The sequence below is a fragment of the Camellia sinensis genome, chromosome 13, assembly GCF_055761805.1.
Source record: "Camellia sinensis isolate YWXY chromosome 13, ASM5576180v1, whole genome shotgun sequence".
NCBI lineage: Eukaryota > Viridiplantae > Streptophyta > Magnoliopsida > Ericales > Theaceae > Camellia > Camellia sinensis.
The window spans coordinates 71,239,872-71,384,050 of NC_138973.1; the positions used below are offsets into that span (position 1 = coordinate 71,239,872).

The following is a 144,179-nucleotide window of genomic DNA, read 5'->3' on the forward strand; positions in this document are numbered from 1 at the left end:
TAAGTGCATATATGTTAAAGACACTGACAAAGGTTATGTCATTTTGTGTCTATACGTTGATGACATACTCATTGTTGGTAGCAATGATGAAATGATTAAAGCTACCAAAAGATTGTTAAACACTAAGTTTGACATGAAGGATATGGGCCTTGCAGATGTCATTCTGGGTGTTAAGATCACCAGAACATCTGGTGGTATTATACTTTCTCAAGCTCATTATGTTAATAAGATACTTGAGAAATTTGGAAAGTCAGATACAAGTATGTTTAGGACACCGGTAGACTTAAGTCTATATTTGACCAAGAATAATGGTGAGAGTGTTTCTCAACTAGAATATTCTCGGGTCATTGGGAGTTTGATGTATCTGATGAGTTGTACAAGGTCGAATATCGCCTACGCTGTTAGTAGGCTGAGTAGATACACGAGTAATCCTAATGCTACTCATTGGAAGGGCATTATGCGGGTGTTGGGGTATATCCGTTACACCCTGGATTATGGGCTGCATTATACCAGATACCCAGCGATACTAGAAGGGTATAGTGACGCAAATTGGATATCTGATATAAAAGATTCCAAATCCACTAGTGGTTATGTGTTTACCCTCGGAGGGGCAGCCGTGTCTTGGAAATCTGCCAAGCAAACGTGTATCTCGAGATCAACGATGGAATCTGAGTTTATTGCTTTAGATAAAGCAACTGAAGAAGCTGAATGGCTTTGCCAGTTTGTTGAGGATATTCCACGTTGGCCGAAACCTGTGCCAGCTATCAGTATTCATTGCGATAGCCAATCAGCGATTGGTCGGGCACAGAGTAATATGTATAATTGAAAGTCTAGACATATCCGTCGTAGACATAATTCCATACGACAACTACTCTCAAATGGAGTTGTCTCTCTAGACTATGTCAAGTCTAAGGACAACATTGCGGATCCGCTAACCAAAGGGTTAACTCGAGACTTAGTAGAAAAGTCGTCAAGAAGAATGGGGTTAAGGCCTTTAGTAAAGGTTACCGGAACGGAAAACCCAACCTAGTTGACTGGAGATCCCAAGATCTAGGTTCAAAGGGACAACCTAACTTCGTGTAACGGGTGAGTCACTGAAGAGGTAAATCCTCTTGCCCATTCCTTTATACAGTGATGCCCTGTGGGGGTGGAAGGCTAAGCTAATGCTTTTAATGACCTTAGTGATGTGGTTTAATGAAATACCATATCTAGGTCACCTATGTGAGTGCGAAGTGGGGCCACTTCTTTAAGAATTGCCAAGACCGAATTCTTTAAAAATACTCACAGAACCAGGCTAGTGTTCCAGGGCCATACCGGACACACCAGTGAGAACAAGAACAATGGTTGGACTAACTCCTGTGTGAGGTCTATTGTGTCGGTTTATATAAACGGCAGAACAGTTCAAGACATCACGTTCACTGGTCAGCCAGTAAATCCGAAAGGCTTTCACTACGAAAGGTTCAAGGCCAACAGCTACATTTTCTGATGCAGGGTTAGTCTATGTGCTCTCTCTCTTTCCGAGTCTTTGTTGATAAACGTTGAGCGTTTACTGTATCCGGTCAATTTTTATTCATGTGGGGGATTATTGGAGAAAAATGGTTGAATAAGAAATTGCCTCATAAATGTGTATATAACTCACACATTTAAGGCTCATCAGTTTTACAAAATTGATTTGGCAGTTTTGCTAGCATTAGTTGCCAGCCTTGATGGCTAGAGGCTCCTCCCCTCTCCTCCATGGTGTATAAAAGGAGGCCCTATTCCTTGAAAAAAGAGATAGAATTTTTTCTTGGCATCCATACCTTGTCAGTCTACTTCTCCTATAATTTTCTTCCTGAGAGAGAGTGCTGCCGTTGTCAGTTCACTAAGCTAATCAGAAGGTGCTTCTATTGTAGATGGTAAAAACCGTCGTATCCTGGGAAGTAGACGCCGGCGTACCTCCAGCACCCAACAGTGAGGCGGCGAATCTATTTTAAGGAGACTGTGGTAGCACACAGGCTTCAGTTTGCTTCCTTTAACCATTTTATATTTTATCTGTATTTTATTCAGCATGTTATTTTTCCTGGGATTGAAGGTTTGTTTTGTTCATCTCATAATTTTACGATATGCAATGTGAAATTATGTAATGTGAGTAGTTTTTCCCAACAAATAGATGCTCCCTGCACTCAGTGTACTTTTTTTGAACAAATCTACATTTCCCAAGTGGTGTTCCACGTGGCACAATGCACGCCACCAATTCCCATTTTAAAAAATAAAAATAAAAATTTGAAATGCAGTGTACTTGAATTAGTCCATATCACATGGCCCCCGTTGAATTAGTCAGTGTAGTTTGCATCTATAATATTTTAATACATATTTTTTTTTTTTTTTTTTTTTTTGTAAAAGTCAAAAAATTATTTTAAACATATATCTTTTTTTCCTCTATTTTTTTTTATCAAAAAATCAAAAAGTGCATTTATATAGTTTATCCCAAACAAATTCATAAATTAGGATTTGTGTATAAATGCCACTTGGGTAAATTATACTATCATAATTTTTTTGTAATTTAAAGTGTTACTTTAATCTAAGTAATTTTTAATTTGAACAATTTTGTTTTTACATTTTCAATTTTGTTACAATGTGGTCCTTAAGTCACTTACCAATAAAATTTGAAAAGGAAAATAACTTTGTATAAAATTAGAGGGATTGAAGAAAAATTCAAAACGAATTATAGGGACCATCGGTGTAATATATTCATTACACACGTGGTCTTTATAATTTATTTAGCCTCAGTTTTGCATGTGATTTTTTCCACTCAAAATCTTAACAATGTATGACAGAGAGATCATATTATAAGACTAAATTATTCAAATTAAAATTATGAGAATCAAACTGAAATTTTTGCTCAAAACACAATTAGTTTTGATGATCTCATAGAGTACGTGTTCTTTTGTTTTGCTTGACTGGATATGTGTTGATGTTGTCATCGCATACGACCAAATACTAATAACAACTATATATATTTGACAGTGTCCAGTGTTGCACTGCACCAATCCAAAGATCAAGCTAAAATCAACTACCAAAACCAACTATAAATATCCTCCAAACCCATACCCTCCCCAGCATATACAAAGCCACAATTTTTACATTTTTGCAAATACCATATTCATACAAAATGGAACAAGAAAAGAGGTAGTAATACCATATCTCATATGACTATGTTAGTCACTCTTTTGAATTAAATTTAGTCTTCAACTACATTTTTGATTGATTCTTAATTTTATTTGCTTTCACATCTTTATTTTTTATTCAGGATTGCTGTTGTTACCGGAGGAAACAAAGGAATTGGGCTAGAGATTTGCAGACAATTAGCTTCTAATGGGATAATGGTGATTTTAACAGCAAGAGATGAGAAACGCGGTCTCGAAGTTGTGGAAAATCTCAAAGCTTGTGGGCTATCTGATATACTTTTTCACCAACTTGAGGTGACAGACCAAGCCAGTATTACTTCCATGGCTGATTTCATCAAAAATAAATTCGGAAAGCTTGACATATTGGTAAGATTTAAAGCCTATGTAACTTGTTTGGCTACATCTATCATTTCCCATATGTTTTAATAGGAGTGTCTCTTGCACTAAGTTGTCGTTTTTCAAATAATCCATTCAGAGTTTGGTTTTGATTTTTAGAAACTTTTTTTAGATAGATTTTCATTTATTTTTTGTAATTTTTTTTTTTCATATTTTAGGTCTTATTTGGGGAGTGTTGATTTTAGTCAAAAAGTTAAAAAGTTACTAAAAAAATAAAAAAAAAACTAACAATTTATACCAAAAAGTCAAAGATTCTATTTTCTCTTTACATTTTGCACATCTTTTTGTAAAAAATCAAAAATTCATCTCAAACATACTAATTTTTTTTACATCATATTTTAGCCAAAAAGTCAAAAAAGTTACTAAAAAAGTCTGTTCCCAAGCGAGGCCTAGTCAATATATATATATATATATATATATTACTTTTTAGATACATCAAAACTCAATGCATTTAAAAAGTATAAAAAAATTACAAAAATATGAAAAAAAAATTAATAAAACCAAACGAAAATCTAGATAAAAATGCACATTTTTTTTTATTTGAATTTTCATTTTTTTTAGCAATTTATTTTTATATTTTAGTCAATTTGTTTGATTTTTTTGAAGCATCTAAATTAGGTGCATTTAAGACTTTAAAAAATAGACTAAAATATGGGGAAAAAAATACTAAAACAAATAAAAACTCGTTTAAGAATAGTTTTTAAAACTTGAATCGAATCGGGTCTGGTTCTGGTCTAGACTAACACCTAAAACCGCATTAATTGGAAAGAGCCTACCTCATGAAAATTGAAAAATACTGCCTAACCCCCAAAATTGGCATTAATTGGAAAGGGCCTACCTCATGAAAACCAAAATTGGCTTCTCACGATTTATACTAAGGGAGGCTATGTTTGTTTGGGTAGATATGACTTTGGAATTGAACTAACAATCTCTCAAAATGCATTATCTAATGTTTGACTAATAGAATTGAAATTTGAATTAATAGTTCATGCGGATATAATACCCTCTATATGGGGGTCTATTAACGAATCGAGCCAAGCTTTGCTGAGGTTGAGCTCGGCTCGATATTTTTTTTAATATTATTTATTTTATTTAAATAATTTTTTTATATTATTTAATATAAAATAATGCATTTATACTATTATTTATATATTATTTAATATATAAATAATATATTTATTATATAATTTAAATAAAGATAAACGAGTCGAATTAAACGAGTCGAGTTTGACGAGTCGAGCTTATGCGAGCTCGAGCTCAGCTCGTTTACTAAACGAATCGAGTCGAGCTGAGCCGAGTCATAAATGAGCCAAGCCTAGTTTGTTCATGAACAACTCGGTTCATTTGCAGCCTAAGCAAGATGGGATACAAAACATAAGTTTGAAATAATTAATTAAATCACAAAATTGATAGGATTTTGTTAATCTTTTCCCGTAGTCCTAAGCCAATTCAAACGTCAATTGATGATTCTAAGGCCAAGTTTGGCAAGTTGAAAAAAAAGTTAAAAAGTCAAAAAGTTACTCAAAAAGTTAAAAAGTTATCACTATTCACCAAAAGTAAAAAATTACGGCTGCACAACTCCCAATCCTAATTTTCCCCTTCACACTAATTTATACAATTTTTTAATACATATTTTTCCATAAAAAGTCAAAAAGTTAACCCAAACAACCATATTTTTTTCTCAACTTTTTAGGGGTTGTTTGGGATGTCTTAAATAAGTGCACTTTTTGAGTTATTTAAGACATCCCAAACAACCCTTAAAACTAACAATCTTAAGCATGTTATTTTCATCTAATCTAGTTCATTAGAACAAACATGGCCATTAGCCTATGGTGGTTGAGGCAATGATTATGTGAAATTTGATCCTTTGTATTAAATTTTAGAGTAAACTACAAATACACATCTGAGATTTGTTTAAAATACAAATTACTTTTTATGGTTTTGAAAATTACAAACACCCCATTGCCAGAAATTTTAATTTAACAAAATTAATGGAAAAAAAATAAAATTTCTAACTACTCTCTTATACACAATTAAATCACCTAAATTATTAATTGAAATATATTTATAACATCATAAAAACTGTTAATTGACTTGATGATTTATTAATAAAAATAGACATTTGTTATGTGATTAGAACCTTGAAGGGCGCAAAATGTAATTTCTAAAACTGTAGGGGGTAGTATGTATTTTAAGCAACCTCAAAGAGTATATTTATAATTTATCCTAAATTTTAATAGATGGACTCAACACACATCAAGCAACAATATTTAACAATTTTTTTTTTTTTTTTCTCTTCTCTTTTCGTATACAATTTTTTTCTTCGTATTTCCTCTCAATTTTGGAATAGTATATATAATTGAGTAAAAATTGGTGCAGGTGAATAATGCAGGAATTAGTGGAAGCATAATTGACGAGGACGCTCAAAAGAGGCTAAAGCTGGTTGATGTAAGTCTCTCCATCAACCAATGTTATCTTATTTCAAGATATAGTGCATAATTTAAATATATATATATATATATAGTGGTTTTGTTTCAAGTTAAAACATTTATCAGTTTTCCTTTTTTATTTAATCAATTTTATGGAGTTTGGAGCCACATACAAATTCTGTTTATGAATCAATTTCTCTAAAAATAATTTGTTATTGCCAACTTTGATGTAGATTGTAAGTTCAAATCTTAAAGCAGAGAAATTTATTGAGCAAAGTTATGATATGGGAGAAGCTTGTCTAGGAACAAACTATTATGGAGTGAAGCTAGTGACTGAAGAGCTTATTCCACTTCTTCAACTATCAGACTCTGCCAAAATAGTTAATGTCTCCTCTACCTTGGGGGCAATTGGAGGTACAAAAACTTTTCCATCATATAGAGAAATATATATATATATATAAGATAATAATTTTTTTTTTTTTTTTTTTTTTGGTTGACTACTTTCGTATAACAACATTTCAATTATATTTCAGCTTGTTTTAAATGAAAAAGCCAAGAAGGAGTTAAGCGATGCTGATAGCCTTACAGAGATATCTTGAGGATTTGAAGGAGGATTTGTTGGAAACCAAAGGATGGCCTGTTAATATTTCGGCTTACATAATGTCCAAGGCAGCTCTCAATGCATACACGAGAGTTTTGGCAAAGAAGTATCCTAATATTGCTATAAATGCAGTGAGCCCTGGCTTTGTCAAAACAGACCTCAACCATCATAGAGGGATCTTGACTGTTGAACAAGGTGCAAAAGGGCCCGTGATGCTGGCTTTGCTGCCTAACGGTGGGCCGTCTGGTTTGTTCTACGATCAGATGGAAGTATCAACTTTTTGAACAAGAGAAATTACATATTTATATCACCTCCTATATGTATCAATACAATGAACACTCTGAGAGTACGTAGGACTCACAATAGTACATGTGAAAAGCCACACAGAAGGGTTGGAAAATTTTTGGTAAGCCATGCTTAATATAATTTAAGAAGTTCAAAATTAACTGGTAATGTATGTATGCATGAAAGAGAGAAGAATAGTATAGCTTCTCATGCTCTATGTTATAGATGTTTTGGCTAATAAAGGTGTGTGCGACTCCAATATCAATTTTGTACTTTTTTTTTTGGATTGGCAGTGGAATTAAAACTGTATTGATAATGTACAACCTAAATAGAGAGGACTCCCAATCCTTTACTTGTGTTTGGTTGGAGGATTTTGAAAGAAACTTGCAAAGGAAAAGAGAAAATATAAGTGAAAAGAGAATAAAATATACCTACATTTCACCTAAAATTTGGGCGGGACTGTTCAAAATTCACGAAGTACGAAAGACGGCGTGACAGCCGTCCTCAGCCTATCAGAATCTGCCACGTGTCATTGGAAAGGGCAGCGTTACAGTCGCTGTGATTGAAGAGACGTTTTGACCGGACATAGTGAAGCCCGAAGTAAAATTAGCTCGGTTGGAGAGCCCGAGGGTTTTTCGCTCGGCTGGAGAGGCTAAAGGGTTTTTAGCTCGGCTGGAAAGGCTTAATAAACTCTAGCTCGGCCAGTAGACTGGTAATCTCAATCATGTTGCGCAGATGGAATTAAGGGGCAATTGAGAGGGTAATTTTTGGGAAAAATAGGGCCGAGCTTCGAGTTGGGCTTTGAGGCCCAAAACGCGAAGGACTAAGTAAAAAGGCCGTAATGGATACTCCGGCCCAGGAGAGCAAGGTTACTCCGGCCTTGGGGAGACAAAGTTACTCCGGCCCAAGGAGGTGAAATTACTTCGGTTCACAAATGATAAAGTTACTTCGGTTAGAGGATTGTAAATATACTTCGGTCTGGGAGCAACTTGAAGTTAGACCGGCCTTGAAGTTATATCGACCTTAGAGGTATACCGGTTTGGGAGTTATACCGGTCGAGAGTCGTTGGTTCGGTCCAAACACACCATGGGTTGAACAGATGAGAAGCCGATATAAGGAAGAATAAAGGGAAGGGCTGAACTAAGGATAGTTCGGCCTACTTTACTTCGGTCAAATGGTAGTTCGGCCATGGAGAAAACCATCCCACTTGGTTTAAGCAGTGGGGGAGGGTGTAAAGGGATAAGCATTATCCTTAGGAGTATGAATCCTAGGAGGACTCTGCAAGTAGAAATACAAGTCCTACTAGGATTGTGCCACGGGAAACTTATAAAAGCCCACAAACATCACCTTGGAGGAGGTAATTGAACATAATTCTTTCTGAGAGCATAAAACTTTGTCTATTTGTCAAGCTTACTGACTTAGGCATCGGAGAGGTTTTCGGCACACACCCGCCGGCTAGCTCACGTTTGTGTTTTCAGGTGATAAAGCGACGTCGTACGGAGGAGCGTGGACTTGGTCAACAGGATTATACGAGGAGAATTATTTCCTCCCCGTACAATTGGCGCCGTCTGTGGAAAGAACAGACAAGAACAAAAACCTCTTGACTAAGCTTCTCCTTTCTCTCAAATCAATGGCACACATTGAAGAACTACCGCAGTCCGCCGTCGACGGACTAACTCCAGACGGGGGCGCAAGGCGTGAAGGATTACCCTCTGTCCCTCCTATGGCAGATCTGGAGCCCCAACAACATAACTCCAGGAGGAGTGGCAGGGGAAGGCGGAATAGCAGCCCTCGTCACTCTCAAAGTCCTGACAGGCAAAGGAGGAGGATTGATCCTCAAGCCCTGGAAAATTGCGTGAAGGAACAAGATGAACTAATTCGGAAGATGGCGGCGGACATGGAAGCATTAAAACGCCAGATGAAGACTAAGATGTGACGACAGGAGAGGGGCGCAAGCACAAGACGCCCCCTCGCCACTCAGAGAATCGTAGTAGGAATACTACACCCTCCCAAGGAGAGAGCAGAAGCCTCAGGATAGGCGACACTCACCCCTTATCTTCCAGGACTCGTCACTCCAGGTCTGAGAGGACGAGATCCGAAAGATCATATACTGAAGGAAGCACGTATTGGCCTTCACATTCACACCAAACCATATCTAGACAAACAGAATTGCCCAGGTCATCCGACTTACGAACCGTGCTCGAAGAAAAAGCACGATGCAAGGAGGATGCCAGGGCAAGGGATCCACACCGAGTCTCGGCCTTACAACGGTTGGCTCCTCGGACGCATGGAAGCGTCGAGGTTGGAATGCCAATACCGCAACCGGCCTACGAACCAATGGACAAAGCATTGGCAAGACTGCAGACTTCGCCGTTTGTTCCAGCAATCGAAAACGCGCCCCTACCATCAGGCTTCCTTCAGCCGAAATTCACCACCTATGAAGGGAAGACGGACCCGTATTCACACCTGAGCCACTTTCGCCAAGTCATGGCTGTGTACAGGCGAAACGAGGCCTTAATGTGCATACTCTTCCCGTCAAACCTTGGCGACCTAGGCTTGACTTGGTTCGAAAAGCTCCCAGAGGGCAGCATAGCCTCCTGGGCCCAATTGGCAGAAGCGTTCGTAACAAGGTTTTGAACAAACACTAAAACACCGGTGGAGATAGACCAGTTACTCTCCATCGACATGGGTGAAAAAGAGACCCTCAGATCTTACAACAGTGGCTATTGGGAGACATTCAACCAGATTGGAGACTGCCCCACCAATCTAGTCATTGCACAATATAAAAGAGGCCTACCAGTAGGGAACAGACTAAGGGACTCGATCACTATGACGCCACCCCTTACCATGGAAGCCCTGATGGAGAGAGTGCACTAGCACATCAGGGTAGAAGAGGATGGCGCACGTGCCAAAGCAAAATCTGGTGCAACCGCAGTACCAGAAAAGAAGATCTCAGCAAAGGTCAATACAATAGATCGGCAGAATAAAAACGGGCGTGGCAGACGAGATAACGGAGAAGACCCAGACAAAAGATGGTTGAGAATCCGCACTGCCATAACAACGGTGTTCAAAAAACCAATATATCGGATTCTGAGCGAAATAAAAGACGAGCCTTTTGTCAAGTGGCCAGCCAAGCTAGTGGAAGGACAGAAAAATTACGACGACAGATCACGGTGCACCTTCCACAAAGAAAAGGGGCACCGAACTGAGAATTGCACGCCACTGAGACAGCACTTGGAAGAATTGGTGGCAGCAGGCCACTTGGACAAATACATTGAAGGAAGGACGCAACCGGCCCCCCAAGATTATAATGACCATCCCAACAGAATGCCAATCGATGCACCGCCTCAAGGTATTATCAATGTCATACATGGAGTTTTTGAACCTGAGCGCGTATGCGAGCTCAGAGGGTCAATCAAAAAGGCTGAGCACTTTAGGGAAGTGTTAAGTACCCAACCTGCCACCAAGAAGGGGAGGACGGAGGCAACAAACGTCATGTCCTTTTCGGATAAGGACATGGATCGAATATACTGTCCTCACAATGATGCGCTGGTCGTTACTCTCCGAGTCAAGGATTTTGACGTCAAGCGGATTCTGATTGACCAGGGTAGTTCATGTGAGATCATGTACTACGATACATTCAAGCAACTGAAGTTGCAAGACAAAGACTTGGCACCTGCAGTTTCTCCCCTGATTGGATTCAACTCCATGCCAGAGTGGCCTGTCGGCAAAATAATCCTTCCAGTCAGAGCAGGGAGTGTAACAAAACAAGTGGAGTTCTGGGTATTGAAGGTCTCCTCCACATACAACATCATCTTGGGCAGAACATGGCTGCATGCCATGCGTTCGGTAGCGTCATCATACCATCAGGTAATGCGGTTCCCCAACGACACCGGCATAATTGAAGAAGTCTATGGCGATCAGATCATGTCAAAACAATGCTTCGCCACAGCGAATGGAAGCCGAGCTGCCAAAGGGTACGTTCATTCGGTGGAAGAACCAGAAAGTAATGAACTATTCGCGGACGTCGGCAAAGAGGCTGATCAGAAAGCGGTAGAGGACTTGGTGGAGGTAAAAATAGACGAGAAGAACCTGGATAAGTTCTTCTTGCTTGGCTCATCGTTGTCCAGCACTGAGAGATTAGAGGTCTTGGAATTCTTGACCTCTAATATCGAAGTGTTTGCCTGGACACCCTACGACATGCCAGGTATTGACCCAAACTTCATCAGTCACCAACTCAATGTCCACCCATCCGCCAGACCAGTCATCCAACGCACACGCAGATCAGCACTCCACCACGCCGAAATAGTGGCAGAAGAGGTAGGCAACCTGCTGGAGGCAGGAGCAATAAGAGAAGTGCACTACCCAAGATGGATCTCCAACACAGTTGTAGTGCCAAAAAAGAATGGTAAATGGCGTGTCTGCGTCGACTACAAAACAGTCAACAAGGCGTGCCCAAAAGATAGCTTTTCTCTACCAAGGATAGATCAACTGGTGGACTTAACGGCAGGGTATAACCGACTTAGCTTTCTGGATGCATACAGAGGCTACAACCAGATCGCCATGCATGAACCAGACCAGGAGGTCACATCCTTCACAACACCAAGGGGGTTATATTGCTACAAGGTCATGCCCTTTGGCCTAAAGAACGCAGGGGCGACATTCCAAAGGATGGTCACCAAGATGTTCGAACCATTGTTAGGCAGAACAATGGAGGCTTACATCGACGACATGGTGGTCAAAAGCAAGGATGAGAATGACCATCTTAAAGATCTAGGCGAGATGTTCCAGATCCTGAAGAAACACAAGTTGCGCCTCAATACGTCCAAATGCGCATTCGGAGTTGGGTCTGGCAAATTCTTGGGCTTCTTGGTGACCAACCGAGGTATAGAAGCAGATCCCTCTCAGATTAAAGCAATCCAGGAGTTGGAGAGACCAAACTCAGTTAAAGAAGTGCAGCATCTCACTGGTATGGCAGCTGCACTCAACCGGTTTATAAGCAGGTCATCAGACAGACTACGACCGTTCTTCCAAGCTTTAAAAGCCAAATTTGAGTGGGATGAAGAATGCGACCGAGCTCTGGAAAGCTTGAAGGAGTACATGTCTTCCCCACCACTACTTGTTACTCCAGTACCTGGTGAAGAACTCTTTTTGTACCTGGCAGTCTCTCAGCACGCAGTCAGCGCAGTGTTGGTTCGTGCAGAAGGAATACAACACTTGTCCATCTTTTATGTTAGCAAGACATTGTTGGGAGCCGAAACAAGGTACTTGCCCTTGGAGAAACTAGCATTAGCATTAATGATGGCATCCAGAAAATTGGCGCACTACTTTCACGCCCACACCATAGTCGTCCTCACAGCCTTTCCACTAAAAGCTCTGTTTGAAAGGGCGAACTTTAGTGGGCGAATTTTGAAGTGGGCAGTAGAGTTGGGACAATTCGACATCAAATTCCAACCCAAAACCGCAATAAAAGCCCAATCTTTGGCAGACTTCGTCGCAGAATTTACTCCTGAAAGTCATCATATCTGCCCAGTCGACCTAACTGACACAACCGAACTAGGGACGAAAGTTGACGCCGGAATAGCGCAACCCCTAGTAGAAGGTAGTCAATCAAGCACCAAGGCAGACCATACTAAGGACAACAAGGAAGAGACAAACAAAGGCTCACCAACAGTTCAAACAGAGGACGAAGGACAGACAGCCAACATGGACCTTGAAGAAAACACCATTCTTGACCTCACGACATCATCTGATCCTTCCACTTGCTGGAAACTATTCATTGGAGAGATGTGGAAGCTCTTTGTGGATGGAGCATCCAACCGACATGGTGCAGGGCTTGGCATAGTCCTCATCTCTCCAGACGGCCTGGTTATAGAGCAAGCAATCAACCTTGGCTTCCCAGCATCCAACAATGAAGCGGAGTATGAGGCGCTTCTCGCAGGACTCAAGTCAGCACACTTCATGAAAGCAACCGAACTAATGGTATACAGTGACTCTCTGCTGGTGGTAAACCAAATTTCTGGCGAATACGAAGCAAAGGACGACAGAATGGCCAAGTACCAAGAGTTAGTCAGAACAGAGATCAAGAAGTTTGATGTGGTAAGGATAGAACAAATTGGCAGGGAGGAAAACTGCCGAGCGGACGAACTGGCAGGCCTGGCCTCAATGACAGATACATCAATCCCTCATCCATTACTCATCGACTTCTTACCAAGACCAAGCATAGAAGACCCCGAAGCGGAAGAAGTATGTTGCACAGAATTAGGCCCTTCTTGGATGGACCCCATCATCCTGTTCCTGAAAGACGGCATCCTACCAGAAGAGAAAAAAGAAGCCAACAAAATAAGGGCAAAGTCGCAGCGATTTTGGCTATCTCCATCTTCAGCATTATACAAGAAGTCATTCTCTGGGCCTTACCTCAAGTGCGTTCATCCCAGCAAAGTAGAAGCATTCTTATTCGAAATACACCAAGGGGTGTGTGGAAGTCATCAAGGGGAAAGGTCGCTCGCTTACAGGGCTATTTCGCAAGGATATTGATGGCCATATATGCAAGCAGACTCAGAAAAATATGTGAAGAAGTGTGAGAAATGCCAAAAGTTCGCGCACCAAATACATCAACCAGCAAGAGAACTCCTACCATTAACTAGCCAATGGCCTTTCGCAATGTGGGGCTTGGACATAGTAGGACCACTTCCAACAGCGCCCGGGGGCAGAAAATTCTTTCTCGCAGCAACAGACTACTTCACAAAGTGGGTGGAAGCAGAAGCATTGGCGTCAATCAAAGAAAAAGACGTGAAGAAGTTTGTTTGGCAGAATATAATCACTCGGTTCGGTATACCAAAAACACTGATCTCAGACAATGGAACTCAGTTCGACGGCAGAATCTTTAGAAGCTTTTGTGAAGAATACAAGATAGAGTTCTACAATTCTACACCGGCATATCCTCAAGCAAATGGGCAAGCTGAAGCATCAAATAAAGTCGTCTTGGATGGACTAAAGAAAAGGCTAGAGAAAGCAAAAGGCAAATGGGCAGATAAACTTCCTCACGTCTTATGGGCTTACCGCACCACGCCTCGGCGATCAACTGGAGAAACACCATTCTCCTTGGCCTATGGAATGGAAGCAGTAATCCCACTAGAAGTCGGCCTCCCCACAATTCGAAGCGAAAATTTTGATCCAGACTTAAATGGAGAAGCCATAGCCTTAGAACTCGACCTTGCAGAGGAAAGAAGAGAAAGAGCACTAGTCCACATCGCCTCATACCAACGAGAGTTAATCAGAAAATACAGCAAAAAGGTGCAGCCAAGACAATTCAAGATTGGGGATTGGGTACTACGCAAAGTAATGGGAAACACCTTGATCCCAGGAGACGGCAAGTTAGGCCCAAATTGGGAAGGTCCTTATAAGGTGGTTGGGTTAGCAGGCAAAGGGGCATACCACCTAGAAGACAAGGATGGCAAGGCAATCCCTAGGCCATGGAATACAGCCAATCTCAAGTTATTTTACTTTTAGCTTTTCTTCTTCAAACAGATGTAATTTCTTTTTCCTTCAATAAAACGAGCAATTCTTTTTTAGCACAAGTTATTTTTTGTAAAAGTTAGCTTTAGTAAAGATTAGGCGCATTACAAGCATTTTTACTCTCAGTTAGCCGGAAAAACTAACTTAGAGGTTGGCTGGAATAAACCAACACCCTTCCTAAGCCCAGGATAAGGATCCAGGCCGCAGGACATTTGGTCGGAATAACCAAATACCATAAGTTAGCTGGAAAAACTAACTTCAATGGTTGGCTGGAATAAACCAACACTTGTTACTCTTCAGCCGAAGTAAGGGTAAGGCTGAAGAGTGGTTGGCTGGAATAAACCAACACTTGTTACTCTTCAGCCGAAGTAAGGGTATGGCTGAAGAGTGGTTGGCTGGAATAAACCAACACTTGTTACTCTTCAGCCGACGTAAGGGTATGGCTGAAGAGTGGTTGGCTGGAATAAACCAACACTTGTTACTCTTCAGCCGAAGTAAGGGTATGGCTGAAGAGTGGTTGGCTGGAATAAACCAACACTTGTTACTCTTCAGCCGAAGTAAGGGTAAGGCTGAAGAGTGGTTGGCTGGAATAAACCAACACTTATTACTCTTCAGCCGAAGTAAGGGTATGGCTGAAGAGTGGTTGGCTGGAATAAACCAACTCTTGTTACTCTTCAGCCGAAGTAAGTGTATGGCTGAAAAGTGGTTGGCTGGAATAAACCAACTCTTGTTACTCTTCAGCCGAAGTAAGTGCAAGGCTGAAGAGTGGTTGGCTGGAATAAACCAACTCTTGTTACTCTTCAGCCTAAGTAAGGGTATGACTGAAACTGGATTGGCTAGATTAAACACTTTGTACTCCTCAGCCGAAGTGATTATATCGGCTAAGGAGTGGTTGGCTAGTAAGCATAGTTTAACCAGCCAAAACCGAAATAACACTTGAAGTAAATAAAAGACATTACAAGTGCAAGCATACACATCAAAACCGGAGTAAGAGTTGTGTAAAATTTTCATTCAAAGAAAAGTCATTACAAAGGGGCATAGTTCGGTTACAAAGAAAAAAAAAAGTACAAAATCAGGAAAAAAGTTCTTCAATATCAGCATCAAAACCTGCATCACCACCAACTTGAAGACCGGCTTCTGGAGGGAGCTCATTCACAATGGGGAGAGTCACTTCGGCTGGAACCACGGTTTCACTGGGAAGATCAACAATTAGGTCTTCAACAGTGGGCACCGACCGAACTGGCTGGTCCACATTATCGACCGGAGTATCTAAAGAATAGGAGTCATCGGAATCTGAGTCTTCCAGAAACTCTTGCTGCAGGGTATCGGCATACTCCGCAAGGGACTTCGGTATAAAGTAGTCTGGAGGGTTGAAGACCTCGGTCTGTTGATCATGACCGAGCTGCTCAACAGCCGCCATCCAGCCACATTTGAAGAACAACTCCTTGGCAGCATCGCATTGTTTCACATAGGCTTCCTCCGCCTTCTTGTAGCCCTGCTTGTAACCCTGCTTTTCGGCTCCCTCCGCACTCTTTTTTAGTTGGCTTATTTCGGTATCCTTTCTCTTTTCTAGCTTTAGCAGTTCACGCAGATATTTGTCTTTCATTGCAATGGCCGCTTTTTGCCTCTCCGCTTCAGCCGAGCTAACCAGATCGGCAAGTCGACCGTTCTCTGCTTGAAGCTCGGTCATTTTCCTTTCGGCCTCCGCTAGTTCGGCCGCCTTTGCCTCGGCTTCCGCCATTGCTTGCCTTGTGGTTTTTCTTAGTTCTTGGACTTTCTTGTATGTAATATTGTTCTTTTGTAAGGCCTGGCAAAACAAAGATTTCTTTTGAGCCGAAGTAAAAGTTGGAAAATTTAGGCAGAAAAAACAGACAGAGCTACTTACCAAGATCATGGACTTGGAAGCAGACCGAATTGACTTCATTTCGGTGTTCAGTTGCTTCAAGTGGTGCTCCATGTCCTTGGGGAGGCACACACTTTTGGCCAGGTTAAAGGCCAATTGGTGGTCTTTTTTAGCCACGACCGAGTCAGTAGCTTTGATGTCTCGGTCGTTGAAGGTCAGCGGCGGAGCCCACTTCGGAGATTCAGCTCGGTCAGTTTGCTCCGGTTGGGGGGAAGGTTGAGGACTTCGGGGGATGGATTCAACCTCATCAACAAGTTGCTGTTCGGTCGATGTAGATCGGGCGCGTTTGGAAGGGCGAGATGAAGAAGGCCGTTGAGAAGGGAGGGCCACAACGGCAGGCTGCGCCTCAATCGTCGGTGGTACTTCGGCTCTGGTTGTCGCGGTCAGAAGGGCCCTAACTCTGCTTTTCTTTGCCATCTCTTCTTCAGCAGTTAATGGGACAAGTCGTATTTCTGGCAAGGTTGGGTCCGGTTCTGGTGCTTCCTCAAGAAGGAAATCGGTTACTCTTGCTTTTCAGCGACCGCTATATCGGTAGGTCGGTTCAAAGTTTAGAAGCTTGGCCCAACTTCTTTCTTTAATCCGTAGTGCGGCTCGCAAAATCGCAAGGTTGGGATAGCTATACAGGGAACGGAGGTGGGCGAAATCTGCAGAAAAGAGAAGTGTTACTTCGGTCAATAGACTAAAAAAACCGAAATAAAGTACAAGGAAGAAGACCGAAGTCAAATTACCGGGCTCTCCCTTTTTCCAATTTATAGGTCGGCCAGGAATTTGGGCTTGAAAGTCCTCAAAGTTCCCAGAGACCCAGAAAAAATCGTCGTCATTAAGATCTTTGTCCGGTGTGTGTTTAACTATCTTCTCTCGGCGGCGGCGAATCCTAAGGTAATAGACCCACCCAGCATCTTTTGAACCGATGGAGTATTGATGGAATATCTCGGCCAGGCCAAGGTTTAATCCGGTTTGGTGGTTCAGTGCGGCTATCCCCATTATAATGCGGTATGTATTGGTGGACAGTTGGGTGGGGCATAACCTAGTCTGCCTAAGAAATTCGCAGATCAACGGTTGGACAGGAAACCGTAGTCCGGTTTCTATTATGGATTGAAGGGTAAAAGGGACGAAGCCTTCATTTTCCCAAGGAATAACATCTTTTTTGGCCAACGTCAGATGGACGTCGTCAGGAATTTGGTAATCTTTCCTAAATTCGGCCATGCCACCAGGGGTCTCAACTAGATACCTATACTTACCCATCTGATGAATAATTTACTTATAATTTATATCGGTGCAAAAATCGTGCTCAGTAGCTCGGTTGAGCGCACGCAGGAGTGCCTGGGTAACCTAAGTCTGCAAAGTAAAAAACAGAGGGGGTTAAAGCACTGATCAACAGACCGTGCTACAATTTAAAAGCAAGGTATAAAAGCCCTACTTCGGCATCAAGAAACTGGTTCTATCTCGGTTCATCAAAAGGTTTGATAGGCTTGGTTTGAGCAGTTTGCTCGGTAGACCGGTTTAACGTCTAGGGGCAGCTTTCTGAGTTCGGTCTAAAAACTAAGAAAGCTGGTTTAGCCCCAAGGCCTAAATCGGTTGCAATGTGAATAGAGTTACTTCGGTTAAGCCTATAGGGGCGGCTTTCTGAGTTCGGTTTAGGAACCAAGAAAGCCGGCTTGGCCCCAAAAGCTTAGTTCGGTTGACAACCGAGGTTCCTAGTTTCCTATATTCAAAACTTGGTGATCTTATGTCGGCTAAAGTGAGTCAGGCTCTGGTAACCCTTTGAAAGTTTCAAGTTCTAGTTCGGTTATTTACTACAGAGATCTACCTATTTGGGGCAAACAGGATCCTAGTTCGGTTGCTATGTGATTTTGGATCTAAGACTGGTTTTCTTCATAATAGTTCATACACACATGAAGTTCTACTGGTTTTTTTATGAAAATACAGAAGCAAACCAGAAATGGACAAAATGTTTGCAAAAAACGTACGAAACAAGATATACAGGTGCATAAAACAAATGTGAAAGCAAAAAAACATGAAGGGAAAGTGGATTTGCTTACCAGGTTAAAGAAGAAGGGACTGAAGTTGAAAATCTGTTGCAGTAAAAAGAAGAACACGAACAGCAAGAGAGCGGAGAGAGAAGATGAAGGAATAGCAAAAGTGAAGGGACCCTAGCCTTAGGGATTGTTTTTGTTAGAAAGCCCAAAATTTGGGCGGGACTGTTCAAAATTCACGAAGTACGAAAGACGGCGTGACAGCCGTCCTCAGCCTATCAGAATCTGCCACGTGTCATTGGAAAGGGAAGCGTTACAGTCGCTGTGATTGAAGAGACGTTTTGACCGGACATAGTGAAGCCCGAAGTAAAATTAGCTCAGTTGGAGAGCCCGAGGGTTTTTCGCTCGGCTGGAGAGGCTAAAGGGTTTTTAGCTCGGCTGGAAAGGCTTAATAAACTCTAGCTCGGCCAGTAGACTGGTAATCCCAATCATGTTGCGCAGATGGAATTAAGGGGCAATTGAGAGGGTAATTTTTGGGAAAAATTAGGCCGAGCTTCGAGTTGGGCTTTGAGGCCCAAAACGCGAAGGACTAAGTAAAAAGGCCGTAATGGATACTCCGGCCCAGGAGAGCAAGGTTACTCCGGCCTTGGGGAGACAAAGTTACTCCGGCCCAAGGAGGTGAAATTACTTCGGTTCACAAATGATAAAGTTACTTCGGTTAGAGGATTGTAAATATACTTCGGTCTGGGAGCAACTTGAAGTTAGACCGGCCTTGAAGTTATATCGACCTTAGAGGTATACCGGTTTGGGAGTTATACCGGTCGAGAGTCGTTGGTTCGGTCCAAACACACCATGGGTTGAACAGATGAGAAGCCGATATAAGGAAGAATAAAGGGAAGGGCTGAACTAAGGATAGTTCGGCCTACTTTACTTCGGTCAAATGGTAGTTCGGCCATGGAGAAAACCATCCCACTTGGTTTAAGCAGTGGGGGAGGGTGTAAAGGGATAAGCATTATCCTTAGGAGTATGAATCCTAGGAGGACTCTGCAAGTAGAAATACAAGTCCTACTAGGATTGTGCCACGGGAAACTTATAAAAGCCCACAAACATCACCTTGGAGGAGGTAATTGAACATAATTCTTTCTGAGAGCATAAAACTTTGTCTATTTGTCAAGCTTACTGACTTAGGCATCGGAGAGGTTTTCGGCACACACCCGCCGGCTAGCTCACGTTTGTGTTTTCAGGTGATAAAGCGACGTCGTACGGAGGAGCGTGGACTTGGTCAACAGGATTATACGAGGAGAATTATTTCCTCCCCGTACATGTATCAATACAATGAACACTCTGAGTGTACGTAGGACTCACAATAGTACATGTGAAAAGCCACACAGAAGGGTTGGAAAATTTTTGGTAAGCCATGCTTAATAATTTAAGAAGTTCAAAATTAACTGGTAATGTATGTATGCATGAAAGAGAGAAGAATAGTATAGCTTCTCATGTTCTATGTTATAGATGTTTTGGCTAATAAAGGTGTGTGCGACTCCAATATCAATTTTGTACTTTTTTTTTTGGATTGGCAGTGGAATTAAAACTGTATTGATAATGTACAACCTAAATAGAGAGGACTCCCAATCCTTTACTTGTGTTTGGTTGGAGGATTTGGAAAGAAACTTGCAAAGGAAAAGAGAAAATATAAGTGAAAAGAGAATAAAATATACCTGCATTTCACCTAATTTCACACACCTTTTTCCTTTCCATTTCCAAATCCCTACTCAAATCCCCTAATTAAACACACCATAAAAGATAGAAAAAATAAAAATAAAAATAATTCCATAAAAGAAGGGCATTACCTGGACCCCCAAAAAATAAACAAGATACTAATTAGCAATCTAATTTGGACACTTAGTTAAAAAATAATAATAATAAATAAAAATTGCCAACACAACTCATTGACTTCAAAAACCAAAACTCATACCAAAAATATGTATATATATATATATATATATATAAACAAACTAGGGAAAGCCCCATTAGATAAGTAAAACAGAGGGTAGAAGCAAAGTTCATTTACAAAAATTAGAAAGGCAGACAGTCATCCAACAGTAATTTAAGGGATCATTGCTTTTGGGGTATCTTTTCAAGTAAAAACGCCCATTAATGATAATGGGATCCAAGAAGAATTTTGCTCAGATGTTCTAACAAGCATGGAACTTGACTATTAAGTCATTAATTAATCTAAATTTTCTCAAAATTAAGGTATTTTATTCATCTCATAATTTTCATTCATTTTTTAGCAAGATCGTGGCTTCTCTCAAGTTGTCATTTCAACTTGAGAGAGTGTTTGGGTCTCGTATGCCCATTTTGGAATCGATTCTAATGATCCGAACTATTCATTTTATTGGATTCGTTGAGTAGAATATTGATGCAAAAAATAAGGTGATTGGGCATGGGTAACTATACATTTGAATCATATTTATTTTAAAAAAATAGACGACAAATATAATTTTAAAAATACATATCTATTTTTTGTAATATAAATTTAATTCAAACATATAATTACTTATGGCTGATCATTTTGATTTTTTACATGAATATTCTACTTAATGAATCCCAAAAAGTGAACGGTTTAAATTATCGAAACAGGACTTATGGTGGGCTTCAGAATCCCTCAGGTTATCTCACGTTGAAATCTCAACCTGAGAGAAACCCAATGCTTTCAACAAATTGTTACCACAAGGGAATGACTCATCACGATCACACTATCCCTCATATTTCATTTTGTAGGTTTTATTTTGGGTCCATAACGATAATCCGAATTATTCATGTCGTAAATCTCACAATGAAGACCATTTTTAAAAATAAACAAATAAAAAAAATAAAAAAATAAAAAACTAGTTTGATTAGCTATCATGAAAAGATGAACAAATCGTATTTTATTTTATAAAATGGATGGTTTAAATTTAAAAACCATTCATGTCGTAAATCTCACAATGAAGACTATTTATGAAAAAAATCAGTTTCACTGGTTATCAATGCATAGATGAACAAATTCCATTTTATTTTATAAAATGGATGGTTTAAATTTAAATTTATAGCTATCGTTCATTTAAAAAAAAAAAAAAAAAAAAAACTTGTTCATGTGTCTGACAATGTTTGATAAAATTATTATTATTTTTTTTTTTAACATTATCACGAATATTATAACAATTATTGTTAAATGGAGAGATGAAATGTGATATCAAGAAAATATAAAGTAAAAGAAAAAAAAAATATTAAAGATAATTTTAAATCATGAAAAAATAATAGACATATGTTAAAAAATGAAGAATAATAATAATAAACATAATAGGGTCGGGGTGGGGTGGGTTGAATTATCCACCCCAAAGTTGACCCAAACCCTACGGATCTTATTCTCACCCCAATTCCGATCCTATCTTATTGAAAAACTCCCAAACCCATTTTATTAGGGCTACGGAGTATCGGGGACCTATTGGGTCAAAGTATTTTGCCATCTCTAGTGATGGCCTGTTGCTCCCCAGAGAATTGTATGTAGTTAGTAGTAATTGTTAGGCTTGGGCTTAGTGATTGATTATTAGGTTTGGTAATTATTAACTTTCTAGCAATTGTTAGGTTAGTGATCTATTTGATATAATATTTTTTATATCTATAATTACTTTTTTATCAATTGCCAAAAAAAAAAGGAATTTACCTAAAATATAAAATCCATGATTGAGATTCATTCATGGATTGGGTCCACAACAAGAAGATTAAATTTATACCATCAATCTAAAATTTTGGGTCAGATTCTAAATTTTTTTTTATTCCAAAATTATGTTTGAATCATGGATTTGGATAGTAATTTATATATATATTATATATATATATATATATATATATATCATTTTCCATTCCTTTCTATTCAAATAAATAAATTATCCAAATAGTAAAGTGAAGCAAACTAGTCAATTTGCTGAGCAAACATGGGTTGATGTTGTCATGGCAAACGATCAAGTTAACTGTTTATATTGACTTTTCTTTGCTCTGTCCATTTTAGTGGACTATCATTGAAAATTCAAAACTAGAGCAAACAACTATAAATATATCCCCCAAAACCATGCCCTTCTCTGCATACAATCCACCGTCTACATTTTGCAAATACCATATTCATACAAAATGGAACAAGCAAAGAGGTACTAACAATACCATATCTCATATAACTATGTTATTCACTTCTTTTCAATCAAATAAAGTCTTTAATTACATGTTTTTATAGATTCTAATTTCCCTTCACTCTCACTTCTTTATTATAATAATAATTATTATTTTTTTATAATTAGGATTGCTGTTGTTACTGGAGCCAATAAAGGAATTGGGCTAGAGATTTGCAGACTGTTGGCTTCTAATAGAATAACTGTGATATTAACCGCAAGAGATGAGAAACGCAGTCTCGAAGCTGTGGAAAATCTCAAAACTTGTGGGCTATCTAATATAATTTTTCATCAGCTTGGTGTTACAGATCAAACTAGTATTGCATCCTTGGCTGATTTCATCAAAACTAAATTCAACAAGCTTGACATATTGGTAAGATTAAAAAGCCTATGCTTACTTATTTGCAAATTCACACTTGTATCACTATAACATATAAGAGTTTTAAAGACCAAATATTTTGATCCCTAAAAGTGAAAATTTTGTTACAAAAGACATTTAGGGACCAATTTCCATTGTCATGAGGATAGCCGTTAAAAGGTCGTCCTGAAAAGTAAAAAACAAGGCTTTTAGAGACAAAATTTTGAAAATGTCACTAATAAATAGACTTTTAGAGATAAAATAATTTGGTATCAAAATAGTTTATTTTTTTAGACAAAAAATTTGGTCCCAAAAGGATAATAATTCATCACTAATGTCTAATTTTTGTTGCTAAAAATATAACAATAACACTTTTTGCAACAAAATTATTTGGTCACTAAAAAATAATTTTATCCTAAATTTTGGTCTCTAAAATTTTAATTTTTTCTAATGTATATTTAAGATTGTTACCCTTTTTTATTTTTATTTTAAAGAATACTATATATCACTGATTTCACGGTTTTGTATCATCAGCTATGTAGATATTATGATTGGTACCTTATTCATTAAGGAAAATTAACACAAATAATGTATTACCATTTATTCAGTCTAATAAAACCATGAAAAAAAAAAATTTGATAATATGACATATAGCCATCTATGAAGTACAAGTACATGTACGAATACTAGTACTAATATGATACAAGTATGTTGATACGGTAAAATCCAAAAAAAAAAATAGAGTATTGGTTTGGTATGTTTGTACAAAAATATTTATTTTTAATTTAGAGTAATACAAAAATTGATTAAATGATTTAATCTGTTAAGATTCAACTTACAATTTACATTTAATGCCAAGAGTAAAGATATAAATCAAAATTAAATGTCATTATATGAAATAACTTACAAACCGTAGCTTAATTTTTAAATCACGCCAAGTATAAGACTAAAAATAAAAATAAAAAAGTTTAGTGAAATGAATTTTATCTCTGTAATAGAAAAAAATATTATTTCAACTGAAATACGGTACAGTTTTGGTATATACTAAGTACGTCTCGATAAGCCAAAAAATAAAAAGAAAAAAATTTAGGCACGTATTTCATCTAGCTGATATGTATACAGAAGTACCATACAAAATATCATATGTCTTTTCGAATGCGACCCTCATTTATTTCTTAAGCAAAATTCTTTTAGCGCCCTATAATTAAGGGCCCTAAGATTCAAAGACAGTCACAATCACTTAAAATTTTAGATAAAAAGCAATTGTTAATTTATTTATTTATTTTATCCAAAAGTTAATGTCAAATTTTTATCAGAAAGACTAGTGCCCTTGATCTCATCTTCCTCCTCCAACTCATATGGTAATCCTAAATCAACCATTCTTATTCTAATGCGCCAACCACCTCCCCATCAGCTCCCCACCACCACCTCCACTGCCTATATGTAGAGAAATTTAGATTTCGAATTTGAAATGGAAATTCATAATTAAAATTAAATGCTTGTAATGTGATAATTGGATTTTGAGCCATAATAATTTTGGGTGGGTACAGTGGGGAGGAAGATTTCACTCGCTTTTTCTTTTTCTTTTTGTTTACCGATTTAAAACTCTAATATAGTGTTTGATTCATTGGGATAAAATGAAATGAAATGATCAAATAAAACCAAATCTTAAGTCTTATCAAATGGAGTCGCTACATGAATTCTTCTTCTCTATTCAACTCTATCAACAGTCATTTGGTTAGTCAAATTAATGAGATTCATATCTCTATTACTCTATTCGCCCACGTCAATCTAGGTCTGCCTCTTCTACTAACACTTCCATCATTACTGTACCACATCTCTTCACTACTGTCTCTGTTGACTTCCGTTGTATGACCAAATCATCTCAATCTATTCTCTCTCAACTTATCTTCTATCGGTACTACTCCTACTCATTCACAAATATACTTATTACTAATTCTGTCTTTTTTAGTCTTACCACACATTCACCTTAACATCATCATCTCAACAATACTCATCTTATTTACATCTTGTTTCTTAGTTGCCTAATATTCAGCCATTCTATAGTGCCTATTCATTTATCACACAATACTCTAGACACACTTCTCCACTTAAACGACCCTACCTTAATTATATACACAACATCCGTTCTAATCTCCCAAACCGTTGTGATAATCGATCCTAAATAACAAAAATGTTTACTCTTAGGTAGTTTTTAGTTCTCAATCTTCACTTCTCATATACTTTCTTTATTACTGTTACTAAAATTATACTCAATGTTCTATCAAAAATGTTTACTCTGTTTATATTTGTCTTCTTTTATGCCAAAAAAAAAAAAAAAATTGAAGATGACATGTTTTGCTTCTAGACCTCTATGTCTGTTTCATCTCTTCTTCAACAAGTAAAATGCTTGTATCTAAAAAAAAAAAAAAAAAACAAGTACAATGCTACTTGAAGCAAAGATTAGATTCCTTCTCTTTTGGGACGAATTTAAAAAACTAGTTTATTAGCTTATTTTAGTCATATCACTTCTTTACTTTTTTGTATATGTTTTCGTAATATGTAAAAAAGTCAATTTATAAGTCATACTAAAAAAAGTCTGTTTATAAGTCATACCCAAAAAAGCCAGTTTTTTTGTTACTGTGATGTCGTTGCATGTATAATGTTTAAATTCAATTAATTAATTAATTAATTTATTTTTTTATAGCAGGTTAATGGGTTTTCTTTTTTTCTAAATTGAGATAACTTTTTTTTTTTAATATTCTTGTAGGTATGGAAATATATAATTGAGTAAATACTGGTACAGGTGAATAATGCAGGAATTTCTGGAATCACAATTGATGATGTAAGTCTCTCTATAAACCAATGTGGTCTTATTTGAAGATATATTATAAACTCAAGAGGCATATAAATAATTTACTAGTGCCAATTTCAATGTAGATGTTACGTTCAGATGCTACATCAGTGACAGATGCTACCAATCAAAGTTATGAAGGGTCAGATGCTTGTTTGTGAACCAACTATTATGGAGCAAAGCAAGTAACTGAAGAGCTTATTCCACTTCTTCAACTATCAAATTCTACTAGAATAGTTAATGTCTCCTCCACCTTGGGGCAATTGAAGGTACACAAATTTATCTATCCTATAGAGGAAAATACAAAAGTAATGAAAAGGAAATTGACAATGGATGAATTTCACTGTATTCCCATAGTTTCTAAATGATGTACATTAGTTGTATGGATGTACATAAGCGGATAATTAATTGTAAAAATCACGCTGTGATTTCACATATGCAATGATTGTGGAGGATATAGAGATTAGTAATGCTATAAACACTAAATGAAATACTGCACAAATGGGAATGGAGGGGTTATAATAATGTTTTGTATTTCAGTTTATTTCAAACGAAAAGGCCAAGAAGGAACTAAACGATATTGATGGCCTCACCCTGGAGAAAGTGGACGACGTGATTGGGAGATTTCTTGAGGATTTAAAGGAGGATTTGTTGGAAACTAAAGGATGGCCTATTCGTGTTTCTGCTTACAAAGTGTCCAAGGCAGCTCTCAATGCATACACAAGAGTTTTGGCAAAAAAGTATCGTAATATTGTCATAAACGCAGTAAGTCCTGGCCATGTCAAAACAGACATCAACCAAAATACTGGAACATTGACTGTTGAACATGGTGCTAAATGGCCCGTGAGGCTGGCTTTGCTCCCTCATGGTGGGCCTTCTGGCTTATTTTATGATCAGATGGAAGTATCAACTTTTTGAACAAATGCATATTTAATATAATTTAGGAAGTTCAAATTGGCACATGTGTATGCATGAAAGAGAGAAGAATATTATAACTTCTCATCTTCTATGTTATATATTTTTGAATAATAAGTGGTTCAATAATGATGTAATAATCAGATTTCTTTTATCATATTTTATTTATTATTTCATGTATAAACATTATATTAGAAATAAATATGAGTGGTATAGGACCTTGTGTCCTGTATCAATTGTGTGTTTCATCCAAGTAAATCTTATAAGTCTATTTATTTTTATGTGTTTGTTTTAAGTCTCTATCACCTCTCCAAATGTTATGGACGGCTTTGTTGGTCTCCGCGCTCGACGACGCTCGAGCGTGGAAAGCGACGCTCGAGCGTGGAAAGTGAGATTGCCCTTGACCTTTTTTTAGTGTATTTGGAACCTCCTTGTTTTATTTTGGACATTGATCGAAGTGGTAACATGATGGTAAAGTAAGAGTGAACCAAGAATTTAATTCGGATAATTTTTTCTACGAAAAGCCGTCACTCTTTTGACCTTTTCTTTTTCCACACTTTTAATTTGGATGTGAGACTAGAACCATTGGAAAGCTTATTTCCGGGGCTTCAATTTGGACACAAGAACGACCTAGAACGGAGTCCGGATGAGAGAGTTATGCCCATTTAAAGTTTTGGAATCTGTGCTGGAAGCAGGTACGCTCGAGCGGACTGCGCGAATTCAGCAAGTTTAAAGGCACTTTTCTAGATCATTCTTCACACTTCTATCTTCTCTCTTTATCCCTCTCAACCTAGGTCCAAAAACCCTAGGTTTTTGACCCCAAATACTCTCCATTCTTCTAAGATTTGGGCCAGGTCCTTTACAAGAAAGTGAAGAGGCTTAAAGCTCAACATTTTCTGCCGATTGGAATTCGGATTTGTGAAGGAATCTCATCAAAGCTTTGCTCCTTGCTTTATTCTTGAGGTAGGGGTCCTAGTTCTTCTTCAATACTTGCATTAATAGATAGATTTGTAATATTTTGATTATATAAATACAAAATCTACATTTTTGAGCAAATAGTGTTATATCATGGAATTTGGGGGTTTAGGGTTTGAAGTGTTGGGGTTCAATTGTTGGGTTCAGATTATGGATTATGAACCTTAGGTGTATAATCAATAGGAAAATTGGAATAAAAATTAGTGGTTTGAGAAGTTTGAATTTTTCTTGAAAATCTTAATTTTTCTTGAAAACTCTAAATTGATTCATGATGACAATTAATAATTTTGTCTAAATTGATAGTGGAATCATGAAATTAAGAGGTTGAATTATAGGTATACAAGTTTAATTAGATTTTGAAGTGTTTGAAAATTATGTTCAAAATTAGCAAATGAACCTTTATTATGGATATTGTAAATCATGCTCTAATATGAGATGAAATTTGGGGAAATAGATTTGTTAATGATATGAAATTTGTGATAAGATGATGAAGTGTAGATTTAAGAATTTTATTGTGTAGTTAGAAAGTGATTTTATACCTCAAAACTAAAAGCCCAAATTTATGTTTGACCCTAGTTATGAAGTTTTACTTTGGAAAATGAGGATACTTTAATCAACATGAAATTTATGAAATTAAGTCTATGTTGGGTTAAGATGAGTGTGTATAATGATAAATTGAAGATTGTGAAATATGACGGTGTTATATGAAGGAATTGTATCAAAGAAATTAAATGTTGGAGATTAAATTTATAACCGTGGGTAGTAATTGATAACCAATGTGTTGTAAAAATTGAATATGAAGACTTGATAATAATATGAAAAAGTAAAGAAATAGTTTGAATCCAAGAATTGTGAGCACTTTAAAGATGAATCTTTGCCTCTATGGATGTGTTATTATATTTTTGTGTGACAAAACAATGAATGATTTAATGGATAATGAAGACGGTCATGGAACATATTTGTACCTGTTATGTAAATGGAATTTTAATAAATGGTGGATATGTATTGAACTAATGTGTTACAGAAATAATGGAAGACATGTTGGCATTGCCTACTAATTGTAATAATGGATTGTGATGTTATTTGAGGTCCGTTTCCCACCGTATTTTGAGCCGGCAAAGCGTGGCGCTTGGGATAGGTTCTGCCTTCCTTCTGGAGTAGCGTCCGGTAAAGCGTGTGGTATGTTGAGGTTCCGCGTTCCTTTCGGCTTGTGACCGGTAAAGCGCGTGACTCATGGAGATGACTTGTGATTGGATTTGGTATTTGATATGAAATTAATTGAAAGAATGGAAATTGAAGTGGTAATTGGATTATAGATTGGTGATGGTGAACTTAATGAATTAGTTGCGACAATAAAGGTAAATTATGAGTATTGTTCTATAAATAAATAAGAGACTGAATTGAAAGGAGCTTGTTAATCTTGTGTTACCTTGAAATGAAATCTGAGAGTGTAAATGACGATGTGAATTGCGTATAGGAGAATTGTTAGTGAATCAAAAAGGGAACTTGAACTTGAAGTTATGGAGTTCTAAATAAATATAATGAGTAGAAAGGAAGAACGAAAGAAAAAGAGGAACATTAAAAATGGAAATTGAATGAGAAATATTTTGGAAATTGGTTAATAACTTTTAAATGATGTTGTTTCTCAAATATGGTTGTTTCACAAGGATCTATGATTTTCTAAAGTTAAAGGATGATTTTTTATGGCTGGAGGTTTTTCCTTAAAAGTGTTGAAATAGTTTTAAGAAAAATGTAATTTACTTATGATATTTTGAAATTAGAAGATGTCACCCTACTATATGGTATCACCCCGCATGCATGATCATTTCTATCTGTGTGTTAGTTATTGATTTAAAACTATGAGATTCCTACTCGGCATTAGTGCTCACCCTTCGTTGTTTTATCTTTTTACAAGAAGAAAGTTTGGATTCTTTGATTGAAGAGTTAAGAAATTCATGTGTCTTTTATATGTAATTTCATTGGAGATGTGATGGATCATGTATTTGTATTTTATTCATTTGTAGCTTCACAGTAGGAGATTGACATGTATTGTTATCATTGGAATGTTCATTAAGAGAGAGAACATATATCATTGTATTTCTATTACTCAAGGGTAATGGATATTTGTAAAAAAAAAAAAAAAGGATCTAATTTTAAGGCTTTGGTAATGCTTCTGAGTAATTAAAATTGGGGCGTGACACCCAACCAAACAGAGGGTTGGTTAAGTATTGTTCCTCTCCTGCAAAGTAAATGCTACAAATATAGATGATTAATTACATTTACCACTCCCATTAAAAAAAAATTACATTTATCACTCATACACATTGTCATTAAAATTTTGTTTTGATTAATTCATTTTTAATTATAACAATTAATTTCTTATATAGCGATCCCAGTTTTTCCCCTTCATTTATTATGTTCTGGACTTGGGTCTGGTGGTGGTATGTTGTTGTCTTTACCTTGTTTCCATCCTTTAATTCCTTGTATTTGAGTTATGGGTTGTCTTTGGTAAGTTTGAAACAGGTTGGTTGGGTGTTGGAACAAATGATTGTTGTCCTGTAATGCCCTCAAAATAATACAATATAAACCCACATTCTAGACATGCATAGACATAAGAGGATAAAACATATTTCTATTTATCAGAGTATTCATTGCAAAAGTATTACATGTTGACATCAAAATTAAATGCCCTACGGGCTTACAACTTTCCAAGCCAACACTTGGTTACAAAAAAAAGAGTACTAACTCAAAACACAAAATAAGCCCTTGGCTTGATTTACATGTGACACACAAAATAATCACAAAAATGAAGCCTTCAGCTTCTACAACCTCCCAAGCTACATCCTTGGAGGCGGCATATCACTTGGACCTGAAAATGATGTCCCATATAGGGTGAGCCAACGCCCAATAGAGATATGCTAAACATAATATGAACAATAACTAAAACATTAGCATTTGATATATGTTTAACTCATATAAACCAACATACAGCACAATCCAAATCCATAACAAGTATGTCCATGATCCTTTCCAATATCAACAATTTAAATGAGATTATAACTCATAATAAAACACTTCTATACTTCACAATTCACATGAGATAACAACTCATATTAAAACACTTCATACTTCATAAATGATACACAGATTTGCTGTATCAATGGAGTCCATCCCCTATCTCCTCCCAAATAAAATCCGGTTTAGGAGTCCATCCCCTATCTCCTCGCAAACCGTGGAGTACATCCCCTATCTCATCTCACACAATACAATGTATATAAACAATTATCATATACACGATCAATCAATACACAAATTCGATGTATTATTCCAACCGTCATATTTAATGACATATTTAACTGATTAGTTTTAATTCACCTAATCATTATGCAGGGTCTACAATAATCAAGACTATCCTCCACCGATAGCCCAAAGCAATTATTTCTAAACAGATAATAAATGCATTAAACAAATAATTTATCAATAATTTCAAAGGTGACTGATTAATCAATCCAACTATACCATTTCATCTCATAACTACCAAATTTCATTATTTCCAACTCAATTTCAAATTTCCATAGCTTTCCAAAATTTATTATATAAATTAATTTATCAAAAATTAGGGCTTTTCTTCCCCATTTTCCAATATTGACCCAAAGGCTCAAATATCATTACTAATCATCAATACCATCATTTTAAAACCCAAAATACACATGAATGAGTCATAATAACAAAACCCCTCTTTTACATCTTGAAACTCTAACACCCAAAATTACTCAACTCCAACATTAAATTAAAATGACCAAAAGTTTATGTAAAAGATCATAAAAATGAGTAGTTATCTCTACCTCAAATGGAGAGACCAAATGGAGAAAGGATTTCAAAGGTGCTCCAAACCTAATAATTCTCGAATCAAAATGAAGAGCAAGCCAAACCCCACACTTTATATAAAGGAACCAAGGTAGAAGATCACTTGATCTAGATGATTTTATAGAGAAGTTATAGTCTAGAGTGAGAAGCTTTCAAGTTATTCATTCAATGAACTTCATTAAATAGATTAATGTATCTCATACATTCATGATACATAATATACCTTTTATATTAATGAATTCATTAGATAGATTAATGTATCTTGCATATTCATAATAAATACATAATGCATCTCTAAGATTCATTCATAATGAATCCATCACATTCAATGTATTAGCATTAGTCTTCTATACATTGTATATATAGGTGCATTCATCAATAATTAGTCACCATCTAATTGATGTACATGTATCTTACTAATGAGATGAATCTAGTATAATCATGCATAAGCTTTGAAAAGTTAGAGAGAGAGAGAGAGAATGGCCCGAAAAAGTGATCTAAAAAGCTATTTTTCGGACTGATATACAAACAGGTCTGCTCGAGCGTCAAAAGTCCCGCTCGAGCGTGAAGCCCAAAATCTGGACATCAACCCTTGGTTTCCAAACACAACCAACCTGTTTCAAACCTGCCCAACACGACCCAAGACTCATATACAAAGAGTAAAGGACGAAAACGGGAATAAGACAACAACACATCCACGGAACTGAGTCCGGAATACAATTAAACAATGAAGGGAAAATCGGGATTGCTATATGTCCAGAATTTGGCATCTTCGCTCGAGCGAGTCTTTTTGCACTCGAGCGAGCCTTGGGTTTTTACTTCTTCACTTGAGCGAAGGTTCTTACGCTGGAGCGTGCGTCTGCGTCTAGATTGGACCTGAAGGTTGGTATTCTTCGCTCAAGCGAGCTTTCTTGCGCTCGAGTGAGTGAGCCCTATGTTTTGTGTTTCTTTGCTCGAGCGAAAACTCTTGCGCTCAAGTGTGCTTCTGGGTTGCAGACCTGAAGCTTCGCATTGTTCGCTCGAGCGACACTTCTTGTGCTCGAGTGAGGTTCTTTTTTGAATATATTAGTTGGCAGTAGCGTGATATACATCACTTTTTCATCATCTTTTTCATCCAAACCCTAACCCGGCTGTCTCTCTCTCTCTAAAGTATCCCTTCTCTTTACAAAAGCCCTTGATCTAGAGTGTCTCAACCCTACTCTCTTTGTTAAAAAATGTAGAGTTTTGTGTGGGCTATCATTTGATCCGAAAAAGTTGGACTTTGGAGCATCTTGGATTTCACTCTTTTTCTCCTTTGAGCTCCTAAATTTGAGGTAGGTATAATCTATTCATTTTTATGAGCTTTAACATAAGTGTCATTCATTTGGTATAAATGGTGTGATTTGGAAATTTGAAAAGTTACAGTTTGAGATTTGTAATATTCTAAAGAGGGGTTTTGTGTTTTTAAGCTCCATGTTCATATGAGGTCTTGAAAATGGGGTTTGTGGATTTAAATAGGTGAAATTTGGTCTTAGGATCAATGTTTGAGAAAAGTGGGAAAATGCCCTGATGGAATTTAAATAATTAATTTGTATAATTAATTTGGTGATTGTGGGAATATGAAATTGATTTGAAAATCATGAGATTGGATAGAATTGGGACTAATTGGTGTAGTGGGATTGATGAATCACTCACCGATGGAAAATGTAATAAGTTATCTATTTGATAGATTTATTTATCTGTTTAGAAATAACTATTTTGGGCTATCGATGGAGGATAGTCTTGATTGTTACAGACAATGCATGATGATTAGGGAAAATTGAAACTAATCAATTAGATTGTGTCATTGAATGTGACGGTGGAAATTGGCACATTGAATATGTGAATTGTTGGGTCATTGTATATGACTATGTGTTTAAATACATTGTATATGTATGTTGTGTGGGAGGAGATAGGGGATGTATTCCATTCGTTTGGGAGGAGATAGAGGATGGGCTCCACTGATAACTAAGTTGGCCGGAGTGTCCTGGGTGCAAGTCCCGAAACCTTATTTATTTATGGGTGTCGGTTTCCTCGGACATAGTTCCGTAAAATGGCATGTGAATAGAAGTGTTGAATGATGTTTGTTATTGAAGTATTGTTGAATGAGTTGTAGTCTCATATTGAATTGTTTAAAAGAAAATGAGCTATGTAAATGGATTGACTGGGAGAAATGACTGGAACTGAATAGACATATGAGTATCAATGTTAATAGATCATGGAAAGATGTAAGATGGCTTAAGAGTAAAATGTTTACCGAATGCTAATGTTTTAGTTAATTCTCATGTGATGTTTAACGTATCTCTACTGGGCTTTGGCTCACCCTACTTGGGACACTATTTTACAGGTGCAGGTGATATGCCGCCTCTGAGATAGCTTGGGAGGTTTAGGAGTTGAAGACTTCCTTTTTTGTTATTTTGTTGATGTTATATGTAATTCCAGGCCAAGGGCCTAATATGTAAAGAGTTAGAACTCTCTTTTGTTGTAACCAAGTGTTGACTTAGAAAGTTTGTAAGCCCGTTGGGCATTTACTTCTGTTGTCAACATGTAATACTTTTTGTAAAGAATACTCTGATGAATGAATATATTTTATTTTCCTATGTCTATAGATATTATGAATGATTGATTTATGCATTTATTTTGAGGGCGTTACATCTTACCTTTTAAACCAAACTTTAATGACCCTCTTCCGTATACTTGTTGGTTGACAACAATTAATATGTGAGTCACACTCGTCTTTTTCAATTGTGAAACTCTGTGCACTTCACTAAAATCTTATTTTAGTTCCTTAATTTTTATTAAAATTTCACTTTTGTTTCTTTACTTTTGATTACGCCCTCAAAACAATACTTGGCTCATTAATGGTAAATGAATGGAATAGTGACATTATAACTTGAAGAATAAAAAAATTGAAAATCAAGCTTGAAAATGAATGAATTAAAGTGTAATTAACCTAATTAGGAGTTTTGAAACTCTTCATGATCATGCCAAATATAAATAAATAAATAAATAAATAGCAAGGTTCTTTTCTCCATTATTCATGTTAAATTTGAAACGTTTCTATGCAGAATATTGCAAATGAAAGGGCGAAGATGGTACTGAGCAAAGGTGACGAACATGCAGAAGAGAAAGTAGATGAGGTAGTAAATCGGTTTTTAAAGGATGTTAAAGTGGACATGTTGGAGACCAAAGGATGGCCTATCAATCTCTCTGCTTATGTTGTCTCTAAAGCAGCTCTTAATGCCTACTCAAGGATTTTGGCAACAAAATTCCCCAATTTCCAAGTAAATTGTGTTAGCCCTGGTTTTGTTAAAACCAACATGAACTGCAATAATGGAGAGTTTGATGTTGAAGAAGGCGCGAAAGGCCCTATAGCGCTAGCTTTGACACCTGCCGATGGCCCTTCTGGATTGGTCTTTGATCGGATGGAAATATCAAGCTTTTGATAGCTGCTTTGTATATTGAATACGAACCGTGGGAGAGAGATAGAATTCGATATCTCAGTGAATTCCTGTCACGTCTCATACCAATGGCAAGCTTGAGCCCATACATAAACCACAGAAAACATCCAAGGGTGTCCTTGTTTTCTTATAGAGAGACAAAGAGCTCTATATTGTGAATTTTAAAAATCTCCATCAACCATTTTTAATTTACAATAAAGATTTGTTGAGCTTTAGCAGTAGAGCTTTGTTTTTGCACTTTCATATCGATAGAACTAACAATAGGTACTTCTCTAAAACCTTACAATCTTGCTTGTTATGGACCCATCTTTGCCCAGGAAGAACATATTGTTTTTCTTATGTTTTGAAATTTTCTCTAAAATCACAAAATGCTTACTAATCCTTCGTTTTCAATAGGATTTTAATGGAACTTAATGAAATTGAAACCAATGACTTTTTGCTTAAATTATTACATGAAGAATTGAACCTTTTTAGGGGTATAAAACTCACTTTTAAAGTCAATTTTGGTGATCCTATTTACACCACAAAATCTCCTTACATCCCATTTTTTTTCATTTTTTTTAATACAATTTTGTCCCTACTTAAAATTACCAAAAAGTACTCAAACTCAAAAAATTTAAATCATAATTCCTCATTGCACTCACCACTTGTCTCCACTAGTCTACTGCCACTATCGCCACTCACCGTTGCCCCTTTCCACTCCGTGACAATCGTCGACACCCCTGACCTCTCCCCTTTACCTCCATCCGTTCTTCTTCTTAAACCCTAGATTTAGAGGGGGGTCATAATGGGTGAAAGGGGCTAGGTAGGAGGTCATGGAGAGGGGATTGGATTGCAATGGAGATTCAGGTCACGGTAGGTAAGGAAGTTGGGAAAGGTAGTAGGGGAGCTAGGAAAGGGGTTGGGTCAAAATGAAAGAGAGTTGGGATTGATGGTTGGAGTGGAAGAGATGCCAACTATAGTGGCCGGAGGTGGTAGTTGGAAATGGTGTAGAGTAGGAGTGTAAAAATGGCCCGCAGCCCGTGGGCGACCTGAAGCCCGGGATGGGCCCAACTCAGTTAGGTTCAGGTCCGAGCCTAACTCGAGACCCTAGGTCTGGGCTTGGGTCGTCACTTTGAAGGCCGACCCGCCTAGCTCGGCCCATTGGCCCACTCAAAGCCCAGTCTAAGGGCCCGACCTGCCTAGCTCGTCCAAGGCCCAGGTTTATTTTTAGTGGAAAAGAATAAAAGTTTAATAGAAAAAAGCGAAAATAAAAATAAAAATTCAAGCCTACTGGTCCCGCCTGAGGCCTGAATACCCCCTAGGCCTGGGCTTGGGCTTAATTTTCTGGCCTGTCAGCCGGCCCACCCTGAATTTTGGCCAGAGCCTGGGTGGCCCGACATGGGTTGGGCCCAATTTACACCCCTAGTGTAGAGTTCAAATTTCAGAGGTAAAAGGTGTAAATGTAACAGTATGTTTGGTATTATAGTGGGTGTAAGAAGAGACAAAAATTAAAATTTTAAATTTGTGTGGTGTAAATAGAAATTGAATATAATGAACAATTGTGCTACATTCCACAAAAAATTCGTACAAAAGCACCATTTCATAGACTCTGACCGTAAGAGTATTCACTTACTCTGTAACGCTAAACTCTTACTGATCAGAGTCTCTGAAATGGTTACTTTTGTGAGAGATTTTCATGGAAATAAATCATTTTCCTATAATGAAATAGGTCTAATAACCTCCCTCGTAGACATGTCAAGGTTCAAAAGTGGGGTATTGAGAAGTTATCAAGTTATTGGGCTATTTGGTACAATTTATTAAAGTTAAAAGTTAATAATTAAAAGGTAAAAACCAAAAATATTTTTCCCTTAGCTTTTAGACAAATAGTTTTTTTCAACACATTTAAATTATTTTTGTCTAATAAGTTGTAAGTTAAAACTACACCAAATAGTATGATACAAACTCCCAAAAAAAAATTATAAACAATTTAGATAAGTTGTACTAAACAGTCTCATTCTCTCAAACAATCAAGAGTTCAAATTTGTTTAGAGTACAAATTTATTTACAGACATGTGAACAATACTAACTTTCTCTCTGAAGAATAACTTCACCCAAAACTGCTTATTTGGAATGAACCAGTGAACTTCCCTCACGATGATGTTCTCCAACGATGTCACCTAGGCAAACGGGGCCACAAATCTCATTTTTTCTTCAATCGTTCCAATCAGGAGAAGTGGGTTGGTTTATTTCCTTCTATCTACATAATTCTCTGTCTTCGTTCATGATCATGTTGGGTGAAAAGTAGTTCTAGAGGAGCAGCAGCTGTGGAACGGCGATTCCCCTTTCATGGTGCAAGATCAATTTATGTGAGAAAAGAATGCCAAGGTATAGAATAGAAATAAGAAAGTGGTGCTTAAAAGAAATTTGTAGTATAAAAATTGTTGAACTTGAAAGATTTATTATTTCTATTGTGTAATAGCCATTGTAGATTTCTGTGATTGATTTTTTATTTCAAAAAATTATAATGCAACAAAAATATTAGTTTTGTGAATTTTAAAATCAAAAATATTATAATCTTATCACATTTTTGGGCAAGTCAATGCAATTTTTTACCTTTTTTCTATGAAATTTTATCAAAACATAATTTGTCATAAACTCTCCAATCTAGAATAATAATATACCTCGCAACTAATTAATGAGACAGATGTTTACATGTTATTATCATTTATCTTTTATTAGGACCTACTTATGAGGTAGTAGCTTACTAGCTTGAGAGACCTCTGCTACTTCGCTAGCTAATGGCCCCGTTTGGTAAAGCTGTGGAAAAGTAATTATGGGCCTGTTTGGTAAAACTTGTAAGCTGCTTATTTCAGCTTTTGACTTAATTTAAGCTATAATGTTGTGTTTGGTACAACTTAGACTCTCAGATTATAGCTTAAAAAAAGCTATTTTCAGCTCAAATAGAGAAGCTGCTCGGGGGATGCTTACAAATTATAGCTTAAGCGCGCAGCCCATCCTTGAGGTGTGTAATGACTTAAATGCCCCTCAGATATTCCAACTATTACCAAAAAACCACTATATAAGCCTTGTTCTCAGCACTGTTCACTTGTGAGAGAGAGACATAGGCGATTTCTGGCAAGGGCAATTTTCGACGAGGGCGATTTCCAGCGACTCAACATTGTTCTCAACTCTCTCTCTCTCTCACTCACACACACATGATTTCCCGCAAGAGCTCTCCCTCTCTTTCTCTCTCCCTCTCCCTCTCTCTTTCCATCGTAATCTTGGAGCTATGGCCGTAGTGATGATCAAAGATGTTATAATTTTCCTTCAACAGAGACCAGTTCTACAAGCTTTCGAAGGTTTCTTTGTGTTTTTTTACGGTTTAGGTGTGGCCGTTTATGCATTCGAAGGAATTGGAATGGTTTTACCACTATAATCAGAGATCAAAGAGAAACAAAAGTTTGGAAAAATTCTGGGTTTATCATCACGATCTAAACATTTCAACCATCGCGATCTGAACCATCGCGATCAACAGCGTGAACCCTAGCTCTCTCTCCCTTTTCGCGATCGACGCCGGTGTGACAACGGCTCTCTCTTTGTGGATCAATCTGAAACCCTAGCACCGGAGCTAGGGTTTTCAAATTGGTTTTTTATGTGTGTGTGTGTGTGTGTGGAGGTTCAGTGCTTGTCACGCCCTCAAAATAAACCCATTATATATATATCATTGACATGCATTATTTAAAGAAAACAATTTATTAATTCATTCATCAGAGTATTACTAAATAAAAGCATTACATGTAACATCAAATTAAATGCCCTACGGGCTAACATCTTTCCAAGCCAACACTTGGACACAACAATATGAGTTCTAACTCAATACAAGTAAAGCCCTAGGCTTGAATGTTTACATGTACTAACAAATAGAAACAATTAACTAAAGATAGTCTTCTTCAAATCCAAAAGCCAAATCCTCCCAAGCTAAGTCCTTGGAGGTAGCTTATCACCTGAACCTGAAAATGATGTTCCCATAAAGGGTGAGCCACAGCCCAGTAGAAAAATACTAAACCAAATATAAGCATTGAATAAAGCTATAGCATTCAATAGATGGTTAACCAAGATAATCAATTATAACTTAATACAGTCTCATGACACTAACGTCTATGACATGTTTCAATTCCCATTATTATCAATAAGGCTCAGAACCTGGCCAAACTTACAACAGTGAACTATATAACATATTCACATTACTTCCAATATCAACAACACAGATGAGACTCAGGCTCATATCAAAACACTTCATATTTCCCGTTTGATACACATTTTAGTGCTGTATCAATAACATGTAAAAGCACTTCAATATAATAAGCACACATAATAGTGATGCTAATGGAGTCCATCCCCTATCTCCTCCCAAACAAAATCCGGTTTAGAGGTCCATCCCCTATCTTCCCCTAAACCGTGGAGTACATCCCCTATCTCCTCCCAAACAATATGCATATGCAATGCTCAATCAATACATGTATTTTCTGTATTAATTCAATAGTCTAAATTTATGACTTAAACAAATTGATTAGTTTCAATTTTCCCTAATCCACATGCAATGTCTACAACAAACACGACTATCCTCCACCGATAGCCCAAAACAGTTATTTCTAGGCTGTAAATAAATATATCAACAATTCAATAGGCGAGTGATTTAAATTATCCAACTACACTATTTAATCAATGAATTCCTCAATTTCATGAATTTAACAAATTCCCCAATTTCCTTAAATTAATTATACAAATTAACTTATTAATACAACTAGGGTTTTTCCCAAAATTACCAAAGTACCCCCAACATATCAAAATACCAAAACTTAGAACAAAACTTATAAGGTGGAGTAGGAAATCCCTACCTCGAAGAAAATAACCCGAATGGAGAAGACGGAGATGATGACCCAAAACCAAAGTGCTCCGAAACTACAAACTCTCAGATTAAAACGAAGCTCTCGACTCACTCTATCTTTTAAATAAAGCAACTAGGGTAGAAACACCCTAAAAGGTGATGAAACCTAAGAAAGAAGGTGAGTAGAGGGAGAGAGAACTCGGAACTAGGGTTTTAGGATCAAAAGAATGTGAAAAAACGTTTTAAAAATCGCTGCTGCGTATATAAACCCGACAGGCTTGCTCGAGCGAACACTTGGTCGCTCGAGCGACCAGACACACGAAACCCTCGCTCGAGCGAAGAAAAGCTCACTCGAGCCAAGAATGCAATGCTTCAGGTCTGCAACCCAGGAGCACGCTCGAGCGACAGAATGCTCGCTCGAGCTAAGGAAATCTCGCTCGAGCGAAAAAACACTGCCCTCAGGCCTATACTAGACGCAATCGCTCTCTCGAGCGAAGAAAATCTGGCTCGAGCCACCAGACACAAAAATAACCCTCGCTCGAGCGACCAAGTCCTCGCTCGAGCGACCAACCCAAAAACTGGGCAGCAACACTTGGTTTCTGAACCCAACCAACCTGAAACAACCCTGCCCAACACATCCTATAACTCCAAATGAGAAAATAAAGGTCGACAACAACCATTATACAATAACAGAATCTACGGAACCTAAGTCCGGATACCATATTCAAATGGGAAAAGACCGGGGTCGCTATAGTGCTTTTTTAATTAAAAAAATAATAATTAATGAAAAAAATGAAAAAAATTATACTAATTGATACGATTAATAATTTTAGTATTAATTGATGCTAATTAAGCCATTAATTGACACTAATTAATTTATAATGAAAAAAAACAATTTATGCTAATTGATACTATTAATAATTTTACTATTAATTGATGCCAATTAGGCCATTAATTGACACTAATTAATTTATAATGAAAAAATGAAATATTTTTTCTAAAAATGAAAAAATAAAATATCACTAAAAAAATTATATAAATTGAAAAAAAATGAAAGGATTTGTCAAATGAATGAATGAATTCCTAAAAATGAAAAAATGAAATATCACTAATAATAATAATAATAATAATAATAATAATAATAATAATAATAATAATAATAATAATAATAATAATTGGTGGACAAATTGATACTAATTTTAATAATTGTTGAGCAAATTATTAATAATAATAATAATAATAATAATAATAATAATAAAGAAGATAAATACAGATATAAATAATTAAAATGAATGTATAAAAAATAATATGTAATGAAATCACAACATGAATATAAATTAGAACATGAATATTAATTTTAATGAATTAATAAATTAAACAAAATTAACAAAGAAAGAAGAGAAGAAAAAAAAATTAAAAAAAAAAGAAAAGAAAATAAGGTGAAAAAGAAAATAAAATAAAATAAAATGAAAAAAAATGTATTATAAATGAAATCACAAATTTTATATCTTATAAGGGCAAAAATGACAATTATACAGCAAAAAACTATTTTACAGCTTATTTACCAAACACTACTCTGCTGCTTAAATCCATAATCTGATAGCTGCACCAAACAGGTTACCAGCTTATGTTCACAGCTGTAAGTTATAATCTGTTAAGCTATAATCTATAATCACTTTCTCATAGCTCTACCAAACGGGGCCTATAGATTATAGCTTACAACTGTGAGCCTAAGCTGATAACTTGTTTTGTTTGGTGCAACTGTGGGATTATAGATTTAAGCAGAAAAATAGTGTTTGGTATATAAGCTGTAAAATAACTTTTTACTGTGTAATTGTCATTTTTGCCCTTATGAATATAAAAATTGTAATTTTGTCATTTTCTTCACTTTAAATTTTGAAAAAGTTATTTCATTAATGGAAATGATATAATTAGTACCTAATTTGGTACATTTTTTCGTTACCTCAATTTTTTTTATTTTTTTATTTTTAATATTGAGTTCACAAGGGAACAAAAAAATGTCATTACAATAAAAATGCCATTTTTTTTTTTTTAATATTGAGTTCACAAGAGAAGCCTAGCCCTTACTCAAAATTTCTTTAGTTATACCTCATATTGTATTTAATTATGATATTTTTTCTTTTTTTTCAATTATAACTTAAAAAATTAATTTTTTTTTTAATTATAAGATATATATGGTTCATACATAGCGTTTCCTCTTCTTATTTATACTTTATAACCTGAATGCTATTTGATCAAATTGGATAGGCCTGTGATGAGAGTAATAAAACTAGTAAATAAAATAAAATAGATAAACAACCAGAGGACACTAAAATGGATAATTGCTAGAAAAATCATCAAAACTTTTTCCTTTATAAAGGTAACAATAAAAGAACAAAATTTTGAGGCACAGTCTCAACAATTCATATAGGAACACGAAAACAATACTTCTATCAAACAAGTTTTCATGATTTTAATTTTTTTTTTCTTTTCAAAAAACAAAAAGCGATAACAAACATCCCCTTAATTTGGCAGTAGCTGAACAATACAATCAAATCTAAATTCCATCTTTGAGTAGTCTTGAGAAAATTGTTGATGCTATGTGCTAACCAAACCAAACATATTATCTCCATTAGCTTCTCTTCACTCCCAACAAATATGGAAGGCAGAGAAGCTGTGAGCTCTAAGTATGTTGAAATAGGCCTTGCTAGCTCAAATTGAGACTTGAAATCCATGTCCACTATCAACCTTACTGTTTCATCACCACCACCAGTGCTGTCCTTCATCAAAACATCTATATATTCATAATCACTTGTAAATTCAAACACTTCATGAACACAACACAACACACACATATTAGAAATGGGTCCTTACCAAAATCCATAGAGAGAGAGAGAGAGATGAGAGAGAGAGAAAGAGACCTAAAGGGCGACCAATGGTAGCAGGCCAGGAAGTTCTACAGAGAGAGGCTTCAAAACCATCCCCAATAAGCCTCTGGACAATCCACTTCTTCAAAGAGGTGTGGTCACTTGCTGACTGTTTTTTCAGTTATAATTTTCCCTTTGCATAATAATGTATATATATATATGGAAGTTTCAAGTGGATGGCAGTGGAAGTTTCAAGTGACTCGAAAAAAACTTCAAATATAACTATCACTATTGGAAAAGAGAATAAAAAGATATGTAAACATTTGTTTATACCAACTTCAATGAAATAATTATCTGTCACTATTGGATGGATTGGAAACAAAGGTTGAATGCCATTATGATACAATGAAATTCTTATCAACTAAGAAAAGAAACAAAAAATGAAGTTTAACATTTGTGAGTCTAACCTACATCATTATTAGACTAATTTACATGCCCACACTCAGGATCATTTAACTTGAACATACTTTACTAAGCAATTGGTGTATTGGACATAGTGGTAATATGGGAGCTATTTTAAAGCAAATGCCATGGTTTAGAAGCAACCATGGGAGCTATTTTAAATGAATAACTGTTTCTGAAATCCTTTGGATTGTGTTTAGAAGTAAGAAACCAAAAGTGAACAATAGTATTCCACAATAATTAATCTGTAAATTACATTGAAGCTGCAAGAAGAGAAGATGCAATCACAGCACAACATTTTCTCATCATCATTCTAAATTCAGTAAAGCTCTAAACTTTTTAAAAAAAAAAAAAAAAAAAATGAATCAGAAATTTATCTGAAAAGATGATAGATGGCACATACCTATAATGAATTTCCATTTTCTCCAAAAACCCAATCTTCATTAGGATCAGAGGATTACTGCAACATGTGTTTAAGAAAATCTACTGCATTATCAATTCATTTCAATTCATTTCCTTCTATTCTAATACAAAAACTAGCAGAAAACTAAATGTTGATTCAAGATTTTGTGAACATTTAAATTGATTGGGCCAATCTTAAAATATATATAAATATATATATATAATTATAAAAAAAAAAACCAAAAACAAAACAACAAACAAGAAGATAATAACTTAGCATTTTCTTTTTAAGTGAAAACAACTAAAAAATAATTGTATTTCATAGCAGTACAAATGAGAATTGTGTGCATACCACAACTTTCACCTCTATGAAAGTCACAATTATTTTGAATTTTCTCACTGAAACACAATTTATCTTAATTTCAAAATGTTGAAACAATATCAGGACATTTGTCTCTTTGTTATATAGATATCAAAAGGAAACCTATACATAAACAATAAACCAAAAGTGACTTTGATTTAACACTACAGCAAAAAAAGTGAACAAGAATTGAGCTGAAATTGAGCACAAATTGAGCAAAAATTTAACAAGAACACTAAAAATTGAGCAAAAGAATCTTACCTGAATACTCATGTGTCGTACTCGTCCAACGGCTGTGAATGGTCGCTGCGAAAAAAAAAATAAACAAAAAAGATGATGAAAATTGGAGAAGAAGAAGAAAGCAGAGAGAGGAACAGAGAGTGTGATCTGATCTCTATCTGTGTAAACCCTAACTCGATTTGTGTATATAAATATATATCACAAACAAAAGGCATGAACTCTTACCTTTTTGGTGCATATCAACGGAAACAGGGAGGAAAGGAGTTCGATTGGTTGATCTTGGAGATGTGGAGGAGTTCGATCAGCTAATCTTGGAGATGTGGAGGATCGTCTTCCAGTCGCCAAGAGAGGAAATGAGAAGAGGAGTGTGAGGAGAGGAGCGGCTAGGGCAGCAAAAAGAGGGTTTATATAGTGGCAATTCCGTAATTGTTGAAGTTTTGGAGGGCCATTTAAGTCATTTCATCACCTTCCAATTAGCTGCGCTCTTAAGCTATAATTCACAAGCATCCCCCGAGCAGTTGCATGATTTGAGCTGAAAATAGCTTTTTCTTTAAGTTATAATCTGATAATTTAAGTTGTACCAAACACAACATTATAGTCTAAATTAAGTCAAAAACTAAAATAAACAATTTTTAAATCCTGCAATGTTAGATATAAGACCTAAAACAAGGCTCAACCTATGACCCACCCATCCAATGCTCTTCCCCACGCTCTCATCACCATCAACATCTCTATCTCTCTCTCTCCCTTTCCTCCGCTTCGACTCCAACTCCACTTCCCCCCTCCTCTCTCCTCAACCCACCACTACAACCCCATCTAATTGCACCTCTCCCCATTTCCTCTCTGTTCCGGATAGACCCATCAATCTCTCCGGGTCCCCATTTCGTGTCTCGGATTCTTCTTGTTCTCGCCTCTCTGTTCTCAAACCATGTCTCCATCCAAATCTCCCAAATTGCAGTCACTGTCCATGGGATCGCAAGCTCATCAATCTCTCCGGGTCCCCACTGTTTGGTCTTTTGTTTTTGTAATAGACTTTGAGGAGAGCCCTTAATGGAGGTAAAGATCTTGGGATGCCGGATGGTAACTCTACACTTGTCCCTGACGACATTGACTATGAAACAATTCATGTCCACCCAGGTGAGTCTTTTTAAGGTCGTATATATTGTTTGTGAAGAAAATCTACTAGAAATTATATATATATATATATTTTCCTCACGAAATGATTGGAAGACAACTTTTTATTCCAAGGCTACCAAATAACATCTCCTAATCAATGGTGGCCAAAAATTGCATCTCACTTGAATGTCAGAACTGCTAATCTCTCCATTTCATCTTGGTCTTCTTCATGTATATTTATTTGATGATTCTCTATTTAATTAATTATATCTTCTACTTTAATTTTATTCTGATCATAATTTTTTAAATTTTATTGTAATATAATAACAAAGTACTAAATTCTCTCTAGTATGTTAAAATAGACTAGACTATACAGACTAATGCGAGGCCAACCATGGACCACACTTATTTTTTTAACCAAAAAAATAAGTTTTAATATAGAATTTTGGCATCCTCATCACTATTAGAAATTATGTACATAGATGTGACTCTAATAGTTGTTTTCGAAATTATGTCTAAATCTATTTTATAAATCTAATGGTATGTCAACAAAATGATGGGTTGATAATTAAAAAATAAAGGATAAGTTACAAATAAACCCCCTGAGGTTTGTTTAAAATACGAATTGCTCCATGTGGTTTGAAAAATTAAAAATACCTCATTGTCAGAATTTTTTATTTAACAGAATTAATTGAAAAAGTAAAATTTCTAACTGTTCACTTATACAATAATAAAATTATCTGAATTATTAATTGAAATAAAATTTTAGCATTATTAAAAACGGTTGATTAACTTGATGATTTATTAGTAAAAAGATATATTTGTTATGAAATTAGAAACCTTAGGGGCATAATGTAATTTCTAGAACCACATGAGTAATTTGTAATTTAAATAAATCTCAGGAAATGTGTTTGTAATTTACCCAAAAATTAAATGAGAGAGAGAGTTGCTAATATGGCTCCTGCGTAGTGTGGTGGGGACTACTGTTTTCAATGGTCATGACAGAGACAGATAAAGAATAGATCTGTATAAATAAATCTAGTCAGTAATTTAATGTGGTGTATACTAATAAAATCGTATTTGAAATGGGGAATTTTATTTTAAGGTACTTAATATTAAGATTTTAAAAGAGTAACAAACGATATACAATATTTTCATAATAGTTGGAGTCTCTTAACATTTTTCTAGAGAAATTTCGATCCTGAGAAATTTCTTTGGTTTGTTCAATTTCTCTAATTTTCTCTGTATTTTCAAATTTTCTATTTTGGAATTTCTCTGGTTTGAATTTTTTCTGATTTGCTTACAAATTTATCTATGATTTGCTCACAATTTTATCTGTGTTTTGACCAAATCATAGAAAATTGTGTTATGACTCAACTAGAGAATGGAGCATACAAATAAGAAAGACATTACATGATGCCATTGATAAACCCTAGATTGATCAATCCCTTTTCAATTCAACAAAGCTTCAATTCAAATAAAAAATTAAGTCTGAAAAACAGAAACCCATTAAAATTAGAAGTGCTCACGGACCGGTTCTATGTGGTTCGGGTTGTGGGTTGGACTTGCTCGATGGGATGCGGGTTGGGAAAAAATGAAACCGCATCCGCTCGCGGTGCAAGTTGCGGGTTGCACGGATGGGTTATGCAGTTATGAGGGCGGTTATGAGTGATTTGCGAATCAAACTTTTTTGTTGGAAATTTTATTCTTGGGCTTTGCTTTAGGGCCTTCCTCCCTTTCTGAGATATTCTTTTAGGCCACAAAAAACAAACATAAATAATTTTTATGCAATTTGAATATATATATATATATATATATATATATATTATAACAAACAAAGAAACAAAAAAAACAAGAGAAGTAATTTTTTTATTATTATTATTCAATCCAGCTTTAATACATACAGTAATGAAAACATTTCTTTCATTAAGGTCAAGTTTGGCTACCCTAAACAAGTACACACTTTTTATCTTTTTATCTTCTTTTTCATCACATCATTTCTTTACTTTTCTGCACATCTTTTTGTAAAAAGACAAAAAATACATTTATTCATCCCAAATAACCCCTAAATAAAAAAGCAAAAAGTTACAAGGAGTGAGAATAAGTTTGCAAACCCACAATCAGAAATCATAAACCTTCGTGCAATGAAACACTACTTTTTCTTTTTTTTTTCTTTTTTTTTTTATGCAATTTCTATATCCTCCAGATCGGGAAATCTCCAGATTGGGCAATAGCGACGGGAGGAAATGAAAGAGACGCTGAGCAAGGAGGCGACAGATGGTGGTGGTGATGGCAACGAGGAGGAGAGAAGAGAGAGGTTGGCGAGATGAGAGAGAGAGAGAGAGAGAGAGAGAGAGAGAGAGAGCTGGGTAGAGAGAAAGGACCAGAGAGAGGATTTTTTTTAATTTAGGCCTAGTTTGGGAAGACTAAATAAGTGTACTTTTTGACTTTTTATGAAATATGGGTTGAGTTTGGGTTGGGTTTGAAGTGAAGTGTTAGAGAAGTGATGCGACTTAAATAAGATGATGTGACTTAAATAAGATAGTGACTTTTTAACTTTTTGTCTTTTTTCAATCATGCCAAACTTGGCCTTAATCTGTTAAAGTGGGGACTTTTTTTTTAAACATAATCTGCAAGTGGATGCAGATTTGTGTAGGTATGGTTGGGTCTAACCCGAACCCAAATTTGTATGTACAAATAGACCCGGATTTGTGCGGATCGGTTTGGATGGATTGTGGGTCGGATAAACAGTTGTCCATCCCTAATTAAAACCCTAACCCAAACTTTCATTCCCTCTCCTCAACGCATCGAAATTGAAGGGAAACTTGGTGTTCCTTAATATAATAGCAAGCTTAACACAACATATAATTAAACTATATATGTGATTTGTCTAGAGGCTTAGAGTCGGGGATGGATTCAATGAAGGTGGAATTAGAGAAGGAGGACGTCGCGATGAGAATTGGTATAGTGAGAAATTAATTCTGGGAATGAAGAGGAAAAGAGAGTCAGGAAGGTGAGAGAGAGAGAGAGAGAGAGTGTGTGTGTTGAGTGGGTTAGTGGTACAAAAACGGGGTGAGGGACCTTAAGTTTAAACAAAAAAAAAAATTGTTGTAAACCTCTTTCATTATCAAAAGTTAAAGAGGGATGTTAATATCCCCAAGTAATTTATGATTTTCAATACAATTTTAAATTTATTTTCAAACACATAATTTTTTGATAAAATTTTAAATTAATGATAAATTTTACCAATATTAGTAGTAATTAAAATTATGAGTTTTTTCACAAATATGTAATAATTTTTTGTAATTATCACTTGGAAGTAATTTCTTCTAATTTTTATATTTCATAAAAAAGCCAAAACACACACACACACTCCAAAAAAAAAAAAAAAAAACAAAAAAATCAATTCTCAAGTGAGGCTTAAGGCCAAGTATGGAAATTCGAAAATAATCTATTTTTTTATCTTTTTTTCATCACATCACCTCTCTATTTTTTTGCACATCTTTTCGTAAAAAAATAAAAAAGTACACTTATTTAAATCATTCCAAATAACCTCTAAATATAAGGTAGGTAAAACTCCTCAATTTATACCCTTGGCTTTAGGACGGGGCTTAGGCGAGTGCCCAACCTATGAAATTATAGGTTAATATAAACGGCATTTTGGTGCTATAGTAGGCTAATCAAATAAATAAGGAAAAATAATAATTGAGTGTAGGTTAAAAAAAAATTCAAATAAGTGGTAAATTTTATAAATTTTAATAATCAAAATTATAAACTTTTGACATAATTTTATAATTATTTTGAAAAAGTACCAATAATTTATAATTTTTCTAATAAATGAAGCTGTACCTATGAAATTATAGATGAATCAAAGGGTAAATTATACTATTAAATCTTATCATTTAAGTGAAGTGTTATTTTAATTAAAACAATTTATACTTATATTTTCAACTTTGTTGTAATGTGTTATTATAGGTAATCTCTATATTTTATTCTTTGTGTCATTTTGATTCTTACACTTTCAATTAGCTCAATTTTGACCTTTAATTTTAAATTTTGTTTCAATTTGGTTCAGGTAATAATATTGTTAGTGTTTTTTTAAAAAAATATCACTAAATTAGTTCATGTTAACTAACTGTATTGATAAGTTTATAATTTTGTCATTAAAAATATAGCATGTGATATTTATGTGCATATTTTTTATAAAAAATGTTAAGAATTATAATCAATTGGACTAAATTGAGACAAAATCATAAATTTGATGTCAAAATTGACCCAATTGAAAGTATATGAACTAAAAAGACATAATGAATAAAATATAAGAATTACTGTTATAATTTGTCCAAATTTAATTTATGATTTGGAAAGCTCCAATTGATTGTCACTACATAGCATTAATAGCTGTAGGAGAATAAAACAATTTACCCTCTCAACTTTGCTATAAAAGATGTAAAATTCAAAGCATAAAAAATATATTTCTATACAAAATAAAAGTCAATAACATATTCTTTTCTCTTTATTTCATATTAAAAACCGTAAATAGTCTGACACTCTCATTTCCCATTTCGTTCCTCCCTCTTCATAATTCATTGTTATCACTGCAGGAGATCCCAACTCCGAGCCAAGGTTCTCTCCTTGCATTCTCGTACTTGTGCTCGTCCTTGCAGGTTTTCGGGTCTACTTTTAGGCCCAATTTTAATAATCCGAACCGTTCATATTTTATGATTTATTCAGTATATCATACCTGTAAAAAATCAAGTTGATCAGATATCAGAAAGCATATGTTCGGAAAACTGTTTATTAAATTCTTTAAAAAATAATTTTTAGTTCAATTTTTCGAACACATACTTTCTGATATCCGATCAACTTGATTTTTTACAGGTATGATATACTGAATAAATCATAAAATATGAACGGTTCGGATTATCAAAATTGGGCCTAAAAGTAGACCCGAAAGCCTGCAAAGACGGGCACAAATACAAAAGCTACAAGGAGAGGATCCTCCTTACCCAACTCCACTTTGCACCCACCACACTATTGCCTCTTCCACGTCTCCCTTATTAGACATTCTAAATACATGTACATCACCTTTCTATTTTTTAAATCAATTTCTCATATTTTTTATCAACAACAATACTACATTTCTTTAATTTATCACTCTTAAATCACTCCTAATGGTGTGGTATTAAAGTTAGACCTCATATGATGGAATATTTGATAAATCAAAATTTGAAACTTATTAGATACATCATTGGGGTTAGATTTTAGGGTGAAAAATTATTATTGGGTACTCCTGGAACATGGCCATGTGTGCTTATGGTATTATGATTGGTAGAGAAAACAAAATATTATGATTTTGTGTTGAGTGATTGAGAAACGTGAGGGAGCATGGTAAATGATGATTGGTGAATGAGTATGGACATGTGATTGGGTGATTGGGTGATTGGAAAATTTTGTATATCGGTAACCATTTTATTGTAGTAGGGCTAGGTTATTGTTTTTTTGTTTTGTGTTTTTTTAATTCAAAAAAACACAACTGAAGTTAACCATTTTGTTTTGTGTTTTAAATTAAAATGGTCCCAACTGAAGTTCTAATCAAGTTGGATTTTGATAATTTTTGAAAAGTAATGTTATTTAAACTAAAAAAATAGATTATTTTTTAAAATTAAATCATTTTTTTTAAATATTTAAGTCATATCTTGTTCTCATGTGTTTTCAAAGCATTCACAAATCATCTTATTTATATGTTATTAACTCTAAAAAATAAATTTGTATATATATATATTTCAAATAAAGTGAAGAATCTCCCTAGACATATTACATAGGGGTAATTACATTGATGGCAGGAAGAAAAAAAAAATACAAATTTATGAAATTTCTTATAATTTTAATTAATAATGTTTATTAAGTTTTTTTTTTTATTGATTTGTAATTATTTTTTCTAAATTCACTTATTTGATTTTTCCCTTATTAATATACAAGGAAAATTTATCCATAAATCCCATCTTAAGGAATGGTGATCCGTTTAATGCTAAAGATTTTCTTACAGACCAATTAGTCCCATTAATATTGGAAAGGTAGATTTAATATATTATTTAAAAATTGGATTTACGATTATTTCTATTATGTTCTCTCTCTTCTTCTTCTTCTTCTTCTTCTTCTTCTTCTTTTGTTTTTGTTTTTTCTTTTTTTTTTTTGGTGCTAGAAAGGTAAGATATACAACTTGAATCAAATTTGGGATGAATTTTATATGAGAATCTTTTTTATTTGGATAACATTTTAAAATGAGTATAAAAATGACTTGAAAATGGGATTCTTCAAACATTTCAAAAGGATATGAGATTCTTCAAACATTTCAAAAGGAGTGCAAAAACTCCTTAGTAAGCTTCGGGCAAATATATAATTTCAAACTGCAACATTCCAATATAACACTTTAATGTAATATTTCAAAAAAATTCTTTATTGTACCTTTCCCAAACGTAACACTCAAATTATTTTTTTTAATGTAACACTCTAATCTAACACACAACAAAAATTCCTTAGTGTAGTTTTTTCATACATAATACTCCAATATAACACTCTAAAAAAAGGATGTGGTTTTTTTCAAATCATTCCAAAAGGAGTACAAAAATTACATAATAAGTTTTGGGCAAATGTATAATTTCAAATGTTAATGTTACGTTGGAGATTAGATTGATTGGAGTGTTACATTTAGCAAAAATACACTAAGAAATTTTTTTGTATGTTACATTTGAGTGTTACATTTGAAAAAAGTACAATAATAAGTTTTTTTGGAGTGATTCGTTATTTTTTTTGAAACAACCAAAAGGAATTTTATTGATAATTATCAAGCATAAAGACAATGACAATCAACAATAAAAAGAGGAGCAAAGATCACAAAAATCCAAACAGGGCAACAAGGTTGGTAAGATATCAACCAAGGAGTCCAGAGATGAGCTCCAACAGATGAACACCAACAGATGAACTCCATCAGCACAGTACTGAAACTCCATGAAAAAAATGCAATTCTGATTATAATCAACTCAAACTGGACCTCCAGCACTGGTATTAATCAGCACAGAGGCAGGATTAGCAGCCTGAAAAATGCAAGTAGCCCCAAACAGAACAAACCCAACAAAGAGTAGCAACCTCATCTCCATCACAGAACAACATCCTCATGTCAACTCCAATCCAGAATCAGCTGCCCAAAACGGATCTGCTCCCTAGACTCAATCTTATTTGCCTCAGGTTGGTTAAAAAATTTTGCACAGAGAAATGACAGTCCTTGAATTTATGTTTGAGCCACAGTGCTACTCTGATTTTGATCAACTCACACAGGTCCACTAATTGGGGCGAAGCAGATTTGAAGATGCACTCATTCCTAAGCTTCCACAGAGACCATATGACAGCCAAGGGAATGACCTTCCATATCCATTTTTCTTTCCTGTTCAAATACACCCCATCCCACCAGTGAAGTATACCTTCGATTGAACCTGGAATAGCCCTCTGCAACTCCTACCAATCCAACATGGCAGCCCAAACCTTCCATGCAAAGTAGCAATGCAGCAGGAGATGAATGGATGATTCAGGCTCAGATTTACAAAAAACACACAGAACAGAAGCATTAGCTTGTAACACTCCAATTATCTGAAGAAATTCAGCTGACTTAACTCGGTTTCTCCATGCTAGCCAACAGAAGAATTGAACCTTAAGAGGGGCAAAAGAGTTCCAAACAAACTTACAAGCAATGAGAGAGGGACTACGGGAGTCAATTTCATTTTTATACACAGAGGAGACAGAAAAATGGCCCAGATCCTTCAGCCAACCAGACTAATTTGCCCTCCAGAGCAGAACATGGATCAGGCACAGAAGCCAGGAGCAAGTTGAGCCTACAAACTTCCCTCTCTTTCCACTCATATAACCTTCTTCTGAATTGAAAATTCCAAGCCCCTGAATGTACCCTCCTGTTATATATTGATCTCAAGGTTTCTTCCTTGTCCACAACTAATCTGTGAAGAGATGGAAATTCATCTTTCAAGCTAGAATTGCTGCACCATTTGTCCTTCCAGAAAAAGGTTCTATTACTATCCCTTACCTTGATATGAACATTATTGAGATAAAACACCATCAGACTATTCCTCCTCTCTGGTATAGATGTGATACCTTTCCAAACACAAGAGAGCTTGCTGCTAGGGAAGGAAGAGGGATACCAGCTGTTTTCATCCAAATTATACTTGCTGCAGATGATTTTTCTCCACAAGGCATCTTTCTCGGAGCCAAATCTCCACCACCATTTTAGTAGCATACAATCGTTAACCAACCTAACTCTCCTGATACCTAGACCCCCTTGCTTTACATTCTTTGTTAAATCATCCCATTTAACCAAGTGAATTGGTTTTCTTGATTCTGACCCTCCCCAAAGAAAATTAGCCTGTAGCTTCTCAAATTCTCTAGCTACCCCTACAGGCATTTTAAATAAGGATAGGTAAAACATACGCAGGGCAGAGGACTCAGATTTTAACAGAGTGAGCCTTCCTGAGAATGATAGCAGCTTCCTTTTCCAACCTGCAAGTCTGTTTCTGACTTTATCAAGGACAGGCTTCCAAGTAGACTTCTTATTTGGGTTAGCCCCCAAAGGCAGCCCCAAGTACTTCAAAGGGAGAGCCTTGATATGACAATGTAATCTTGCTGCAAATGCGGATAAAGACTCTTCAGGGACATTAACCCCACACACCAGACTCTTATGATAGTTTATTCTCAGCCCAGAGATCAATTCAAAACACCTCAAGACCCTCTTAGTGGAGTGATATGTTATTACGTTTGAGAAAAGTTCACTAAGGAGTTTTTAATGTGTTATATTGGAGTGTTATGCTATTGAAGTATTGGAATGTTACGTATTTGTTCGTAATGGGGAATTTGTTTCAAATGAGGAAAAATCCAAAACCTCTATAGTACGGATTGTTCAAATGTGTAATTTCACATTTGGTGAAACCCACTTTTATCCTTAAAAAATTAAACCCAAACGTATATGTGATTATCTTTTTGTGTAATTTTTATTTTAATTGGATCTTTGGGTTTATAAGAAAAAAATGAAAGACTAAACTGTTCATAAGATTACACTTTGGGATTTATTGGTGCTTTTCTATTTTTAAAATTAGTTTTCATATTTTGATTAATAATACTGCTTATCAAACACACGACAGTATTTCACTCATCCCACTATTGCCTATTCCACATTTATCTTATTAGACATACTAAAAACATAGGACTGCTATTGCAGAAACATATACATCACCACCGCAAACTTCCCAGTTTTTTGAATCAATTTCACATATTGTGATTAATTCTACTGCTCATGAATGCCACATTCTTTCTCCCCTATAATTTCTATCTATTTTCATTTGCACACAAACTCATTACCCATTCATTATCTCAACCTTTGTTCTTCCTCCCAATCTCTCATCCCTCTCAATTGTGTGCACTAAATTCTTTCCTTCCACATCCCTCGTCCCTCTCCTCCTCTTTCTTCCCACTACCACTTCTTTCCTCTCATCCTTTCCGCAGCTGAAATGTCTGAGCCTATCGTTCAGGATTTATCTTGATTTTTGACCGAGAAGTGGCCAATCTAAAGCCTATCGTCATCGGTGAAGTGAAGAGAAACTCTGGCTCACCCTCTATCAATAATGGTTCAGACATTTTAGTTACGGAAAGGATGAAAGGGAGGAAGTTCCAGTGAGAAGGAGGAGAGGGACAAGGGATGTGGGAGGAAGGAATTTAGTGCACACAGTTGAGAGGGACAAGGGATGGGGAGGAAGAACAGAGGTTGAAAAAATGAATGGGTAATGAGTTTGTCTGCAAATGAAAAGAGATAGAGATCATAGGGGAGGAAGAATGTGGCATTCATGAGTACTAATATTGATCGCAATATGTGAAATTGATTCAAAAAATGGGAAGTTTGCAGTGGTGATGTATATGTTTTTGCTCTGGCAGTCCTATGCTTTTAGTATGTCTAATGAGAGATGTGGAATAGGCAGTAGTGTGGTGGGTGAAATACTGTTGTGGGTTTGATAAGCAGTATTATTAATCAAAATATGAAAAATGATTCTAAAAATGGAAAGTTTAATAAGGGAAACATCAAATAAGTGGGTTTAGAAAAAATAATTACAAATCAGTGAAAAACTTAATATACATTAATAATTAAAATTACAAAAAAATTCATAAATTTGTATTTTTTTTCCCCCTACCATATTTGTGATGTAATTAACCCTATTTAACATGCAAAATATGTCTAGGGAGGCTCTTCACTTTACTTGAAGAAAAGAATATACACAAGGTCATTTTTTAGAGTCAATAATGTATAAATAAGATGATTTGTGAATGATTTGGAAAAACATGAGAATGAGATATGACTAAAATATTTTTTAAAAAATAATCTAATTTTTTTAGTTTCAATAACATTAATATTCAAAAATTATCAAAATCCAACTTGATAACAACGTCAATGGGGGCCGATTTAATTTAAAGGGCAAATTACAAACATCGCTTCGAGATTTGGTAAAAATACAGATTTCCTCCTGAGGTTTGAGAAATTACAAATTGCCCCTTAGGGTCAAATTTTCATAACAAATTAGGGAAAATTAAGGGGGAATCTATATGAAATAAAAACCTCAGGGGACAATTTGTTATGGAAATATAAACCTCAGGGGGCGGAATGTAATTTCTCAAACCTCAGGGGGGAATCTGTATTTTCACCAAACCTCGAGGGGGGTGTTTGTAATTTGCCCTAATTTAAACCATAAAAAAAAAAAACACAAATATTCATTAGGGGTCCTAACCTCAATACTACATCGGCTTCGTTGGGTTGTGTGTTGGTTTTTTGACTTTTTAGCTTTTTAGCTATTTTAGTCTAGGACAAAAATAGCCTCGTTTGGGATGAGTTTTTTGACTTTTTTTTTGTTTTTTTTTTTGTGAGAAAAAATGAAATGATTATAATTTGGATGTAACAATTTTTAATCTGGGACTAAAAAACTTATTTTATCTTTTTGTGACTATTTTAACCTAGGAGTGGTAAATTAGAGAGATGTAACATTGTTGTTGATCAAAATATGAAAATTGATTTAAAAAAATGGGAATGTGATGTATATGCATTTGAGCAATGGTAGAGGGCCCAAATTCTGTGGCTCAAATGTGGCTCAAATGGCCAAAACGATGTCGTTTTGAGTACAAAACAACATCAAAATGGCCAAAACGACGTCGTTTTGGCCATTTGAGCCACATTTGAGCCACAGAATTAGGGCCCCCAAACATTTTTCATATGCATTTAGCATGTATAAAACGAGAGACTTGGAAGAGGCAATAGTGTGGTGGGTGCAAAGTGAAGTCAAGATCTGCTACAATGATTTTTCTTAAGTGATTGTGGAATGATAAAGTTAGACTTTGAGAGATTAGAAAGTGAAATGAGTATTGCATCTTCAATTTTGGTGAAATTAAATCTTAGTCATTCAAAAAATCAATCTATAAGATCCTCACTTGCAATAGTGTGATGGGTTTGATAAGCAATATTATTAATCAGAATATAAAAATTGATTCCAAAAATTGATTCCCAAATTTTTTTCTCATTTTTTCCACTAAAAGACAAAAGTTTTGCAAAACCAAAAAAAACACATCCAAACAAAATATCACATCCAACCCCATAATCATTTCACTTTTTCTCTCACAAACATCACATCCAACCACATAAAAACTCAACTATCTTCCCAAACACCAAAAATTTTTTATCTCATAAAAACCTACATCTAATAAAATCTACATAAAAACTCACTTCCCAAACACCATCTAAGTATGCAATAAGTTTGGAGAGCATTCCCATTTTATCTGAAAAATTATCAAAATCCAACTTGGCAGCCATCTAATTGGCGTGTATTTACAACAAATTTATGAATTAAAAATAAAATTTCTCATGGCACATGTAAAAAGAAATTAAAAAAATACATGTATAATGTATATTTTTATGTCGCATTCAAAAATTCATGTGAAAATGAACCACTAATATAGGGCAATCAATTATTGTTATCAACAATATAGAACAATCAATTATTATAATTAATTCATTTAAATTTACACAAACATGAAATACTACCTCTTTTGCTGCAAATAAGGAAAAAGAGGGAGAACGATGGGGACGAGAGAACAAGGAAAAAGATGGGGACTGACAACGATGAATTATGAAGAGAGAGGAACAAAATGGGAAATGAAATGGTGCCAGACTGTTTAGGGTTTGTAAAATGAAATAAAGAGTATAAAATATGTTATTTTGTTTTGTATAGAAATATATTTTTGATGCTTTGAATTTTACACTTTATCTTTTAAGAAAATATTATTTCTCCCCCCAAACTTTCACTCATTATTCAATTTGACCCCAGACTTCAATTAATATCAATTTCACACCCAAACTTTTAAAATTTTGATCAATTTGGCCTCTGCTGTCACATTCCGTCAACAATTAGACGGAATGTGCTGACGTGGGGGCAAATTAATTTTTAAGGTATAGTTTGGGAGGCAAATTGATTAGTTTGGGGGTAAAATAAAATTTTAAATAAACTTTTAGTGTCACATCAGCACATTTCGTCCAATTATATACAGAATGTGACGGCAAATGCCAAATTGGTCAAAATTTTGAAATTTAGATATAAAATTGATATTAATCAAAGTTTGGAGGTTAAATTGAAAAATGTGTGAAAATTTGGAAAGTAAAATGATATTTCCTCTTATCTTTTATAGCAAAGTTGAGAAGGTAAATTGTTTTATTCTCCTACAACAATTAATGCTTTGTAGTGACAATCAATTGGAGCTTTCCAACTCATAAATTAATGTTGGACAAATTATGATGGTAGTTCCTATATTTTATTTTTTGTTATTTTAGTTTTTGTATTTTTAATTAGGTCGATTTTGATCCTAAATTTATGATTTTATCTGAATTTGGTTCAATTGATTATAATTCTTAACATTTTTTTTAATGAAAAATACGCATATAAATGTCACGTGCTATATTTTTAAGGGCAAAATTATAAATTTACTCAACTCAGTTAGTTAATCTCAACCAATTTAGTAATAATTTTTCTTAAATAACACTAACAAAATTATTGCTTGGACCAAATTGAAACAAAATCTAAAATTAATGATCAAAATTAGACTAATTGAAAGTGTATGAATTAACATGACACAATGGATAAAATATAGACATTATCAGTGTAATTTGTTCATTAATCTATGCAGTGACAATTAATTGGAATCACATTACAACAAAGTTGAAAATATATATAAGTACTAAATTGTTTTAATTAAAATAACATTTCACTTAAATGATAAGAATTAATAGTATAATTTACCCTTTGATTCATCTATAATTTCATAGGTACGACTTTATTTATTAGAAAAATTATAAATTAGTGGTACTTTCTCAAAATAATTATAAAAATTTATAATTTTAATTATTAAAATTTGTGAAATTTACCACTTTTTTGTTTTTAACCTACACTGAATTATTATTTTTCCTTATTTATTTGATTAGCCTAATATAGCAGCAAAATGTGGTTTATATTAACCTATAAATTCATAGGTAGGGCACTGGCCTAAGCCTCATCCTAAAGCCAAGGATATAAATGAGGAGTTTTAACCTACCCTTAAGGGTGTAAATTTGGCCCACCGGTCCGTTGCCTACCAAACCTCACGAGCCCAGCCCAAGGCCTTGGTTCTAGCCTTGGGCTTAGGTCGTTTGTTTTGAAGACCGCCCCGTTGGGCCTGTCCCATCAGCCTTCTCAAAGACTTCACAAGGCTCGGCCCACCTGAGGCCTAGTGTCATTTTTGATGGAAAAAAAAATTAAAATTTTGAAGGAAAAAAATAAAAAAATGTTCAGGTTTGGCCCAGGTCCGAGCACAGGCCTACAACCTGAATACCCTTGGGCTTGGGCTTGAGCCTAATTTTTTGACCTATGGGCCAACTCACTCTAGCCTAAATTTTAGCGAGATATTGAGCGGCTCAACAGTGGGCCGGGCCGGGCAAATTTACGCCCATAGGGTGCTCTACATTTAAGCCACACTGGAGACATTTAAGCCTCACTAGTGAATTGAATTTTTTTTTTTTTTTTTTTTTTTTTTGTGTGGGGGGGGGGGGCGTTTTGGCTTTTTTGTAAAATGCAAAAATTAGGGAAAGTTATTTGTCGGTGTTAATTACAGAAAATTATTACAAATGTGTGGAAAATTTATAATTTTAATTATTAATGTTGATAAACTTTAACATTAATTTTATATTTTATCAAAAAATTATGTTTTTGAAAATAAATTTTAAATTGTATTGAAAATCATAAATTACTTAGGTAGTATTTGATTCACTAAAATGAACTGGAATGGAATAATCATTTTTTTCTCTATTTTTACCCCTTTTTTTCATAAAAGGCTAAAAAGTCATCACAAAATACTAGTTTTTGTGTAAATTACAAATACACATTTTCAAATTTGTTTAAAATATGGATTATCCTTGTAGTTTAAAAAATGGAAAATACCCCATTGTTAGAATTTTTATTTAACAAAATTAACAAAATAAAATAAAATTATTAACTACTCTATTGTACAACAATAAAATCATTTAAATTGTTAATTAAAAAAATATTTCAGACATCATTAAAAATTATTAATTAATTTGATAATTTATTAATAAAAAAAGTCATTTGTTATGCGATTATAAACTTGAAAGGGTGATGCAATTTCTAAATTACGGAGAAAAATTATATTTTAAATAAATCTCAAGGGGTATAATTCTGTAATTTATCATAATTTTTTTATCTCATATTTTAGCCAAAAGCTATAAGTTACAAAAATACGAGAATCTATTTAATTTAGAGGCATTTAAACCCAAGTCATAATTTATGAACTTATATTTTATTAAGTCTTAACTAAGATTTTTTGGACTTTCATGTTCCATTAAATTTTAAATAGTTGGAAGTGTCTTTCAAACAATGATTGTTCACCATTTATGATTATTTATAAAGGAATATGATAATTTGACATTTATTTTGATTTTCAAAACTTTAAAAAATCAACTTTTAAATTTAAAAAACTAAAAAAAAAATTATGTGCACAAAAAAAAAAAACTAAAAATTGAATTATTTTTTTGTGTAAAACTGAAAATTTTATATTTATAAAGGACCATGATGATGGAACATTGATGCGCAAAATTGGGGAAAAAAAAAACTTTAAAAATGAAAAAACTGATAATGTTCTCAGTTTTAAAACTGAAAAAAGCTTATAATGTTATCGGTTTTATTGGATAGTTGATTCAAATTAATAAGTAGAAGGACAAAAACGTTTAATCTCATCCTCTATTTTTTTTATCAGTTAGTGAAGCAATTATCTAAAACATTATTATTCAAAATTGATAATGTTCTTTATTTTAAAAATTAAAAAAATTGATAATATTCTCAGTTTACTAAATCGGATTTATTAGTTCAAAAAATCTTAGATAAGACTTAAGTTACCATAACATTTGAAAATAGGACTTTTAAATAATTAAAATTTTAATTTATCTTAATATAAACCTAATCTTCTTCTAGTTATAATCAAATGTACATTTCAAACTATCCAAAATGTTGAAAGCCTCTTCAAGCAATTAAGGATTGAGTTTTACTAATAACAATCTTACAAATTATCACTAATAATTATAAAATATCAGAATGTTTATAATTTATTATATATATTTTTTATATATTTTAAATATAGGATAAAATATATTTATAGTTCCTAAAATATATATTTCTTGTCATTTTGAATTTTTAAATTAAAATTTTTTCAATTTCGTTCTTAAAATTTTTAATTTGAGTAAATTTGATCCAATTCTAAATAGACAGTCTAAATAGTTAAAGGAATGACAATAAAAAACACACATGATTCTTAAAATATGTATTTTGTGTCACTTCAGTCCCTAAATTTTTTATTTTAACAATTTGGTCCTGAAACATTGATAGAGAAAATAAAACATAACCTTACAATATTAAAGGATAAAATTGACAAAATTAATATTTTAGAAATCGAAATGATACAAAAATATATGTTAAGGACTATGGTTGAATTTTATAATTTTTCCATTAATGATGTAAACAACTATTTGAAATTGGACCAATTTAATTCAAATTGACAATTTTGAGGACAAAATGAAAAAATTAAAACTTAAGGGCTAAAATGATAAAGAACGAATACTTTAGAGAGTAAAATTATATTTTATCTTTTAATGTACTTTTTATGTATTATTTAACACTAAAAATAATTCTACGATCTATTTTAAACAATTTCCTTCATGCTTAGCTAAATTTCTCATGTTCACATCGTCAAAATCTGCATTTATTAAATAATTTATAACTAAGTACTCAATTCAAATAATGTTCCTTGATAGTGAAATATACCTATTTAAGGGCATTCACAATGGGATAGTCAAAATTATTTGTTAAAGTGTGTGTTATATGACAAAAAATGATAAAAGTGGGGCCTAATAATATTTGTTAAAATGTGTTAAGAGGTGTGTTAAGGTATGTGTTAAATAAATATATATATATATATATATATATATATATGTATATAATAAATAAAATAAATAAATACTTTAGTTTAATCAAAAATTTCAATCCCAAAATTAAGTTTCAAGTCGAAAAAAAAAATTCCAAAAAGTTTTTTTTTTTTTTTTAAAAAAAAAATTACTGTTGACCGGTCAATCGGCCGGACGTCTGGCCGATCAACTCGGAAGACAAAAAACACACTTCCCCTCCCTCGCTAGAACACTCGCTGCAGATAACAAAGAACTTAGCAGCAGACTCTAACACACACTCCTGACACATGCGTTAACAGGTCCTCTGCAACACCAAACTTCCCCCTCAACTAACCAAAAGTTGACAACTGACGCTAATACACCAATAGTGTGTCCATTGTGGATAGGGGTCATGCTTCGGAGCTCTAATTAGAGCTGTAAAAGGACAGCTCTAATGAGCCGTCAATCAAAAAACAAAAAAAAAAAAACAGTAAAGTAAAAGACAAAAAAGAGAGAAGAAAAAGACAAATTAATGCTCTATTAGAGCTCTTCTTTTAGAGGTCTAAATCATTTTTGTCGTGGATAGTTCTCTACAAGCTGTAATTTCATGTTCTTAGCGTCTGACTATCTCTCTCTTTCTTTTGTGCTTCTTTCCATTACTCTCTTCGTTTCCCACTTTCCATGTTTGACTTCTTTTTTTCATTTTTTTTTTATTTTAGGAATTACACTGACACTACCCTAAAAAGTATTTTTAAAAAATAAAAATATATTATAAATATTAAGAATTAATAATATAAATTTTTTCATTAATTCGTAATAATTTTTAAAATTTAGGGATTGTTTAGGGTTTACTTATTTAGTATACTTTTTATATTTTTAAGAAAAGATGTGCAAAAAAAAAAAAAAAATGAGGCCAGGTGATCCAAATAAATACTTTACCAAAAAAGTGCATTTATTTAAATTATTCCCAAACAATCCCTTACCCTTAATAATAATTTCTCCTTTTTTCCACTCTCTATCTCTCTCTCTCATATGATCTCTAACTATTTTTTTTTAATAAATTACATTGATAATTCCTACTTTTTACTCTTTATATTATTTTGGTCATCGTAATTTTAATTAGTTTAATTTTGACCATTAATTTTAAAATGAGAAACTTTTGTGCCTTTCTGATGTTAAGATTTTAAAGGATAAAAGACATATAATATTTTTTTAGTGATTAGGGTCCCTCGACATTTTAAAAAAAAAAATATCAATCAAAAGTTTCAAAATATAGACAAATTTCTATAATTTGCTCAATTTTTCTGATTTTATCTATGTTTTCAAATTTCTCTGCTACGTGGTTGGTTTTTATTGGGACAACCCATCAACAGCACCAACACTACTACTGTTGACTACAGCAAAACCGAACCCATCTAGGTTTATTATTGGAATTGACTGTTTAGCTATGAACTATTCCAATTGAATGCAAACTTTATCTGTGTGAGCATGGTAAGTTTAGCAAAGAACGTGAAGTTATAGCTTGCGGAGAGCTCAGGTCATATAGGTATATTTCATTATCAAGGAATATCATTTGAATTCACTACTTAGGCCTCGTTTGGGGAGTAATTATTTTAGTCAAAAAATTAAAAAGTTACTATAAGTTGTCATATCACTTTTGAAAAATTTAGAAATCCCCTAGATATTGATTTGTGATTATGTAACAATTTTAAACAGTATATAACAATCCCAATCAAACAATCAAGACAAATCAACACAACGATTTTAACGTGGAAAAACCACAATTGGACACCTCCAACTGTGATTAAAAAACTACGGGCAACAGCCACAAAACAATCCACTAAGAAGATTTAAAGGAATTACGCAGGTATACTCTCAATTACCTAGCGAATCCACGCCTAATTGAACCAACCTCTATGTGCTTCTTCCAACCCCGTCTTCATCTCGAAATTGTCTTTACGATGAGCCACTCCAGAATCCACTGAAGCTTCAGGCTCGAATTCTTCAGAATCCATCGAAGAACAACTCTCTCTCTCTCTCTCTCTCTCTCTCTCTTGTGTATAACAAACAAAACCTTTGATGTACTCTCTTTAAACCATGAGTTGAATACTCAATAAAACATCAAAGAAAACTAGCAAAATATCCCCAGATATAAACCTTATAATCCAAAAAGAAGATCTTGAGGACTTATCCAAGTTTTGGGAGAAACCCAACTACTTATAGAAAACCAAAGTAATCCTAGTTTTGGAAGAAAAACAATTCTTTATAGAAATCCAAGTTATCTTGGATTTGAAGAAAACCAATTCCTTATAGAAATCCAAAGTAATCTTGGATTTGACCCAACACGCGAATTTATAGAATTTGTGTTCGTGCGGTCCGCTCGAACGTGGTAATTCCTGCTCGAGCGGAGGCTTCAAAATTGTGTGATTTATATAGGCTTCACGCTCGAGCAGAAGTTTCCACGCTCGAGCATCGAATCACATCATCCAGTACTTTTTCAGGCGAAACAGAGATGCTGTGAGCTTGCAATCCCCGCTCGAGCGGGACGACCAAAATTGGAAAATCTGGAAAACTAGATCCTGTTACAACCTCAGTTTTGATCCATGGAAATTGACAAAGGCACGATTCGGGTTGGATTCGCATCTAATAAACTCATAGCTTTACTGAAATAAAAGGTGCGAAAACAAATACAACTGAAAGGAGTTTTGTCAAACGGGGTTGCTAAGAATAAAACCTAACAATCTCCTCCTTTGGTAATGCCGTGACAAAATACACCTAAGAAGTAAAATCCTAAACACCCCAACCCATTACAGCCAACAAAAGCCAACTTCTTTCTCAAGGTCGTGATTTGCAAAACAATTATTAGTGCCACAATCTCCAAAACAAATATTAGTCCCACAAGAGTATATGAAAAAGTAATAGACATATGACACGATTATTTTGAAACATGAGATGGAAAACATGAATAGATGAAAACTAAGACTCATGAAAAACAACTCTCAAACAACAAAAGCAAGATCATAAACCACACAAGCAATGATATGACGATGTAAATACTAGGAACATACAAGAAGGGCAAACAGTGCATAGCAACATGCAAAACATATAGCCAATCTCCCTTACCAAACATATCAAAGTGTTCATGCTAAACAACTCTTGCAATGAAAAACCAAACTCCCGTACCAACCCAAATCAAGATGAACCAAACTCCCCCTCACTAAAAGCAACCACAAACACTGAAAACAGTGAACAAGAAGAAAAACAACAAAAATAATATGGTGGAACAATCAAGAAATCTCAAATTTGTACCTTAAAACACACAAGGTTATCCAAGAAGCACAATTACTAGTAAACACAATGTGCACAGTTTGTAGAAGATTCCTCATGAAAGAAATTGATGCATTATGTGAAAAGCATAGATCCCATGAGAAAAGTGTGTGTGTGACTCTTGAAGTTCGACAAACACTAGATTCAATCATAGTAGTGATCTGAAAGTTGGACCTCTGATAAGAGAATCTAAGCACAACTAAGGAAAGTCAAACCACTAGGAATCAAGGGGTATTTGGTGAATAAAGGCGGAGGCTCCCCCTCAATCAATGAATCTTTTTTTTTTTTTTTTTCACACACTTTTTCTTTTCTTTCTTTTGCACATTTTTTTCTTTTCTTTCTTGTGAACATTTTTTTTTCCCCTTTTTTTTTGCATATTTTTTCTTCTTCTCTTTCTTTTTCTTTTTCTTTTTCTTTTGCACACTCATTGGCGGCTGACATGCTCAAGAGGATGGAAACCGAACCAAAGAAGCATGGATATAATAAGGATGGCCTGGTTGGCAACTCTGAGGTAGCTTTTTCCTCATGGCTGGACTACAAAGAATAGAGGGGAAAGCCGTGGAGATGTAAAAAAGATGGAAGGTGGTTAAGAGACTTAACATCACCCATGATATGCTAGTATAGGTCAATTCCTCAAGAAAAGTAAAAGATACAATGCTAGAAGTCCATAGAGAAAAATAATCACTAAGGCGGAAGACTCCAAAATTTGCAAATCAAAGAGTGTGTACAGAATGAGACATACTAATCAAAGAACACACACTCCAAAATGAGTAATGACCACAGAAAGCACACACATATTAACATGTAATGGATATTCTCATCAATTCCAATATGTACCAAGGACCACTCAAAAATTTCAAACTTGCAAAACCATACTAAGAAAATCTTTTTGATTTTTTTTTTCTTAACCAAAGCAAGACAAAAAAAAGAATATGCACACATTTTTTTTTAAATTTTTTTTAATATTAAAAAAAAAAACACACGAAAACCCAAAAGCTAAAACAAATAAACAAATTAACACAAGTCAAGTTTTCTCACCCAAACCGCTTTAGTATGAACAAAATTGCGAGAATTGCGGTTCTTGGGTGTTGTCTTAACGTTGTGGTTCCCTTCCCTTTCAATGAGAACCCGTCTTGACATGGTTTCCAACTTCCTATTCATAGGTCTAGGCAAATACACTCTTCCATGCAACTCATAACAATAAGGGCGAATATGACCATGCATACCACAATGATGACAAATAAAAACAAGATGTACAGGGTGTACTTTTTTTCTTTCACCTTACCAACTCTAGGAAGTTTGAGAAGTCCATTCTCATGTTGAATTTTTTGTTCTCTTTTTTCTTAAGTTCTTGTATCATGAGATGTAGATGCACTCTATTTTTGCTCTTTGTTGTCAAAGCCAATGCCACTCTTGTCACAACTCATTTGTTGAGACCCAATGATATCCTCCAAAGTCTTTGATCCTTTGTTCCAAAGACCAATGGTAGCCATAGCACACTTGAGCTCTTCCTCTTTCTTGATCAATAGTTCTTCTAAAGCAACCTGTGACATATCGAGAGATTCAATCTTTTCTTCATCCATGGCATGGGTTTCCAGTAGCTCATTCCTCTCTGTCTCACAAGTCAATAGTTTTGCACAAAGAGCTTGTCGATCATCAGCTATCTTGATGGCATCAATCCTGGCCTCGGAAATCTCCTCCTTAAGTTTGACATTCTCACTTTCACATGCTTTGAGTTTCTTTGTGAGTTTGTCATTCAATTTGAATAAGTTAAGAGACTCCTTATACAACTTTTCATAAGCTTGCTCAAGCTCTTCATGATCACTCTCCGAGGATTCATCATCAGTGGTATTCTCAACTGACCGCTTCGGAGACTCTGTTTGTCCTTTAGTTTCGGAAGCCGCCATGAAAGCAAGAAATTGTTTATGCCCCTCTTCGCCTTGATCTTCATCGTCACTTTCATCTTCATCAAATTCTGATTCATCATCCCAAGTGATGGCGAGGGCTTTCTTCTTCCTCAAACGAGTAGGGCATTCTGAAGTAAAGTGGCCAAATCCTTGGCATTCATAGCATTGAGCTCTTTCAGAATTCCCTTGTATCTTTTCTTTCTCCTTCTTGGCTATAGAATTAATTTTGAGTTTATCTTTGCCTTTAGATTTATGAGTATGAGTAGATTCCAAAAGATTAGGATTCTTTTTTAAAAAAAGATTTTTTAAATTATTTAACAAAAACAGCCGTAATCTTGGAATCTATCTCACAATCCTCATCAGAATTCTCTCCAACTCTATGAGCACTACTAAAAGCAATATCTTTTTGTTTCTTTTTGAAATTCCTAGGTGCCTCATAAGTTTGGAGATTTCCAACCAACTGATCTAGCTTAAGGTTGTCAACATCTTGAGCCTCCTCAATAGCCGTAACTTTTGGTTGGAACCGATCGGGCAAGGATCTCAAAATTTTTCCCACAACTTTGGATTCTGATATTTTTTCACCTAAATTGAAGCTGGAATTTACAATGTCACTCAATTTCGCATAAAATTCATCAAAGGTCTCACTATCTTTCATTGAAAGGTTTTCGAAACTAGATGTGAGCCTTTGAAGTTTTGAGCGTTTAACAGAAGGAGTGCCCTCATGAATAGTTTGTAAGATATCCCAAGCCTCTTTTGCGACTTCACAATTACAAATACGACTAAATTCTTCAGGTGTGACAGCGCAAAAGAGAGAATTGATAGCTTTACTATTCCAGCTACTATTTTGGTAATCAATTGCGTCCCACTTATCAATTGGTTTGGGAAATGTAACTCCATCAACAGTAATTGTTGGTTCGGTCCACCCATTCATGACAGATTGCTAAACTTTTTCATCTATAGATTTCAAAAATAATCTCATCCGAGCTTTCCAAAAAGAATAATTGGATCCGTCAAGTAGGGGTGGTCGAACCATAGAATTTCCCTCACGAATTGAATCCAATATCACAAATCAAACAAGATCTCGTTCTAAAAGGTATATTGTTTTAAAAAATAGAATGACCTGTTTTGATACCAATTGAAAAATCTAGAAATTCCCTAGATATTGATTTGTGATTATGTAACAATTTTAAGCAGTATATAACAATCCCAATCAAACAATCAAGACAAATCAACACAACTATTTTAACGTGGAAAAACCACAATTGGACACCTCCAACTGTGATTAAAAAACCACGGGCAACAGCCACAAAACAATCCACTAAGAAGATTTAAAGGAATTACACAGGTATACTCTCAATTACCTAGCGAATCCACGCCTAATTGAACCAACCTCTATGTGCCTCTTCCAACCCCGTCTTCACCTCGAAATTGTCTTTACGATGAGCCACTCCAGAATCCACCAAAGCTTCAGGCTCGAATTCTTCAGAATCCATCGAAGAACAACTCTCTCTCTCTCTTGTGTATAACAAACAAAACCTTTGATGTACTCTCTTTAAACCATGAGTTGAATACTCAATAAAACATCAAAGAAAACTAGCAAAATATCCCCAGATATAAACCTTAGAATCCAAAAAGAAGATCCTGAGGACTTATCCAAGTTTTGGGAGAAACCCAACTACTTATAGAAAACCAAAGTAATCCTAGTTTTGGAAGAAAAACAATTCTTTTTAGAAATCCAAGTAATCCTGGATTTGAAGAAAACCAATTCCTTATAGAAAACCAAAGTAATCCTAGTTTTGGAAGAAAAACAATTCTTTATAGAAATCCAAGTAATCCTGGATTTGAAGAAAACCAATTCCTTATAGAAATCCAAAGTAATCCTGGATTTGACCCAACACGCGAATTTATAGAATTTGTGTTCGCGCGGTCCGCTTGAGCGTGGTAATTCCCGTTCGAGCGGAGGCTTCAAAATTGTGTGATTCATATAGGCTTCACGCTCGAGCGTCGAATCACATCATCCAGTACTTTTTCAGGCGAAACAGAGATGCTGTGAGCTTGCAATCCCCGCTCGAGCATCACTTTCCCCGCTCGAGCGGGACGACCAAAATGAAAATCTGGAAAACTAGATCCTATTACAACCTCAGTTTTGATCTATGGAAATTGACAAAGGCACGATTCGGGTTGGATTCGCATCTAATAAACTCATAGCCTCACTGAAATAAAAGGTGCAAAAACAAATACAACTGAAAGGAGTTTTGTCAAACGGGGTTGCCAAGAATAAAACCTAACAACTTTTTCTACTTTTCTGTACATTTTTTTATAAAAAGCAAAAAAGTTACTAAAATAGTCGGTTTGGAACGTTGTGAACATGGTAAATTTATCTAGGCATAAAGGAAATTCTTTAAAATAGATCGTAAAATTGTTTTTAGTGTTGAATAATACATAAAAAGTAAATTAAAAGATAAAATATAATTTTACTCTCTAAAGTATTCGTTCTTTATCATTTTAATCCTTAAGATTTAATTTTTCATTTTGTCCTCAAAATTGTCAATTTGAATTAAATAGGTCCAATTTCAAACAGATGTTTACATCGTTAATGTAAAAATTATAAATTTCAACTATGGTCCTTAACATATATTTTTTTGTATTATTTTGATCTCTAAAATATTAATTTGTCAATTTTGTCCTTTAATATTGTAAGGTTATGTTTTATTTTCTCCATGAACGTTTCAGGACCAAATTGACAAAATAAAAAATTTAGGGGCTAAAGTGACACAAAATACATTTTTTAAGTACCATGCATGCATTTTATTATTATTCCGTTAACTATTTAGAAGGTCTGTTTAGAATTAGACCAAATTGACTCAAATTAAAAAAAATTAAGAATGAAATTGATGAAATTTAAATTTAAAAGTTTAAAATGACAAGAAATACATATTTTAAGAACCATGAATATATTTTATCCTATATTTAAAAAATATAAAAAATTATGAATATTTTGATATTCTATACTTATTAGTAATAATCCGTAAGATTGTTATTAGTAAAACTCTATCCTTAATTGCTTCAAGAGACTTACAACATTTTGGATTGTTTGAAATGTATGTTTGATTATATCTTGAAAAAGATTAGGTTTATGCTAGGGTAAATTATAAATAGATTCTCGTATTTTAGTAACCTTGTTTTTAGCTAAAATATAAGGTAAAAAAATTAGGATAAATTACAGTTACACCCCTTGAGATTTATTTAAAATACAATTTTCTCCCATAATTTTAGAAATTATATCATGCCATTTCAGTTTATACTTGCATAACAAATGCCTCTTTTTATTAATAAATCATCAACTCAATTAACAGTTTTTAATGACGTCAGAAACATATTTCAATTAACAATTTAGATGATTTTATCATTGTATAGGAGAGTAGTTAATGATTTCATTTTTTCTGCTAATTTTGTTAAATAAAAAATTCTAACAATGGGAGTTTTTGTAATTTTTTAAACTATAGGGATAATCCTTATTTTAAACAAATCTCAGGGGTTGTATTTGTAATTTATCCAAAAATTAGTATGTTTGGGATGATTTTTTGGCCTTTTATGAGAAAAACGTGCACAAAGTAAAGAGAAGAAAAATATTTGATTTTTTTTTTTTCGAGTATAGTTTGTTAACTTTTTGACATTTTTAGTGATTTTTTGACTTTTGAACTAAAATTCAAACTCCCAAATATACAAAAGATATTAGTATCAATATCAGTAAATAAATAGTCAACAGATAAGAAACTTGCAACAAAAAAGAGTCCCTCTCGCATTGAGTTTGTCCTATCTACTTGTTAGTTATGCAAGGCTTTGATTGACAATAACTAAGCAATAATTTAAACAAAACAATTTAAATAAGAACAATCAAACAATTGTGGAAATAGTTTGAATGCCTCAAAAAGATGAGGACTTCTCTGGAACAACTGACAACTACAAAATAAACAGCGTAAACAAAGAGTAATTTCAGAATGAAACTACTGAAATTTATTAAGTCACCAGATACAATTTTATGGAGAAAACTACTCCTAAATTACAACATTACTCCTAAGTCTAAAGACTAAGTGATGTTGAGTTGTTGATGCCCTTGCCTTCTTCAAATCTATGGCTTTTATAGCTTTCCTTACTTCTCTAACCCATGACTCCATGATCCTTAAAGTTTGCAACTGCTGCTGCATAACTACTATAACTACCCCTCTTGCAATTTGCCAATTAAACCCATGACCTTCTGCCAGTAACTGCTCCACTACCTAGGCTACTCCATAATGCCAGTAACTACTCCACTACCTGGGCCGCTTCATAAATAAGATTTAACTCTTATTAGTGACACTTGTCCTGTAATTGATGCAAGATCCCCATTTTGACTCTACCACATGCCATTACTTGACTGGTCCACCTATCGACAGAATCCAACAAAAATGGGTGCAAACAATGCCCCCTTGTTTAACTTAAATAAATATCGAATGTTTTTAACTTAAACAAATTTGCTTCTTTAGGCCCAAATAAAGAAACCACGACCCAAATGCAAATGACCTGCAACTCTGGTTCACACTCAATACTGGGCCTATCACAAACTACAAAAAGCCAACCTTTTCAACTTCACATTAATTTAGTTCCATCACCCTCTTTTTGAAATCCTCAGATGTCCTTCTCCTTTTCAAAAACTTTCACTTGAAATCCAACTATCTCAAAATCCCAAGCCATGGCACCCAAGAATCGAAACCCATCAAAGAAGATGACAACAATAACGACCTTCTTCGGTTCCCAGATTTCGTCAGAGCACTCATCTCTCCATTGAAACTTGACATCACTCTGCTCTCTTCTAACCTAAGTCCTAGTTGGACCCATAGGTTTCCATCCTAACAAAGGAAATTTTGGATGAAACACACCTTGCCAACAAACATGTTTAGGAGCTGGTGGCTTTGCCATTCTTGGTTGAATTGGGAGGTAAGCTTGTGAAAACCTTACCCCTTGACCATGAAACTGACTTGGCCTAAATGGATTCATCCTACCCATCCCATCCATAAACCTCCAACCTTGGCCAATAAATGGCCTTTGCAATGGCCTTGACATAAAGACTAGCCTCTAAACATGACTATGGCCGTTGGGTGGCCTCTGATTCCTCGTTTGCCTCATTTTAATTCTGACCCGTTCTGCACCATCGAGAGAAGGGTAAACAGGTTCCCATTTAAACAAAAATGGACCATACTTCTCAGTATATGATCTGTCGATAGGTCTAAAAATCCCAGGATCCTACCCATCATACAATAACTTCTCTCTATTGAAAATTTGAAGATCACCTGCACCTAAGGTATTGAACCTTAAGCAATGATCTCTCATACTCTCTTTCAACTTATTAGCCAAAATTGCTTGCAACTTTTCCTTCTCAGTTCCACATCTTGAACAAACAAACTTGTTTTCATCTATCATCTTCTTTCCCTTCACTTGTTTCTCTTTATGGATTTTCTCCAAATCAGTTAGCAACACACTTGGATTTAGGGCCTTCCTCTTGATGCTAGCTGTTATCATATGAATTGGTGCCATCTTTGGAAAAGGATCATTGTCTACTGCCATAACCCCTTTTTCTTTCTTTGCACACTTCAGTGACCTTTTTTGTATCAAATCCTACACAGAATTTCTAAAAGTTACACAATTATTGGTAGAATGTCCAAAAGTGTTATGCCATTTACAATATTATTTTCCTACTGTGTCTTGTTCTTTTGGTATTACATGTCAAGGGGACAATGTTAAAAACTTATTAGCCAACAATTCATCAAAAATGGCACAACTTTAAACAAATCAAAAGAATACTGCCTAAATGTGATGTTTGTATTTCTTTTAGTTGGCTGAGTTGTCGATATATTCACTAGTTTGTCTACTTTCCTCAAATTCCCACAAACCACTGGTGTTTTGCCAACCACTTGTGCCACATCTACATCAATTCTTGCTTCCAAGTCAACCTCTTGGAAATAAGTCCCATATGAATTTGCATTTCTATGCCTTTCCTCCCTAAGTATCAACTCATATCTGGTTGCTCTAGATGACAACTCAAACAGGTCCCTAAATTCCATTCCTTCAAATTTCTTCCTTAACTCAAATTCAAACCCATTTTGGGCCATTCTCACAATCTCCACTTTAGTCCTATACATTCTACACCTATTGTTTGCCCTTTTAAACCTATCAATGAACTGTTTTGCACTCTCAAAAAACTTTTGCCTTAATTCAGAAAAATTGACAAGAGTTACTTCAGGCTCAATTCTATAAAATTGGGCATGAAACTAGTTCTCCATATCCATCCAGGTATGAACTGAATTAGCAGGAAGGTTAATAAACCAAGTAAAAACAGTTCTAGTCCAAGAGTGTGGAAATAACCTCATTTTGAGAATATCATTATTCCCTATTTCTCCACACTATAAGGTTAACCTCCCTATGTATTCAATTGTTGACTGTTTTTCCTCACCATGAAACAAGGAAAACTCAGGCACTCTGTAATTCCTAAGGAAAGGTTCCTCATCTACCCACTGAGGGTAAGGCTTCCTAAACCTAGGCCTTTCAGGCCTGCACATCCCTGGGCTATAAAGGTCTTGGACAATTTGTACAATTTGGTCCATTTGGATATTATCAATGTGATTAAAAGCATTTTGCCCCCCATAACCATAGTTGTTTTCAAAAGGTTCTTGCTTGTCGAAGTTTAAAGGAGGTCCTGGTCCCCTTGGCCTTAGACCATTACCATACATTTTAGGTCTGTGCACTTCAGTATATGAACCATCATTCTCAAAATTATTGACCCTTTGATTTCCATAACCCATATTAGGAACCTCTCTATACCCGACATTCTGGTTTTCAAAACCTTGACCATAATTTTCAAAAACCATATTATTTCTTGGCATCATGTTTGGATAACTATTGAATTCTATTTTAAACAAATTTTAGTTTTCTATACCCTTTTGACCATAAAGTGTTTTAGAAATAACATAGGCCCAGACTGCTTCCCAGGCCAATTTCTTTGAGTTTTAAAATTCGATGTTTGAAATACCTGTTGCATTCTTTCCTCAGCAGTTAGGTTCCTATAGAAGGACATTGGTTCACCAATAGACTGCTGCAGTATATCAGTTGGTGGCATACCAGTGGGTGCATCAAGTGTGTACCCCCTGCCTTTGAAGACATCTTTTGTTGTTTACTTCACTCTGACTTGAGTACTCCATCAATGGAACCTTCAACACACTCCTTACTTTCCCCCAAAGGATTTGATTTTCCTCCAGTGACTAGTTCGCCAATGCTTCCCTTATCTGAGCCACCAAGACTCTTATGGGGATTTTAGCATGGCCACTTGCATGGCTTTCTGTGCTCAATGCTTGGCCACTCATCTGGCCTTTTGGAGCCACTACCTGGCTTACATGTTGAACACCACTACCATCAGCCAAGACCAAATCCTGGTCCACTTCCTCTTCGTCAAACTCAACAGTCATCTTCTTTGAATGCTTATTAACCTGTTTATTTGCCTTCACCATTGTTCCAAATTGTGCTAGAATGTCCTACTAGGTGTGCCAAAAATTTTTAGTAAAAATTATGCTAGGCCTTGATTGACAGCAACCAAGCAATAATTTAAACAAAACAATTTAAATAAGAACAATCAAGCAACTGTGGAATTAGTTCGAATGCCTCAAAATGATGAGGATTTCTCTGGAACAACTGACAATTACAAAATAAATAGAGTAAACAAAGAGTAATTTCATAATGAAACTATTGAAGTCTACTAAGTTACCAGGTACAATTTTACGGAGAAAACTACTCCTAAATTACAACAATACTCTTGAGTCTGAAAACTAAGTGATGTTGAGTTATTGATGCCCCTTCTACAAATCTCTAGCTTTTATAGTTTTCCTTACTTCTCTAACCTATGACCCCATGATCCTCCAAGTCTGTAACTGCTGCTGCATAACTACTGTCAAGCTCTATTAAATGTTCAATTTTACTTGTCGAATGGCTCCCCCTACAAGATACCACGTGTCCATTATCATTGTTAGCCCTTATTTGACAGAGAGAAACTCCCACTTTGTGCATGACTCCTCTTGTAAGTTGCCCATTAAACCTACGACCTTCTGCTAGTAACTGTTCCAGTACCTGGGATACTCCACACATAAGATCTTATTAGTGACACTTGTTCTCTGATTGATGCAAGATCTCCATTTTGACCTTGCCATATGCCATTACCTGATTGGTCCACCTGTTGACAAAATCCAACAAAAATAGGTGCAAGAACTACTTCTTGTTCTTCTCCTTCTTTATTTTCTTTGATATTTGAACCTGTATTTGACAGGAACAAATAACATGAATAAAATGTCATTGAAAATTTCATAATTAACTATTTACTCACTTCCTTGGATGAACGATGGCAATTAAACGATGAGGTGTATACATATGATTGTTATTGTGAATGCACATGTGTAATAGCTAGTGCAACAGGCCCACCCATGGCCTGTTGAGACGCCAATTACTCTATTCGTGCTTGTTGAGGTTGGATTGTGCCTTGCATCTGACTAAACATAGCATCCATCATCTCCTTCACTTGCATCTCCGTTTGTACTTTATATTGGTTAGGTTTCTCGTGGACTTGTTTCTGGATAAGATGAGCTTGCTTTTGAGTCGCCTATATCCACCTCCAAAGACATTTGTCAGAGAAAGACCCAATCTATATGTTCGAACATGACCAGGTTGCTTAGGCCCTAGAACCTGTGTGAAGATCTTCTCATCTGTAGCACTGGATTGCCCTCCCGAGCTCCTTTATTTGTGTCTAAAATTGTTAATCAGTGCCACCAATAAAATTTATATTATCAAAATTGATGAAGAGTGTCAAGTCAGTGTGCTCAAGTGTCATGAAACACAATAACCACAGCCGAAGGACTAGCAGAAAACACAGTTGCAACACCAGCTGTAACCACAACCTCTATAGCCCAAATAACTCATCCAAGGGCTGCAGCCACAATACAGGAAAATGAAAATCACCTAAACTAATGCACTAGGAAAATGAATGATCATAAATAACACTCTACCAAGAAAGACAAATCAATAGGCAAATAGAGACAATCTTGGGACTGTCTCTGTCTCTTTTGGAGAAGGGGTGGTATCATCCCTCCTATTTGGCTGTTGAATTTTGTGTCAAGTTTTATCTGCATCCTACGGTCAATCTTAAGATTAGTAGTTGAATAATGCTATACAAATTATATATATATATATATATATATAAAATAACTTTACGAAGACATGTACACACTAGTTCAACCTAACGTCTTCTTCTAAGCCATTTTCAATTAAATTGCTATCGTGTCATTAACTTTAGACCTCCCAAAAAATGGTGTCTTTGAATGAGCAAAAAAAGAAAAAGATGGTGTCTTTCGTAGCCTTCTATCCAACTTCTCAACCGATAATAAAAAAAAGGACTTGACGTGCTGGATGGCAGAACCATCAGAATTTTCAGTTTGCTCCCCTATTCCCTAGCTGAATTGAATGGTGGTCAAGTGTTTCCATCTTTAAAGTCCAATGTTTTGGATGGCTAGCTTGTCTTTGAAGAGTTAAAACCTCATAATGGCCTTTCACTAGCCAAAATTGGAGCATCATTTGAGCCTTTCACTAGCCAAAATTTTAATGGCTGACACTAACACACCCCTTAATGGCTCCACTGTAGATGCTCTTAGAGATCTTAGAAATTTTACCAAATATTTGGCTAAATGTCTCACGTGGGTATAGGTTTCTCACTCATGTGAGATCCTGTGAGACCCACACTTATGTAAGACATTTGGTCAAATATTTGATGGTTTGTTTTATTATCCTTAGCATAACTCTAACCTAAAAGACCACTGACAAGTAGTTTAATATTAAAAACTTCATCAAAAACTGTTTTTCACGAAATATGTTAAAGTATGACACTTTTTATTTATTTTTTTATTTTTTTGTAATAATGCCATGGAACGTTTTTTTTTTAATTATTGGGAAAAAAAAAATCTCTCTTTGAGAAAACGATATATATATAGGTGTTTTTAAGTCAAACTACTTAATGGCACAATTTTGAATAATAACATTAATAAACATTAGAATGATATTTAGAATTAAACATATTAAGTATTTGTAGTAATGATAAATATAATGAATATACTTAATATAATATTATTTTTAGGGAAAGAATTATCTTTAGTTCACTTTGTGGATTGGATAATACTGTTGGGCTCGCGAGATTAAGTCCAATTTCGATAGTCCGAACCATTTAATTTGTAGAGTTCGTTGAGTACTTCATTCCGACCCCATTTGATGGGACTTAAGGCTTGGTTTGGTTTGGTTTGGTTTGGTTTTAATAGTAAATAAGATTTTTAAAATAAATTGTCAATAAAAATGTATCCTGATCAAGGAACTATCAATATTCGATCAGCGTATGAAATAAAGGAAGGGCTCTACACATTGAACGGTTTGGATTATCGAAATGAGAACCGTAATGAGCCTCATGGGACCATCCTTTCCCTTATTTTTATTAAAATATTCTAACAAATGATACCAGGACAACCATTCTTTTGTGTGTGTCAAAGGATAGATGCAAGCTTGTGAGCTATTAAACTTTGTCATTTCATAGAGGACTCACTTTTAGCTGGGGACCTAGAACTTCTAATAATAGAGTTGCTCATTGCCATTGATTAGCAAAAACTACCCTCTGTGATTGTTCGGGGCCAGGCTGGGTATCTAACCCTCCTGCCTTTTCCTCGCTTTTATTGCTTCAGACCACCACCACCACCTTCTCCTTCTCATCTCCCTCTCTCATATGATTCAATGGTCTCCTCTATGCTCTCCATGATATCTCTGTCTACCTCTCTCTGACTCTGACTGTGACTCTTTCCCACATCGTCCATTGTTGGTGGCTAGTAAGCATCAAAACAATGAAAAATTATTCTTTGCTCCAGGTGCAAGATGATGTGGTGCTCTAACTTAGCTGTAATTGGTTGAATCAATGGGACCCACCATATTTTTGTCTCTTTTTGGGGGACAATGGGACACTTGTCTCTCAATGAATGGTGTGGGGTAATGCCCCAAGACCAACCGATAACTTCTCCAAAATGATGGGTCGATAATTAAAAAAATAAATATGAGAGAGAGAGAGAGAGAGAGAGAGAGAGAGAGAGAGAGTATTAAAATAAAAAAAGAACTAAATTGCAAGCAAACAAGTTAAAGAAACTATGATAATAAAAATTGTTTACATAACCATCAAAAACAATCCACAAGAGTAAAATTGAATATAGAAAATTGTTGGAACAATCTTCTATGTAAAGAAATGAAACTGAAATAACAAAAATAAAATACTTATAGAAATATTCTTGTCTCGAAAATTAGAACAACAAACTTTTGATTAAGTCGAGTGTGTGACACTCTGTCCCTAAGACAAATTTGCTGCGGCATAGGTGTTCATGGTTTTATGTACATCTATCTCCCAAGATACAATGATCACTCTTACAAATTGTGTAGCACTACAAATAATCTGTCTTGCGAACCAAACCTGAGTTCTGCAATTCTCTGAAAATTCTATAAACTAATATGAAGAGTAAATGCAAGAAGGAAAGGAAAGTGGAAAAGAATTGGATTAATGAATCTGCTGGAAAAGGTTTGTATTTATAGGCATTGTGGTGCCTGTTCGGAAGGGTAGAAAAACCCTCCGAATTGGTGCGAATTTGAACTGTCGGAAATGATGAAGGAAGGTGACCAGAGAGGCACTAGTTCGGACAGAAAATTTGAATTTGAATTTTTGGCACAAAATTTGAATTAATTCCGTTAGAAATTCAAATTTTCGAGCACGTGTGGTGGATTTGAGCCAAGCCCACTTTGTCCATAACTTACAAAACTTGGGGTGCCCCTTTGGGCCTATTTTAAGTATGTCCACCTAGAGCTTATACACTCATACAAGCTTTTTTAATGTTTCAATGTGGGACAACCAAAATAAGGAAACCCACATTTGACTCTTTCAAATTCCCATTTCACGAACCCAAAAATGACGTCAACTTCCCATTCACTTATAAATGGTTTTGACGAATGGTCTTCACCATGTGACTTGCCATGCAGTAAGAAATACGTCACCACTTGGACCCACCCCAAAAGACATGTGGGCCCCACTTAAATTTGGGTTCAAAGTGGCCCAAAATAAACCTTTAAAACCATAATTTCCAACAAAAGTAACATCCACAAGAGTAAAACTGAATATAGAAAATAATTTTTTTTTTAAAAAAAAGAAAAAAAAAATGAAGGATTGATTTCATGCTCCATAAGTAACAAAGAAACAAACACATTAGAAAGAAAGCAAGCATAACTAAGGGATTCCCTTTGGAGTTTAGTGGTTTTCCTTGCTTTTATCTTCCAAGTTGTAAATACCCATGTCCTTCCCACCTCCTTGGCTGTCAACTTCGCCATGCAATGCATACACCACCAAAAGCAACAAAATCTTTGAAGGAATCTACACGATTCGCAATCATAATAAAAAAATCTGATAAAAGAAGATAGGACAAGAGTTTGTTTATTTATAATCTCACAATCTACCTAATTAGAACAGGAATAGGAATAGGAGTCGGCCCCAGTGAGGTTCGATTCTTAGGAGGCTTACCTCCAATCCAATTGAAAGAGCCTAGTTTAGACTTTTGAAAGCCCATTTTGATTTTGTGTTGTGATTTCAATCATTTAAATTTTAGTTATTTTGTTTGGTTTATTATTATTTTGAGTGTATTTAGATTTTAAAATAATTAAAATATTTAAAAAGTTACTTTTTTTTTTAATAAAAAAAATGGATTGCAAATTTAAAAAAGCTGTTTTTAAAAATTCTAAACCAAATAGAAAATAGATTATTTATGTAAAAAAATTAGATTAATTGAATATTGGTAACAATATATTTGAATTATATTTATTTTTCAAAAAAAAATGAACAAGTATAATATTGAGAATAGACCGTTTATTTTTTTAAGGTTGAGAGGGTAGTTTTTGTGAAAATTGGGCCGAGCTGGGAGATGGTCATTATGGCCCACAATACGAAGGGCTGAGTAAAAAGGCTGTAAAGTTACTCCGGCCCAAGAAAGGTACAAAATTACTCCGGCCCGGGAGAAATGTAATGTTACTCCGCTCTGGAAGCGACTTGGAGTTAGGCCAGTCTCAGATTTAGCCCGGTCATGGCGTATTGTGGTTAGAACGGTCAGAACCTTGCTACTCGGTAGCTCGGTCTAAACACACCATGGTTTGCACATGAGAGAACCGAGATAAGGTGTAGCGAAAGGAAGAACCGAACTAAGGATAGTTCGGCCTACTTTGCGGCTCAGCATAGCCAGGATTACTTCGGTCATGTTGGAGTTCGGCCACGGTAAAAACCATCTCACTTGGTTTAAGCAGTGAGGGAGGTGTTGAAGGATAAGTATTATTTATCCTTCAGGTGGTTAAATCCTAGGAGGACTCTGCATGGAGGAGTAGAAGTCCTACTAGGATTGTGCCACACGAAACCTATAAAAGCTCACGAATATCACCTTTGGAGAGGTAACACACAACTTTGCTTTCTGAATACACAAAGCTTTTGTCTATTTGTCAAGCTTACTGACTTAGGCATCGGAGAGGTTTCCGGCACACACCCGCCGGCTAGCTCACGTTTGTGTTTTCAGGTGATAAAGCGACGACGTATAGAGGAGCGCAGACTTGATCAACAGGATTATACAAGAAGGTTTATTTCTTTCCCGTACAATTGGCGCCGTCTGTGGGAAAATTAAACAGGACAAAACCTCTTGATCAAGCTTTCCCTCTTGGAACAATTGCACATATTGAAGATGCCACAGTCCGCCATCGACGGGCAAACTCCAGATGGGGGCGCAAGGTGTGAAGGACTACCTTCTATCCCTCCCATGGCAGATTTGGAGCCCCAACGACATAACACCAGGAGGGATACTAGGGGGAGGCGGACTAACAGCCCCCTGTCACTCTCGTTCGCAAAGGCGGAGGATTGATCCTCAAGCTCTGGAAGACCGCGTGAAGGAGCAAGATGAATTAATAAGGAAGATGGCGGCGGACATGGAGGCCTTGAAGTGCCAGATTAAGATAAAAGAAGTGGCGACAGGAGAGGGGCGCAAAAACAAGACGCCCCCTCGCCACTCAGAAAATCGTAGTAGGAATACCACACCCTCGCAAGGAGAGAGCAGAAGCCTCAGGACAGGCGATACTCAATCCAAGTCTTCCAAAACCCATCACTCCAGGTCTGAGAGGATGAGATTTGAAAGATCATACACTGAAGGAAGCACGTATTGGCCCTCACATACGCACCAAACCAGATCTAGACAGACGGAGTTACCCAGATCATCCGACTTACGAATCGTGCTCGAAGAAAAGGTACGATGCAAGGAGGATGCCAGGGCACGGGATCCACATAGAGTTTCTGCTTTACAGCGGTTGGCTCCTCGGACGCATGGAAGCGTCGAGGTTGGAATGCCAATACCGCGCCTTGCTTACGAACCAACGGACAAACCATTAGCAAGGCTGCACACTTCGCCGTTCGTTCCGGCATTTGAAAACGCGCCCCTACCATCAGGCTTCCTTCAGCCCAAATTCACTACATATGAAGGGAAGACGGACCCCTACTCACACTTGAGCCACTTTCGCCAGGTCATGGCTGTATACAGGCGAAACGAGGCCTTAATGTGTATACTCTTCTCATCTAGCCTTGGCAACCTAGGCTTGACTTGGTTCGAGAAACTTCCAGAGGGCAGCATAGCCTCTTGGGCGCAATTGGCAGAGGCGTTCGTAACAAGGTTCCGAACAAACACTAAAACCCCGGTGGAGATCGACCAGTTACTCTCCATCGACATGGGCGATAAAGAGACCCTAAGATCCTACAATAGTCGCTACTGGGAGACATTCAATCAGATTGGGGACTGCCCCACCAATCTCGCCATTGCACAGTATAAAAGAGGCATTCCAGTCGGGAACAGACTAAAGGGACTCGATCACCATGACGCCACCCCTCACCATGGAAGCCTTGATGGAAAGAGTGCATCAGCACATCAGGGTAGAAGAGGATGGCACATGTGCCAAAGCAAAATCTGGGGCGACCACAGTACCAGAAAAAAAGACCTCAGCGAAGGTAAATACGGTAGATCGACCGAACAGAAACGGACGTGGCAGACGAGATAACGGAGAAGACCCGAATAAAAGATGGTTGAGAATTCGCACTGCCATAACCACGGTGTTCAAGAAACCGATATATCGGATTTTGAGCGAAATAAGAGATGAGCCTTTCGTCAGATGGCCAGCCAAGCTAGGGGAAGCTCAGAAGGACTATGACGAAAGATCACGGTGCACCTTCCACAAAGAAAAGGGGCACCGCACTGAAAATTGCACGCCATTGAGACAGCACTTGGAGGAGTTGGTGGCAGCAGGTCACCTGGATAAATACATCGAAGGAGGGGCCCAACCAGCCCCCCAGGACCATAACCACCCCACCGGAACGCCGATCGACGCCCCACCTCAAGGCGTTATCAATGTGATACATGGAGTCTTTGAACCTGAGCGTATATGCGAGCTCAGGGGATCAATCAAAAAGGCCGAGCACTTTAGAGAGGTGTTAAGTGCCCAACCTACCATCAAGAAGGGGAAGACAGAGGCAACAAACGTCATGTCTTTTTCGGATAAAGACTTGGAACGAATATACTGCCCTCACAATGATGCCCTGGTCGTCACTCTCCGAGTCAAGGATTTTGACGTCAAACGGATTCTGATTGACCAGGGTAGTTCATGTGAAATCATGTACTACCAAACATTTAAACAATTGAAACTACAAGACAAGGACCTGGCGCCAGCTGTATCTCCCCTAATTGGATTCAACTCCATGCCAGAATGGCCCGTCGACAAAATAATTCTTCCAGTCAGAGCAGGAAGCGTGACTAAACAAGTGGAGTTCTGGGTATTAAAAGTCCCCTCCACTTACAACAACATATTGGGCAGAACATGGCTGCATGCCATGCGATCGGTGGCATCATCCTACCACCAAGTAATGCGGTTCCCAAACGACACTGGTGTAATTGAAGAGGTCTATGGAGATCAGATTATGTCCAAGCAATGCTTTGTCACGGTAAATGGTAGTCGCGCTGCCAAAGGACACGTTCATTCGGTGGAAGAACCTGAGAGTAATGAACTGTTCGCAGATGTAGGCAAAGCAGCTAGTCAGAAAGCAGTGGAAGACTTGGTAGAGGTGAGAATAGATGAAGAGAACCCGGATAAGTTCTTTTTGCTCGGTTCGTCGTTGTCCAGCACTGAGAGATTAGAGATCTTGGAATTCTTGACCTCTAACATCGAAGTGTTCGCCTGGACGCCCTACGACATGCCAGGCATTGATCCAAACTTCATCTGTCACCAACTTAATGTCCACCCATCCGCCAAACCAATCATCCAACGCACACGCAGATCAGCACTCCACCACGTCGAGATAGTGGTGGAAGAAGTAGGTAACCTGATAGAGGCAGGAGCAATTAGAGAAGTGCACTACCCAAAATGGATTTCCAACACAGTCGTAGTGCCAAAAAAGAATGGCAAATGGCGTGTCTGCGTCGACTATAAAACAATCAACAAGGCATGCCCAAAAGACAACTTTCCTCTACCACGGATAGATCAACTAGTAGACCTAACGGCGGGGCACAACCGACTTAGCTTCCTGGATGCATACAGAGGCTACCACCAAATCGCCATGTATGAACCAGACCAAGAGGTCACATCCTTTACAACTCCAAGAGGACTATACTGTTACAAGGTCATGCCCTTTGGCCTAAAGAACGCAGGGGCAACGTTCCAACGGATGGTCACCAAGATGTTTGAACCATTATTGGGCAGAACAATGGAGGCTTACATCAACGACATGGTGGTCAAGAGCAAGGATGAGAATGACCATCTTAAGGACCTAGGCAAGATGTTTGAGATCCTGAAGAAGCACAAGCTGCGCCTCAATGCATCTAAGTACGCATTCGGAGTAGGATCTGGCAAATTGCTGGGCTTCCTTGTTACCAACCGGGGTATAGAAGCAGACCCCTCTTAGATCAAAGCAATCCAGGATTTGGAGAGACCAAACTCTGTAAAAGAAGTGCAGCATCTCACTGGCATGGCAACCGCGCTCAATCGGTTCATAAGCCGATCGTCAGACAGACTACGACAATTCTTTCAAGCTTTAAAAGCCAAGTTCGAATGGGACAAGGAATGCGACCAAGCTCTGGAAAGCTTGAAAGAATACATGTCCTCTCCACCATTGCTGGTCACCCCAATACTAGGAGAAGAACTCTTCCTGTACTTGGCAGTCTCTCAGCACGCAATTAGCGCAGTGTTGGTCCGTGCGGAAGGAATTCAACATCTGCCCATCTATTATGTCAGCAAGACATTGCTGGGAGCTGAAATAAGGTATTTGCCACTGGAGAAACTGGCATTAGCCTTGATGATGGCCTCCAGGAAATTGGCACACTACTTTCACGCCCACACCATAGTCGTCCTCACAGCTTTCCCACTAAAAGCTTTGTTTGAGAGGGCGAACTTTTCTGGGTGAATCTTGAAGTGGGCAATAGAGTTGGGACAATTCGACATCAAGTTCTAACCCAGAACCGCAGTAAAGGCCCAATCTTTGGCAGACTTCGTCGCAGAATTTACTCCTGGAAGTCATCATATCTGCCCAGTTGACCTAACCGACACAACCAAACTAGGGATGGAAGTTGACGCCAGAATAGCGCAACCCCTAGCAGAAGGCACTCGGCCAGACTCCAAGGCAGACCAGACTGAAGATAGCAAGGAAGAAGCAAACCAAGACTCACCAACAAATACAGACTTGGTGCAAACAGATAGCGAGGGGCAGACAGCAAGCATGGACCTTGAAGAAAACACCAGCAACATTCTTGACCCGACGACATCATCTGACCCCTCCATTTGCTGGAAGTTGTTCGTTGGAGAGATGTAAAAGCTCTTCGTGGATGGAGCATCCAACCGGCATGGAGTAAGGCTCGGCATAGTCCTCATCTTTCCAGACGGCCTAGTAGTGGAGCAGGCAATCAACCTTGGCTTCCCAGCATCAAACAACGAAGCAGATTATGAAGCGCTTCTTGCAGGCCTCAAATCAGCATTCTATATGAAGGCCACCGAACTAATGGTCTACAGCGACTCACAGCTGATGGTAAACCAAATTTCTGGTAACTATGAAGCAAAGGATGACAGGATGGCCAAGTACCAAGAATTGGTCAGAATAGAGATCAAGAAATTCAAATTAGTAAGGATAGAACAAATTGGCAGGGAGGAAAACAGCAGAGCAGACGAACTAGCAGGCTTCGCCTCAATGGCAGATACCTCCATCTCTCATCCACTACTAATCGACTACCTACCTAGACCAAGCATTGAAGACCCCGAAGCAGAAGAGGTATGTTGCGCAGAACTAGGCCCCTCTTGGATGGATCCCATCATCCTGTTCTTAAAAGACGGCATCTTACCAGAAGAGAAAAAAGAAGCCAACAGAATAAGAGCTAAGTCGCAGCGATTTTGGCTCTCCCCATCTTTGGCATTATACAAAAAGTCATTCTCAGGACCTTACCTAAAGTGTGTTCATCCCAGCAAAGTGGAAGCATTCTTGTTTGAAATACACGAAGGGGTGTGCGGAAGCCATCAAGGTGGAAGATCGCTAGCTTACAGGGCCATTTCGCAGGGATACTGGTGGCCATACATGCAAGCAGACTCGGAGAAATATGTGAAGAAGTGCGAGAAATGCCAGAAATTCGCACACCAAATACATCAACCAGCTAGAGAACTCCTACCATTGACTAGCCCATGGCCATTCGCAATGTGGGGCTTGGACATAGTAGGACCACTTCCAACAGCACCCGGAAACAGGAAGTTCTTTCTCGCAGCAATAGACTACTTCACAAAGTGGGTGGAAACAGAAGCATTGGCATCAATCAAAGAAAAAGATGTGAAGAAGTTCGTTTGGCAGAATATCATCACTCGGTTTGGCATACCAAAAGCCCTAATCTCAGACAACGGCACTCAGTTCGACGGCAAAATCTTCAGAGGCTTTTGTGAAGAGTACAAGATAGAGTTCTACAATTCTACGCCGGCATATCCCCAAGCAAATGGTCAAGCAGAAGCATCAAACAAGGTAGTATTGGATGGACTGAAGAAACGGTTAGAAAAAGCCAAAGGCAAGTGGGCGGAGGAACTCCCTCATTTTTATGGGCTTACCGTACTACACCACGACGATCAACTGGAGAAACACCATTCTCCTTAGCTTATGGCATGGAAGCAGTGATCCCGCTAGAAGTTGGTCTCCCCATAATTCGAAGCGAAAATTTTGATCCTGACTTGAATGGCGAAGCCATAACTTTGGAACTCGACCTTGCGGAGGAAAAAAGAGAAAGAGCACTGGTTCACATCGCCTCGTATCAACAAGAGTTATCCAAAAAATACAATAAAACAGTTCATCCAAGACAATTCAAGGTTGGAGATTGGGTACTGCGCAAAGTGATGGGAAACACCTTGGTGCCCGGAGATGGCAAGTTAGGGCCTAATTGGGAAGGACCTTACAAAGTGGTTGGATTAGCAGGCAAAGGGGCATACCACTTAGAAGACAAGGACGGTAAGACAATTCCCAGGCTGTGGAATACTGCCAATCTCAAATTATTTTATTTTTAGTTTTTTTTTATTTAACAAGTATGTGTAATTTTCCTTTCTCTCAATAAAACAAAGTCAATTCTTTTTCAGCATAGTTATTTTTTGTCTAAGATTGTATTAGTAAGTTAGGGACATCAAAAGTACGGTTGGCTGGAAAAACCAATCTATAGGTTGGCTGCATTAAACCAACACCACTCCTAAGCCCAGGATAAGGATCCAGGCTGCAGGACGTTTGGTCGGAATAACCAAACATACTATTCTAAGTTGGCTGGAAAAAACTAACTTGGAGGTTGGCTGGATTAAACCAACACTCCTCCTAAGCCCAGGATAAGGATCCAGGCTGCAGGACGTTTGGTCGGAATAACCAAACATTCTATTCTAAGTTGGCTGGAAAAACTAACTTAGAGGTTGGCTGGATTAAACCAACACCCCTCCTAAGCCCAGGATAAGGATCCAGGCTGCAGGACGTTTGGTCGGAATAACCAAACATTCTATCCTAAGTTAGCTGGAAAAAACTAACTTAGAGGTTGGCTGGATTAAACCAACACCCCTCCTAAGCCCAGGATAAGGATCCAGGCTGCAGGGCGTTTGGTCGGAATAACCAAACATTCTATTCTAAGTTAGCTAGAAAAACTAACTTAGAGGTTGGCTGGAATAAACCAACACCCTTCCTAAGCCTAGGATAAGGATCCAGGCTGCAGGACGTTTGGTCAGAATAACCAAACATTCTATTCTAAGTTGGCTGGAAAAACTGACTTAGAGGTTGGCTGGATTAAACCAACACTTATTACTCTTTAGCCGAAGTAAGGACATCGGCTAAAGGAGTGGTTGGCTGGATTAAACCAACTCTTAGAATTCTTTAGCCGAAGTAAGGACATCGGCTAAAGGAGTGGTTGGCTAGATTAAACTAACTCTTAGAACTCTTTAGCCGAAGTAAGGACATCGGCTAAAGAGTGGTTGGTTGGAAAGCTCAGTCAGATTGCTCAGCTGATGCCGGAATAAAGTATCTCGGCCATGCTACTATTAGAAAGCAAGAATTTAAACCAAGATAACAGTTGGAAGTGAAAAGATCATGAAAAATTCATTACAAGTACATACATGAAGATCAACCAAAATAAGAGTTCAAAACAAGAAAATTTTTCATTCATCAAAGGGCAATTACAAAAGGGGGGGCCATAGCCCGGTTACAAGAGCAAAAAGTAACTAAGAAAAGAAAGTACAAAATCAGTTAAAAAGGTCTTCAAGGTCGGCGTCAATATGAACTTGAACACCGGTTGCAGATGGAAGATCAGTCTCAGTAGCAACTGGCAGAACGATATCAGTCGATGGCTCAACAGTCAGGTCTTCAACCGTTGCCTCCAACCGAGCTGATTGATCGTTGACTTGCTCGTTGACTACCGGAGTAACAGTTTGTTCGTTTTCTTCATCTTCATTATCTGAATCCTGCAAAAATTGTTGTTGGACGGAAGCAGCGTACTCCGCTAGTGAGGCCGGAATGAAATACTGAGGAGCATTGTAGACCTCGGTTTCGGGCCCACAGCCGAGCTGCTCCACAACACTTCTCCAGCCGCACTTGAAGAATAAGTCTTTCGTCCCCTCACATTGTGGAATGTAGAGGCCTTCCACCTCCTTGAAACCTGCGGCGTTGGCATCTCCCACCTTCTTCTTCAAATCGGCGATTTCGGCATCCTTTTTCCCTTCAAGCTTGACTAGCTCACGAAGGTACTTGTCTTTCATCACGATCAACGCCTTTTGTTTGTCAGCCTCAGCCGAGGTAACTAGTCCTGTTACACGAGCTACCTCAGCCTCTAGCTCGGCCACCTTTTGATGGGATTCCTTCAGCTCGGTTGTTTTTTCTTCAACTTCTGCCAAGGCTTGCCTAGCCGTTTTCCTGTGCTCCAATACCTTTTGGTGGGCAATTTGGCTCTTCTGAAGAGACTGAAATGAATGGAAAGAAATCAATGAGGAAACTGAACTGAAAGTTAGAAAAAAATTCTTTAGAGACAAGGGGCATCATACCAGGATCATGGATTTAGTGGCCGATCGGATGGCCTTTAGCTCGGTCAGATTCTGGTGGTGTTCCATGTCTGTTGGAAGGCAAACACTCTTGGCAAGATTGAAGGCCATCAAGTGATCCTTCTCAACAACCACCGAATCAGTATCTTGAATAAGGCGGTTCTGAAATTTCAGCTTCGGTGCCCACCTGGAAGAGCCAGCCCGGTCAGAAGGCTCCGGCTGTGGAATTGGTGTTGGGATGGATTCGTCCTCATCCACAAGACGCTGTTCGGTCGGGGTAGATCGGGCACGCTTGGATGGGCGTGATGAGGAAGGCTGTTGAGAAGGAAGGGCCACAACGGCAGGTTGCGTCTGGCTTGGTGGCGGTATTTCGGGTCTGTTGGTCTCGGTCAAGAGGGCCCTGACTCTGTTTCTCTTAGCCATTTCTTCTTCAGCGGTCAGTGGGACTAGTCTGATTTTTGGCAAGGTTGGGTCCGGTTCGGGGGCCTCCTCTAGCAGAAAGTCGGTCACTCTCGCTTTTCGGCGGCCGCTGTATCTATAGGTCGGCTCGAACTTTAGCAGCTTGGCCCAACTACGCTCTGGATACCGTAGTGCGGCGCGCAAGGTCGCTAGATTTGGATAGCTGTATAGAGAATGGAGGTGGGCAGAATCTGCGAAAGAAGACAACTGTTAGTTCGGCTGAAAGACTGAAAAACTGAAATATAGTAAAGCACGCAAGAAAACCGAAGTAAATATACCGGGTTCTCCTTTTTTTCCAATTGATTCTTCGGCCAGGAATCTGGGCTTGGTGATCCTCAAAGTTCCCAGACACCCAGAAAAAATCGTCGTCATTCAAGTCTTTATCCGGTGTATTTTTTATTATTTTCTCATGTCGGCGACGTATTCTGAGATAGTACACCCAGCCGTCTTCCTTCGAACCAATGGAATATTGGTGAAAGATTTCGGCCAGACCGTGGTTGAGACCGGCTTAGCGATTTAGTTCGGCTATTCCCATTATTATACGGTATGAATTGGTGGATAGCTGGGTTGGGCATAGTCTGGTTTGCCTAAGAAACTCACAAATTAAGGGTTGGACTGGAAATCGTAGTCCGGTTTCAATTATGGACAAGAGGGTGAAGGGGACAACGCCTTCATTGCCCCAAGGTATGACATCTTTTTCGGCTAAAACCAGGTGGACGTCATCGGGTATATTGTAGTCTTTTCGGAATTCGGCTAGACCGCCCGGAGTATTTACTAAAAATCTATACTTCCCCATTTATTGTATAATTTATGAATAAATTAGTTCGGTCCAAAAATTGTGCTCAGTAGCACAGTTAAGCGCGCAGAGGAGTGCCTGGGCAACCTAAGTCTGCAAAGTAGAAAACAAAGGGGTTAAGCACAGATCATTGGACCGTGCTACAAAATAAAAGTAAAAATAGGAGCCCTACTTCGGCTATGTGGATGCTACAGGTTCTATCTTGGTTTCTGCAAGGTGATTGGTAGCTCGGTTTGAGCAGGGTTTTTATTAGCTCGGCCTTGGCAAGCATCTCGATATATCGGTTATGAAAACGATTTTGTTAGACCGGTTGATCGTCTAGGGGTAGCTTTCTGAGTTCGGTCTAAAAAACTAAGAAAGCTGGTTTAGCCCCGAAGGCCTAAGATTGGTTGGAATTCAGGTATCTCAGTATGCTAAGTGCAAACTTAGTTCGGTTTGTTACCTCGGCTAAGGTTTTTCAAGAAGTGGTTTGACTTACTCAAAGCTACTGGTGTAAACATGAAGTGTTAGTCCGGTTGTAAGCTGACTAGACTTTTACCTAGCTTAAACAGTGTCCTAGTTCGGTTGCATTATGATTATGGATCAAAGACTAGTTTTCTACAGGATATTACATGTACTCATGTGTTCTATTGTTAAGTTTTTCCTAGAAAAGTACAGAGCAAAGCGAAATGGAAAAATATGTTTTGCAAAAACACAGAAAGCAAAATACAAAAACAAAGTAAGATGTACAATACTAACCAGATAAAGAAGCAAGAACTGAAGATGGAAGCAAAAGGTAGCAAATCACGAACTCTTTCAGAAGACGAAGAATAGTGAAGAACTCAGAAGAAAAGGAAGAGGATGAATAGTAGAAGTGGAGAGATTTTTGCCTTAGGGTTTGCTTTTGTTAGAAAGCCCAAAATTTGGGTGGGACTGTTCAAAAAACACGAAGTACGAAGACGGCGTGACAGCCGTCCTCAGTCAATCAGAGCATGCCACGTGCCATTAGAATGGGAAGCGTTACAGTCGCTGTGATTGAAGAGACGTTTTGACCGGACAAGCAGAGCCCGGTGTGAAATTAGCTCGGCTGGAATGCTTAAGAGTTTTAGCTCGGCTGGAAAGGCTAAAGGGTTTTTTAGCTCGGCTGGAAAGGTTTAAAAACTTCAGCTCGGCTGATAGACAGGTAAACCCTATCATGCTGCGCAGATGGAATTAAGGGGCAATTGAGAGGGTAATTTTTGTGAAAATTGGGCCGAGCTGGGAGATGGTCATTATGGCCCACAATACGAAGGGCTGAGTAAAAAGGACGTAAAGTTACTTCGGCCCAAGAAAGGTACAAAATTACTCCGGCCCGGGAGAAATGTAATGTTACTCCGGTCTGGAAGCGACTTGGAGTTAGGTCGGTCTCAGAGTTAGCCTGGTCATGGCGTATTGTGGTTAGAACGGTCAGAACCTTGCTACTCGGTAGCTCGGTCTAAACACACCATGGTTTGTACATGAGAGAACCGAGATAAGGTGTAGCGAAAGGAAGAACCGAACTAAGGATAGTTCGGCCTACTTTGCAGCTCAGCATAGCCAGGATTACTTCGGTCATGTTGGAGTTCGGCCATGGTAAAAACCATCTCACTTGGTTTAAGCAGTGAGGGGGGTGTTGAAGGATAAGTATTATTTATCCTTCAGGTGGTTAAATCCTAGGAGGACTCTGCATGGAGGAGTAGAAGTCCTACTAGGATTGTGCCACACGAAACCTATAAAAGCTCACGAACATCACCTTTGGAGAGGTAACACACAGCTTGCTTTCTGAATACATAGAGCTTTTGTCTATTTGTCAAGCTTACTGACTTAGGCATCGGAGAGGTTTCCGGCACACACCCGCCGGCTAGCTCACGTTTGTGTTTTCAGGTGATAAAGAGACGGCGTACAGAGGAGCACAGACTTGATCAACAGGATTATACGAGAAGGTTTATTTCTTTCCCGTACAAAGGTTAATATGATCCCAACATGAGATTACTAATATCCAATTAATTTGATTTTTTACATAAATATTGAGAAATACTAAAATTTGAACAATACAAATCACCATAATAAAGACCTAAAATGAACTTGCAAAAGATGAGTGCAAATTTATTTACACATATTTGAATAATATACAACACCTCATTGGTTGAACCAATAGGGTGATTCTACCCAAAGCTCAAAATCAATCAATTAAATATGATGTAGGGAAATTCTATTTACACACTACCAAACTTCTCAATACACTATTTTTATTATTTTTTTTTTATTACACCTATATCCCTTAAAAAATTACTATTTTGGACTCTACCACCTACCGCCTACCTCCGCTTGCTTTCTTTCTCCAGCCATGGTCATTGGCACCCATCATCATGACCATCCTCGCTGGTCACCTCCCTAGTCCTTGTTTCCTCTTCTTATTTGCGTCTCTCTCTCTCTCTCTCCTCCTTCTTCTTCACCTCTCCTAAAACCCTAACCCTAGATCTAGGGTTTTCAGAGAGCGGTGGCAGTAGGTCGTGATTTGACGACAAAGATGGGTGGTGATGGCAATGACGATGGGTTGTGATTTGGTAACGGTGGTTGATTTAAAGTTTTGGAAGAAGAAGAAGAAGGACAAAAAGGGAATAAAAAGGAGAGAAAAGACAATAATGGGTGGTGGGCGGTGATGGCAGTGGCAGTGGCTGGTGGGCGGTGATGTGGGCTTGCAACGGTGGTATATCTAGATCTAAGGTTAGGGTTTCAGGAGAACAAAAAGAAGAAGAAGAAGATGATGATGATGAAAAAGATGATGATGAGAAGAGAAGGAGAGCGATGGTGCTACCTCTCTCTACTGCCGCTACTGCAACTCTCCTCTCCGCCAATGGAAATTGCGAGGGTAGAGGTGATGACGAGAGGAGAAGAAAGATGATGATGAAGGCTAGAGAGGGTAGAAGAAAAACAATGAAGGCTAGAGAGAGTAGGGGTGATGATGAGAAGAGGCGAAGCGCAAGAAAGGAATGGCAACAATTGAAAGAGGTGACGGTTGACAACGGTGGTGGTAGTTAGGGTTAGGTTAGGGTTTGGGATAGAAAGTTGAAGAAGGTGAGGATAATTTAGGATTTTTTTTATTAAAAAAAAAATTGATGGTGAGAAGTAAGATGAAATTAAAAAATTGAAAATGTGTGTGGTGTGTATTGAAAAAATGATACATACTAAGAAATTTGGTGGTGTGTAAATAGGATTACTCTATTATATATTGTTTACATTGTGTGAACAAATTCACACTCAAATAGTGGCAAAGCATTCATGGTTGATATTTTCAATGATACATCTCCAACGGCGCATAAATTTTTTCACCAAATTTGAGTAAAAGCTTCCTTTGGTATCAAGAGCTCCAATGGAAGGTTTTGTAACTTCATCAAACCATCGGTCGACCAGGCGGTGTAATTTTTCACAAATTTTTACCTTGAGGTGGTCATCTGGGGGACATCCGGTGGTGAAAATCCAATGGCAATGAACAGTGATTTGATGAAGATACATTGGTTCTCAGTTTGATTAAAGAAAAGTGAAATCCTAAATTTGATGAACCGTTATTGGAGCAAAAAGTAACTTTTTCTTTTTTTAATCAAATTTAAATTTAATAATAGATTTGATGAACTATTGGAGATGGTCTAAATCCCAACCCTGCAAATAACAAACAAGAATTCATATTTCTTGTGTGTGTACACACATCATCATTTCCAAAAAAAATGAAAAAAAAAAAATTTATTGCTTATTTTGACATATTTCTAAACAATAAAGGCAATTTTATTAAAAAAATAATCTTTCAAATACTTATATTTTAATTAGTCCATAAGACATTTTTATATTTCAACAAGTCTTATTATTTTGGACATTTAATTCACTAAATTCTAATTCTCATATTTAAAGTATTTTATAAATAATTTTACCCTTAAAAATATTCTTTGAACTCTCACCAACCTGGTGATGTGAATATTCGCATTAAATAAATTTGATAGTATGAATGTTTACATTGACAATGTGAATATTCACATTATAGAACATTCGCACTATCAATATGAACATTAATGCGCGCTTTACCTTATTATTATTAGGGATATTTTGGTAATTATATCACTCATAAAATTTATTAGAATATAAGAAAATTATTTAGATTAAATAGAATATAAGTAAGTGAAAAGAGATTTATGAATAAATGCCCCAATAATAAACTTAATTATACATGATAACGTGTCAAAACAATCAGCCAGGATATGAATAACATAGTAGTGTTGGACATTTTGCAGAGTCAAAATATGTTTAAAAAGTTTCTCTATAATATAGAACGGAGAAAGTTTTAAGGTGGTTAAGTATTTGAGTCATGTTTAAGCATTGGTTTGGGAAGTTGGGTTGGGACTAAAATAATTATAAAAAAAACAAGATAGATTTTTTGAGTCTCAAGTTAAAAAATATCACATCCAAATCATAATTATTTTATTTTTTTTCTTACAAAAGTCAAAAAAGTCAAAAAACATATTCTAAACAAGACTTTTTAGCTCCAGGCTAAAATAATCAAAAAATTAAAAAACCCACTCACATCCCAAACGAAACCTAAGTGTTCAGAAAAATGTATTTGAGTCATGTTAATAAACTTTCTTTTTCAAGTTACAAAATTATTAATAGGTTATGTGTGTGACGAACAATATTTGAGACGATTATACAAATTGAGTTAATCATGAGTTGATCGCCAGTGACATTTTGGTTAATTAATGACTAGAGACAACTTACTTTCTAAATAAAAACATAAAGGGTTCTATAATATTTTCTTTATATATATATGTATATATATATATATATATATGATGTTAGTTGATTTTTTTTTCTTTTGATTTTTTGTTAGTTGATTAGAAAGTTAAATTATTGATAATAACCATTCTGTATAATATTCCATCTTTGTCAAACCCTAGACAAAAGTAACAGAGTTTGAATGGGAATGCATTAAAGAAGTAAACTAATTAGTTTGGGTAAATTATACTATCATTAATTTTTGTAATTTAGAGTGTTACTTTAATCTAAGTAATTTTTAATTTGAATAATTTTGTTCTTACAATTTTTATTTTGTTACAATGTGGTCCTTACGTCTCTTACCACTAAAATTTAAAATGGAAAATGACTTTGTATAAAATTAGAGGGATTGAAGTAAAATTCAAAATGAATTATAGGGACCATCGGTGTAATATATTCATTACACACGTGGCCTTTATAATTTGTTTGGCCCCCTTAGTTTTACATGCGTGATTTTCTCAGTTTTGCATGTGATTTTTTCTGGTCTTTATAATTTTTTTTTTTGATCAGCAAAAATAAGAAAACTTTATTAATGATGAAGGAAAGATTGCATCAATAAAGAAAAAACAAAAAGATGAGTGCAATACGCAACATAACGAATCATATGCAATCACACCATCTAGTTGACGAGACACCAACACAGAGTACCAGCCACACCCAATACTAATATCTATACAACAACAGCCAACCCCAACATAATATCTAAGCAGAACTAACAGAGCAACTAACCTTCAGCATCAACAAACATAGAAACAGGAAACCATCCAAAATGACACCAACATAGAAACCAACAGGGCATTAACCAAGCAAACCTAGAACTTCTTATAACACCACCCCATACCCACCCCAACAGATACCATCACAGTGACCAATAGAGCAATCTGCCAGAGTAGATAAAACCAGCACCTCTACTTCACAAAAGCCCACCTGTATCACTTGGAATATCGGATTTGTTGCCAATTAAACACCAAATCATGTACTGTGTAATTACAATTGGGGTGATGATACCTGACCCAAAGAGTAATCCATACCTTTACACGATCAGAGAGCAAATCCAGCTTAGGCGGCACACCTAAAAACACAAACTCATTCCTACATTTCCAGATGGACCACAACAGAGTCAATGTAATAGATTTCCACACTGCTCCCTCAAGCCTTTTAAACTTAAAGCCAGCCCACCAGTCAAGAAGGCCCCCAATTGTTCCAGGAGCAACCCGTTGCAATCCCTACCAATCCACCAAACTGGACCACACCTTCCAAATTGCTGGGCATAATAATAACACATGGTTAGCGGACTCCACTTCGGAATTGCAGAATTTACACAGATTGCAAACACTGCTACCTAGGACGCTAACTCTCTAGAGGTAAGCCACTGTCTTTACCCTACCTTTCCACGCTAACCACCCAAAAAAGTGCATTTTCGGAGAAACGAGATTATTCCATAACAAAGAGGGCACATCAGAGGAAACACCTCCCACATTCCTACTATAAAGAGACGCAACAGAGAATTCACCTAAGGGGGATGGTTTCCAACATAATCTATCTTCCTCAGTAGACAGATGAAAATTCTTTGTATTTAGCCTGGCACAAAGTCGACTCAACTCTTCCACCTCTCAAGCTCTGAGCACTCTGCGAAAATTAAAAACCCATTCTTCCGACCGACTTTTCCTATCTACAATGGTACACAAAGACACTTCCTTCTCAACAGACAGTGAATAAAGTCTTGGGAACTCCGAAAACAAACTGTGGCTACCGAACCAAGTATCAATCCAGAATCAAATTCGATGCTCATTCCTTGGGATTATCAAACAGTTTGCTAAATAAAAATTCCCCATGTTAGGTTTTTATTCTTGGCAATCTCGTTTGACAAAATTCCTTTCAGTTGTACTTATTTTCACACTTTTTATTTCAGTGAGGCTATGAGTTTTTAGATGCGAATCCAACCCGAATTGTGCCTTGCAGAAAAGTTTGGGATGTTAATACTTTCAAGATTGCCACTTCGCTGATTATGACGGGGATCGAGCTTGCATGTCCGCCCTTGCTCGCCCGAGCGAAGGCTGCGTCTAGCAAAAAACCTAAGAAGGATGAATGTATGCTCGAGCAAAGGTTGTGTGGCTCGAGTGAAGCCACTTATGGAAAACACGCGTTTTTGGTTCCTCGCTCGAGCGAGAGAGTCTTCGCTCAAGCGAGCCTCACAGTTCCATATTTTTATAAGTACAGGTTTCTATCAGATTTTAGGATTACTCCTCCAGATCTTTTTCTTGGATATTAAGGTTTATATCTGGGAATATTTTGCTAGTTTTCTTTGATGTTTTGATTGAGTATTCAACTCATGGTTTAAAGAGTATACATCAAATGATTATTTCTTTGTTCTTCACAAAAAAGAGAGTTGTTCTTCGGTCGATTCTGAAGAATTCGAGCCTGAAGCTTTAGTGGATTCTGGAGTGGCTCATCATCAAGACAATTCCGAGGTGAAGACGGGATTGGAAGAGGCACATAGGGGTTGGTTCAATTCGGGGTAGATTCGCTAGGTAATTGAGAGTATACCTGTGTAATTCATTTATATCTTCTTAGTGGATTGTTCTGTGGCTGTTGCCCATGGTTTTTTTTATCACAATTGGAGGTGCTCCAATTGTGGTTTTTCCACGTTAAAATCGTTGTGTCGATTTGTCTTGATTGTTTGATTGAGATTGTTTTATTGCTTTAAATTGATACATAATCACAAGTCAATATCTAGCGGAGTTCTAGATTTTTCAATTGGTATCAGAGCAGGTCATTCTATTTTTTTTAAAAAAATCGTTTAGAACGAGATCTTGTTTGATTTGTGATAATGGATTCAATTCGTAAGGGAAATTCTATGGTTCGACCACCCCAACTTGACGGATCCAATTATTCGTTTTGGAAAGCTCAGATGAGCTCGTTTTTAAAATCTATTGATGAAAAAGTTTGGCAATCTGTCCTGTATGGCTGGACTGAACCGACAATTACCGTTGATGGAATAACATTCCCTAAACCAATTGATAAGTGGGACACAATTGATTATCAAAATAGTAGCTTGAATAGTAAAGCTATCAATTCTCTCTTTTGCGCTGTCACACCTAAAGAGTTTAGTCATATTTGCAATTACGAAGTCGCAAAAGAGGCTTGGGATATTTTACAAACTATTCATGAGGGCACTCCTTCTGTTAAACGCTCAAAACTTCAAAGGCTCACGTCTAGTTTCGAAACCCTTTCAATGAAAGAAAGTGAGACCTTTGATGAATTTTATGCGAAGTTGAGTGACATTGTAAATTCCAACTTCAATTTAGGTGAAAAAATACCAGAATCCAAGATTGTAGGAAAAAATTTGAGGTCCTTACCCGATTGGTTCCAACCAAAAGTTACGGCTATTGAGGAGGCTCAAGATGTTGACAACCTCAAGCTAGATCATTTGGTTGGAAATCTCCAAACTTATGAGGCACATAGGAATTTCAAAAAAAAAAAACAAAAAGATATTGCTTTTAGTAGTGCTCATAGAGTTGGAGAGGATTCTGATGAGGATTGTGAGATAGATTCCAAGATTACAGCTGCTTTTGTTAAACAATTAAAAAAATCTTTTTTAAAAAAGAATCCTAATCTTTTGGAATCTACTCATACTCATAAATCTAAAGGCAAAAATAAATTCAAAATTAATTATATAGCCAAGAAGGAGAAAGGAAAGATACAAAGGAACTTTGAAAGAGTCTAATGCTATGAATGCCAAGGATTTGGCCACTTTGCTTCAGAATGCCCCACTCGTTTGAAGAAGAAGAAAGCCTTCGCCATCACTTGGGAAGATGAATCAGAATCTGATGAAGATGAAACTGACAATGAAGATCAAGGAGAAGAGGGACATAAACAATTCCTTGCTTTCATGGCAGCTTCCGAAACTGAAGAACGAACAGAGTATCCGAAGAGGTCGGTTGAGAATGTCACTGATGATGAATCCTCGGAGAGTGATAATGAAGAGCTTGAGCAAGCTTATGAAAAGTTGTATAATGAGTCTCTTAACTTATCCAAATTGAATGACAAACTCACAACGAAACTCAAAGCATGTGAAAGTGAGAATGTCAAACTTAAGGAGGAGATTTCTGAGGTTAGGATTGATGCCATCAAGATAGCTAATGATCGACAAGCTCTTTGTGCAAAACTCTTGACTTGTGAGACAGAGAGGAATAAGCTATAGCAAATCTATGCAACGTATGAAGAAAAGATTGAATCTCTCGAGATGTCTCAAGTTGCTTTGGAAGAACTAATGATCAAGAAAGAGGAAGAGCTCAAGTGTGCTATGGCTACCATTGGTCTTTGGAACAAAGGATCAAAGACTTTGGAGGATATCATTGGGTCTCAACAAATGTGTTGTGACAAGAGTGGCATTGGCTTTGGTGATAACAAAAAGCTAAAATAGAGTGCATCTACATCTCATGCTATAAGAACTCAAGGAAAGGGAGAACAAAAAATTCAACATAAGGATGGACTTCTAAAACTTCCTAGAGTTGGTAAGGTAAAAGAAAAGAAGATACACCCTGTTTTTATTTGTCATCATTGTGATATGCATGGTCATATTCGCCCTTATTGTTACAAGTTGCATGGAAAAGTGTCTCATAAAGATGGAAGAAATTCTAACATCTCATGGGGTAGGAGATACTTCATTGGTGGTAATGAGGTTAAGGGTCATATTAGACCTCATTATTTTGATTTGCTTGAGACCAAACGTGAACAGAGGTTTTGTTTGTCTAGACCTAGGAATAGGAAGTTGGACACCAAGTCTAGACGGGTTTCCATTGAAGGGAAAGGGAACCACAACGTCAAGACACCATCCAAGAACTGCAATTCTCACAACTTTCTTCATACTAAAGCGGTTTGGGTGCGAAAAGTTGACTTGTGTTAATTTGTATATTATTTTTAGTTTTTAGATTTCTGTGTGTTTTTTTTTTCTTTTTGAGTCACTTAATGTGTGCATGTTCGTTTTCTGTCTAGCTTTGTTTAGAAAAAGAAAAAAAAAAAAAAAACCAAAAAGATTTTCTTAGTACAGTTTTGCAAGCTTAAAATTTTTTTGAGTGGTCTTTGGTGCATATTAGAATTGATAAGAATATCCATTACATGTTAATATGTGTGTGCTTTCTGTGGTCATTACTCATTTCGGAGTGTGTGTTTTTTGATTAGTATATCTCATTCTATACACTCTCTTGGATTAACAAATATTGGAGTCTTCCGCCTTAGTGATTTTTTTTTTCTATGGACTTCTGGCATGGTATCTTTTGTTTTTCTAGAGGAATTGACCGATACTAGCATATCTTGGGTGATGTTGAGTCTCTTAACCACCTTCCATCTTTCTGCATCTTTACGACTTTCCTCTCAGTTCTTTATAGTCCAGCCATGAGGAAAAGGCTACCTCAGAGTCACCAACCAGGCCATCCTTATTATATCCATGCTTTTCTGGTTCAGTTTCCATACTCTTAAGCGTGTCAGCCGCCAATGAGTGTGAAAAGAAAGAAAAAAAAAAAGATGTGCAAAAGAAAGAAAAGAGAAAGATGTGAAAAAAAAGGAAAAAAAAATAAAGGATTCATTGATTGAGGGGGAGCCTCCGCCTTTACTCACCAAATGCCCCTTGATTTCTAGTGGTTTGACTTTCCGTAGTTGTGCTTAGATTCTCTTGACGAAGGTTCAGCTATCTGATCACTACTAGGATTTGAATCTAGTGTTTGTCGAACTCCAAGAGTCACACACACACTTTTATCATGGGATCTATGCTTTTCACACAATGCATCACTTTCTTTTATGAGAAATCTTCTCGAGGTTGTGCACATTGTGTTTTCAAGTAATTGTGCTTCTTGGATAATCTTGTGTGTTTTAAGGTACAACTCTGAAATTCCTTACTTGCTCCACCATATTATTTTTGTTGGATTCTTTTTGTTCATTGTTTTCTGTACAGTGTTTGTGGTTGCTTTGAGTGAAAGAGAGATTGGCTTTAGTTGGTTTGCATGATGCTATGTATTGCTTCTTTATTATTTCTTTTTTGCATGCTCCTGATATTTACATAATCTTATCATTGCTTGTGTAGTTTTTGATCTTGCTTTAGTTGATTGAGATTCCTTTGTCAATTCGTGACAAAAAGGGGGAGTAATGTTGTCCGGTGCATGTGTCTTAGGATTTCATGTATTCATGCCATGTGTCGGGTGCATGTGTCTTAGTTTTCAGGTTTTCATGCTACATGTTCTTAAAATCTCTAAGTCACATCTATTCATGTTTTCCATCTCATGCTTCAAATGCTTCAAGATAATCTAGCCATATGTTTATTGCTTTTTCATATACTCTTGTGGGACTAATAGTTGTTTTGGAGATTATGGCACTAATAGCTGTTTTGCAGATCATGATTTTGAGAAAGAAGTTTGCGTTTGTTGGCTGTAATGGGTTGGGGTGATTAGGATTTTATTTGTTAGGTGTGTTTTGTCACGGCATTGCCAAAGGGGGAGATTGTTAGGTTTTTATTCTTGGCAATCCCGTTTGACAAAACTCCTTTCAGTTGTACTTATTTTCGCACTTTTTATTTCAGTGAGGTTATGAGTTTTTAGATGCGAATCCAATCCAAATTGTGCCTTGCAGAGAAGTTTGAGATGTTAATACTTTCAAGATTGCCACTTCGCTGATTATGATAGGGATCGAGCTGCCTGGTCAGCTCGCTGATTATGATTAGGATAAATGTACGCTCGAGCAAAGGTTGTATGGCTTGAGCGAAGCCACTTATGGAAAACACGCGTTTTTGGTTCCTCGCTCGAGCGAGAGAGTCTTCGCTCGAGCGAGCCTCGCAGTTCCAGATTTCTATAAGTACGGGTTTCTATCAGATTTTAGGATTACTCCTCCAGATCTTCTTCTTGGATATTAAGGTTTATATCTGGAGATATTTTGCTAGTTTTCTTTGATGTTTTGATTGAGTATTCAACTCATGGTTTAAAGAGTATACATCGAAGGATTATTTGTTTGTTCTACACAAAAGAGAGAGTTGTTCTTTCGGTGGATTCTGAAGAATTCAAGCCTGAAGCTTTGGTGGATTCTGGAGTGGCTCACCGTCAAGACAATTCCGAGGTGAAGACGGGGTTGGAAGAGGCACATAGGGGTTGGTTCAATTCGGGAGTGGATTCGCTAGGTAATTGAAAGTATACCTGTATAATTCCTTTATATCTTCTTAGTGGATGATTTTGTGGCTGTTACCCGTGGTTTTTTTATCACAATTGGAGGCGCTCCAATTGTGGTTTTTCCACGTTAAAATCGTTGTGTCGATTTGTCTTGATTGTTTGATTGGGATTGTTTTATTGCTTTAAATTGATACATAATCACAAATCAATATCTAGCGGAGTTCTAGATTTTTCACCCCAGATCTGAATTACGTCTAGCCACTACTAAGATTCCCCCCCCCCCCACACACAGTGGACAGTCTACATAACTCATCCACAAAAGGAAACCAGTTCCCACCCGCTGATGCGTACTTAGCACATAAAACGATCTTCCACATTGCATCATCCTCCTTGCCAAATCTCTACCACCATTTTGCTAGCAAGCAATCATTGAATTCTCTAATATCCTTGATACTCAAACCTCCATTAAGCCTGTTTTTTGTTACTTTTCCTCATTTGACCATGTGCAATTTCCATTTCAGCTCCGCACCTCTCCATAAGAAGGCTGCTTGCACCCTATCTAGTATCTTTGCTAAATCTTCTGGCATTTTAAATAAAGAAAGATAGTATACCGGTAAACTATTCAGCATAGCTTTAATCAATGTAACTCTACCACGATATGAGAGAAGCTTTCTTTTCCATGATGCTAACTTAAGTTTGAACTTTTCAATCACTGGTTTCCAAGTAGAAAATCTACTAGGACTTGCCCCCAAAGGTAATCCTAAGTATGTGAAATGAAGTTTTTGACTCTTGCATCTTAGAATATTAGCGAAGTCTTTCACTACACTGTCTTCCACACCCATCCCACAAACACGACTTTTATGGAAATTAATTTTGAGCCCAAACATTAACTCAAAACACCATAGAATTCTTTTAAATGTCAGGATCTCACCCCTGTCAACTTTACAAAATATCACCGTGTCGTCAGCAAACTGTAAGTATGATAAACCCCCCTCTCCAGCTCCTATCTTTACACCTCTGATTAAGCCCAGATTCCTGGCTCTGCTCATTAAAATATTCAATGCCTTAGCCACAACAATAAAGAGAAAATGGGATAGTGGGTTGCCCTGACGAAGCCCTTTTTCAGGATAGAATTCATTCGTTGGCGACCCATTCACCAACATTGATATTCTTGCCGATGCAACACACTCCTTAATCCACCCAACGAACCGAGAACCGAATCCGAAATTTTGCAACATCTGCAATAAAAATTCCCAATTTACGGAATCATACACCTTTTGGAAATCAAGTTTTAGTATGACCTCTTGCTTATGGCTCCTTTTCCACCAGTCAACGAATTCATTGGCTATCATGACCCCACCAAGATGTTCCTACCCTTCAGAAATGCTGATTGTACATTGCTAACCACCCTAGGCAGGACTTTCTTCATTCTATTTGCAAGCACCTTGGTGAGAATTTTATACATCGACCCAATCAAACTAATTGGTCGATAATCCAGTAAGGTAACGGGGCAGTCCTTCTTTGGAATTAGAGTAATAAAAGAATTGGAAATACCTTTTGCTAATTTTGCATGACGATGGAAGTCCTTAAAAAACTGCATAATGTCTGACTTAAATATCTTCCAACATTTTTAAAACAAACCATGGTGAATCCATCCAGACCCAGCACTTTATTGCCATCGCACTCCTTGATAGCACTCCAAACTTCAAAGTGAAATTTTTGCTCAAACTAGAAGGACTAATAATGTAATTTACACAATTAGTGTCATGACCCGAACCCGCCCCATAGGTTAGGATCATTACCTACGGCCTCAGACAGAAAATAGATTTTTAAATAAACATATGGGGCCAAAAGCAGAAACAGACTTAAAAATTTTGTCCAATGAGCTGTGCTTACATGATAAAGCGAAACATTTCATAAACAGTCCATAATAACTCACACATAAAAACAGAGTTAATATCTTATACATCCAGAAACTTCAAGACATGTATGTAGTTAGCCAAACAAAGCAAACTTATATGCATGGATGATCCAACGTATTCACCGATAAAGCAAAAGTGTAAACACAAGAACAAAAATAAGGTCTCGTGCGTGAGACGTACGGGCTGACTCCGCAAAACTTGACTTCCTCTCATATCTTTCACTGAGGTTGGGTTTGGATATCTCTTTGCTCACCTACACACATATAAATGAGAGTGAGCGATAGCCCAGTGAATAATATCAAAATAAAGAAGTTACATGAATGAAATTCGTAACAGACATATCTAACGGCCTTAGGCCCATTCACGTCATCTAATACATCAAACGGCCTCAAGCCCAAACATATCAAACGGCTTTTGGCTTAATCATTTATGTCAGACGGACTTTGGCCCAATCATTCATGTCAGACAGCCTTTGGCCTAATCATTCATGTCAGATGGCCCTTGGCCCAATTATTCATTTCAGACTATCATTCATGTCAGATGGCCTTTGGCCCAATCATTCATGTCAGACGGCCCTTAGTCCAATTATTCATGTCAGACTATCATTCATGTCAAACGGCCTTTGGCCCAATCATTCATGTTAGACGACCCTTGGCCCAATTATTCGTGTCAGACTATCATTCATGGCAAACGACATTTGGCTCAATCATTCATGTCAGACAGCCCTTGGCCCAATTATTCATGTCAGACTATCATTCATGTCAAAACGGCCTTTGGCCCAATTATTCATGTCAGACGGATTTATGTGTGTTTCATACTCATGATCATGATCGTATTCATATTCACTTAGTCTTAAGCAAAAGACTGACATTTAGAATACTCATTCTTAATTCAAACATACAAATCCATAAGGCATGTACAGAAGTAACGTTTGGGAAAACAACATACTGGAACATAGTTTTACTAAGATATTACTCACAGTGTTCTACTGGTGGATTTGTCCTTATGCTCGACCCTACACAATTCATAACACATATTGGGTCACAAACAATTCAATCCGTTCTTTAATCTATTTATTTCTCTTAGGCTTCTTTCTTTACCCTTTAGGTCATTTACAAAGCTCAATGTATTCCTAAGAGTGCTTAGAAATGAAAGAGAACAGAAAACAAAAAACAAAAAACAAAACCATTTTTCATAATTTCAGGAACAAGGTTCTCCGTTCGAGCGCGGATTTAGCCGCTCGAGCGGACCACTTTGGTCTACAAAAGTACTGGTTACTACATTTCCACGCTCGAGCATGACTCTTTCCGCTCGAGCGGACATCAATGTCTACAAAAGTTCTGGAAGCCAACATTTCACATTCGAGCGGTGCCTTCCCCGCTCGAGCAGACATGCCGAATTCTGGAATTTCCAGAATTGCATTTGAAGCTCAAACTTAGCATTCAAAGGGTCTAAAACTCATGTTCTTGATACAAAATTATGGAAATCTTTATACAATAGGAGGCCATAAGAAAATTGAGTCTAATTTGTCCAAAATCATAATTCAATTCCCAAATTATTTCACATTTTTCTTGACAACCCATACCAACTTCATATCTTTAAAACTCATGCAAATTAATTTCCATATCACTTTGAATTTCACATGCATGTGCGATAGGCTTCATTTTCAACTTAAATAACACAATTGATGCTCATCTTCAGCAAACATGATCAATTTTAAATCAATTACATCAAAACTCCTTTAATTTACAAATTAAGTTCTTTGTTCATAAACCCATAATTTTCCAAAGCTTAATTCTCATTACATCAAAACATGAAATCAATTATTTTAAATCCATAATGCATGTAAATTTATATCTCATATATATCAAGATTTCTAAGCCCAAGCTCAATTGAAGAATTATAATTATTTGCATATTGATTAACTTAACCATGTTCATGAATTAATTCTTTAATTTCTCTAAATTACATGCATGTAAAAATAAGACTCAAATTCATATAAGATATGCAAAATCAAACCCAAAATAATTAATTTCTAGGTTAATTTCCATAAGTTTGAACCCAACTCCATTGCATGGACCAAATCTTCAAATAAATCTTGATGCATGTAATCTATGGGACTCGATTCAAGAAATCTATTATACATGATGCATGTAAATGTAGACTTAAATACTCATAGAATTCCCTCATGCATGCAGCAATGGAGCTTGATTTCATGCAAGATTATAAAAATTAATCTCAAAATAATTACTTTCTAAATCAATTTCTATAATCATGAATCTAATTTAATTTCAACATCTTCTTACTAATTTCCTTTTAATTACATGAAATTGAGCCCAATTATTTCTTAAATCAAATTTTTACATGAATTTCTTGCAAGAATTAAGCTTAGATTCCTTACCTAGAACTTTAATTTGTTGAATCTCTTGAGTTCTTTCTTCAATTTTCCAGCACAAACTTAGATGATTCTTCTTCCCTCCTTGTTCTCTCTTTCTCCCCCTCGGTTCTCCTCCTTTTTTTGAGCTTCTCCAGCAGAAAGAAAATGAGTTCAACCTGACTCTCTCATTTACACATAACACACATGCATACCTCTCCCTTCAACACGTGCACACACCTCACATATTGAGGCTCCAGCACAACACTTCACTAGGCACATACATACACAGATTTCTCAGTACACCCACCTAAGTTTCTCGGCGCACCCACACCCACAATTCTAATTTGTTCCCTAATGCAATTTATACTTAGGATTAATTTAATTAAGCAACACTTAATCTTAATAAATCTTAGCTAACACATAATTAATTAATCGTAACTAATCACAAATCCCACATAATTTAATTAGTCTAATTTGACTTCCTTAAGAGCCCAATTAATTATATTTAATTTATCAATCTAAATTAGATTTTTAATCAAACTTCTAAAAGGCTCTAAATATTAAATTAAACTTATTGTCATCATCAATTTTGATTTCCCAAATCATTTAGGCCTTTAATTTCTAATTAGACTCCAAATTTCCGTCAACAAATTACATATTTAAACTAGACATCCCATAAATAAATTTAACCCGTAATAATCACAATTCTCAATTCTCATAATTTAACTAACTTAATTAACTCCAATTCGGACCTAATTAATCGAATTTCAATTTTACTAAACTGAATCGAATATTTAAGTAACTCCCAAATGGGTCCGTAATTAAAATTAAATTGATTCAACTTCTTAATTTCGCTTCTTTAAGCCATTTGGACCCTTAAAATAAATCTTCAATAGAATCATATACGAATCAGATTCCACAATTCTCACAAGTCCCAAATTAAATTAGGATAACGACTAATTAAAATCCCAAATCTCCTTAATTGACTAATTAAAATCTCAAATCTCCTTAATTAATCAAATATAAAACATTATACATGACGGGTCATCACAATTAGTTTTGATGATCTCATCGCATACGTGTTCTTTTGTTTTGCTTGACTGGATATGGGTTGATGTTGTCATCGCATACGACCAAATACTAATAAACAACTATATATATTTGACAGGGCCCAGTGTTGCACTGCACCAATCCAAAACAGATCAAGCTAAAATCAACTACCAAAACCAACTATAAATATCCTCCAAACCCATACCCTCCACAGCATATACAAAGCCACCATTTTTACATTTTTGCAAATACCATATTCATATAAAATGGAACAGGCAAAGAGGTACTACTACCATATCTCATATGACCATGTTATTCACTCTTGTGAAGTCTTCAACTACATGTTTTGATTGATTCTTAATTTTCTTCACTTTCACATCTTTATTTTTTATTCAGGATTGCTGTTGTCACTGGAGGAAACAAAGGAATTGGGCTAGAGATTTGCAGACAATTAGCTTCTAATGGGACAATGGTGATTTTAACAGCAAGAGATGAGAAACGTGGTCTCGAAACTGTGGAAAATCTCAAAGCTTGTGGGCTATCTCATATACTTTTTCACCAGCTTGAGGTGACAGACCAGGCCAGTATTGCTTCCATGGCTGATTTCATCAAAAATAAATTCGGGAAGCTTGACATATTGGTAAGATTTAAAGCTTATGTAACTTGTTTGGCTACATCTTTCATTTGTCATATGTTTTAGTGAGTGTCGCGCGCACTATGTTATAGTTTTTTAAATAATCCATTTAGAGTTTGGTTTTAATTTTTAGAAACTGTTTTTAGATAGATTTTCATTTATTTTTAGTGATTATTTCTTTTCATATTTTAGTCATTTTTTTTTTTAATTTAGAACTTTTTAGATTCATCAAGACTAGATGCATTTAAAAAGTATAAAAAAAAAAAATTAACAAAAATATGAAAAAAAATTAATAAAACCAAACGAAAATCTAAATAAAAATGCACATATTTTTTTAATTTGAATTTTTGTTGTTTTTAGCAATTTATTTTTATGTTTTAGTCAATTTGTTTTCTTTTTTTGAAGCATCTAAATTAGGTGCATTTAAGAAGTTAAAAAAAATGACTAAATTGTGGGGAAAAAAAATACTAAAAACAAATAAAAACTCATTTAAGAATAGTTTTTGAAATTTGAATCGAATCGGGTCTGGCTCTGGTCCAGACTAACACCTAAAACCGATTTAATTGGAAAGGGCCTACCTTGTGAAAATTGGGAAATACTGGCCTAACCCCCAAAATTGGTTTCTCACTATTTACACTAAGGGAGGCCATGTTTGTTTGGGTAGATATGACTTTGGAATTGAACTAATAATCTTGCAAAATGCATTACCTAACATTTGACTAAGAGAACTGAAATTTGGATTAATAGTTCATGCGGATATAATATCCTTCATATATGGGGACTATTGAATCCCAACAGCAAGATGGGATACAAAGCATAAGTTTGGACTAAATAATTAAATTACAAAATTGATATAAGCCAATTCAAACGTCAATTGATGATCCTAAAACTAACAATCTTAAGCATGTTATTTTCATCTAATCTAGTTCATCAGAACAAACAAGGCCATTGGCCTATGGTGGTTGAGGCAATGATTATGTGAAATTCAATAGTTTCTATTAAATTTTAGAGTAAAATACAAATACACCTCTGAGATTTGCTTAAAATACGAATTATTTCTTATGGTTTTGAAAATTACAAATACCCCGCTGTCAGAATTTTTCATTTAACAAAATTAATGGGAAAAATAAAATTTCTAACTACTCTCTTATACACAATTAAATTACCTAAATTATTAATTGAAATATATTTCTAACATCATTAAAACTGATAATTGACTTGTTAATTTATTAATAAAATATAATTTCCAAAACTATAAGAGGTAATCTGTATTTTAAGCAAATCTCAAATAGTATATTTATAATTTATCCTAAATTTTAATAGACGGACTCAACACACATCAAGCAACAATATTTAACATTTTTTTTTTCGCTTCTCTTTCTGTATACAACAGTTAAATTGAAATATAATTTTTTTTCTTCATATTTCCTGTCAATTTTGGAATAGCATATATAATTGAGTAAAAATTTGTGCAGGTGAATAATGCAGCAATTAGTGGAAGCATAATTGATGAGGAGGCTCAAAAGAGGCTAAACCAGGTTGATCTCCATCAACCAATGTTGTCTTATTTCAAGATATAGTGCATAATTTAAATATATATATATATATATATAGTGGTTTTGTTGCAAGTTAAAACATTTATCAGTTTTATGGTTGAGTATTTAATCAATTTTACAAACTCTATGGAGTTTGGAGCCACATACAAATTCTGTTTATGAATCAATTTCTCTAAAAATAATTTGTTATTGCCAACTTTGATGTAGATTGTAAGTTCAAATCTTAAAGCAGAGAAATTTATTGAGCAAAGTTATGAGATGGGAGAAGCTTGTCTAGGAACAAACTATTATGGAGTGAAGCTAGTGACTGAAGAGCTTATTCCACTTCTTCAACTATCAGACTCTGCCAAAATAGTTAATGTCTCCTCTACCATGGGGCAATTGGAGGTGCAAAAACTTTTCCATCATATAGAGAAATATATATATATATATATATATATAACATAATGATTTTTTTTTTTTTTTTGGTAGACTACTTTTGTATAACAACATTTCAATTATATTTCAGGTTGTTTTAAATGAAAAAGCCAAGGAGGAGTTAAGCGATACTGATAGTCTCACAGAAGAGAAAGTGGAGGAGGTGCTCAAGAGATATCTTGAGGATTTGAAGGAGGATTTGCTGGAAACCAAAGGATGGCCTGTTAATTTTTCGGCTTACATAATGTCCAAGGCAGCTCTCAATGCATACACGAGAGTTTTGGCAAAGAAGTATCCTAATATTGCTATAAATGCAGTGAGTCCTGGTTTTGTCAAAACAGACCTCAACCATCATAGAGGGATCTTGACTGTTGAACAAGGTGCAAAAGGGCCCGTGATGCTGGCTTTGCTGCCTAACGGTGGGCCTTCTGGCTTGTTCTATGATCAGATGGAAGTATCAACTTTTTGAACTAGAGAAATTACATATTTATATCACCTCCTATATGTATCAATACAATGAACACTCTGAGTGTACGTAGGACTCACAATAGTACATGTGAAAAGCCACACAAAAGGGCTGGAAAATTTTTGGTAAGCCATGCTTAATACAATTTAGGAAGTTCAAAATTAACTGGTAATGTATGTATGCATGAAAGAGTGAAGAATAGCATGCTTCTCATCTTCTATGTTATAGATGTTTTGGCTAATAAAGGTGTGTGCGACTCCAATATCAATTTTGTACTTTTTTTTTGGATTGGCAGTGGAATTAAAATTGTATTGATATTGTACAACCTAAATAGAGAGGACTCCCAATCCTCTAGTTGTGTTTGGTTGGAGGATTTGGGAAGGTATTTGCAAAGGAAAAGAGAAAATATAAATGAAATGAGAATAAAATAGACTTACATTTCACCTAATTTCGCATACCATTTTCCTTTCTATTTCCAAATCCCTTCTCAAATCCTCCAACCAAACACACTATAAAAGATAGAAAAAAAAGGGTGCCATCATACCAGCACTAACGCACCGGATCCCATCAAAACTCCGCAGTTAAGCGTGCTTGGGCGAGAGTAGTACTAGGATGGGTGACCCCCTGAGAAGTTCTCGTGTTGCACCTCTTTTGCCCCTTTTGCTGATCAAAAAAATAAAAGATAGAAAAAATAAAAATAATTCCATAAAAGAAGGGCATTACCTGGACCCCCAAAAAATAAACAAGATACTAAGGCCTCGTTTGAGAACAGGCTTTTTTAGTAATTTTTTGGCTAAAATGTGATGTAAAAAAACTAGTATATTTGGGATGAATTTTTAGCTTTTTACGAAAAGATGTGCAAAAAGTAGAGAGAAATGGAAATTTTTTACTTTTTGATATGGATTGTTGACTTTTTGATTTTTTTAGCGACTTTTTAGTTTTTTGACTAAAAAAAATCACTTGCCAAACGAGGCCTAATTAGCAATCTAATTTCGACACTCAGTTAAAAAATAATAATAATAAATAAAAATAAAAATAAAAATTGCCAGCACAACTCATTGACTTCAAAAACCAAAACTCATACCCAAAATATATATACATATATACACAAACTAGGGCAAGCCCCATTAGATAACTAAAACAGAGGCTAGAAGCAAAGTTCATTTACAAAAATTAGAAAGGCAGACAGTCATCCAACAGTAATTTAAGGGATCATTGCTTTTGGGGTATCTTTTCAAGTAAAAACGCCCATTAATGATAATGGGATCCAAGAAGAATTTTGCTCAGAAGTTCTAACAAGCATGGAACTTGACTATTAAGTCATTAATTAATCTAAAATTTCTCAAAATTAAGGTATTTTATTCATCTCATAATTTTTCATTCATTTTTTAGCACGATCGTGGCTTCTCTCAAGTTGTCATTTCAACTTGAGAGAGTGTTTGGGCTTCGTCGGCCCATTTTGGAATCGATTCTAATGATCCGAACTATTCATTTTATTAGATTCGTTGAGTAGAATATTCATGCAAAAAATAAGATGATTGGGCATGGGTAACTATACATTTGAATCATATTTATTTTAAAAAAATAGACGACAAATATAATTTTAAAAATAATTATCTATTTTTTGTAATATAAATTTAATTCAAACATATAGTTACTTATGTCTGATCATTTTGATTTTTTACATGAATATTCTACTTAATGAGTCCTAAAAAGTGAATGGTTTAGATTATCGAAACAGGACTTATGGTGGGCTCCAGGATCCCTCAGGTTCTCTCATGTTGAAATCTCAATCTGAGAGAAACCCAATGCTTTCAACAAATTGTTACCACAAGGGAATGACTCATCACCATCACACTATCACTCATATTTCATTTTGTAGGTGAGAGGGGGTTTTTATGTACACTTAGGGCCGAGCTAGGCCCAGTCATTACAGTAGATGGATTCGTGGGCCATAGTAAAAAGGGCTTCGCAGATTGGACCTAGCTTTCTTAGCTCGGTCTAAGTGTGGTGACAATTACTTCGGTCGAAGAGATGACGACAAATAGCTCGGTTCATATACTCCGGTTCGAGGTATAGTTGAACGGTGACCGAGCTAAGGCGTCATATGTGGACGCGATGAGCTGAATTGTAAGAACAAGGTGGGACCGAGCTAGGTGAAGCACGGTTGAAGTTGCTGCCTAAATGTAGCGGTGTTAGCTCGGTTGTGTAATCATACAACCGTAGTAAAACCATTTCACTTGGTTAGAGCAATGAAGAGGGTGTTGAAGGATAGACATTATCTTTCAGAAGTATGATTCTCAGGAGGACTCTACATTGAGGAATAAAGAGTCTTACTAGAATTGTGCCAGACAAAACCTACAAAAGCTCATGGCAAGACCTATGTACAAGTATCACAACTGTGATTCTCAAATACACAGAGCTTTTGTCTATTTGTCTATTTTTGCTGACTTAGGCATCGGAGAGGTATCCGGCACACACCCGCCGGCTAGCTCACGTTTGTGTTTTCAGGGAGTAAAGCGACGACGTTTGGAGAAGTGCAAACTTGATCAACAGGATTATACGAGAAGATTATTTATGTGCTCGTACAATTGGCGCTGTCTGTGGGCAGTAGACAAAGAACAAAACCTCTTGATCAAGTTCTGCTCTCTAGTTGGAAGCAATTGGCGCACGATGAAGACTTCCCGCAATCTGCTGTTGATGGGCAAACCCCTAAGGGGGGTGGGAGGCGCGAAGGTTTACCTTCTATCCCTCCCATGGTAGATTTAGAACCCCAGCGACGGAACTCCTGGAGGGATGCGAGGGAAAGACGGGCATTAGCCCCCGTCACTCTCAAAGTCCCGAAAGACAGAGGCGAAGATTGGACCCTCAAGTTCTGGAATATCGCGTTAAGGAACAAGATTAATGAATCAGGAAGATGGCGGCAGACATGGAGACAATGAAGAGCCAGATAAAAGGAAAAGGGGTGGCGACTGGAGAGGGGCGCAAGACAACACGCCCCCTTGCCACTCAGAAGATCGTTGCAGGCGTACCACACCTTCACCAGCAGAAGGTAAGAGCCTTAAAACAGGCAATACTCAGTCAAGGACTTCTAGGACTCGTTACTCCAGGTCTAAGAGAACGAGGACTGAAAAGTCATATATAGAGGGAAGCAACTATCGCCCCTCGCACACATACCAAACGACGTCTAGGCACTCGGAGTTGCCTAGATTATCAGACTTACGGACAGTACTCGAGGAAAGGGCCCGATGGAAGGAAGACACCAGGGCTCGTAACCCACGCAGAGTTTTAGCACTACAGCGATTGGCCCCTAGGACACATGGGAGTGTCAAGGTAGAGATGCCGATACCGCGCCTTGCTTATGAACCAGCAGATAAGTTACTAGCAAGGCTGCAGAGCTCGCCGTTCGTTCCGGCAATAGAGAACGTACCACTACCTTCAGGCTTCCACCAGCCCAAATTCACTTCTTACGAGGGAAAGACAGATCCCTACATGCACTGTCGCCAGGTTATGGCAGTATACCAGCGAAACGAGGCCCTAATGTGCATCCTGTTCCCATCTAGCCTTGGCGATCTTGGTTTAACCTGGTTCAAAAGGCTACCAGAAAGCAGCATCGCCTCATGGGCACAATTGGCAGAGGCGTTCGTGACTAGATTCAGAACGAACACCAAAACATCAGTAGAGATCGACCAGTTACTCTCCATTGACATAGGTGAAAAAGAAACATTGAGGTCTTACAACAGTCGCTATTGGGAGACCTTCAACCAGATTGGGGATTGCCCTACCAATCTCGCCATTGCACAATATAAACGGGATTTACCAGTCAGAAACAAATTAAGGGACTCAATACCAATGATGCCACCCCTCATAATGGAGGCCCTAATGGAGAGAGTGTATCAACACATCCAAGTGGAGGAAGATGGCGCCCGTGCTAAAGCAAAATCTGGTACAACAGCGATGCCAGATAAAAAGACTACGACGAAAGTCAACACGGTAGAACAGCCAAGAAGGAATGGGCGCGGCAGGTGAGCCACAGAGAGGACCCAGGAAAAAGGAACTTAAGAGTCCGCACTGCCATTACCACAGTATTCAATAAACCAATCTACCGGATTCTCAGTGAGATACACAATGAACCTTTCGTCCGGTGGCCAGTTAAGTTGGGAGAAGCACAAAAAGGCTATGACGAGAGTTCCCGGTGCACCTTCTGTGATGAAAAGGGGCATCGCATTGAAAATTGCACGCCCTTGAGGCAACATCTGGAGGAGTTAGTGGCAGCTGGGCACTTGGACCAGTACATAGAAGGAGGGACACAACCAGTTCCCCAGGACCACAACAAATCAAACGGAATGCCAGACGACGGTCCACCCCAAGGCGTGATTAACGTCATACATGTGATCATCGAACCTGAGCGAGTATGTGAACTCAGGGGATGATCAAAAAGGCTGAACACTTGAGGGAGGTATTAAGTTCACAGCCTACCATCAAGAAGGGCAGAACAGAGGCTACGAATGTCATATCCTTCTCAGACAAGGATCTAGCAAGGCTACATTGCCTTCACAATGACGCATTGGTGGTGACTTTACGCGTCAAAAATTTCGACATCAAACGGATCCTGATTGACCAAGGAAGCTCATGTGAGATAATGTATTATGAAACCTTCAAACAGTTGAAATTTGAGGACAAAGACTAGGCACCTGTGACATCTCTCCTGGTCGGATTCAACTCGATGCCAGAGTGGCCAGTAGGCAAGATAATCCTCCCAGTCAAGGCAGGAACCATGATGAAACAGGTGGAATTTTGGGTATTGAAAGTCCCTTCCACTTACAACATAATCTTGGGAAGGACATGGCTGCATGCCATGCGCTCAGTGGCATCAACCTACCATCAGGCATTACGATTCCCCAACGAAACCGGCGTGATTGAAGAAGTCTTGGGAGACCAAATCATGTCAAAGCAATGTTTTGTCACAGTAAATGGAAGTCGTGCTGCAAAAAGGTTTGTACAGATGGTGGAAGAGCTAGAGAGCAATGAACTGTTTGCAGATGTTGGCAAGGCAGCCGAACAGAAGGCAGTGGAAGACTTGGTAGAGGTAAGGATAGATAAAAAGAACCCAGAAAAGTTCTTTTTGCTCGGCTCGTCGTTGTCCAGCACTGAGAGAATAGAGGTCATGGAATTCTTGACCTCTAACATCGAAGTGTTTGCCTGGACGCCATACGACATGTCAGGCATTGACCCAAACTTCATCTGTCACCAACTCAATGTCCACCCAACTGCTAGACTAATTATACAAGCAGATCAGCACTCCACCATGCGGAGATAGTGGCGAAGGAAGTAGGAAACTTACTGGAGGCAGGAGCCATCAGAGAAGTGCACTATCCAAGGTGGATCTCCAATACTGTTGCAGTACCAAAGAAGAACGGAAAATGGCATGTTTGTGTGGACTACAAAACAGTCAACAAGGCATGCCCAAAGGACAGTTTTCCCTTCCCATAGATAGACCAGCTGGTAGACCTAACGGCAGGACACAATCGACTTAGCTTCCTTGATGTGTATAGAGGTTACCATCAAATTGCTATGTACGAACCAGACTAGGAGGTCACATCATTTACAACACCTAGAGGGCTGTATTGTTACAAGGTCATGCCCTTTGGCCTAAAGAACGTAGGGGCAACATTCCAATGGATGGTCACCAAAATGTTTGAACCATTGTTAGGCAGAACAATGAAGGCTTACATAGATGACATGGCGGTCAAAAGCAAGGATAAGAAGGAACATCTCAGGGACCTCGATGAAATGTTCCAAATTTTGAAGAAGAACAAGTTGCGTCTAAACCATCCAAGTGTGCATTCAACGTTGGATCAAGCAAATTCTTAGGTTTTCTGGTGACCAACCGAGGTATAGAAGCAGACCCCTCTCAGATCAAAGCAATTCAGGATCTTGAAAGGCCCAACACAGTTAAAGAAGTGCAGCATCTGACTGGCCTAGCAGCCGCACTCAACCGGTTCATAAGTCGATCGTCAGATAGATGTCAACCATTCTTCCAAGCCTTGAATGCCAAATTTGAGTGGGATGAAGAATGCGACCATGCCTTAGAGAGCCTGAAAGACTACATGACCTCTCCTTCATTATTAGTAACCCCAGTGCCAGGAGAAAAGCTCTTTTTATACTTGGTAGTTTCACAGTATGCAGTTAGCGTAGTGTTGGTCAGAGCGGAAGGAATCCAACACCTGCCCATTTTCTATGTTAGCAAAACCTCTTCAGCCTAGATCCTGATCTTGGCTGAAGAGAGATAAATGTTGGTTATTCCTGCTAACCTCTTCTGCCTAGATCCTTATCTTCAGCCTAGATCCTTATCTCGGCTGAAGAGATAAATGTTGGTTATTCCTGCCAACCTCTTCAACCCAGATCCTGATCTCAGCTGAAGAGAGATAAATGTTGGATTTTCCTGTCAACCTCTTCAGCCCAGATCCTGATCTCGGCTGCAGAGAGCTCAATGTTGGTTATTCTGGCCAACATTATTCAGCCTAGATCCTTATCTCCGCTGAAGAGAGCTAACTTGTTTGGTTATTCCTTCCAAACTTTCTGATTGCCCCTTATAGATGCGCTCCCGAGGACTCTCCGATATCCGCGCTTCTGCGAAGGCGCGAAATCTCATTTTGTTCTCTAGCATACTATAGTTTGGACTCAATGTCATGGTTCTGAATATAATCTTGCAAAGTGTAATGCAAGACCGATAAATCACCAAAGAGTCCAAATCCGGCAAATCGTTTTGGAAAACTGATTTTTAAGAAAGAAGTGCCAAACATGGACTGGTTTGCCAGATACAGAGTCGCCACCTAAATATTTTGTTTTGGGGGAATTTACGAAACCCTGACTCGTTGCCTAAGGTCACGTGTCCGTCATCACCAAAGTTGCCTCGGCTCGGGAACCTGGGTACGATTAGGGAAGGTCATGCAATGAGCACCCCCGCTCGCCCGATCAAAGATCGGCCTGTACTAAGCATGATATCTTGTTTTTGAAAACACATGTATTCTTAATCCAGTTATTAGCTAATCTTACTACGTGATGCGTACAACAAACAATTATAGACTAGATCGCCTAATTTGGAACAAAACACGGCATATTCGTTTGAAAATGGTTTGAAAGTTTGCTACTCCCAAGTAGGCTAAAATACGGATTTCAATTAATTGTTCCAATTCAAGCAATCCAGCCTTCACCCACAAGCATTCAGGCAGTTATATCACATAAGCAAATAGCCTCATGGTAAGTATGTTATCATGGAAACACTTACACAAATGCAAGATGCTAAAGCATAAATACTCACAGTGTACTCCGAGCCAAAACAATAGCTAGTTAGTAATCAATGTGTGATCCTAGTTTATGTTAAGATGGCTAATGCAACACATGCAAAAATACGACTACAAATAGGCTCGGCTATTCTAAGATAACATATGAGATGCGACAATTCGATACATGTATTCAACTTGAAATTGAAATACAATGCAGTTAGTATGATGCGCCGAGCCCGGTGCATGTAATACAGATGAATTAATGCACGCATGCGAACATAAGGTATGCTAAATAAAATATGCCCTAAAACTAACCATCGAAAGCTGGCAAATAAAAAGGAGAAAAACGTGGGGTTGGAAGACATTCACACACTCACGCACACTTATTACAAAATTCGCCCTCTCGACGGAGGGTCCGAAAGAATAATACAAACCTGCTAATTAACTACCTTACAAGCTAATTAATTATTACATAACTCTTAACTAATTAAACAAATTAATTAAGCTAAGAAAACAGTAAAGCAGCCTCGAGAAGAGGAACGAATACATGCTTGGTCGGCTTCACTCGGAAATCCGTTACCATGCCTCATGTTGCCTCTGTTTGCACTATTTTTTACCTCTGAAAACTACACAATTCTCTGTGATGCTCCAGAACCACTTTATGTACACTGTGGGAGGCCATCGACCAGAGTTCAAGGCCATCAACCAAGAAATGAGGGTCATCGACCAAAAATAAGGCTCTCGGCTAGAAATTGTTAGCCGATCGGCACTGAATATGGTTGATCGGCCATTCCTTCCTGCTGACTGCTCCTTTTGCTGCAGCAGAGGACAAACAGAGCATGGCAATACATTTGCAAGACAATGTTTGCAACCACACCCCTTATCATGTTTAAGACTCAAAGGAGTGTAGTTTTCGACCCTCAGGCCACCGATCACGCATTCCAATGCATGATGGCCAAATGAGCCAAGTGTGCAATTCAATATCAAATGAAATGCACAAAACACATAAGGGGCCCCAACCTCTATCATGCTTGATCAAGAGGCAAGGGATGCACACATAATGCAATGCAAACAAGTATGCAACAAGATCGTGCAATGCATCTAATATGTAATAAGCATACAACCTAAACATGTAAACATGCATGGCATGCAACAGCATGCAAAATGAAACAAGCATACAACAACATGCAAGACAAGCATGCAACAATATGCGAAAGTGGACTTAAACTAAAGTGGACAGCTCTTAAACATGCCCAAATCAGTGGCCAAAATGCTAAGAAATGATAGACAAAAGCACATACAAACATACACATGTGATAGCCTAACACCTAAGCATGGGAGGGCAACTGTCAAGAACACTTAAAAGGGAGGCAAATATGGACATGTGACAAACATGATAAGCCCTGAAATCTTGTATGGAAAGGTGCCAAACCAACCAATCAAAGCAAGCAAAGCATACAAGAAAGCCTAAAGCTTAAGGCTAGCCAAGGGACTCAAACCATGGCCACACAAGGCAAGCCCCAAAGGGCCAAGGGCTCCCAAAACAGTCCTAAGGCAGGTCCATACAAGATCAGAAACAAGCTTGAAACTAGCCAACACAAGCTAGAATACAACACCAAAAGCATGAGGCATGCAAGCCTACAAAAGGGGTGTTACACTACACCTATCAAAACCAAACATGGCATGACTTAACCAATGAAAAACAGAGTTATGGCATGGTAAAACAAGACCAAAAATACATTGAAATGGCATCCCAAAGGCCTAAGCATGGAGGCATGCACAATGGTCCATTCATGAGGCATAAAACATCTCTTTAAAGCATTAAAGGAGTGATAAATGCAAGCATTCAAGCATGAAACATGGACTCAAAACACATAACAAATGATTCCAAATCATTGAAATAAGTCAAGTAATACATGCTAGTGACTTGAACACTTAAAGCTAACAAGCTAGGTTGAACCATGGCTATACAAAACAATGCAAGCATGACCAAAACAACATGAAACAGACCTTAAGCACGGTAAAACAAGGCTAAAAGCTCCTTTGGGTCAAGCCAAAATCATGCTAAAACCATAGCTTAAAGCACAAAGCATGTTAAGGCGATAGAGAGGATTGCAAGACAAGTACATGAAGCATGTAAGAGCCAACTAAACCCACCCAAAACAGAGTTATGACATGCTAAAACAACACCAAAAACCCACTGAAATGGAGTCAACATAAGCTAGAAAGACATGCTCAAATATGAAGCATATAAGACTGGTTTGTGTGATTTACACTACAAGTGTATTAGGCATGCATGGAATGAAAAAACCAAGCAAAACTAGTGTTATATCATGGCAAAACAAAGCCTAATACATACTGAAATAAAGCCAAAACAAGCCAAGCAAACATGCTACCAATATAAGCCATTTATACTAGCATAGAAGACAACAAGGAGAAGGGATGACCCTCTCCTATTTAGGACTCCAAAACCACCTTTCCACCACTGAAAATCCTCTGGATTTCAGTGGTAGAAAGGTCATGCAAAGCCAAGAATAAGGGCCAAAAGAGATGGCCTAAAACAAGGCCTAACAAGGCCTAAAAGGGGCTAAACAACCCCAAACCAAAAAGTGACCTTAAACAAAGGTCTCAAGCACACAAAATCAGAACTTATTGTAGTTTAGAGTTAAGCTTAAAACAATATGCAAGAAGGTGTAAAAGCTTAAGCAAGAATGGGGTATTAAAAGGTAGTTTGCTCACCCTTGAAGAACACCTTCAAGAACACAACCTTAGCAACTTTTCCAAGCTTAAACCACTCCAAGAACTCTGAAACCAACTCGTAAGGACCTCAGCAACCAAAGGACAGTGTTCTACTAGGTGCTTGTGTGCAAAAGTATGAACAAAATACACTTTAAGGCACAAACACACACACAAATATATAGAGAGAGGGAAATATAGAGATAGATAGATATAGAACTTCTCTCTCAGATTTTTTTGAACCCTTGGGAAGGGAGAGGGGTCTCCCTTCTTATAGGAATTTAATTCCAAAGCTTCCTAAGAAAGCTAAGTAAAGGGACAAATCCCTCTATACACGTGTATGGGGGGTGAATTGTGCATGCCATAAAATATCTGCAAAAAGCAGATGAATAGGGTTCGGCCAGAAAATATGGCCGATCGACCAACAAAGGGGCCGACTGACCAAAAATAGTGCCGATCGGCCAACACTTTTGGCCGATGGCAGGAAAACAAGGCCGATGGCTTCATGCCTTGGCTGATGGGTTGAGGGGATGGCCAACAAGCCACCCTCTTCCCTCAAAAGCAAAAACACAAGTGCTTGGTCCACAACCAAGCACAAAACAGTCAAGTTGAGAGATCTTGAGGCAAGGCGCGTGGCCGAGACCTCAGGGAACTCAAAACAAACACGGGTGTGGATGATCATCGAGTGTTCAAACGATGACGTCCAAGTCTTGAGGACGGTCAAAAATGGGGTGTCTACACCCCTTGCCGACAATAACTGAGAACAACTTTTACAGTAGAAAGACTTATGCTGGAAAAGTAAACTACTTCCTTTATTTGAAAAAAATGGAAAAAATTACAAATACTCTAAGAGAAAGCTAAAAATAAAATAACTTGAGATTGACAGTGTTCCATGGCTTGGGAATGGCCTTGCTGTCTCCATCTTCCAAGTGATATGCCCCTTTTTCCTGCTAAACCAACCACTTTGTAGCCGAGCGGATGGCCTTCAGCTCGATCAAATGATCGTGATGCTCCATGTTGGCTGGTAAGCACACGCTCTTAGCGAGGTTGAAAGCGAGCGAGTGGTCTTTTTCTCCAACCACTGAGTCTGTATTTGTTATGGCTCAGTTCTTGTAAGTCACTCTTGGTGCCCACTCTGAAAGGCTAGCTCGGTTAGAACGCACGGGTTCTGGGCTCGGTTATGTGGATTGAGGGAGCACGGTGTCATCTTCATCAACAAGACGTGGCTAGGTCGTGGAGGTGCGAGCACGCTTATTGGGCCGAGACGACGAGGCCCGGGCTGTTGGAAGGGCTACCACAGCCTCATGTGTTTGTCCAGCTTGTGGGATCTCGGCTTGGTCCCCAGCAGCTGGAGCTGTTGTTTCAGTGATGAGTGCTCTGACGGCTCTTTTCTTGGCCATTTCTTGTTCCTCTGTTAGCGGGATTAGCCTAATTTGAGAAAGTGTGGGATCTGGTTGAGAGGATGGCTCAAGGCGAAAGTCGGTTACCCTAGTCTTTCTCCTTCCGCTGTATCTGTAGGTTGGCTCGAAGTTTAGTAGCTCGGCCCAACCTCGATCGCGGTATCGAAGCATGGCGCGGAGAGCGTCCAAGTTGGGGTACTGATATTGTGACTTAAGCTGATTCAAGTCTGCATAAGGAAAAATGCCAACGGTAAGCGCGGTGAAGAACTTAAAAAATAGCAAGAGCAAAAAACGGACAAATTAAGCTGAGGTGTTCATACCGGCTGTGCCTTTATTCCAGTTAATACCGTAGCTCAGTATTTAGGCTTCCTGGTCTGGCAAACCAGAAAAAGTTGTCGTCATTCACGTCTTTGTCCGGTGTGTTTTCAATTATTTTCTCACGGCGTCTCCTTATTCTTAAATAGCATACCCAACCATCTTAATTCTGGCCAAGTGAGTATTGGTGAAAAGCTCGGCTAAACCGAGGTTGAGGCCAAGCTGGCGATTTAACTCGGCACCCTTTTATTATTCTATAAGAATTGGTGCTAAGCTGGGTTGGGCATAGTCTAGTTTGCCTAAGGAATTCACAAAGGAGTGGTTGAACAAGAAATCGAAGTCCAGCTTCAACTATGGATATCATGGTGAAGGGAACGAAGCCCGGTTTTTTCCAGGGCGTCGTGTCTAGCTTGGCTAAAGAAAGGTGGACATCATCAGGAATGTTGTAGTCCTTGTGGAATTCGACGATGGCCCTAGGGGAATTTACTAAAAACCAGTAGTTACCCATTTCACTTAAATTATGTATAAATTAGCTCGGAACCTTAGCTCAGTGTTGAGATGATGTTGAGTATCTCGGTTGAGCGTGCAAAGGTGTGCCTCGCCAAACCTAGTCAAAGTCAGCAAAGTGAAGATGAAAAGTGTTATGCCCAGACAACTGAACCGGGCTAAAAAAGAAGGATAAACAAATGATAAAAACTCTAGATCGGCTAAGTGGGTTGCAACCTTTAGCTCGGTCATAGCGCAAGTTTTTTATCCCGGTCATTGAGCATTAAGGGCCCTAGCCCGGTCAGGACACAAGTTTTTAGCTCGGTTATTGGGTAAGCTTTCCTAGTCCGGTCGAGTTTGCACCTATCACAAATTGGTTCCTAGTTCGATCAAGGTGTTATTTTCGATCGAAAGCATCACATTTCAGATTGGTTAAAAGTATAGTTAGGGTATTATTATATGGGTTTTGGGGCTTGAGTAGTTCTTACCCGTCTATGTGAAAACTATAGTAGTATATTTCAAAAAACGTGTGTTTGCATTTCTATACTATACATATTCACAAAAGTAAAAACAAAGAAAGAGAAAGAATTTGAGTCACTTACAACTTCAAAATGAGGGGACGAAGGTCAGGACTGTAGGGCTGCCGGCGAAAGCACAGAGCTTTTCAGGTGCTAGGATGGAGACTCAGAAGGCAAGAAACGAAGATGAACAGTGGTATTTGTGATTCAAAAAGGAGGTTTTTTTCTATAAAGCGTGAATTTATGCGGGACTGTTCAAAATTTGCGGAGTACGAAGACGACTATGACAGCTATACTTGGCCAATGGGGTCCTGCCACGTGTCCAAGGGAAGAGAAAACGATTCAGACTTACAGAGCACTTGAAAAGACGTTTATGGACCGGCCTCATAGGTAGCTCGGTGGAGAGCGAGCTTGGTTGGCTTGAAAGTATCTAGCTCGGCTGGAGAAGAATAATCCCAAATCATGCGATGCAGATGGGATTAAGAGGCAACTGAGAGGGGGTTTTTATGTACGCCTAGGGCCGAGCTAGGTGCAGTCATTACAGTAGACCGATTCGTGGGCCGTAGTAAAAAGGGCTTCGTAGATTGGACCTAGCTTTGTTAGCTCGGTCCAAGTGTGGTGACAATTATTCCAGTCGAAGAGATGGCGACAAATAGCTCGGTTCATATACTCCAGTTTGAGGTATAGTTGAACGGTGATCGAGCTAAGGCGTCATATGTGGACGCGATGAGCTGAATTGTAAGAACAAGGTAGGACCGAGCTAGGTGAAGCACGATTGAAGTTGCGGCCTAAATATAGCAGTGTTAGCTCGGTTGTGTAATCATACAACCGTAGTAAAACCATTTCACTTGGTTAGAGCAGTGAAGAGGGTGTTGAAGGATATGCATTATCTTTCAGAAGTATGATTCCTAGGAGAACTCTACATTGAGGAATAAAAAGTCTTACTAGGATTGTGCTAGGCAAAACCTACAAAAGCTCATGGCAAGACCAATGTACAAGTATCACAACTTTAATTCTCAAATACACAGAGCTTTTGTCTATTTGTCTATTTTTGCGGACCTAGGCATCGGAGAAGTATTTGGCACACACCCGCCGGCTAGCTCACGTTTGTGTTTTCAGGGAGTAAAGCGACGACGTTTGGAGGAGTGCAAACTTGATCAACAGGATTATACGAGAAGATTATTTCTGTGCTCGTACAGTAGGTTTTATTTTGGGACCATAACGATAATTCGAATTATTCATGTTGTAAATCTCACAATGAAGACCATTTTTAAAAATAAAAAAATAAAAAACCAGTTTGATCAGCTATCATGAATAGATGAACAAATCGTATTTTATTTTATAAAATGGACGGTTTAAATTTAAACACCATTCATGTCATAAATCTCACAATGAAGACTATTTATGAAAAATTCCATTTTATTTTATAAAATGGACGGTTTAAATTTAAATTTATAGCTATCGTTCATTTTTTATAATTAAAAAAAAAAAACTTGTTCATATGTCTAACAATGTTTGATAAAATTATTATTTTTTTTTTAACATTATCACGAATATTATAACAATTAGTGTTAAATGGAGAGAAGAAGTGTGATATCAAGAAAATATAAAGTAAAAGAAAAAAAAATATTAAAGATAATTTCAAATCATGAAAAAATAATAAACATATGTTAAAATATGAACAATAATAATAATAAACATAATAGGGTCGGGGTGGGGTGGGGTGGGGTGGGTTGGGTTGGGTTGAATTATCCACCCCAAAGTTGACCCAAACCCTACGGATCTTATTCTCACCCCAATTCCGATCCTGTCTTATTGAAAAACTCCCAAACCCAATTTATTAGGGCTGGGGAGTATTGGGGACCTATTGAAAAACTCTCAAACCCAATTTATTAGGGCTAGGGAGTATTGGGGGCCTATTGGGTCAAAGTATTTTGCCATCTCTAGTGATGGCCTGTTTCTCCCCAGAGAATTGTATGTAGTTTGTAGTAATTGTTAGGCTTGGGCTTAGTGATTGATTATTAGGTTTGGTAATTATTAACTTTCTAGCTGTTGTTAGGTCAGTGATCTATTTGATATAATATTTTTTATATCTATAATTACTTTTTTATCAATTGCCAAAAAAAAAAGGAATTTACCTAGAATATAAAATTTATGATTGAGATTCATTCATGAATTGGGTCCACAACAAGAAGATTAAATTTATACCATCAAACTAAAATTTTGGGTCAGATTCTAAATTTTTTTTGATTCCTAAATTAAGTTTGAGTCATGAATTTAGATAGTGATTTTTTTTTTTAAAAAAACAAATTTAGATAGTGATTTGGAATATATATATATATATATATATATCATTTCCCATTCCTTTCTATTCAAATAAATAAATTATCCAAATAGTAAAGTGAAGTAAACTAGTCAATTTTCTGAGCTCATAGCATACGTAACAAGGGCGGTGTTTGGCATCACGGTTGGCAGGCTATTATAGCCTCTTTTGGGATAGTAGCCCATAAGCCCCTACTGTGCAACTTTCTCTCTGATTTTCAAAAAAAAAAAAAAAAAAAAAATAGGCTCAGGCACGGGACAGTGTAGGCACAGCCTACACTGTCACAGCTGCAAAGTGTAACATCAAGGGTAAAATTACCATTTTGCCCTTTTATATCAATTTTAAAAATAAAAAATTAGGGATAAATCTGTCATTTTAAATTTAAACATCATTTTAACACACTTTTCAATACAATAACTCAACTAAAAAATCATCTCATCTTCCCAAACACAAAAACTAAAATAGTCACTAAAATAGCCAAAAAGCCAAATAGCCTACTAAAATAATCACTTCCCAAACGAGGCCAAGAAAGGTTAGCATGGGTTGATGTTGTCATGGCAAACGATCAAGTTAACTGTTTATATTGACCTTCTTTGCTCTGTCCATTTTGCTGGACTATCTTTGAAAATTCAAGACTAGAGCAAACAACTATAAATATATCCCCCAAAACCATGCCCTTCTCTGCATACAATCCACAATCTACATTTTGCAAATACCATATTCGTATAAAATGGAACAAGCAAAGAGGTACTAACAATACCATATCTCATATGACTGTGTTATTCACTTCTTTTGAATCAAATAAAGTCTTCAATTTCATGTTTTTATAGATTCTGATTTCCCTTCACTCTCACTTCTTTATTATAATAATAATAATTATTATTTTTTTTATAATTAGGATTGCTGTTGTTACTGGAGCCAATAAAGGAATTGGGCTAGAGATTTGCAGACAATTGGCTTCTAATGGAATAACTGTGATATTAACCGCAAGAGATGAGAAACGCGGTCTCGAAGCTGTGGAAAATCTCAAAACTTGTGGGCTATCTGATATAATTTTTCATCAGCTTGATGTTACAGATCAAACTAGTATTGCATCCTTGGCTGATTTCATCAAAACTAAATTCAACAAGCTTGACATATTGGTAAGATTAAAAAGCCTATGCCTAAAAAATAATTTTGTCCTAAATTTTGGTCTCTAAAACCTTAATTTTTTGTAATGTATATTTAAGATTGTTACGCTTTTTTTATATTTTATTTTAAAGAATACTATATATCACTGATTTCACGGGTTTGTATCATCAGCTATGTAGATATTATGATTGGTACCTTATTCATTAAGGAAAATCAACACAAATAATGTATTACCATTTATTCAGTCTAATAAAACCATGAAAAAAAAAAAAACAAATGATAATGTGATACGAGTATGTCGACACGGTAAAATTCAAAAAAAAAAAAAAAAATAGAGTACTGGTTTGGTATGTTTGTACAAAAATATTTATTTTTAATTTGAAGTAATACAAAAATTGATTAAATGATTTAATCTGTTAAGATTCAACCTATAATTAACATTTAATGCCAAGAGTAAAGGTATAAACAAAATTAAATATCATTATATGAAATAACTTACAAACGGTAGCTTAATTTCTAAATCATGTTAAGTATAAAACTAAAAAAAAAAAAAAGTTTAGTGAAATGAATTTTATCTCTGTAATAGAAAAAAAATATTATTTCAACTGAAATATGGTACAGTTTTGGTATATACTAAGTACGTCTCGGTAAGCCAAAAAATAAAAAGAAAAAAAATTTAGGCACATATTTCATGTAACTATATATATACAAAAGTACCATACAAAATATCATATGCCTTTTCGAATGTGATTCTCATTTATTTCTGAAGCAAAATTCTTTTAGCGCCCTATAATTATGGGCCCCAAGATTCAAAGACAGTCACAGTCACTTAAAATTTTAGATAAAAAGCAATTGTTAATTTATTTATTGTTTTTATCCAAAAGTTAATGTCAAATTTTTATCAGAAAGACTAGTGCCCTTGATCTCATCTTCCTCCTCCAACTCATATGGTAATCCTAAATCAACCATTCTCATTCTAATGCGCCAACCACCTCCCCATCAGCACCCCACCACCACCTCCACTGCCCGAAATATATTAGAGAAATTTAGATTTCGAATTTGAAATGGAAATTCATAATTAAAATTAAATGTTTGTAATGTGATAATTGGATTTTGAGCCATAATAATTTTGGGTGGGTACAGTGGGGAGGAAGATTTCGCTCGCTTTCTCTTTTTCTTTTTGTTTACCAATTTAAAACTCTAATATAGTGTTTGACTCAATGGGATAAAATGAAATGAAATGAAATGATCAAATCAAACCAAAACAAACCAAATCAAACCAAATCTCAAGTCTTATCAAATGGAGTCGCTACATGAATCCTTCTTTTCTACTCGACTCTATCAACAATCATTTGGTTAGTCAAATTAATGAGATTCATATCTCTATGACTCTATTCGTCCACGTCAATCTAAGTCTGCCCATTCTCCTAACACTTCCGTCATTACTGTACCACATCTCTTTACTACCGTCTCTGTTGACTTCCGTTGTATGACCAAATCATCTCAATCTATTCTCTCTCAACTTATCTTCTATCGGTATCACTCCTTCTCATTCGCAAATACACTTATTACTAATTCTGTCTTTTTTAGTCTTGCCACACATTCATCTTAGCATCCTCATCTCAACAATACTCATCTTATCTACATATTGTATCTTAGTTGCCAAATATTCAGCCGTTCTATAGTGCATATTCATTTATCACACAATACTCTAGACACACTTCTCCACTTAAACTACCCTACCTCAATTATATACACAACATCCATTCCAATCTCCTAAACCGTTGTGATAATCGATCCTAAACAACAAAAATGTTCACTCTTAAGTAGTTTTTAGTTCTCAATCTTCACTTCTCATCTACTTTCTTTATTATTGTTACTAAAATTATACTCAATGTTCTATCAAAAATGTTCACTTTGTTTATATTTGTCTTCTTTTATGCCAAAAATAAAAATTTGAAGATGGCATGTTTTGCTTCTAGACCTCAATGTCTGTTTCATCTCTTCTTCAACAAGTAAAATGCTTGTATCTTTAAAAAAAAAAAAAAAACAAGTACAATGCTACTTGAAGCAAAGATTAGATTCCTTCTCTTTTGGGATGAATTTAAAAAAACCAGTTTATTAGCTTATTTTAGTCACATCACTTCTGTACTTTTTTGTATATGTTTTCGTAATATGTAAAAAAGTTAGTTTATAAGTCATACTAAAAAAAGTCTGTTTATAAGTCATACCCAAAAAAGTCAGCTTTTTTGTTACCGTGATGTCGTTGCATGTATAATGTTTAAATTCAATTAAAAAAAAAAATTTATAGCCGGTTAATGGGTTTTCTTTTTTTCTAAATTGAGATGACTTTTTTTTTAATATTCTTGTGGGTATGGAAATCATATAATTGAGTAAATACTGGTACAGGTGAATAATGCAGGAATTTCTGGAATCACAATTGATGATGTAAGTCTCTCTATAAACCAATGTGGTCTTATTTGAAGAGATATTATAAACTCTAGAGGCATATAAATAATTTACTAGTGCCAATTTCAATGTAGATGTTACGTTCAGATGCTACATCAGTAACAGATGTTACCAATCAAAGTTACGAAGGGTCAGATGCTTGTTTGAGAACCAACTATTATGGGGCAAAGCAAGTAACTGAAGCGCTTATTCCACTTCTTCAACTATCAAACTCTACTAGAATAGTGAATGTCTCCTCCACCTTGGGGCAATTGAAGGTACACAAATTTGTCTATCCTATAGAGGAAAATACAAAAGTAATGAAAAGGAAATTGACACTGGATGGATTTCACTGTATTCCCATAGTTTCTAAATGATGTACATTAGTTGTATGGATGTACATAAGCGGATAATTATTTGTAAGAATCACGCTATGATTTCACATATGCAATGATTGTGGAGGATATAGGGATTAGTAATGCTATAAACACTAAATGAAATACTGCATAAATGGGAACGGAGGGGTTATAATAATGTTTTGTATTTCAGTTTATTTCAAACGAAAAGGCCAAGTAGGAACTAAACGATATTGATGGCCTCACCCTGGAGAAAGTGGACGACGTGATTGGGAGATTTCTTGAGGATTTAAAGGAGGATTTGTTGGAAACTAAAGGATGGCCTATTCGTGTTCCTGCTTACAAAGTGTCCAAGGCAGCTCTCAATGCATACACAAGAGTTTTGGCAAAAAAGTATCGTAATATTGATCATAAACGCAGTAAGTCCTGGCCATATCAAAACAGACATCAACCAAAATACTGGAACATTGACTGTTGAACATGGTGCTAAATGGCCCGTGAGGCTGGCTTTGCTCCCTCATAGTGGGCCTTCTGGCTTATTTTATGATCAGATGGAAGTATCAACTTTTTGAACAAATGCATATTTAACATAATTTAGGAAGTTCAAATTGGCACATGTGTATGCATGAAAGAGAGAAGAATATTATAACTTCTCATCTTCTATGTTATATATTTTTGAATAATAAGTGGTTCAATAATGATGTAATAATCAGATTTCTTTTATCATATTTTATTTATCATTTCATGTATAAACATTATATTAGAAATAAATATGAGTGGTATAGGACCTTGTGTCCTGTATCAATTGTGTGTTCCATCCAAGTAAATCTTATAAGTCTATTTATTTTTATGTGTTTGTTTTAAGTCTCTATCACCTCTCCAAATGTTATGGACGGCTTTGTTGGTCTGCGCGCTCAACGCTCGAGTGTGGAAAGTGAGATTGCCCTTGACCTTTTTTTAGTGTTTGGAACCTCCTTGTTTTATTTTGGACATTGATCGAAGTGGTAACATGATGGTAAAGTAAGAGTGAACCAAGAATTTAATTCGTATAATTTTTCCTACGAAAAGCCGTCATTCTTTTGACCTTTTCTTTTTCCACACTTTTAATTTGGATGTGAGACTAGAACCATTGGAAAGCTTATTTCTGGGGCTTTGATTTGGACATAAAAACGACCTAGAATGGAGTCCGGATGAGAGAGTTATGCCCAATTGAAGTTTTGGTATCTGTGCTGGAAGCAGGTACGCTCGAGCGGACTGCGCGAATTCAGCAAGTTTAAAGGCACTTTTCTAGATCATTCTTCACACTTCTATCTTCTCTCTTTATCCCTCTCACCCTAGGTCCAAAAACCCTAGGTTTTTTACCCCAAATACTCTCCATTCTTCTAAGATTTGGGCAAGATCCTTTACAAGAAAGTGAAGAGGCTTAAAGCTCAACATTTTCTACCAACTGGAATTCGGATTTGTGAAGGAATCTCATCAAAGCTTTGCTCCTTGCTTTATTCTTGAGGTAGGGGTCCTAGTTCTTCTTCAATACTTGCATTAATAGATAGATTTGTAGTATTTTGATTATATAAATACAAAATCAACATTTTTTAGCATATAGTGTTATATCATGGAATTTTGGGGTTTAGGATTTGAAGTGTTGGGGTTCAATTGTTGAGTTCAAATTATGGATTATGAACCTTAGGTGTATAATCAATAGGAAAATTGGAATAAAAATTAGTGGTTTGAGAAGTTTGAATTTTTCTTGAAAATCTTAATTTTTCTTGAAAACTCTAAATTGATTCATGATGACAATTAATAATTTTGTCTAAATTGATAGTGGAATCATGAAATTAAGAGGTTGAATTATAGGTATACAAGTTTAATTAGATTTTGAAAGTGTTTGAAAATTATGTTCAAAATTAGCGAATGAACCTTTATTATGGATATTGTAAATCATGCTCTAATATGAGATGAAATTTGGGGAAATAGATTTGTTAATGATATGAAATTTTTGATAAGATGATGAAGTGTAGATTTAAGAATTTTATTGTGTAGTTAGAAAGTGATTTTATACCTCAAAACTAAAAGCCCAAATTTATGTTTGACTCTAGTTATGAAGTTTTATTTTGGAAAATGAGGATACTTTAATCAACATGAAATTTATGAAATGAAGTCTATGTTGGGTTAAGATGAGTGTGTATAATGATAAATTGAAGATTGTGAAATATGATGGTGTTATATAAAGGAGTTGTATCAAAGAAATTAAATGTTGGAGATTAAATTTATAACCGTGAGTAGTAACTGATAACCAATGTGTTGTAAAAATTGAATATGAAGACTTGATAATAATATGAAAAAGTAAAGAAATAGTTTGAACCCAAGAATTGTGAGCACTTTAAAGATGAATCTTTGTCTCTATGGATGTGTTGTTATATTTTTGTGTGACAAAACAATGAATGATTTAATGGATAATGAAGAAGGTCATGGAACATATTTGTACTTGTTATGTAAATGGAATTTTAATATATGGTGGATATGTATTGAACTAATGTGTTACAGAAATAATGGAAGACATGTTGGCATTGCCCACTAATTGTAATGATGGATTGTGATGTTATCTTGAGGTCCGTTTCCCACCGTATTTTGAGCCGGCAAAGCGTGGCGCTTGGGATAGGTTCTACCTTCCTTCTGGAGTAGCATCCAGTAAAGCGTGTGGTATGTTGAGGTTCCGCGTTCCTTTCGGCTTGTGACCGGCAAAGCGTGTGACTCATGGAGATGACTTGTGATTGGATCTGGTATTTGATATGAAATTAATTGAAAGAATGGAAATTGAAGTGGTAATTGGATTATGGATTGGTGATGGTGAACTTAATGAATTAGTTGCGACAATAAAGGTAAATTATGAGTATTGTTCTATAAATAAATAAGAGACTGAATTGAAAGGGGTTTGTTAATCTTGTGTTACCTTGAAATGAAATCTGAGAGTGTAAATAACGATGTGAATTGCGTATAGGAGAATTGTTAGTGAATCAAAAAGGGAACTTGAACTTGAAGTTATGGAGTTCTAAATAAATATAATGAGTAGAAAGGAAAAACGAAAGAAAAAGAGGAACATTAAAAATGGAAATTGAATGAGAAATATTTTGGGAATTGGTTAATAACTTTTAAATGATGTTGTTTCTCAAATATGGTCGTTTCACAAGGATCTATGGTTTTCTAAAGTTAAAGGATGATTTTTTATGGCTGGAGGTTTTTCCTAAAAGTGTTGAAATAGTTTTGAGAAAAATGTACTTTACTTATGATATTTTGAAATTAGAAGATGTCACCCTACTATATGGTATCACCCTGCATGCATGATCATTTCTATCTGTGTGTTAGTTATTGATTTAAAACTATGAGATTCCTACTGGGCATTAGTGCTCACCCTTCGTTGTTTTATCTTTTTACAAGAAGAAAGTTTGGATTCTTTGATTGAAGAGTTAAGAAATTCATGTGTCTTTTATATGTAATTTCATTGTAGATGTGATGGACCACGTATTTGTATTTTATTCATTTGTAGCTTCACAGTAGGAGATTAGCATGTATTGTTATCATTGTAATGTTCATTAAGAAAGAGAGAACATGTATCATTTTATTTCTATTACTCAAGGGTAATGGATGTTTGTAAAAAAAAAAAGGACCTAATTTTAAGGCTTTGGTAATGCTTCTGAGTAATTAAAATTGGGGTGTGACACCCAACCAAACAGAGGGTTGGTTAAGTATTGTTCCTCTCCTGCAAAGTAAATGCTACAAATATAGAGGATTAATTACATTTACCACTCCCATTATAAAAAAAAATTACATTTATCACTCGTACACATTATCATTAAAATTTTGTTTTGATTAATTCATTTTTAATTATAACAATTAATTTCTTATATAGCGATCCCAGTTTTTTCCCTTCATTTATTTTGTTCTGGACTCGGGTCTGGTGGTGGTATGTTGTTGTCTTTACCTTGTTTCCATCCTTTAATTCCTTGTATTTGAGTTATGGGTTGTCTTTGGTAAGTTTGAAACAGGTTGGTTGGGTGTTGGAACAAATGATTGTTGTCCTGTAATGCCCTCAAAATAATACAATATAAACCCACATTCTTGACATGCATAGACATAAGAGGATAAAACATATTTCTATTTATCAGAGTATTCATTGCAAAAGTATTACATGTTGACATCAAAAGTAAATGCCCTACGGGCTTACAACTTTCTAAGCCAACACTTGGTTACAAAAAAAAGAGTACTAACTCAAAACACAAAATAAGCCCTTGGCTTGATTTACATGTAACACACAAAATAATCACAAAAAGGAAGCCTTCAGCTTCTACAACCTCCCAAGCTACATCCTTGGAGGCGGCATATCACTTGGACCTGAAAATGATGTCCCATATAGGGTGAGCCAACGCCCAGTAGAGATATGCTAAACATAATATGAACAATAACTAAAACATTAGCATTTGATATATGTTTAACTCATATAAACCAACATACAGCACAATCCAAATCCATGACAAGTATGTCCATGATCCTTTCCAATATCAACAATTTAAATGAGATTATAACTCATAACAAAGCACTTCTATACTTCACAATTCACATGAGATAACAACTCATATTAAAACACTTCATACTTCATAAATGATACACAGATTTGCTGTGTCAATGGAGTCCATCCCCTATCTCCTCCCAAATAAAATCCGATTTAGGAGTCCATCCCCTATCTCCTCGCAAACCGTGGAGTACATCCCCTATCTCTTCTCACACAATACAATGTATATAAACAATTATCATATACACGATCAATCAATACACAAATTCGATGTATTATTCCAACCGTCATATTTAATGACATATTTAACCGATTAGTTTTAATTCACCTAATCATCATGCAGTGTCTACAATAATCAAGACTATCCTCCACCGATAACCCAAAGCAATTATTTCTAAACAGATAATAAATGCATTAAACAAATAATTTATCAATAATTTCAAAGGTAAGTGATTAATCAATCCAACTATACCATTTCATCTCATAACTACCCAATTTCATTATTTCCAACTCAATTTCAAATTTCCATAACTTTCCAAAATTTATTATATAAATTAATTTATCAAAAATTAGGGCTTTTCTCCCCCATTTTCCAATATTGACCCAAAGGCTCAAATATCATTACTAATCATCAATACCATCATTTTAAAACCCAAAATACACATGAATGAGTCATAATAACAAAACCCCGCTTTTACATCTTGAAACTCTAACACCCAAAATTACTCAATTCCAACATTAAATTAAAATGACCAAAAGTTTATGTCAAAGATCATAAAAATGAGTAGTTATTTCTACCTCAAATGGAGAGACCAAATGAAGAAAGGATTTCGAAGGTGCTCCAAACCTAATAATTTTCGAATCAAAATGAAGAGCAAGCCAAACCCCACACTTTATATAAAGGGACCAAGGTAGAAGATCATTTGATCTAGATGATTTTATAGAGAAGTTATAGTCTAGAGTGAGAAGCTCTCAAGTTATTCATTCAATGAACTTCATTAAATAGATTAATGTATCTCATACATTCATGATACATAATATACCTTTTATATTAATGAATTCATTAGATAGATTAATGTATCTTGCATATTCATAATAGATACATAATGCATCTCTAAGATTCATTCATAATGAATCCATCACATTCAATGTATTAGCATTAGTCTTCTATACATTGTATATATAGGTGCATTCATCAATAATTAGTCACCATCTAATTGATGTACATGTATCTTACTAATGAGATGAATCTAGTATAATCATGCATAAGTTTTGAAAAGTTAGAGAGAGAGAAAATGGCCCGAAAAAGTGATCCAAAAAGCTATTTTTCGGACTGATATACAAACAGGTCCGCTCGAGCGTCAAAAGTCCCGCTCGAGCGTGAAGCCCAAAATCTGGACATCAACCCTTGGTTTCCAAACACAACCAACCTGTTTCAAACCTGTTCAACACGACCCAAGACTCATATACAAAGAGTAAAGGACGGAAACGGGAATAAGACAACAACACATCCACGGAACCGAGTCCGGAATACAATTAAACAATGAAGGGAAAATCGGGATCGCTATATGTCCAGATTTTGGCATCTTCGCTCGAGCGAGTCTTTTTGCGCTCGAGCGAGCCTTGGGTTTTTGCTTCTTCACTTGAGCGAAGGTTCTTACGCTGGAGCGTGCGTCTGCGTCCAGATTGGACCTAAAGGTTGGTATTCTTCGCTCAAGCGAGCTTTCTTGCGCTCGAGTGAGTGAGCCCTATGTTTTGTGTTTCTTCGCTCGAGCGAGAACTCTTGCGCTCAAGTGTGCTTCTGGGTTTTAGACCTGAAGCTTCGCATTGTTCGCTCGAGCGACACTTCTTGTGCTCGAGCGAGGTTCTTTTTCGAATATATCAGTTGGCAACAGCATGATATACATCACTTTTTCATTATCTTTTTCATCCAAACCCTAACCCGGCTGTCTCTCTCTCTCTAAAGTATCCCTTCTCTCTACAAAAGCCCTTAATCTAGAGTGTCTCAACCCTACTCTCTTTGTTAAAAAAGGTAGAGTTTTGTGTGGGCTATCATTTGATCCGAAAAATTTGGACTTTGGAGCATCTTGGATTTCACTCTTTTTCTCCTTTGAGCTGCTAAATTTGAGGTAGGTATAATCTATTCATTTTTATGAGCTTTAACATAAGTGTCATTCATTTGGTATAAATGGTGTGATTTGGAAATTTGGGAAGTTAGGGTTTGAGATTTGTAATATTCTAAAGAGGGGTTTTGTGTTTTTAAGCTCCATGTTCATATGAGGTCTTGAAAATGGGGTTTGTGGATTTAAATAGGTGAAATTTGGTCTTAGGATCAATGTTTGAGAAAAGTGGGAAAATGCCCTAATGGAATTTAAATAATTAATTTGTATAATTAATTTGGTCATTGTGGGAATATGAAATTGATTTGAAAATCATGAGATTGGATGGAATTGGGACTAATTGGTGTAGTGGGATTGATGAATCGCTCACCGATGGAAAATGTAATAAGTTATCTGTTTGATAGATTTATTTATCTGTTTAGAAATAACTATTTTGGGCTATCGGTGGAGGACAGTCTTGATTGTTGCAGACAATGCATGATGATTAGGGAAAATTGAAACTAATCAATTGGATTGTGTCATTGAATGTGACGGTGGAAATTGGCACATTGAATATGTGAATTGTTGGGTCATTGTATATGACTATGTGTTTAAATACATTGTATATGTATGTTGTGTGGGAGGAGATAGGGGATGTACTCCATTCGTTTGGGAGGAGATAGGGGATGGACTCCACTGATAACTAAGTTGGCCGGAGTGTCCTGGGTGCAAGTCCCGAAACCTTATTTATTTATGGGTGCTGGTTCCCTCGAACATAGTTCCGTAAAATGGCATGTGAATAGAAGTGTTGAATGATGTTTGTTATTGAAGTATTGTTGAATGAGTTGTAGTCTCATATTGAATTGTTTAAAAGAAAATGAGCTATGTAAATGGATTGACTGGGAGAAATGACTGGAACTGAATTGACATATGAGTATCAATGGTAATAGATCATGGAAAGATGTAAGATGGCTTAAGAGTAAAATGTTTATCGAATGCTAATGTTTTAGTTAATCCTCATGTGATGTTTAACGTATCTCTACTGGGCTTTGGCTCACCCTACTTGGGACACTATTTTACAGGTGCAGGTGATATGCCGCCTCCGAGATAGCTTGGGAGGTTTAGGAGTTGAAGACTTCCTTTTTTGTTATTTTGTTGATGTTATTTGTAATTCCGAGCCAAGGGCCTAATATGTAAAGAGTTAGAACTCTCTTTTGTTGTAACCAAGTGTTGACTTGGAAAGTTTGTAAGCCCGTTGGGCATTTACTTTTGTTGTCAACATGTAATACTTTTTGTAAAGAATACTCTGATGAATGAATGTATTTTATTTTCCTATGTCTATAGATATTATGAATGATTGATTTATGCATTTATTTTGAGGGCGTTACATCTTACCTTTTAAACCAAACTTTAATGACCCTCTTCCGTATATATACTTGTTGGTTGACAACAATTAATATGTGAGTCACACTCGTCTTTTTCAATTGTGAAACTCTATGCACTTCACTAAAATCTTATTTTAGTTCCTTAATTTTTATTAAAATTTCACTTTTGTTTCTTTACTTTTGATTATGCCCTCAAAACAATACTTGGCTCATTAATGGTAAACGAACGGAATAGTGACATTATAACTTGAAGAATAAAAAAATTGAAAATCAAGCTTGAAAACGAATGAATTAAAGTGTAATTTACCTAATTAGGGGTTTTGAAACTCTTCATGATCATGCCAAATATAAATAAATAAATAAATAACAAGGTTCTTTTCTCCATTATTCATGTTAAATTTGAAACGTTTCTGTGCAGAATATTGCAAATGAAAGGGCGAAAATGGTACTGAGCAAAGGTGACGAACATGCAGAAGAGAAAGTAGATGAGGTAGTAAATCGGTTTTTAAAGGATGTTAAAGAGGACATGTTGGAGACCAAAGGATGGCCTATCAATCTCTCTACTTATGTTGTCTCTAAAGCAACTCTTAATGCCTACTCAAGGATTTTGGCAACAAAATTCCCCAATTTCCAAGTAAATTGTGTTAGCCCTGGTTTTGTTAAAACCGACATGAACTGCAATAATGGAGAGTTTGATGTTGAAGAAGGCGCGAAAGGCCCTATAGCGCTAGCTTTGACACCTGCCGATGGCCCTTCTGGATTGGTCTTTGATTAGATGGAAATATCAAGCTTTTGATAGCTGCTTTGTATATTGAATACGAACCGTGGGAGAGAGATAGAATTCGATATCTCAGTGAATTCCTATCACGTCTCATATCAATGGCAAGCTTGAGCCCATACATAAACCACGGAAAACATCCAAGGGTGTCCTTGTTTTCTTATAGAGAGACAAAAAGCTCTATATTGTGAATTTTAAAAATCTCTATCAACCATTTTTAATTTACAATAAAGATTTGTTGAGCTTTAGTAGTAGAGCTTTGTTTTTGCACTTTCAGATCGATAGAACTAACAATAGGTACTTCTCTAAAACCTTACAATCTTGCTTGTTATGGACCCATCTTTGCCCAGGAAGATCATTTTGTTTTTCTTATGTTTTGAAATTTTCTCCAAAATCACAAAATGCTTACTAATCCTTCGTTTTCAATAGGATTTTAATGAAACTTAATGAAATTGAAAAGCATTTTCAAAATACAAATGAGTGTTCTTGTCCAATCTTAAAAACCAATGACTTTTTGCTTAAATTATTACATGAAGAATTGAACCTTTTTAGGGGTATAAAACTCACTTTTAAAGTCAATTTTGGTGATCCTATTTACACCACAAAATCTCCTTACATCCAATTTTTTTTTCATTTTTTTTAATACAATTTTGTCCCTAGTTAAAATTACCAAAAAGTACTCAAACTCAAAAAATTTAAATCATAATTCCTCATTGCACTCACCACTTGTCTCTACTAGTCTACCGCCACTATCGCCACTCACCGTTGCCCCTTTCCACTCCGTGACAATCGTCGACACCCCTGACCTCTCCCCTTTACCTCCATCCGTTCTTCTTCTTAAACCCTAGATTTAGAGGGGGGTCACAATGGGTGAAAGGGGCTAGGTAGGAGGTCATGGAGAGGGGATTGGATTGTAATGGAGATTCAGGTCACGGTAGGTAAGGAAGTTGGGAAAGGTAGTAGGGGAGCTAGGAAAGGGGCTGGGTCACAATGAAAGAGAGTTGGGATTGATGGTTGGAGTGGAAGAGATGCCAACTATAGTAGCCGGAGGTGGTAGTTGGAAATGGTGTAGAGTAGGAGTGTAAAAATGGCCTGCAGCCCGTGGGCGACCTGAAGCCCGGGATGGGCCCAACTCGGTTAGGTTCGGGTCCGAGCCTAACTCGAGACCCTAGGTCTGGGCTTGGGTCGTCACTTTGAAGGCCGACCCGCCTAGCTCGGCCCATTGGCCCACTCAAAGCCCAGTCTAAGGCTCGACCTACCTAGCTCGTCCAAGGCCCAGTGCTATTTTTAGTGGAAAAGAATAAAATTTTAATAGAAAAAAGTGAAAATAAAAATAAAAATTCAAGCCTATTGGTCCAGCCTGAGGCCTGAATACCCCCTAGGCCTGGGCTTGGGCTTAATTTTTTGGTCTGTCAGCCGGCCCACCCTGAATTTTGGTGAGAGCCTGGGTGGCTCGACATGGGTTGGGCCCAATTTACACCCCTAGTGTAGAGTTCAAATTTCAGAGGTAAAAGGTGTAAATGTAACAGTATGTTTGGTATTATAGTGGGTGTAAGGAGAGACAAAAATTAAAATTTTAAATTTGTGTGGTGTAAATAGAAAATAAATATAATGAACAATTGTGCTACATTCCACAAAAAATTCGTACAAAAGCACCATTTCATAAACTCTGACCATAAGAGTATTCACTTACTCTGTAACGCTAAACTCTTACTGATCAGAGTCTCTGAAATTGTTACTTTTGTGAGAGATTTTCATGGAAATAAATCATTTTCCTATAATGAAATAGGTCTAATAACCTCCCTCGTAGACATGTCAAGGTTCAAAAGTGGGGTATTGAGAAGTTATCAAGTTATTGGGCTATTTGGTACAATTTATTAAAGTTAAAAGTTAATAATTAAAAGGTAAAAACCAAAAATATTTTTCCCTTAGCTTTTAGACAATTAGTTTTTTTCAACACATTTAAATTATTTTTGTCTAATAAGTTGTAAGTTAAAACTACACCAAATAGTATGATACAAACTCCCAAAAAAAAATTATAAACAATTTAGATAAGTTGTACTAAACAGTCCCATTCTCTCAAACAATTAAGAGTTCAAATTTGTTTAGAGTACAAATTTATTTGCACACATGTGAACAATACAAACTTTCTCTCTGAAGAATAACTTCACCCAAAACTGCTTATTTGGAATGAACCACAGTGAACTTCCCTCACGATGATGTTCTCCAACGATGTCACCTGGGCAAAAAGGGCCACAAATCTCATTTTTTCTTCAATCGTTCCGATCAGGAGAAGTGGGTTGGTTTATTTCCTTCTATCTACGTAATTCTCTGTCTTCGTTCATGATCATGTTGGGTGAAAAGTAGTTCTAGAGGAGCAGCAGCTGTGGAACAGCGATTCCCCTTTCATGGTGCAAGATCAATTTATGTGAGAAAAGAATGCCAAGTTATAGAATAGAAATAAGAAAGTGGTGCTTAAAAGAAATTTGTAGTATAAAAATTGTTGAACTTGAAAGATTTATTATTTCTATTGTGTAATAGCCATTGTAGATTTCTGTGATTGATTTTTTATTTCAAAAAATTATAATGCAACAAAAATATTAGTTTTGTGAATTTTAAAATCAAAAATATTATAATCTTATCACATTTTTGGGCAAGTCAATGCAATTTTTTACCTTTTTTCTATGAAATTCTATCAAAACGTAATTTGTCATAAACTCTCCAATCCAGAATAATAATATACCTCGCAACTAATTAATGAGACAGATGTTTACATGTTATTATCATTTATCTTTTATTAGGACCTACTTATGAGGTTGTAGCTTACTAGCTTGAGAGACCTCTGCTACTTCGCTAGCTAATGGCCCCGTTTGGTAGAGCTGTGGAAAAGTGATTATGGGCCTGTTTGGTAAAACTTATAAGCTGCTTATTTCAGCTTTTGACTTAATTTAAGCTATAATGTTGTGTATGGTACAACTTAAACTATCATATTATAGCTTAAAAAAAGCTATTTTCAGCTCAAATGGAGAAGCTGCTCGGGGGATGCTTACAAATTATAGCTTAAGCGCGCAACCCATCCTTGAGGTGTGTAATGACTTAAATGCCCCTCAGATATTCCAACTATTACCAAAAACCCATTATATAAGCCTTGTTCTCAACACTGTTCACTTGTGAGAGAGAGACATAGGCGATTTCCGGCGAGGGCAATTTTCGACGAGGGCGATTTCCAGCGACTCAACATTGTTCTCAACTCTCTCTCTCACTCACTCACACACACACGATTTCCGGCAAGAGCTCTCCCTCCCTTTCTCTCTCCCTCTCCCTCTCTCTTTCCATCGCAATCTCGGAGCTATGGCCGTAGTGATGATAAAAGATGTTACAATTTTCCTTCAACAGAGACCAGTTCTACAAGCTTTCGAAGGTTTCTTTGTGTTTTTTTACGGTTTAGGTGTGGCCGTTGATGCATTCAAAGGAATTGGAATGGTTTTACCACTATAATCAGAGATCAAAGAGAAACAAAAGTTTGGAAAAATTCTGGGTCTATCATCACGATCTAAACATTTCAACCATCGCGATCTGAACCATCGCGATCAACAACGTGAACCCTAGCTCTCTCTCCCTTTTCGCGATCGACGCCAGCGTGACAACGGCTCTCTCTTTGTGGATCAATCTGAAACCCTAGCACCGGAGCTAGGGTTTTCAAATTGGTTTTTTGTGTGCGTGTGTGTGTGTGGAGGTTCAGTGCTTTTCTAATTAAAAAAATAATAATTAATGAAAAAAATGAAAAAAAATTATACTAATTGATACTATTAATAATTCTAGTATTAATTGATGTTAATTAAGCCATTAATTGACACTAATTAATTTATAATGAAAAAAAAATAATTTATGCTAATTGATACTATTAATAATTTTACTATTAATTGATGCCAATTAGGCCATTAATTGACACTAATTAATTTATAATGAAAAAATGAAATATTTTTTCTAAAAATGAAAAAATAAAATATCACTAAAAAAATGATATAAATTGAAAAAAAAAAGGAAAGGATTTGTCAAATGAATGAATGAATTCCTAAAAATGAAAAAATGAAATATCACTAAAAATAATAATAATAATAATAATAATAATAATAATAATAATAATAATTAGGGGTGGGCGCGGGTCGGTTGCGGCCACGGAACCTCCAATCCGCCATCCGTCCGCCAGATTGGCAGATTGGAGAAAATCAATCCGCATCCGTCCGCCAATCCGGCGGATGTGGATTGAGCGGATTGGCGGTTTGGCGGATGGATGCGAATCGGTTTGGCGGTTTAAAATTTTACAAATTTTCAACATAATTCAACCTGTGCACTTTCTCAAAAAAAAAAAAAAAGAAGATAATATTACAGTCAATGACTTAAAAAAACATTACAATCACTGTATGCCTTATCTAAAGAAAGAAAGTTTAAAACTTTAGAATATCACGATCACTGCATGCCTTATCCACATATTATAATCACAGCATGATTCATCCACATAAAGTATTACAATCTGTGTTTCTTAAAATATAATAACAATTCAAACCACCAAAACCATGAACAGAGAAGTAGTAGAGATTGTATGTCTCTGTATTGTTACATCTATATATGTTTTTGAAAACAAAAACCAACCAGCATATATCATATTTTCTATTTATTATTTTTAGATTTAGATTTAAAAACAAAAAAATATAGATAAATAATATGTTTATTTTTTTCAACTAAATATTTAAACTCTTTTTCAATTGAAAACACAAACATAATATTTAAACAAATTGAAAACACAAAATCTTATAAATTACTAGGAGTGCTCGTGATTTGGCGGTTTGGCGGTTCGGTTGCGGCCAAATAAATTTCAAATCCGCCATCCGTCCGCCAAATTGGCGGATTGGAGAAAATCAATCCGCAACCGTCCGCTCATCATCACGCATCCGTCCAAAATGCGGCGGATCGGTTCGGTTCGGTCGGTTTTGGCGGATCGGTATATCCGCTGCTCACCCCTAATAATAATAATAATAATTGGTGGACAAATTGATACTAATTTTAATAATTGTTGAGCAAATTGATAATAATAATAATAATAATAATAATAATAATAATAATAATAATAATAATAATAATAATAATAATAAAGAAGATAAATACAGATATAAATAATTAAAATGAATGTATAAAAAATAATATGTAATGAAATCACAACATTAATATAAATTAGAACATGAATATTAATTTTAATGAATTAATAAATTAAACAAAATTAACAAAGAAAGAAGAGAAGAAAAAAAAATTTAAAAAGAAAAGAAAATAAGGTGAAAAAGAAAAGAAAATAAAATAAAATGAAAAAAAAATGTATTATAAATGAAATCACAAATTTTATATCTTATAAGGGCAAAAATGACAATTATACAGCAAAATGCTATTTTACAGCTTATTTACCAAACACTACTCTGTTGCTTAAATCCATAATCTGACAGCTGCACCAAACAGGTTACCAGCTTATGTTCACAGCTATAAGTTATAATCTGTTAAGCTATAATCTATAATCACTTTCCCATAGCTCTACCAAACGGGGCCTATAGATTATAGCTTAACAGATTATAGCTTACAGCTGTGAACATAAGCTGATAACTTGTTTTGTTTGGTGCAACTGTGGGATTATAGATTTAAGCAGCAAAATAGTGTTTGGTAAATAAGCTGTAAAATAGCTTTTTACCGTGTAATTGTCATTTTTGCCCTTATGAATATAAAAATTGTAATTTTGTCATTTTCTTCACTTTAAATTTTGAAAAAGTTATTTCATTAATGGAAATGATATAATTAGTACCTAATTTGGTACATTTTTTCGTTACCTCAATTTTTTTTTTTTTATTTTTTTTTTTATTTATTTATTTATTTT

The 144,179-nt window shown here is 36.4% G+C and overlaps 2 protein-coding genes, 1 non-coding gene and 3 pseudogenes across 6 annotated transcripts; 5 read left to right on the forward strand and 1 right to left on the reverse strand.

Annotated features, from left to right (window-relative positions):
* Positions 1-3,269: 3,269 nt before the first annotated feature.
* On the forward strand, positions 3,270-7,143 carry LOC145806210 (short-chain dehydrogenase/reductase 2b-like; annotated as a pseudogene). The gene is made up of 4 exons (XR_014349009.1): positions 3,270-3,533; positions 5,943-6,011; positions 6,226-6,400; positions 6,521-7,143. The product of XR_014349009.1 is annotated as a short-chain dehydrogenase/reductase 2b-like (transcript).
* Positions 7,144-22,424: 15,281 nt separating this feature from the next.
* On the forward strand, positions 22,425-110,703 carry LOC114315938 (short-chain dehydrogenase/reductase 1-like). Of its 2 annotated transcripts, none has more exons than XM_082902494.1 (5): positions 22,425-22,465; positions 107,755-107,998; positions 109,468-109,530; positions 109,756-109,935; positions 110,057-110,703. In XM_082902494.1, the coding sequence occupies exons 1-5, from the start codon at positions 22,449-22,451 to the stop codon at positions 110,432-110,434; spliced, it is 882 nt and encodes a 293-aa protein (XP_082758620.1). In that variant the 5' UTR covers positions 22,425-22,448; the 3' UTR covers positions 110,435-110,703. The 2 variants fall into 2 exon arrangements, with proteins under 2 accessions (XP_082758620.1, XP_082758619.1); XM_082902493.1 differs by lacking the exon at positions 22,425-22,465 and adding an exon at positions 107,366-107,641.
* LOC114263800 (salutaridine reductase-like) lies at positions 22,495-34,916 on the forward strand (annotated as a pseudogene).
* LOC114271342 (uncharacterized) lies at positions 42,144-44,568 on the reverse strand. Its single transcript, XM_082902496.1, has 4 exons — positions 44,359-44,568; positions 44,155-44,199; positions 42,723-42,837; positions 42,144-42,628 (listed from the first exon to the last, which is right to left on the reverse strand). Exons 2-4 carry the CDS (start codon positions 44,164-44,166, stop codon positions 42,267-42,269), a joined length of 489 nt encoding a protein of 162 aa, XP_082758622.1. The 5' UTR covers positions 44,167-44,199; positions 44,359-44,568; the 3' UTR covers positions 42,144-42,266.
* Positions 110,704-110,961: 258 nt separating the features above from the next.
* Positions 110,962-111,080, forward strand: LOC145806568 (5S ribosomal RNA). Its single transcript, XR_014349895.1, has one exon. It is a non-coding gene; the product is annotated as a 5S ribosomal RNA (ribosomal RNA).
* A 15,107-nt stretch (positions 111,081-126,187) lies between these two features.
* Positions 126,188-138,280, forward strand: LOC114308738 (salutaridine reductase-like; annotated as a pseudogene). The gene is made up of 5 exons (XR_014349008.1): positions 126,188-126,245; positions 126,397-126,640; positions 129,039-129,077; positions 129,173-129,355; positions 137,903-138,280. The product of XR_014349008.1 is annotated as a salutaridine reductase-like (transcript).
* The last annotated feature ends 5,899 nt before the right edge of the window (positions 138,281-144,179 follow it).

Coding starts and splice junctions, on each gene's coding strand:
- LOC114315938 (XM_082902494.1), top strand. Junction 107,999..109,467: donor TCGGGAAGCTTGACATATTG/GTAAGATTTAAA, acceptor AAATTTGTGCAG/GTGAATAATGCAGCAATTAG. Junction 109,531..109,755: donor CTCAAAAGAGGCTAAACCAG/GTTGATCTCCAT, acceptor ACTTTGATGTAG/ATTGTAAGTTCAAATCTTAA.
- LOC114271342 (XM_082902496.1), bottom strand. Junction 42,629..42,722: donor TACCATTGGTCGCCCTTTAG/GTCTCTTTCTCT, acceptor GTGTTCATGAAG/TGTTTGAATTTACAAGTGAT.